The sequence below is a fragment of the Pinus tabuliformis genome, chromosome 1_2, assembly GCF_031772625.1.
Source record: "Pinus tabuliformis cultivar Carrire ecotype Pingquan chromosome 1_2, CPIR1, whole genome shotgun sequence".
NCBI lineage: Eukaryota > Viridiplantae > Streptophyta > Pinopsida > Pinales > Pinaceae > Pinus > Pinus tabuliformis.
Window position 1 is genome coordinate 465,559,945 of NC_142298.1, and position 123,233 is coordinate 465,683,177.

At 36.9% G+C, this 123,233-nt stretch overlaps 1 protein-coding gene across 1 annotated transcript; it reads right to left on the reverse strand.

Moving 5' to 3' along the window:
* Positions 1–27,335: 27,335 nt before the first annotated feature.
* Positions 27,336–60,581, reverse strand: LOC149206362 (cysteine-rich receptor-like protein kinase 2). The gene is made up of 7 exons (XM_089395411.1): positions 59,574–60,581; positions 58,257–58,382; positions 28,806–28,948; positions 28,502–28,712; positions 28,151–28,385; positions 27,922–28,072; positions 27,336–27,839 (listed from the first exon to the last, which is right to left on the reverse strand). Exons 1-7 carry the CDS (start codon positions 60,376–60,378, stop codon positions 27,576–27,578), a joined length of 1,935 nt encoding a protein of 644 aa, XP_089251537.1. The 5' UTR covers positions 60,379–60,581; the 3' UTR covers positions 27,336–27,575.
* Between the last annotated feature and the right edge of the window lie 62,652 nt (positions 60,582–123,233).

Consider the following 123,233-nt stretch of genomic DNA (forward strand, 5'->3'; position numbering starts at 1 on the left):
AAACACATCATCATTGCAACACATGATTTACAAACCTAAGGCCAAACACTATTGTTTTGACAAGTGATGGAAACATGACATCACTTTCACAGTTTAACATTCGACACAAAATAAGACCAGACACCATTGTTGCGGAACAAGTGATGGAAACATATCATCACTTTTACATCTTAAAATGCAACAAATGATTTACAAAATCACGACCATGAAATGACAACATGTCCAGAAACCATTTCTCACTTATCAAGGTGAATGGGTCACCTCCTTGTGGCGCATTTTCTTGTCGAATAACTGCTTCACCTGGTTCACGCACTGATGCTTTGTCTTTAAGGCGCTACTCTGGATGGAGCCTCCAAAAAGTGTCTCTTTGATGGCCACTTCTATCATAATGATTGTAGTAGGTTTTCTTCCTCCATATCTACTTAACCTATTTCTTTTCATGTTGTTGAGAGGGTCTTTCACACCTCATTCTTTTGTTTGTTGCCATTCTTTTCCAACACTTAGAAAATGTATGGTTATGTAATCCACAAAAGGTGCATGTTTTTCAATGCCATATTTTACATTCATTATTATCAACATGATCATAATTGAAATGAACATTCGAAGATCGAAAGTGGTTATACCTTCCCTTGCTATCTCTAGTGTCATTATGGCAATGAGATCTCGCCTTAGCTCTTTCCCTACAATGGAAACTGCCATGGGATGATGGGGATGTGTTCCCATCATTCTCTTTCCTTAACGATATCAACGATGTCTCGGATGAATCTGACACCTTCGAGAATTATCCTTTAGTGTATCTCGAGCCTGCAAATTTAGGTCTCTGCATAACCTCCAACGATTGAGTTGTGCCTTGGTTATTAACACCAAGTTTTCCTTCCTCCTCGTGGCTCGTCCTTGTAAGGAGCCTCATCTTTGTCCTTGTAATTTGGATCTCCAAATCTCTAGCAAAAATCATACTATGTGAAGATGAAACCGAAAGTAAATCAACATCTTTTACCTCCTCTTTCGATTTGGAAAGAGCTGGTGAGGGTTTCTCATCATCCATTTTTGGTGGTTTATTAGTTGTCTCGGCGCATTCTCCAACTTCCTTTTTGACATACCCAAGTTCTGCCTAACGGGATAATTCCTCTACTTTGATGGGGTTGACAATGCCTTGGCCATTAACGCCCAAGCATTTTCCTTCATACCCCATTTTCTTTCACAGTTTGGAGCCAATTCCTGTGGTTTGATTTTCAAAAATAGCAAAATCATCATCAGGAAACATACATGAATTTAGAGAACTACTTTTTACCTCACATGGATCATGCTGCAACTTTTCCAAGGCCTCGTCCTTTGCTTGAAGCTATCATAGCAAACTTTGTTTCTCCTCTTTCTCTTCATGTAGGTGCATCTTCAATTTAGCGTTCTCTGTTTGAAGATTATGTTTATTATGCTTCAGTTCTTCCAGAGCCTCTTATGTGGCTTGCAATTGAAGCTGCAATCACTCCTTTTCCTTTGTCTCTTTCTATAGAGTTTCATACATTACTTCCACTCTTTTGGAAATGTTGAGCATGGTCTTGTACATCTCTCTTTCATCCTTTGTCACTGCACGTTCCATTGTTCATGCTACAATTCACATCAATGCAAAGACCGCTCTGATGCCACTTGATCCATGTCCAGGTGTGACAAAGGACCCTTCCAAGACGTTTTACTTTCGTGATGTGTTAAATTGCATTTTTAAAAGAACATAAATGAATACATCTGCATGTTGTAAATAAGAGGAACATGTCAATCATCAGCAAGATAAAATAACAAGACATTGATAATGGAGTTCGTCCAGGAGGGACTATGTCTTCGGGCCCCAATGTCAAGATGGTGTAGGCCGCTGCATTAAGTGCTATCAATAGTGGTGATGTACATAGAGGTGACGTCGATATCTCACAAGCAAAAATGCCCTCATGCAGGAGAGGCTCTAAAAGGTGTTCCGCTATAGGAACTCTCAATCAAAAGACTCCTATCAGTATGACACTAACTTATGCATGATGAGCATCCTGCCAACATGGCATAAAAGGGATCTCAGTGCAAACATGCACGACAACAATAAGAGTATCCTAGCAACGTACAACAAAGGGATCTCAAAACATAACATGATGAATCATAACAACAAGTACAATACAGACAATTCCACATCACATCAAGCAAGGAATCATGAAGACATGTAAGAAATAGGATCCCGCATCAGCATCAAAACAAGAATCTGTGCAGTACATTGCATAAAGAAGAAGTAGATGAACACATCATATACCTCACAACCAAGGTCCATCTGAAGAAGCATTGTCAAACTGCTGAAGCTATTCAGAGCATCGATCTCACGGCATCAATCGCATGACTACTCGCACATGGATGTTGACACCTGTGTTCCACTTAGAAAAGTGGCTAAATAATAGAATGTGACAATGAGAAATATGAATGCACCATCAGATTTGTGACGTTGAATAGTGCAAAATTGACTGTACAATTTTTGAATTCTGAGAAGTTGAGAATCTGGGGCTCAAGGAATCTTTTAGATTCACCCTAGATTCCTCAAATTTTTTGCTCCATGGGTAGACCGGAATCTGCAACTCAAATGGTGAATTTAACCTTGCCATTGTGATCCCTATGGAAGCGTCATGTTGTGTTTGAGCCTAGGCCTCACACTGTCATTATTTCTTTGGAAAACAAGCTATACAGGATATCAAAGGTAGCACTTCCTACCACCATCTCCTTGATCTCTGCAAATCAATGTAGTAAGATCATTTCCCAAACTGGAAAAAATGTCTTCCTTGAGATTCACCCTCAAGGCAAGAAGAAGATTGTGGCCACATCCACAACCTCCAGATAGGACTCCTCCACATAGCAGCTGCAAATGGACAAGGACATGGAAGTCTATCAATACATCTTTACCTCACCCATGATGGTACCCCTACACTGTCATGGCAAGAATTCCATCTATATGACCTCAGATGCGCTCCTGCCCAACAAACTAATCTACTGACGCTCTATACTGAAGAAGGAAAAAATTAAGAAGGAGATTAGAGAGTTGTTGCTGAAAGGGACGTCAGGCCGATTTCATCACTCTGTGGAACATTGATCGTGTTGGTACAGAAGAAAGAAGGCACTTGGAGACTCTACATTGACTATCGGGAACTAAATAAGATCACTTTTAGGAATAGGTATCCAATCCCATGGATTGATGACCTTCTAGACCAACTCAAGGGGACAAAATATTTCAACAAGTTTGGCTTGAAGTATAGGTACCAATTGAACTCTCTGATATGTGGAAGACTGCCTTCAAATCCAAGCAGGCTATTTTCTAATGGTTGGTCATGCCTTTTGGGTTGACAAATTCCCCTGCAACCTTCATGTGGTTGATGGACAACATCTTGCAACCCTTTACCAACTCATTCATGGTAGTGTACCTAGACAACATCATGATCTTCAACCGAAGTTGGGAAGAGAACATACACCATATCCAAAAGGCCCTGCAAACCCTGTGACATCACAAATTGTGTGCCAATTTGGAGAAATGCACTTTTGGTATGACCCAGATTCAATATCTAGGGTACATCATTAATGAGCGAGGTGTGCAAGTGTACCTATCCAAGATATAAGTTATTCAAGATTGGTCAACCCCAACCACTCTAACAGAGATTCGTAGCTTTGTGGGTCTTGCAAATTTCTATCATAGGTTCCTGTTGGGATTCTCTCATATCACTTGGCCTTTGAGTCAAGTCACCAAGGGCAGAGCGAAAGGAAATTTATTCTTGTAGGAATCCTAACAAAAGGCATTTGTCAAGTTGAAGCATCACCTCAACTCTACACCAGTGCTAACATTACCAAACTTGCAAAAACCATTTGAAATTGAGACATATGCCTCTGACTATGCCATTGGTGCATTTCTTACCCAATAGGGGCATCTAGTGGCATATCACAGTGAGCCACTTTCAAATATATTATGAAATTATCCCACTTATGACAAAGAGATATATTCTACTATGTAGGCTTGTCGCCAATGGAAGAATTACATTTTGGGGAAGGAAATGGTCATCCACACATATCACGAAACCCTATAGTTCATATAGACAAAAGGGAAGTTATAGAATGATCTCCATCAGAAATAGTCCACATATTTGCAACAATTCCATTTGAACATCAAGTACAAGAAGGGAAGCACCAATGATGTTGCAAGTTGTCTCGCTAGACCATTGGTCATGGTGTTGACCACTATGCTCAGCTCTTGTGGACACGAGACTTTTAGGGTGGCTGCATCTTTATAAGTGTGATCCAAAATTCGATAATACCTACCATATGCTCCTGGAAGGAAAGCAAGTTCTAGATTTTCACCTCCAAGGTGCACTATTATGCCACATGGGACATCTTTGTGTTATTACAAGCGAGCATGCCAAGATGATTTGGGAGGCACACTACATTTCATTCACTGGACACTTCGGGGTAGAGAAAATAGTGGCAGTGTTGTAGAAATATTTTTATTGGTTGAACCTTTGATAGGATGTGTTATCACTCAGGTTGTCCCTAAAGCTCCTTAAAGGGATAAGGCCGAGGTAACCACAAACCAATCTTTGGACTGCAGGTCCTAGCCTAACTACAGTCAGAGAGGGCTCTCTCTTTATGATTTAGCTTTGTTGAAGATGATATTAGGTTAGTTATTGAGTTCAAGGGGTTTTGTTTATGTTTGGTGGGAAGGAGGATGTTTTCAAGTAGAGAGGCAATGCATAGTGTGGTAAGTTTCAAACCATTGGGCATGGAGTCATGGAGTAGGACTGTTGGTGCGTTTTCTTGGTCACAAGAGGAATGAGGAGCAAGGTAGCTGCTCGTGAAACAACATTTAAGTTTAAAAGGATAGAATGAGGGCTAAGGAATGAGAGGCAACAAAGAATCTGTCACTCAGCTTAACAGAGGGAAGATAAATGAGCTCTATCTAGGAGCAACTAAGAATTCTTAAACAACAGTCATTCATATGTGAAATAGATCAAACATGATCCATAATGGAATTCATATTTATGCCTGAATCAAGTGGAAAACATTAAGAAACCACAGAAACTGAGCATAGAGAGCAGCTAAGTAAATTCTAAACCAATCTTTTGTTCTGTGACTTGAGCATGTATGAAATTGAAATAACAGAGGTGAGAAACACTTATTGATACATATAGCAGCACATGAATTCCATCATTCACTCTTCAACCATTAAAAACACTTCAAACAGTCCATCCTCGAAGCTTTTAGCAGTCTTTGATTAAAGAAATCATATTAGATACAGAGCGAGTCTCTAGAGGAGTCATACAACCAACCAACCCCTTCCAACAGTGCAGAGGGCGGTATATAAATAAAAATAGCTACAGACATCCCTTGAACAGGTGTCAAGGGGAAAAATATCCCAAAAAATATCTCTGACACTAGATCAAAAGAGATCTCTCCAATCATTGTTTTTGAACCTAATCTATGCTGGAAATAAATGCATAAAATATCTGAAACAGCTGCGTTGGGGCAGGTGGCACCTCAAGTCATGTAAACAAGGGCTGCGCATGAGGTAGCAGCCTCAAAAATGAGTGGAGAGAGGTCTTTGAGTAGTGTGCTAGCCTCATGTCCATAACTGTAAGTTGGGGAGCCATAACGGCTTGATGATGCTTTGCCGAATCTGCTGGGGCCCTTCTGTTTTCATCTGCTTCGAAAGATCTTGACTGATACTCTCTGCCGCTTCCCGATCTTTCTTGGCTTTAAAAATGCTCTAAACTGTCACATCATCTCATTAGGGGCCGTTATTTGGCCCAAGTATCTACTGCGAGGCGCTTTGTTGCTTCTGGGTGTTTGTCGGCCCTTGGCCGACTCAAAATGCTTTAATCAACACTTAACATCATGAATTGGATGGGTAAAGGGTCACTGAAGGCCTACCGAGATGAAAGCCTGCTATTTGGGGCAATTTGGGCATGGAGTGATCCAAGAATGGCCTGAAAAAATAATTATTTCTTTAAACCTGGGCGGGCACGGGCGCCGCATACAAAACCTTTGAAAACGGCCCATTTCCGAATAACACAGAAAATGTGTCACAAACATGAAATTTTAATGGAAAATTGGCTTTTAGCGGGCACTGTAGCAGCCTTTAAATCCTGGCCGTTGGATCCAACGCGGGCGATCCAACGGCCAGTGCTAAATCACATCGGGGCGGACCATTCGTCCCAAAACATAGTGCTTCCAAAATGTTGCGGACCCGAAACGCTTATAGGCCCTTTCTTTATTGAGATTGGGTCTGGCCCATCGGCAAACTCTTATCAGTGGATTTGAATGAAAATGGGCATCGGACCCGAAATCCCTTTCCACTGCTCTTTATAAATTATCGAATCCGGATATGGGGCGCACAGTACCAATCTTTGCGGACCCGATATGCCTTTATGCCGCGCTTTATTACTTTTCGGCTCCACTGGTCGGAGCCATATAGGAGTGATGCGATCAAATATGGGTCGTTGATCTCTAGGCCTGAATGGGCGGCTAAGATTGACTCGGCAATTCGCTATCGGCGGGGTCATGGGGTTGCCACATAAAAACGCCGAAAACCCATCGGACCCGATAAGTTTATATAGGCCCTCTTTATTTTATTTCGGGTTCGACCCATCGGCGGAAACCCAAATCGGGGATTTACAATTGAAACGGGTCCAATGGACCCGAAACCCTTTATCACTGGCTTTTTATAACTTTTCGGCTCCGTGAAATCGGAGCAGTATATGGGCGCTGCAAAGTGGGGGCCGCGCGACAAGATCTGGACCGTCAGATCTGGGGCCCGATCCAACGGTCCTGGATCCGTTGGCGGATCGGCAATCGGAGGGACATGGGGGGTGGCACACATATGGAATAGCCAAACTGCGCAGACCCGATATGCTTTTACCGGTCCACTTTATATGTTTTCGGGTCCGGCCCATCGGCACTATGCCCGATGCCTTGAGACTTAGCCATTTTCGCTCATATATGCCACTGCCCCCTCTCGATAGCGATATCGCATTAGAGGGGGACCAAATGAAACTTTATTATATCAGACCCATGTTTTTGTGAACTGCCAAGCCTTTTGGGAAATCGGAAGGGTTCCTTTATAGTTTGGCATGGATTCTAAGGCATCGGAAGGGGTCCGATAGCCCAAAAAGGGAGGATTTTATCCTTTTTTGAAGGTTTTTCATGGTTTTTGCATGATTTTTGTATTCTTATGCCTTGGAAGGAGTCCAAAGGCATTTAGGAGGAAAGTGATGTGGTTTTGAGAGGGGTTTAGTGGCCAAAGAGGGTTTCATGCCTTATAAAGGCAAACCAAGGTAAAAGGGATGATTGTTAAACATGTCAAGGAGAATTATGCAAAGGAATGAGTCCTTATGCATTTGGAAGATAGTTAGGGGGGTGATGAAGGGTTCTATGCATCGGAAAGGGTCCAAAATGCATGAGAAGATGGTTTGAGGGGGGCAGTGTGGGTTCTTGCTGAGTTTCTGATAAACTTAGCAATTCCCAAGGATGTATATGGTTATTTTTCAACCAGGGGGAGGGATAAGTATATAGGGGAGCTATTAACATAGTTTTAGTAGGGGGAGGGGAAATAGATAGGGAATTACATAATAGAGTTAGTAGTTAATATGATAATGATGAGAAAAGCGCTAAGAATGATGTCTTAGGCTATCAATGGGAGAAAATGACTGATAGAAGAGATGTGAACATTCCTTGAGTGAAGCAAATCTCCACCAAGGCAAATGATATGGAGAATGATTAATCTAAGAGGTATCAAGCAGATCTTAACCTCTTTAGGGGAAGTTAGTGAGTGATTTGGGGAAAAAGGAAGAAGGGGAAGTTAGTCATGCCTCGCTTGAAGTCCTCCAACTGGAAAACTGCCTCACACTTGTGATATGAATAGATATAACACTTGACAATATGAAATGGATCACAGGCCATGATTCTGCAACCACAAAGCTACCTACCCAACCTACTTGCCTAGCATTTTCTCTTCTTTTTGGTTTGGGTGCACTTGAACTAGCATACCCAGCTTTTTGTTCTGTTCTTCTTGCTGTCCTCCTATCTACAACTACACTTATTTCAGCCAGGGGCTCAGATTAAGCTGTTGAGCACCCTTATTTCTCTACCTAACTACAAATCTGCTAAGATTAAGCTATTTGGACAGATGTTCATTCTCTATATTCTACAACATGAAATTGAAACCTAGGGAGGCCAAGATTAAGCTTTTTTGCCTACCCTTAACTGAAAACTAATCAAAATGGATTACTTATCAAAACTGGAACAAAGCAGTAGCACTAAAACTGGCACACCTTTATGGATACTTCTCTGGTCATCTGTAGCAAATATGGAGCATTGCAACAAGCAAAGTATGACATATTTGGCATGTAAAAATGTCGATCATGAAAGATGATTAACCTGCCGCAGCAGGAGGCTAACAGTGGCTCCACTTGGGGATGGATTTTCCTTGTGACAAACCAAGAATAGCAGGTCAGAATGCCTTGATCCTCTGTAGTTGTTGTTAATTGAAAATTTCTTCTGTGCTAACTGCTGAATGACTAGAACTTTAACTTCGGAATGCAGCACTCCTCCTTAACTGAAACACTGTGAAAAATGAAGCATCACCTGCTTTCTTCTGCGTGCTTGACATTGCATACACTTTTGCTTGAGAACTGCCTTGTAAAATAAACACAAAAAGGGAACAAAACTGGAGCTCTTCTTTTCCTATCTTTGAAAAGGCTATAGATGTAACGCTAACAAAAACTCCTCTATTTTGATACTACTCACTGAAGAACTGGAAGCCTGAATGCAGCATTTTTATTTGAACCCGCTGTTATAAATAACAGCGCTGCCCCTGTTACCATTGAGAGCATTTAAAGTATATCAAAACCTGCCTTGTGCACCCTTTGAAGTAAGTTCATAGCCGGGGGCAAAAATTGATGTGCTTCTCTTCGAACTTCACTTCAAAAGAACAGAGGCTTCAAATGTCACATTCCTTTGGGTCCTTTCTTCGGGACTGCGCTCTTTTCCCAAAATCAATGCAAAGAGAGAGCTTTGAGATGGGGGACTTGCGCTGCTCTGCCTCCATAACTTCGCTGCTTGGTTCCAAGCAATCAGATTGCTTATAAAAACATAAAAGAAAATTCTTATATGTACATGCACTAATATAATAATATATACATCGGAACCCTGTATCCCTTAGATCACTGGATCAAGGTAATGCTTCAGCATACGGCCATTCACAGGGCCCTCTTCAGCTGCGCAGGCATCTAGAGTTTTGAGAAAATATGTATTGTTGCCTTGAATACCGCTGATGACAAATGGGTCTTTCCACAGAAAGTCAAACTTTGCATGCTTTCCCTTGTCTTCTCTTTGTGAGTCCCACTTTAGAACCTTGTCGCCAATAAAGAAATCCTCAGCTTTAGCCCTCTGGTCAAATGCCTTCTTTAGCCTTTCTCGTAACATTTGAGCTCTGTCATACACCTACTCTCTGGTTTGCTAAAGATGAATGGACTGATTGATCCTTCATTGAATATCATTTGGCTCAGCTTGAACCTCCTGCAAATCAATGTAGTAAGATCATTTCCCAAACTGGAAAAATTGTCTTCCTTGAGATTCACCCTCAGGGCAAGAAGAAGATTGTGGCCACATCCACAACCTCCAGATAGGACTCCTCCACATAGCAGCTGCAGATGGACAAGGACATGGAAGTGTATCAATACATCTTTACCTCACCCATAATGGTACCCCTACACTGTCATGGCAAGAATTCCATCTATATGACCTCAGATGCGCTCCTGCCCAACAAACTAATCTACTGATGCTCTATACTGAAGAAGGAAAAAATTAAGAAGGAGATTAGAGAGTTGTTGCTGAAAGGGACGTCAGGCCGATTTCATCACTCTGTGGAACATTGATCGTGTTGGTACAGAAGAAAGAAGGCACTTGGAGACTCTACATTGACTATCGGGAACTAAATAAGATCACTTTTAGGAATAGGTATCCAATCCCATGGATTGATGACCTTCTAGACCAACTCAAGGGGACAAAATATTTCAACAAGTTTGACTTGAAGTACAGGTACCAATTGAAATCTCTGATATGTGGAAGACTGCCTTCAAATCTAAGGAGGCTATTTTCTAATGGTTGGTCATGCCTTTTAGGTTGACAAATTCCCCTGCAACCTTCATGTGGTTAATGGGCAACATCTTGCAACCCTTTACCAACTCATTCATGGTAGTGTACCTAGACAACATCATGATCTTCAACCGAAGTTGGGAAGAGAACATACACCATATCCAACAGGCCCTGCAAACCCTGTGACATCACAAATTGTGTGCCAATTTGGAGAAATGCACTTTTGGTATGACCCAGGTTCAATATCTAGGGTACATCATTAATGAGCGAGGTGTGCAAGTGTACCTATCCAAGATATAAGTTATTCAAGATTGGTCAACCCCAAGCACTCTAACAGAGATTCGTAGCTTTGTGGGTCTTGCAAATTTCTATCATAGGTTCCCGTTGGGATTCTCTCATATCACTTAGCCTTTGAGTCAAGTCACCAAGGGCAGAGCGGAAGGAAATTTATTCCTGTAGGAATCCTAATAAAAGGCATTTTTCAAGTTGAAGCATCACCTCAACTCTACACCAGTGCTAACATTACCAAACTTGCAAAAACCATTTGAAATTGAGACATATGCCTCTGACTATGCCATTGGTGCATTTCTTACCCAATAGGGGCATCTAGTGGCATATCACAGTGAGCCACTTTCAAATATATTATGAAATTATCCCACTTATGACAAAGAGATATATTCTACTATGTAGGCTTGTCGCCAATGGAAGAATTACATTTTGGGGAAGGAAATGGTCATCCACACATATCACGAAACCCTATAGTTCATATAGACAAAAGGGAAGTTATAGAATGATCTCCATCAGAAATAGTCCACATATTTGCAACAATTCCATTTAAACATCAAGTACAAGAAGGGAAGCACCAATAATGTTGCAAGTTGTCTCACTAGACCATTGGTCATGGTGTTGACCACTATGCTCAGCTCTTGTGGACACGAGACTTTTAGGGTGGCTGCATCTTTATAAGTGTGATCCAAAATTCGGTAATACCTACCATATGCTCCTGGAAGGAAAGCAAGTTCTAGATTTTCACCTCCAAGGTGCACTATTATGCCACATGGGACATCTTTGTGTTATTACAAGCGAGCATGCCAACATGATTTGGGAGGCACACTACATTTCATTCACTGGACACTTCGGGGTAGAGAAAACAGTGGCAGTGTTGCAGAAATATTTTTATTGGTTGAACCTTTGATAGGATGTGTTATCACTCAGGTTGTCCCTAAAGCTCCTTAAAGGGACACGGCCGAGGTAAACACAAACCAATCTTTGGACTGCAGGTCCTAGCATAACTGCAGTCAGAGAGGGCTCTCTCTTTATGATTTAGCTTTGTTGAAGATGATATTAGGTTAGTTATTGAGTTCAAGGGGTTTTGTTTATGTTTGGTGGGAAGGAGGATGTTTTCAAGTAGAGAGGCAATGCATAGTGTGGTAAGTTTCAAACCATTGGGCATGGAGTCATGGAGTAGGACTGTTGGTGCGTTTTCTTGGTCACAACAGGAATGAGGAGCAAGGTAGCTGCTCGTGAAACAACATTTAAGTTTAAAAGGATAGAATGAGGGCTAAGGAATGAGAGGCAATAAAGAATCTCTCACTCAGCTTAACAGAGGGAAGATGAATGAGCTCTATCTAGGAGCAGCTAAGAATTCTTAAACAACAGTCATTCATATGTGAAATAGATCAAACATGAGCCATAAAGGAATTCATATTTATGCCTAAATCAAGAGGAAAACATTAAGAAACCACAGAAACTGAGCATAGAGAGCAGCTGAGCAAATTCTAAACCAATCTTTTGTTCTGTGACTTGAGCATGTATGAAATTGAAATTGCAAAGGTGAGAAACACTTATTGATCCATATAGCAGCACATGAATTCCATCATTCACTCTTCAACCATTAAAAACACTTCAAACAGTCCATCCTCCAAGCTTTTAGCAGTCTTTGATTAAATAAATCATATTAGATACAGAGCGAGTCTCTAGAGGAGTCATACAACCAACCAACCCCTTCCAACAGTGTAGAGGTTGGTCTATAAATAAAAATAGATACAGACTTCCCTTGAACAGGTGTCAAGGGGAAAAATATCTCTAAAACTAGATCAAAAGAGATCTCTCCAATCACTGTTTTTGAACCTAATCTATGCTGGAAATAAATGCATAAAATATCTGAAACAGCTGCGCTGGGGCAGCTGGCATCTCAAGTCATGCAAACAAGGGCTTCGCATGAGGCAGCAGCCTCAAAAATGAGTGGAGAGAGGTCTTTGAGTAGTGTGCTAGCCTCATGGCCATAACTATAAGTTGGGGAGCCATAACGGCTTGATAATGCTTTGCCGAATCTGCTGGGGCCCTTCTGTTTTCATCTGCTTCGGAAGATCTTGACTGATACTCTCTGCCACTTCCCGATCTTTCGTGGCTTTAAAAATGCTCTAAACTGTCACATCATCTCATTACGGGTTGTTATTTGGCCCAAGTATCTGCTGCGAGGTGCTTTGTTGCTTCTGGGTGTTTGTCGGCCCTTGGCCGACTCAAAATGCTTTAATCAACACTTAACATCATGAACTGGATGGGTAAAGGGTCACTGAAGGCCTGCCGAGATGAAAGCCTGCTATTTGGGGCAATTTGGGCCTGGAGCAATCCAAGAATGGCCTGAAAAAATCATTATTTCGTTAAACTTGGGCGGGCGCGGGCGCCGCATACAAAACCTTTGAAAACGGCCCATTTCTGAATAACACAGAAAATGTGTCACAAACATGAAATTTTAATGGAAAATTGGCTTTTGGCGGGCACTGTAGCAGCCTTTAAATCCTGGCCATTGGATCCAGCGCGGGCCGATCCAACGGCCAGTGCTAAATCGCATCGGGGCGGACCATTCGTCCCAAAACATAGTGCTTCCGAAATGTTGCGGACCCGAAATGCTTATAGGCCCTTTCTTTATTGAGATCAGGTCTGGCCCATCGGCGAACTCTTATCGGTGGATTTGAATGAAAATGGGCATCGGACCCGAAATCCCTTTCAACTGCTCTTTATAAATTATCGAATCCGGATATGGGGCGCACAGTACCAATCTTTGCGGACCCGATATGCCTTTATGCCGCGCTTTATTACTTTTCGGCTCCGCTGGTCGGAGCCATATAGGAGTGATGCGATCAAATATGGGTCGTTGATCTTTGGGCCTGAATGGGCGGCTGAGATTGACTCGGCAATTCGCTATCGGCAGGGTCATGGGGTTGCCACATAAAAACGCCGAAAACCCATCGGACCCGATAAGTTTATACAGGCCCTCTTTATTTTATTTCGGATTCGACCCATCGGCGGAAACCAAAATCGGGGATTTACAATTGAAACAGGTCCAACGGACCCGAAACCCTTTAACACTGGCTTTTTATAACTTTTCGGCTCCGTGAAATCGGAGCAGTATATGGGCGCTGCGAAGTGGGGGTCACGCGACAAGATCTGGACCGTCAGATCTGGGGCCCGATCCAACGGTCCTAGATCCGTTGGCGGATCGGCAGTCGGAGGGACCGGGGGGTGGCACACATATGGAATCGCCAAACTGCGCGGACCCGATATGCTTTTACCGGTCCACTTTATATGTTTTCGGGTCCGGCCCATCGGCACTATGCCCCATGCCTTGAGACTTAGCCATTTTCGCTCATATATGCCACTGCCCCCTCCCGATAGCGATATCGCATCGGAGGGGGACCAAATGAAACTTTATTATATCGGACCCATGTTTTTGTGAACTGCCAAGCCTTTTGGGAAATCGGAAGGGTTCCTTTATAGTTTGGCATGGATTCTAAGGCATCGGAAGGGGTCCGATAGCCCAAAAAGGGAGGATTTTATCCTTTTTTGAAGGTTTTTCATGGTTTTTGCATGATTTTTGTATTCTTATGCCTTGGAAGGAGTCCAAAGGCATTTAGGAGGAAAGTGATGTGGTTTTGAGAGGGGTTTAGTGGCCAAAGAGGGTTTCATGCCTTATAAAGGCAAACCAAGGTAAAAGGGGTGATTTTTAAACATGTGAAGGAGAATTATGCAAAGGAATGAGTCCTTATGCATTTGGAAGATAGTTAGGGGGGTGATGAAGGGTTCTATGCATCGGAAAGGGTCCAAAATGCATGAGAAGATGGTTTGAGGGGGGCACTGTGGGTTCTTGCTGAGTTTCTGATAAACTTAGCAATTCCCAAGGATGTATATGGTTATTTTTCAACCAAGGGGAGGGATAAGTATATAGGGGAGCTATTAACATAGTTTTAGTAGGGGGAGGGGAAATAGATAGGGAATTACATAATAGAGTTAGTAGTTAATATGATAATGATGAGAAAAGCGCTAAGAATGATGTCTTAGGCTATCAATGGGGGAAAATGACTGATAGAAGAGATGTGAACATTCCTTGAGTGAAGCAGATCTCCACCAAGGCAAATGATATGGAGAATGATGAATCTAAGAGGTATCAAGCAGATCTTGACCTCTTTAGGGGAAGTTAGTGAGTGATTTGGGGAAAAAGGAAGAAGGGGAAGTTAGTCATGCCTCGCTTGAAGTCCTCCAACTGGAAAACTGCCTCACACTTGTGATATGAATAGATATAACACTTGACAATATGAAATGGATCACAAGCCATGATTCTGCAACCACAAAGCTACCTACCCGACCTACTTGCCTAGAATTTTCTCTTCTTTTTGGTTTGGGTGCACTTGAACTAGCATACCCAGCTTTTTGTTCTTTTCTTCTTGCTGTCCTCCTATCTACAACTACACTTATTTCAGCCAGGGGCTCAGATTAAGCTGTTGAGCACCCTTGTTTCTCTACCTAACTACAAATCTGCCAAGATTAAGCTGTTTGGACAGATGTTCATTCTATATATTCTACAACATGAAATTGAAACCTAGGGAGGCCAAGATTAAGCTGTTTGGCCTACCCTTAACTAAAAACTCATCAAAATGGATTACTTATCAAAACTGGAACAAAGCAGTAGCATTAAAACTGGCACACCTTCATGGATACTTCTCTGGTCATCTGTAGCAAATATGCAGCATTGCAGCAAGCAAAGTATGACATATTTGGCATGTAAAAATGTCGATCATGAAAGATGATTAACCTGCCGCAGTAGGAGGCTAACAGGATGTTGGGAAGTACATGAGATCCTGCACCGCTTGCACCATTTCCAAATCAACAATCAACAAGCAAGGCCTATATACTCCTTTTCCTACTCCTAGTTGACCTTGGGAATCCATGTCCATGGATTACATGTTCAGCCTTCCTTCTACTAAGCATGGCAACAAATGCATGTTTTTTGTCGTCAAAATATTCTATAAGATGGCCATTAGGGAAGATTACAAGAAGAGTATCACATTATAAGCCACTGCTAAGCTCTTCTTTGAATGATTATGGGTGCATTTTTGGATCCCACGGTCCATTATATCAGATTGGGACAACATATTCATTAGTACATTTTTGTCAAGCCTTTGGTCGATGTTAGATACCAAGCTCACTAAGTCCACGGCCTTCCAGCCCCAAAATGATGGCTAAACAAATGTCATCAATAGGATGATTCTGCACGTTTTGTGCATGTACAACTCAAAGCATCCACACACATGGGATGAAATCCTCCCCTATGTCCAACATGGCTACAAAATAGCTCTCCATAGCTCCACTGGCCATAAGGTCCTTTTCAGGTAGGGTTGGGATTCTAGCCACTATGTCCCATTAATGTGGCCATACCTTTTGCAGGGACTCAAGCAGATTTAGCTCATGTCCAATACAAAGTTGACCAAGCTAAAGCTTTATTCAGTGAATTCAGAACATCCTTTGGCATGTCTATGACATATTGGATAGAGCCACTGCTAATATCAATCAGTGTCATGATTAGCATCGAGTACCACAAAATTTCCAGGTGGGTGAAAAAAATTGGTTACATTTGCAAGAGAACCTCACTGGGCCCCACTACAAGCTTCGCCCACTTCAATATGGGTCGTACACCATCACTAAGGTTGTAGGGGGAATTAATTCAAGCTCAGCATTCCACTATTCCTTGTTTTGCACCCAGTATTCAATGTGGACTAGTTGCAACCATAATTTCCTCCATTGTTGGACACATCTAACGTCGTAGAGCACCTGACACCAACAAATCTCAACCAAAGTTTCATTGAGCAGAAAAAAACTGATAGGAACATGGAGACACATATTTAGAACACTCTCTAATAGAGGATCTAGCTATATCAAGTTTTCAAAGTAGGCCAACTCCTTCACCATGTCAAGTGGTTCACCAGGGACCAGGTTCAACAGAAATTTCCTCATCTCATCTAGGCTCTGCACGCAATGGAGACCATTGCTTCCTAAGGGGGGAGGACTGATCTAGGTGGCTATTGGTGTCCACTCGCTTATTCCACCAAGACTTCCATTCAATTTCATCCATTTCCTTCATTATAGCATCATTTACTATTTTAAGCAGTTCTTCAAGTCCTTTAGATAAGTGTCAAAAAGAGATCAGTAGGTCGGTGCTTATGAATAGTGGGACTCGGTTCTTCCAAACGATGTTTTCTTGCAAACAAAAAGAGGTTGAAACCTCTTCTAGGTTGGTTCAAACCTAATATAATGTAAAATAATTTGGTGATTTAATTTACATCAAAACAAAAAGGTTTTTGGTTTTCTCCCTTTATGGGTTTCCACATATATATTGTGTCTCTATGTGTTTCTTCTGTGCGTTATGTTGGTAGTATTTTTATGATCTAGGTGAATATTGGTGTCCACCCGCCTATTCCACCTAGACCTCTAGTCGTTTTCATCTATTTCCTTGATTATAGTAGCATTTACTATTTTTAGTAGTTTTTTCGGGTCCTAAACTTCCAGAGTTGTTTTAACCCCATAAACGACATTTTCCTGTGGAAAACCCTATAGTACTCGGAGAGATATTTCCAAAGAGGTATCGTACGCACCAAATGGAGATCATATGACCAAGTTACAACCCTAGGAAGTTGGTTTCCCAACTAACCCCAACAGGGCCCACAAACTCTTGGCGTTTCATCTCTTAGGGTTAGGGTTTTTCTTGTTTATAGTTTTCCATTGTGGTTCAATAATAAAAAGGCCCTTGAGGTTCATTGTAACACAATTTAGAGGCATGTAGTTGTCACATCTCTTCTCATAGATAAGCTACCATTTCCCAAGCTATTATATTTCCATTATGTATGTTAGCTTTGATTTCTTTGACTTAATGAATTGAAGTTTTATTTCTGTTTCATCTCTGTGTTTATGTGTATATCTTTATTTTGTTGCATTCCTTCATAAGTACGGATCACTCAAACCTAGAGAGGACTGATATGAATTTCATGGAATGATTATTACAGTTACATGGATGTGGAATGTTGCATAATCAAAGGTGGTTGAATAAAAAATCTAAGAAACTGACCTAGGCAAGATGGCCCTACGTTATCAATGGTGTGATGAGGATGGATCTAAGTACAGTCTATGTTAGATATGTAATGAATCTAAGCAATTTTAATGGATTTGAGTAACATTACATACTGGACATAAATTATGTGTATCTTCCAAGTCAAGAATGCCAAAATGGTGTTGAAAGGATACTACAACTAATTCTAGAGGTTGCCAAAGGTATGCATTAGAGGATGACAAAGCACACAATTCTAGAAGAATTCCAAGGAAGTGTTATGGTTTGAGTCACATCAAACCTTCTGCCAAGTCTACAAATGCTAGATCACACTAGATTATGGACCCACTACCTAAACAAAGAAAGTCACACCAATATGCATATGACAACAAAGTGTAATTTTTTGAGCAGGAGGAAAATGATGTCAAGCAATGTGAGAGAATACCAAATGATGCTAAACAATGCAACAATTATGTTCCCGAAACTATAGTTGTGCAAATTAGGAGAAAATTTTAGTAGTGATGCCCAAGTGCATGAATTAATAGGTGATTGAGTCAACAATTGTTTGGAAATGAATATAACAGAGGAGAAGTATACAAGGTAAGCACCACAAAACATTTTGAATATAGTAGATATGAATGAAAGAGTTCGGATTATGATGGGAAACTTGATCCATGAAATTCAAATATTTTGCTAAAAATATTATTGTCTTCTAATCCTCCAATTATGAAGTTGGAAGTCCTTAATAAAGTATAAAGTTAGAATTATGTAAGCTAAGAATTACACAAAGGCTATCCACAATACGCAAGAGCTAAGACAAAATGGTGCAGTGAACAAATTTGTTATCTGATAGTGATATGGTCTGTTGTAGATCAAGAATTTAGTGTGATGATTTTATTTTAGTGTGATGGCATAGTATGATATTAGAGAGACATCAATCGAAGAAAAAGGATATGTTTTCATTCTATGAAAATAAATACAAAGGAGTGTTTCCTAGGTAAGAAGCAATGCATTTCCACTACAACCATTCAATCAAATTTTAATTTTTGATGAATCACCTAGTGTTTTAAATGTCGAGAATGGAAATTATAAAAAGGAAGCAATTGAAGGAGTTCTGCAAAGACATAAGAAGAGGAAATTTATTGTCCTTATTCACAATATGCATGGTATGAGACATAGGAGTTGAGACAAAATGAGCTTAATGGTATATCAAAAGGAAATAATGATTGTTTGATGTTAAAATAAATACTCATATGTTCATATATTCAAAATAATGGATTTGTTATAAAGTGTTGTTGCTCATTTGATAAGTTTATAAGTGATGCCAAGTAGTATATTTTCTTGTTATGAGAATGAACTTGGTGAGGCAAGTGTGCATGAGATGAAACCTAAAAAAAATGTTTGTCTTTGAGCTAGATACATCTGGAGTTTTTGGTCTTCTTTATCATCAATAGTGTTAAGATAGACCTCTCATTGCTGGTTTTCATTACAAATTGAATCCCTTGCCATTGGTGTCAAAAAGGGAGTCTAAGATAAATAAGGAGAAATGAGAAATGGTTCCTAGGAAAAAATGGGGAGGGCCAAACCAATGTTGCCATCAATGCCAAAGGGGGGGAATCTTAGTAATGGTGGCATTGATTTGAAATGGCTATGAAGGTTTGAAGTCAATTGATGATTGTTATCCATTGGCTTCAAAGTTGATTATAGTGGTTTGAAAGGTTGGTTATAATTAGTTCATTGTGGTGATTACAGTGGTTTGAGTAATTAAGAATTGTTACAGTGGTTTGTAAACAATGGTGTAAAATTACTTATTTCTTGTTCTTAAAAGTAAATACATGGCGCACAAGGTCTGGGTAATATGAATATGAATATGTTTATTTCCATTTAATATGAATGTTATCATCAAACTTTAGTATGATAAATGTTGTGCTTACATTAATGCACAATTGTAGCTTATATCCAAGCCATGAACTCTCTTATTTGTATCCATATTGCAATATAATCCACAATGTCAATTGCTAGTGTTGAAGGTGTTGTAGAGGTGTTTGAAGTCATTGAAGTTAAATTTGTTACAGATCTAGGAGAAGAATTACTTTCCCACAATTCAGGGAATGGATGCATATTAGATCCTAGCTATCTACATTTGTAACCCATACTGTCAAAAGAAAACTAGTGTTCATAGCCTATTACCAATGGGTAATCAACGTCCATGTCCTTTAGCATGGGAAAAGAAACTTTTGAACCTTGGCTAATGTAATCATTGATGTTTCCTTATGTTACTTCATTTTTTTAATAGCATGAGTTCAATTTATCTTTACTTGACCTTCAAATTTGAAAATGAAGAGGTATACCACAAAGAGCCCTCAAATACAGAGCCAACCTTTTACTTCAAATTCCTACATGGAATACAAACAATCAATGATATTTGTATATAAAAATATGCATTTTATAATGATAAAGTTGCTAGAGAATTTAATAGTGTAAGAACAAGTTCATGAATTTCATGGTAAAGAGAGAAAAAGAGGCGCAGGAGTGAAGTATACTTGAGAAAGAGTACAGGAGATAAACATCTAAAAATAGGACAAAGACATAGTTCAAAGTAGAGGCAAAGACCAAGTAAATGAGAAAATTTAATTTGTAATCTTATCAAGGTATTGGTATCTCCTTTTCGGTAGTAGCCTGAAAAAGGGCAGGTTGGAGCATGTAGAAGAGAGAGTGAGTGCTCCCAGCAAGTTATAACTTGTAGAAGAAAATTGAGGTAGAAGCCTCCTTTAGGTCAATTTGGCCTGCATAAAATTGATGTAAAAGCGGGAGTGATTGTTTTCCTTTACATCACAACAACAAAAATTTGTGTTTTTCCTTTTATGGACTTCCACTTATATCTGGTGTCTCATTGTGTTGCATGAGTTGCTTATATGTTTTCCTGTGAGATCATGGTTAATTGTTGAACACATATATAAATATGCTAATACATTAAAGAAATAATTAGAAGGCTAGTAAAATAATTTAACATTTGACATTTAAAAGACAAAATTACTAATTCATTCCCCCTCTTAGTAATTGCCCACTTTTCAATAAATTCATGATAAAGGAGAAAGGAAACATCACATTTCTCTAGGCCTTAGTGCCTCTTGATGCTAAGTGTTCAGTTCAAAACCACATTCATGTGCTCCAAGGACCATGAAGATAAAGGTTTGGAACCATAAATTTGGTGTTGATGCACCAAAACGTAGTAAAGTGATTAAAGGCTACTTTTTGAGAGAAACATTAAAGGTGCATTGTATCTAAAATGAAATCAAATGACAGAAGAATCTATTATTCCCATGTAAAATAAAGAGTCGTAGCTACAATAACATGAAAAAGCGCAAGTATTTTGAATTGAACAAGGAGAAAAAGGGGGAATCAAATAATAGTTATATGTGAAGCTAAACTAAGGCAGAGATGAAGATAAGCACTAGTTAAAGACTAAGTGTGAAGATCAATAGAGATTTGGAGCTACTGTGAGTTTGAGAATTTTTGGTCGAAAGTGTTGAGAGTTAATTTGTGGTGATGAAATTCAATTGAAATTAAATCAAGAAGGGAGATCCAGTGATTGTGGGTCTGGATTTAATTGAATTAGAGAAACAGAAAAAGAAAGAGCGCTGCAAAGTAGGAGAAGAAGATATGAGAATTAATATTTTCTTGAGTGTAATATTTTGGTGAAAGAACCTTAGATCTGAGTTTCAAAGCCAATGAAAAATGGATTTGAGTGGCTAGAGCAGGTTGGTGCCTATAGATCAGGGGATTAGAGTCTCCTTTAGGTGGTTCCTATAAAGATCAGAGGGTTGGTGCCTCCAATAGGTTGGTATCTACAAATAATGTGAGTTAGTGTTTCCAACAAATGGGTGCTTGCAAAGAAAATGAGGTGGTAGTATTCTATGGGTTATTGCCTACTTAATTTATTATAATTTGAAGTTGGTGCTTGCATTTACATCATAATTAGAAATAATTTTTGGTTTTCTCCCGTATTGGTTTCCAAGTAAATTTCTTGTGTTCAATATCTTATGTGAATAGTGCATCATTATTTGATTGAACTTATTTGATTAGTTAAACAATTGTTAAAAATTATATAATATTGATACATACCCTCTCTTTATTACCCTAATCCCCAATTGCATAGTATGTGGTTCTTGCAAATGTGACAAAGGATATTGTGTGGCTCATGTAGATAATAAAGGATTTATAGGAAAAATAGGTGAATGTTACTCCATGTTTTATCGATAACACTTCTGTTAGAGCCTAGATTTGCCTCAGGCTGAAAAGGCAAGGTTCCAGGGCTAACATCAAACCAAGCTCAGCCTCGTAGCTAGCCCTACAAGGACAGGAGAGGGCTCTCTCCGAGTCAATCTCGGAAAAAGGTAATCAATGAGGCTCGAGATGACTAAATTTGCAACTGATCTTAGGCTAGGTATTAAGTGCAGGGGTTTCATTTGATTTGGATTTTTAGGGTTTTGTTGAAAAAAATGGGAAAGGCAAATTTGGGCTCGGGGATGAGGCACAGTTTCTGCAGAGATCTAATTGGGGAAAGGAAGGCGATTGTCTTGATGCTTTAAAAATGAATGAGATGGATAGATCAGACTGGCAAGGAGCTAAGGAGAGCAAGAAGCTTTCAAGGATTCTCCTTAAACAGATGAAAACATGGAAAATCAAACAAACCCAAAGGCAGAGCATAACGATCTATGGATTCCACCTTAATCACTCATTTGTTTCAAATTCAGAAGAAGAAGCATGAAGATGATACACAAAACACTAGATAAACTTACAATTACTCAGAGAGGCACACCATCAAAACATAAAGCCACATGGATCCCAAACAATGTTGCAAAACCCTGATCTTTCCTTTGCCAAAAATGCAGAGATACAATGTACACTAGAGTGCCAAGCTTTCCCAAAAGTCCAACCCTGAAAATGACTTAGAAATTACATAATATAGGCAAGCCAACCTCTTCCCTTGCCTCTAGGGGTCGAGCTCATCATTCTAGGAGTTGTTTCAACCAATTCTAAACAAAGCACTACAATTTAGGCAGTCAAAACAACTTGCCTCTATAAGTTAGGAAACTGAATCATTCATTAAATTTTCACTCTTTGGTGAATGAATCTTCTAGAACAAGTAACTAAGTGCCAAAATTACATCATGTTTAGTCAATTACATCAATAGAAGTCAAAAATTACATCCCAAAGCAAAACTAGTCAAACTGGCCGAATTTCTGAGCTGAAAGATGAAAAATTGGGCAAAAAACATATATGCGCCGCGCTGATTTCTATATGCGCCGCGCTACTTTGCTGCTGATTTTGGGGCACTTGCTGAAGTCCAAATTGAGCTCAAGTTGGCTTGTTGGAAATCCCTACCTATCTACTTTCCAACCCATGTGGAATTTCTGAATTTGGTGCCCATTTGCCCCTCCAAAACTTCAATCTCCTAGAATGCTTCCTATGTGTCAAAATAGGAGCAGTGAGGTCATTTTTTGCATGTTTTATGACCTTTTGGGGACCCAAAACTTGTCCAAATTTCTTGTCCAAGTACCAACATTCATGATTTTTCATGACAAATCAAAAACTGCAAGCCATTTGTAATTTGGAGCTCCCAATCCTATGCGTCGCGCAAGGTGCACAGCGCATATAGGGAAAAACCTGTTTTTTAACCCAAAAATTCCAAAATGACCAAAAATGCCCCAAATCTCTTGAAATTTGGGCTGGAGTTTCCTTGTCAAGTGTGATGATGAGCTAAAGAGGCCTCAGCCAAAATCCGAAGACGATCGAGCTCCCTTTGCCTCTTTTGTTTTTTGACTGCCTTCCTCAAATTTGCCTTAAGATTTCTAATCCGAGCCTTGCAAACTTGGTTCCGGGCCCTGTAGTGAATAGCCATGTGTCTCAACAATGCATTATCTCTATTGGCCTTGTTCAGCCGCTTCTCCAAGTAAATATTGACCCTTTCGAGATTAGATTCTCGATCCTCATTGACCTGTCGCTCTAGAGAAGTGAACTCAATCCTCCTATGTCGGGTAGCTTGGCAATTCTCACCGATGTTCTGTAACTCCATGATCACATGCTGGTCTTCAAGCTGCTTATTTCTCTGCTCTAGATACCTGATGTTCCACTTGGCCATCTCCAACTGGATTTCCAAGGCTTGAATGTTTGTTTCTTGCTCCTCGATAATCCTTCTATATTTGGCCTTCTCTAAATCTGTAGCTGTCTCATCATCATGAACGAGAGCGAAACCTGATGGCTCACCTGAAGGCCCCTTCTTATGCTTGGGCTTCTTGCCCTTGTCCTGTACCTGTGGTGCTAATGTCGGAAGCAAGGCCCCTTCCATGCCAGGTGGAGATAACACTCGCTTTGCTGCTGTAAACAAAGGTCTAGTGCCTTTCGGATAGCCTTTCTAATATGTAATGAAAAAAGGCCTGGTCTCATGGCGCTCATACTGCTGAGAAGGTTCACCCTCGTGTTTCACCTTTGATACTCTTTCTGAAGCTTTGAAGAAATCACGAGAGATGAAATCATCTCAAGTGATGCCCTGCAATCCAAGCTGATGAACCACCAAAATCTTTATAAGAGCAAAATGATAGACACTGTTAAGTTGCTGCTGAGGGGTTCTATGTTGTATAAAGGTGGTCATCCTCTCTATGTTCCGACAGATAAAATATGGAATGTTCATCATCCAAACCCTGGTGAAATGCATGAGCAACCTGATGTGATAAGAATAAAGACGAGAGAACTGTCCCTCACAGCTGAAATATTTCATGATCAATCGCATGAGTGGAGCATATTCATCTTTCAGGTACCTGAATGGGAACACTCTTTTGAGCTGCCTCAAGAAATTGGGTTTGATGTATGGCTCATAATGCTGCCTATCAATCTGTTGTTTTTTGTGCCATAGTTCACCAATATTAGGTATACCTGTTGCTAATGAAACAGTTTCTGGTGTGAGTGTAAAAGTGACACCGGCCAAGATGACTTGATCTCCGTGCAAATGCAAGACAAAGAGCCGAGCCAACTCATAATGAAACTGGACCTCAGCCACCTTTTGACAAAACTCATAGCATGACTGATGCTCAAAACACTGCATAGCAAGAGGACAGGCATGCAGTTCTATAAGGGTGATTGGTTCTTCCCTGACATGTTTGCCACTTTTCTGAGGCCTCCGGGGTTCCTGTTCTCTCAAGGGAGAATCACTTTGGGTTTCTGCCTCATATTCAGATGAGTGACCAGATGACATGACTGCTGATATACAAACTGCCTTGAATGAATGCTGATATGTGAAACTGTTGTGTGCAACTGAATATGGACTGTTCTTTTGATCTAAACAATGTTGTGACCATGACCAAGGGGAAACAAATGTACAAGGGGATGTTAGGAAGAGGAAAATATCAGGGAATTAGGGAATTTCAAAATAAAATGTAAGTAGGTAAGGGAGGGGAAATGTAGATATGGGATTAGAGTTTTTGGGTTTGGGGATATTGAATAGTGTTTAAGGAGTTTTCATAGGGGTGAGGGATTAGGGATTTAGGGATTGTATGATAGGATTATGAGGGGATTAATGAGGAAATTTGATGAGTAAATTTGGGAATGAGGGACAAAGGGAAATGAGGAAAAGAGAAAACCTTGGTGACAAAACTGTTTTCAAAACCCTAAGCAATTTTTCTTATTGGCAAAGGGAGGTTTTCAAAGTCTTGTTTGATAGCTATTATCCATGAACCCACCACATTCACCATCAAAAACAAAGCAAAAGCAATGAAGGCGAGCCTACCTGGAAAATTGATGTGAGGATTGGGCGATTTGATGAGTTTTCACACCATTTTCGGGCTCCAAACTGTGTGCGCCGCGCTCATCACCCAGTGCGTCGCGCAAGGTATATGCACCACGCTAGTTCAAATATACACTGGCTGGAAATGTTGTGTGCACCGCGCAGAGGAAATGAGGACCGATCTTCTCCCAAACGCGCAAACTTAACTTGGAATGACTTTCTCCACCTTTGGCATGCACAATGACTTGAAACTTCATTGAAAAACCTTTATATAGACACCAATTTGATTTTTGCCTTTTCCATAACCCACTTTGTTATGTTTTGCAATTGACACTTTTTCAGGATTAATAGACTTCTGACTTTTTTGTTTCCTTCTTAAATTTGGTTGAAACAATGATTTTCTTTGATACTTTTTGCAGGGATAGCTGTGATATGATCTGGCAAAGGAGACCAGGGCTGCGCCTGGATAATTCAAGAACTAAAATTTTTGAAAAATTATTACAAAAATGAAATGTCGACTTATCTTCAAAACAGAGTTTTGAAGAGAAGTCATAATCTATCCGTCTGACGATAAAAATCTTTGAGATAACAAAATATCAGGGACCTCCCTCTGGCCTGTTGGCTTTATTAGACTTTGCAAAAACCAAATTGACTTAACCCTAGACCTAATGACCGAGAACACTGTTATGACCTAGAAACTGAAACAGGACTGCAAAAGACTTGTCAAGACTTTGATTTTTATAAATAGACCTGAGCCAGCAGTGCCAAGCATGAGGGGAATGAGCGACACAAACATTTCCGTCAGATTTATGGCATGCTCCTAACGAAATGCAACTGATCGAAACTGATGGGACACCTAAACATGAAATGCAAAAAAGATTTTTGATCTCTGATGGAGGGATAACCAGACCGACTCTAACAACTTCTACAATCAAGTTGGCCAAGAATCCTAGATTCCATGATAGAACATGGATAGAACCCAAAATATCAACATGAATTACCATTTTATTTGACATCATATAGAGGGAAAGTCCATTCAGTTGATACGTCACTCCACAAGTGATAAAATTATATACATCTTCATCAAAGCACCTAGAAGAGAAAAGTTTGAAAAGTATATAAAGATTATTGGACTTACAAACAACCCCTAAGGTTAATGGGGAAATGTTAGATAACTAATCCTTGGGATTATGGTATATTGTAAATATTCTTGTAAACTTTAACTTTAAGAGGAATATTATGAGTATAGGTGAATGTGAAGAGTCATTCAACACTCTTGTAAGATGAAACCAAAGATAACTTCTCAAAGTATTTATGTATGATTGAAATCAATGAGTATTTTTTATTTAATGCATGGATTTATTCATCTCTAACCTATCAACAAGTGAAAATGGAGAATAATGTTGAGTTGGAGTGCCACTAATGAATGGCACTTTAGTTGAGTGATGTTGCCATAAATTTTTATTATACAATGATTGTTGTCAGTTGTTTCTATTTTATTTCAACTCATTAATCTCTATATATTTAGAAATAGCTATCATAGTGATATTATGCATGCACATGCAAATAATATGTACAAAATTGTATATTAATCTTGGATTTAGATATCATATACACATTAAGAAAAAATATAAATATTGGAATCTAAATACATCACTATAGCAATTAGATACAACTCACACTTTTGGAATAAACAATCATGCATTCATAATCAAAATGGACACTTTTATATTTCAAAATCCACAATTTTGGAATAAAAAACTCCACTTTTAAAATAGAAAATCACACCTTTCTTGTTTTGAAATTATTCGACTTTTGGAGTAAGAAGTCACCCTTTCAAAAACCAATATTATCACTTTTAAAACCCAATTTTCAACTTTAGAAAATTTGTTATTGACACTTTCATTGCTGTAATTTGTATTTTTTTACTCTACATTCTACCTTAATAATAAAAAATTATGATATAAAGTTCCATAAACACTCACTATTGAACCAGTTTTAATCTAATAAGACTTAAACGAATTAATAGAACACTTTATCTAAATAAGATGAACATATGTTCATCCCAATAAAATAGTATAGTAATCCCCCCACCATGTAGTAGTCCATAATTTCATCACTTTGAAACATGTTCTTCTTATCATCTTGGACCAAAATAGCTTGTTGAAATGGTGTTCATTGACATCAGAGTAGCAAGGGAGAAAATAATATTTAGTTGGGATTATGCATTAATGATGTATGTAAATCACTTGTGTAAATCATTTATGGTGAATGGATAGATGTAACACTAGTGCTTGATTCTGAATGAATTCCCCCTACAAAGGGTGGTTCAGTAGGTTTTATAAGATTTGGCTCTTTGCTGGTGAGGAACATGATAACTTTGGACATGGAAGGACGTAGTGTTGCAGAAGCCTGTGTGCAAAGAAGGGCTATGTGAACAACTTGTAGTACCCCCTCTTGGTAGTCTTCATGGATGTTAGGATCAATTATGTTTAAAATGGTACCCGATAGATAATGGTTCCAAACCTGCACCACACATATACTATATATTTAAATATTATCTCATCTTAAGAAATAGTGAAAACTATGTACTTAATGAAATCATTACCATTGTCAAGAGAGACGGTATGTCATTGGTATGCATAGGGGGTTTATTCTTGATGCCACTAACAATCTCTAGAACTAGCACTCCAAAGCCATATACATCAACCTTTTCTGTCAAATGACCATGAACAAGATATTCTGGAGCCATGTAACCTCTGTGAAAACAAAAACAAAAAAGTATTAGCCACACTTTTAACAATAATGATTTATTTAATTTTCAAATTTATTCTCACCTAGTCCCAATAATTCTTGTGCTAAGATGACTTTGATCTTCTGCAAAGTATTTGACCAGCCCAAAATCTGCAATTTTAGGCTTGAAATTATGGTCTAACAGAATATTGCTAGACTTTATGTCTCGATGTATGATGCGTATATCTGATTCTTGGTGGAGATATGCTAGCCCACTAGCAATTCCCAATATAATCTCAAACCTTCTCTGCCAATCTAGTACTTTTCTCATTTTTTCATCTGTTACAAAGTACAATTATATCTCAAATAAATTAAATATAACTCAAAAACATCAATGCTTGTAATTTCAAAATTAATAGTAGAGAAAATAAATTTATAGAGATAAGAAATATTACCAAATAAAAAGAGATCAAGGCTCTTGTTTGAAAGGTATTCATAAACCAAGAGTCTTTCCGGTCCATTCACACTACACCCAAGTAGTTTAACAAGGTTTTTATGTTGAACACGACTAATCAAATTCACTTCATTGAAGAACTCACTCATGCCTTGCTCCCTATTAATAAATATTCTCTTCACAGCAATCTCTATTCCATTTGGTAGAATTCCCTGTCAATAAGTCCTATCTATTTTAATCAATAATGATGTAAATTTATCAATGTATCTAAGAAATAAATAGTAAAAAATGAATGTGGGCATCACCTTATAAACTGAACCAAAGCCGCCTTCACCAATTTTGTTTTTCAAATTGAAATTTTGAGTAGCATTTCTTAGAATTTGAAATTTGTAATTTAATTTTGATTTCGATATAGCTGTTGAAAGTTCACTTGATTCCTCATAATGACCTGTAAAAAAGATAAAAATAAAAGGTATTTTAGAAACATTGTATAGCTATGTTATCAATGGCTGCATGATTTTATATTTTCAAGGCCTATATGATCTTTTATACATTTTATATATGTAGGATTTGAATTCTTTAGTATTTTATTACACTATTGGATGTTTGATTTTCTCAAAAATGTAAAAAAATTAATAGAACCTTTTAGTGTTTTATGGCATAGCCCCAATATAATTGTGATATTGGTGGGATTTTGCCTTTCTCATTTTTAGCGTTGACATAATTATATAAAAATAGAGTGTTGACATCATTAACTAAACATAGAGTAACTAGTTGTTTAGTATTTGTTCAATTTTATAGAGACAGGAATATCAACAAATTGAAAATTGAAACAATATTTTTTTGTGAGATTAGGATTTTTTATGTTGTTTTATTACAAGGGATATTTTAAACATCTTAACTATTATATATTCATAAATAATTAAAAAAATAAGGGAGGTAATTTTTTTTTCTTGATTTGATTAGTTGTGATTGGTGTAAATAATGAAAAATTAGTTGTGGCTCTAATTTTTTATGGCTTGAAGCTCTAGAGGGTGCGTCTCTCCAAAACCTCCCCTAGCTCCTGACATTGTAGCTTTCAATGCACTAAATGCAGTAGGACCAGACATTTACTAAGATATATCTACCATATTTGTGAAGAAAATCGATGACATTCCAAATATTTCAGTTCACGCAAACCAAACATGAGTTATGACCATAAAACTAGCATATCAAGGTTTAGTAGGGTCGCTTATAGGGATCTAGCCCTCCCTAAGGTCTTTCAATCTCTAAATTGATAAAAATTGATGCCCTCTCATCAAGGAACACCTACTAGTTTATTTTTGTGGCTGAGAGCCTTTTACCTTTCTCTTTGAAGAAAAGGTGGATTGAGATCTCATTTTTTTGAAGTGGGCCATATTTCATGGGTGTGCAAAAAATCTATACAAATAGATGGAGTCCTAAATTTAACCTTGAGAATGATGCCCATTCTGCAGCCCTTGTGTCGGTTAAGTTTCCTAAGTTTCTGTTCCCTCACTAGAATAAGGAGGCATATTGGAAAATTGGGAATGAATTGGTTTGATACATTGATTCTATTAAACCATGGGAATGGATGTTTGCATGGATATGTATTGAAGTGGACATAAATGAGAGTTTATAGGAAGTATTTTGTCTCAATTTAGACATCTAGATTGTCCTTCAAGAAGTTGATTTTGATCAGTTTGCATTTCAATGCAAATTGTGCCATGAGTATGGGAATTTCACTAAGAATTGCCCAAAATCAAAGGATCAGTAGAAATAGGATGAAGATAGTGAACAATGAAAACAACCAAAATATAAAAGAGTCCTAGATCATCAAAATATAGTAGCAAAAGTGCCAAATGTAAACATAGCAAACATGAAATCCCTTCTCAAAAAAGAAAAAAATATATGGATGAGGCTCATGCTTCCTCCTTAATCGCAATAACGACTTAAAACCTTAAGAAAACATGTATGAAGTACTAGAGCGGGAGAAAGAAGAATGGGAAATTCATATCAATGTAAACAAGGAGATTCTTTGGGCCTTCTCTCTTAATAAAAACATAATAGGAGGAAATGAAGATATGCCCTAGCTTAGAAGATGTGATAACCAATGAATGGATTGAAGAAGAATAAAGCTTCCATTCTATAAAAAATAAATTGTGGAGAATGATAAAAGGACCTAAGACCAAGAAAGATGAATAAAAGACTGAGATGGAAGGAAAAACAAGATAGGCATGAGTAGGCAGACAAAGATAAATAAATGTGGATTCAATAAATAACAGGTGATGCACTTACAGAATGCCCAAGGAATACTAGGAAAGGAAGCAACCCAAACCCTACTAAAGGGGGTACAAGGAACACTATTTAATGGTGAAAAGAATCTCTTCAATTTGTATGGGATTAGGCTCAGAAAGAAAAATGTCAAAAGTAAAAAAACTTTTCAAAAAAAAAGAGCTACTAATCATCCTTCTCTAGGAGATGAAAATGGGGGAACAAGAAGTTGTCCAAAAATGTGGCAATAGGCGGTGTCATTGTTGGGTGAAGGATATTATCTCTCATGGGGCCTTAGGATGATTGTGCATGGTATGGTCCACCTCTATTTTTTAACTTCTTCTAGAGCTTAGTTCTCTTCACTAGATAACTTTCTTCTTGTTTCACATTCTAGGCCAAAAGGTATTTAATATAGCCAATATTTATATGAAAATAATTTATCAAGAAAATATTTCTTTTAGGTATTCTTTGCTCAATATTTGGGAATCAAATTATAAACATAGTTGTTTTTTTGGGGGACATTTTAATAAACTATCGATATTTGGGAAAAATTGGGGGGTTCCCTTTTTAAGGACCCTTTCCAACAAAATATAGAATATTTCATAGCTATTCAAAAATTGAGAGACACCATACCAGTGAACAGCAAGTTCATTTGGAACAATAAACATGTGGGCCTTGGGCACATTGTTATCACCTAGCCATTTCCACTAGGATGATCGAAATACACCATGTAGTATAGGTTTTACACAAACAAACCCAATTTCACCTTAGGAAATAATTTAGAGAACCACTTTTCCTACATTATTTATGTTTACCCACTTGAAAATAACCCATAAATTCATTTAATTAATTTAATGTTATTTTCATATTTACCCATTTTGTGAATATAATAAAAAATAATTTCACCCATCCATAGGAATAATAATTGAATAAACTATTATTTATTTATTATTCCTTAATAATTTAACTTCTCTCCCTTGAAATAATTATTAAATCATTACTTAGTAATTATTGTTAACCTATTTTGACTAGGAATAATTAAATAAACAATTATTTGTTTATTATTCCTTAATCTCTATACATTTATGCTATGAATCATTTCTAAATCAATATTTAATAATTATTTCCAACTCACCTAGACCATATCTCCTTAAAGTAACTAATAAATCATTTTTATTTATTAATTACTCTAATCACTTATCTTAATTAACTTAATTAATCATTATTTTTGAGTTAGTTCACTAGATAAATATTATTGACCATTTCATTAATCTTTTCGTCTCTTAAATATAATAAAATACTCCTAGCGATTAGAACTTGATTTGGTATAATGTGTTGAAGTTAACAAAAGAGAGCCTGCCAGAGTTGAGTTAGTGAGGAGTCCTCAACCAAGGCACAAGGAACATAGAAATATGCCTGATATAGACTGACACCAAGGAGAATGATAGAAAATAAGGGGATTGGTGGACTTACGACTTCACTTTTCAGAGTATTATATGTAAGGCTGACCTAGCAGCGACTGACATGATTCTAGAGGGAATGGTCAATTACTCGGTCGGGGGCTTTTCAAAAATAGATGAGGATAGCTGGAGGTCAAATTGGGGCAATACATGATGAATTTGACACATGGAGAGGATGACATATTATAACAGGACTCAATGGGGTTTTAAACAAACTCCATGGATATAAGGGTGACTCATATCTGATGATTTGAATAATTTCACTCAATGATGTTGTGACAGGGATGAGCCCCAAGGGGGAATCAAAACATGTGTAAAATGTGGTTACTCATGATGAAACTCCATACATAATTTTGCAGGTGCAAAGACAAAGTGATGCCAAAGTACGAGCGACAAATATGAATATATTTGATTTCAGTAGGTGGCAAAGTGAGACCTCAAGGAAAAGATGGCTTTCAATTGAAGTGTCAAATTGCCAAAAATGAAAAGAAACCCATTATATAGCTTTTCCAATCATATAGATGAATCGTTAAACTGAGTTACAATGAGTCTGTAATGGCCAAGGGAAAAAACTAGGGTTTTCCTATAAAATGGCTTCTTGCCCCCAATTCAAATTCATTTGTGCATTGCATTGGTGGTGAATTTGGAGAGGAGGATAGAGCCCTAAAACTTTACAAGCTCATAGTGGAAAAACCAATTGATGGATTTTGGATCTTGCGACTTTTAGGTGGGTGGCCTAACTTGTCTAAAATGGCCTTAATACTTCATGGAACGATGCTTCATGGTGAAGCATTAAGGAAATTCAACTGAGGGAATGCACTATTAGAGGGTGTCTAGAGCCATCCCCACCCACCAAGTCAAACATGGGGATCGAGTGGTAAGTGTGGCATCACATAGAGTATAATGGTTCAATATATGGTATCAATCATGTACACTGTGTGATGTGTATATGGCTTCTTGGAGAGACAGATAAGACAAGTTATCCAAGGAATGAAAGGATAATTTACCATTTTTATTGCTAATGGAAAACCTGTGAGCAATTTAGGAAACCGACGTTTCGGACTAGCTAGGTGAGTCCATCATCAGGGCAATGAGATAATTTACCATATCTAGATCTTTGGGGTATAGGCTGAGACTGATGTTAAATAAGTGACTAGGTGGCCAAGGGGTCCATCATGCCCCCAAGCATGAGATACTACCCCCCAGGGGATGATTATGGAGGGGACTGATCAGGTATGCAAAGGTGGGGATGATGTCCCTTGCTAGATGCCTATGCAACATGTTATGGACATGCCGAATGTATTTAGAATAATGGATTTAGACACTTATTGATTCACCCCTATTAGTATTTCCAACATCCTTGGACAATAATGAGTCTTAGGGTCCAGTGTCATTATCGGGTGGAAGAAATGTCATTGGCTGCAAATGGGTGTTTAAGAAGAAGATGAGTGCATAAAGCAGACTGGAGAAATGCAAAGCTTGGTTAGTAGCAAAAGGTTACTCAAAATTAGAGGGAATTCACTTTGATGAGATCTTTTCTCTTGTTAAAAATTTAACTTCTATTAGATTTATTTATCTGCTACTGTTACTTTTGATATTGAGGTAGAATAGTTGGATGTGAAGATAAAATTCCTACATGGGGATATAGAAGAAGAAATGTGCATGAAACATATAAAAGAATATGTGGTGAAGGGAAAGAAAGAGATTGAATGTAGGCTAAAAAGTACTTATATGGGTTAAAACAATCACCAAGGACATAGTATCAAAATTTGTTACTTATATATTGGGACTTAGCTTCACAAGGCACAAAACATATCATTGTGTGTATTTAAAATTAGTTGATGATCATCATATTTATTTAGTCCTATATTTGGATGATATGTTGCTTATTGGAAATAACAGAGAAATCATCAAGGAGTTGAAAACTTAATCATGCTCTTAATTTGATATGAAGGATATTGGTGCTACAAATTTCATTTTGGACGTGGAAGTTAAAAGAGGTCAAGAACATGAAACTCTAGTTAAATCAAAGGAAATACATTGAGACAATATTGTAGAGGTTTAATATATAGGAATATAAACTAGTAAAGGTCCCTATTTTATAGATGTAAAGTTATATGCAAAACAATGTCCCAAGACACAAGAAGAGGAAGAGGGCATGTCCCATGTTTCATATGCCAATGTGGTTGAAAATTTGACATATGAAATGGTTTGTACTAGAGTAAACATTGAACATGCAGTGGGAGTATTAAGCAGGTATATGTTAAAACCAAGGAAGCAACATTAGACAATACTAAAGATGGTTTTCAGGTATTTACATGGAACTACTAGCTATAGATTCTGATTTTGACGAAGACTAAGATTGGACAGAGTGTTGGACACACATGCCTTTGTTAATGTAGATTGAGATGGGCATTTGGATTGTGGAAGATATACAAGTGGGTATGTGTTTAATATATTTAGAGGAGCGATTAGTTGGATGAGAAAGAGACAACATGTAGCAACATTCTCAAGTACTAAGGTTGAATACATGGAAGCCACTCATGCAAGCAATGAAGAAATATGGTTTTAGAGATTGTGTTCATTTACTGGGTTAGAATAAGGATCTATAAGGATATATTGTGATAGTAAAAGTGCAATATCCCTAGTAAGGAACCTACCATATCATTCTCAGAAAAAACATATTGATGTTCAATATCACTTTGTGATAGATATTTGAAAAAAACAGGGTGTTGTTGGTGAAGGTAGACACTTCTAATAATGTTGTGGATCTATTAACAAAATCAGTGAGCATTGAGAAGTTTTAATGGTGTAGAGAAACAATGAGATTGTTGATCTTGTACTCCTGCAACCCCTTGTGTGCAAAGAAAAGAACAAGTGAAATCATTTTTGAGGTGTGTTATATTCTTTGCACAACTACCCCTAGGCATTGTACATTATGTCAGGTGTAGGAGGATTACAAAGGAGGCAAACACAACCCCCCCCCCCCCCAACAAAACATATCATTGTGTGTATTTAAAATTAGTTGATGATCATCATATTTATTTGGTCCTATATTTGGACGATATGTTTCTTATTGGAAATAACAGAGAAATCATCAAGGAGTTGAAAACTTAATCATCCTCTTAATTTGATATGAAGGATATTGGTGCTACAAATTTCATTTTGGACGTGGAAATTAAAAGAGGTCAAGTAAACATGAAACTCTAGTTAAATCAAAGGAAATACATTGAGACAATATTGCAAAGGTTTAATATATAGGAATGTAAACTAGTAAAGGTCCCTATTTTATAGATGTAAAGTTATATGCAAAACAATGTCCCAAGACATAAGAAGAGGAAGAGGACATGTCCCATGTTACATATGCTAATGTGGTTGAAAGTTTGACATATGAAATGGTTTGTACTAGACTAAAAATTGAACATGTAGTGGGAGTATTAAGCAGGTATATGTTAAAACCAAGGAAGCAACATTAGACAATACTAAAGATGGTTTTCAGGTATTTACATGGAACTACTAGCTATAGATTCTGATTTCGACGAAGATTAAGATTGGACAGAGTGTTGGACATACATGCCTTTGTTAATGTAGATTGAGATGGACATTTGGATTGTGGAAGATATACAAGTGGGTATGTGTTTAATATATTTAGAGGAGTGATTTGTTGGATGAGAAAGAGACAACCTGTAGCAACATTCTCAAGTACTAAGGTTGAATACATGGAAGCCACTCATGCAAGCAATGAAGAAATATGGTTTTAGAGATTGTGTTCATTTATTGGGTTAGAATAGGGATCTATAAGGATATATTGTGATAGTAAAAGTGCAATATCCCTAGTAAGGAACCTACCATATCATTCTCAGAAAAAACATATTGATGTTCAATATCACTCTGTGATAGATAATTGAAAAAAACATGGTGTTGTTGGTGAAGGTAAACACTTCTAGCAATGTTGTGGATCTATTAACAAAATCAGTGAGCATTGAGAAGTTTTAATGGTGTAGAGAAACAATGAAATTGTTGATCTTGTACTCCTACAACCCCTTGTGTGCAAAGAAAAGAACAATTGAAATAATTTTTGAGGTGTGTTATATTCTTTGCACAACTACCCCTAGGCGTTGTACATTATGTCAGGTGTAGTGGGGGGATCACAAAGGAGGCAAACCCTCCCCCCCCCACCACCTATTTGTGGGGAGTGTAGAGGAGGTAAAGCTAAAATAAATATATATTAAAAAGTGGTATTTTGCATTTTTCTTTTGTTTTCGGCACACTATTTTCACTTTTAGCAGTTTTGTAGCATATGGTGGTTTATCCCATAGTTTTGTAGTTCCAATTAATAAACAACAATTGCATTCTAATTCAAGGTAAATAAATTTAATATATATATATATATATATATATATATATGGTAATGTAATACTATAAAGATAATTTATATTGAAAAATATTTCTAGTGTTCCTAGTTTGGGTTCCCAGGGAAAAATATCCATCTTAATAAGTGTTTTTTCCATTGCATATTTTCTATTTTATTAAGAATCTTTTTGTAGCAATTATTTGTACAGGGTAAAACCTACATCTTTGAGATGGAGATGGCATATAGACGCAATATCTCGATCCTAGTTATACTTGAGAGAAATCATCATAATATGATCAAAGGGAGATAAGTGGCATGAGTAAAAAAAATAAGCATTATTACAAAGAAATGATTGGGAAGAAAATATAAGTTAGGAAATATTATAATTATTAGATTGTTGAAGATGATGTGTTGCAATGGAAAGACAATATTTATGTGCCCAACCAAACGGACTCTAAGGAGGTTAGCATTCCATGAGGTAGTGTCATATTTTGAATTCACAATGTATTAAAGGACATATCAAAGTATAAAGAAGATGTAGTAATGACTAGGATTAAATTCAAATACAGCCACATTTGTAGCTTGATTCTTAGAATGTCAATAGATAAAAGTGGAACATCAACATCGCACTAGAAATTTGAATGCCTTGGGCATGCCATCATAGAAATGAGGAGAAATATCTATGGATTTCATCAAAAGATTACCCAACACCTGTAATGGTAATGACTCCATACTATTAATGGTTGATTGATTAACAAAGATATTCCATTTCATTCTAGTAATGACGATCAATTGGGCATCTTCATCAAAGAATTAGTGAGGCTACATGGTGTGGTTTATTGTGATTCAAAGTTCACCTCTGGATTTTGATAGAGCCTATTTCATGATTTCCATACTAAGTTTAGTTTCAACACAACCTACTATCCAAATATGGGACTCAAGAGGACATACAAAAATAGTCAATTAAACTTTGGAAGACATGCTTAGAATGTATGTAATGAATCAACTTGGGAGTTAGGAAGATTGTATACCTATGATAGAGTTTTCTTACAATAATAATTATCGACGCTCTATCAAGAAGAGTCAATTTTAATTCCTATGTGGATGAAAGTACAACTCTCCTATGAGTTAGGATAATTTGGAAGTGTAGTTATTGTTGAATAGGATACTCTAGAGGGAATGAAAAGAATAGTAAAGCAAGTTCAATAGAATCTAAAGAGTACCTATGGTCAACAAAATAATTATACATGCAAGAGAAGGATAGAGAAAATTTTCAAGGTGGGGGAAAAGGTGTTCCTTATCGTTAAGCATAATAGAATTGCATTACATTTAAGAAAATGGAGGAAATTCACACGTACATATTACGAAATTTGTTGAGATCATATCACAAAAGGGTGTTGTAGGTTAGAAATTAACTTTAACATCACAAGTGTGATTTCATAATGTATTTTATGTACATTTACTTAAGAAAGATGTGTATGGCCCTAGTCATGTGTTGGACATTGATTCTACAAAGATGAAGGAATCCATAGAGTTTCTCATTGAGCCACTAGTAATTATCGATAGTGAGAAATAACATTTACAAAACTAAATAATAAATTGGGTTAAGATCCATTGGTAACACTACTTAGGATATGATGAAAATAGGATTTAGACTCATAAATAAAGAAACTTTACCCTCACATATTTGATCATGGCATGGCACTAGATCATAGCCCTTACTAGTGGGGTAGGATTGTGAAAACCATGATGCTATATTTTGTTCTATGTTGTTTTAGATTTAATATACTCTTATAATTAATTCTTGGACCTAGACATTTATGTGGCTTATGGATGTCGACATTAACTCTTAACACCTAGTCATATTGATTGATGATGATAGTGTGGCTTGAAAATATGTCCTTATGTCATGTCATATATGATGTTGAATTGAGACTTCTGTGATCCATATCAAATTTTTGAAGAATTCTTCGACGAAAATCACATGGAGAAATTTTTGTTGACGCGTTTCAAACCAACCAGTGTGGTTCATCGTTAGGACAAGTTGAATGAGCAGATTTTTCCTATGCACTTTAAATAGACCGGGCAGAATATCCAATGACTCAGATTACTAGAAAGACCATAGCTCGATTTGGCCTGATAACGGCTAGTTTGACCATTATATTAATTAATATTATTTATTTTATTTTATTTATATAACAGAAATTTTAGTTATAGAATAAATTAATCATAAAATGAATTAATTATAAAAAATTAATTTTAAATATATTAATAAACTTACATTAATTCAAATCTGTTAGAAATGTATACTATAATAGGTAAAATTATAATAAGTAAATTAAAAATAAATAAATAATTTCAAATATATTAATATTGAACTGTTAAATAAAAATATTAGTCCTGTTCATTCAACTTGTCCTGACGATGAACCACACTGGTTGGTTCGAAACACGTCGACAAAAATTTCTCCATGTGATTTTCGCCGAAGAATTCTTCAAAAATCATATATGATGTTTTAATATTATATGTTTACCTAGAAAACATTAGCCCATAACTTTAGCGGTTGTGTCTTTAGGGAGCCCTTGGGATTCCACGATGTTTCTTAAATATTTTTTTTATTCTTTGACTCATCAATGATATGGATTACCCAGATGTTATGATTTTTTTATGATGACGTTGTTGTATATGTGTATACATGGATGTGTTGTATTTACCAATTTTATGCAAGTGAAACAATTAAGAGGAAATGCACCTAGGGGAAGGGATCATGTCACAATTAGGATGTCTATGCACCTAGTGCCTTGTAATATTTTCCTTTTGGCCCAAATTGCAAGACACTACTACATATTTGGCTACAATCACTAGTTTATGGTGGTAGTAAGATCCTTGTTTGAGTGGGGTTCCACTAATATCATAGTTGCAGTCACCAACTAAAGGCGGAGCAAATATCCTTGCATTCCATAATCCCACTAGACTTAAAGGCAGTAAATGTTCAAGATATTATCCAAAACACCTAGGTTGAATTGTTGTGAGAATATTCAATTTATTCTTGAGTATAGTGGGTGGGGTTCATGAGATTTTCCATGACTTTGTGATTTCCATGCCCCATTGAGCTTGAACCCTTCTCAAGGAAAACACTTGTGAAGCTAGTTGCATTAGTTGGTTCGAAAATCAACCGTTAGGTGTGAATTCAACACCAATTGGTTGAAGGTTTGGCTCAAGGGATCGCGAGCAATGGTAGCTCAATATTTGGATTATAGCTAGCTAAAAGATACATGTATTGATATTTCAGAATCAATGTGTTTTTAGGTCTATTGTTATTTAACTTAGTTATGTGTTTTAATTTCTATGAATTATGGCTTGATTCTTATACACTATTCCTTTTATACCCATAGTTGTGAATGATTAGTGTTGAATTAGAGTTTCAAGTAGAATTTCTAGTATTAAAGGGGAAAAAATAGTGATACCCATTACATTGTACAAAATTCAACACACATATTCCATATTTAATCCTTCTTTAGCACCAACACCATAAGGGTCCACATGGAACATGCTAGCTTCAATTAGCACGGTCACTTAGTAAAAAATGTTTGAAAAACATTCATTCATGAAGTTATAAAAAATAAAAATAAAAGATAAAAATTATAAAAGCTTTGTTTTTTTGAATTTTTCACAAACTCCCCTTATTTATCTCATTCCTTAACCATATGGAACTTTTGCCATTTCTCATGGAAAATTGTGTCAATAATTAAAGTGTGTGTATTCTCCAATATAAGAGCAAAGTCTCTTAATTCCATTTCTCCAAAAAAAAAAAAAAAAATTGAAACCACACCATTCATGAATATATATATATATATATATATATATGGGATGTTGGTCATCACCCTTGAAGTTTGAAATATATATATATCTCCTCACTCTCCACCACAGAGTTTTGGTATAAACCGAGGTTAGGGAAAGTTGCAGTCTTGTCGTAATTATATCTCGTGCTCAATTAGCGTATTTGGAGGAGATCACTTTGATTTTGTGAAAATTAATTCATAGCATCTCAAAAATTTATGTAAATCCTACTTTTGTTATGTTATTATCTTTGACATGTTATTTCTCTACGTAATTATCCTTTTGAGGGTTTACTATCAGCATCATAGATATATTTTTTCCATTAATTAGCCCCTTGGATTAATCAATAAAATAAAAGAGTTACTCTTCTTGCAATTGGAGATGTTAGTTAGGTAAGTTTTATGTTCCTTAAGTGACATTCATGTGATGTCACTTCTTATGAAAATAATGTCTATATCCCATAAATATAAGGTACCGCTGAAAACCACACAACATCCAAATGAATAATGTCATTGTCCAACTCATCAATGAATTGACTTGAAATATAAAAATTGAACTTGTGCTAACAAGTGATTTAAAGCTCAATATCCTTCCATAACCATCACAATGGATATGGTTTGAGATGTATCATGGAAATGAATCTCCATTATTGAACCAAGGATTCATAAATCACATTCATTTAGATACATGAATAAAAATTATTATCATAACATTCTTCATGATTTGCATCTTCATATGGAACTACTTCTCCCTCGTAATATTTTTCTTTTCACAATATATGTAGAGGAAATGAATTTATCTTAGACACTATTGCTAAATTTTGGTTGTATGAACATTTATACTCTATCATCAACATCAAATGGCCTAGCAATCTCCTTCCCTTCCATTTTTGTAGAATGAAATTCTAGGAAACCTTATGCCAACATTTTTCTTAGAGATGATTTTTGGTGCAATTCCTAGTAGTTCTTCTTAACATGACCATTATTTTAATAATTTACATTTTAGTTCCTTTAGTTATGTTGCATGGAAATTTTAACCCTAACTTGTTATTTCTTCCCCTTCTATTGTTAGGTCTTATTGCCATCTAATTTTCATGTGTTGGATGCATCCACTTGCTACTTACCATGCTTAGGCTATATATACATAGCCTTGTTATAAGCCTCATCAAAACCCTTAACCTTGAAAATGACAACTTCCTTGTGGTTGTGGTTGAATACACTTAGTTTTTAACTCAATTGTACAATCATGAACTTCTTGTCCTTGTCACTATCTCAAGTAATGCCACTTGAACTCATCATCTAATTCATAACCCACGAGATAGAGTTTACCTTTAATAAGAGTATTGAACACTTCATATCAACTATCTAATTCTACTTGCTAAAATTCCTTTCTTGATAGATATTTCCCACCATCTAAGAAGTGCATATCCTTCCATATTTAATTGAGAGAAACATTTTTTACGTGTAGCATTCAACCCATAATAGATGAAGTAAGATTCTAGTCACCTTAGGAAATTACTTAATCTTTCAAGGTCATTTTTTCCATCTCTAATTTTGGTGTTAGCGTTAGCATAGAATCTTAATGGATTTTTGGAGGTCTAGTAGTCATATTGTCCTCAAAATATATTAATGTGATCCATATTTAGGATTCCCTAGCCTATTCTTACTGCTCTACATTAGGTATTTTGAATTTGTGCCTCTACCTTTACCTACTATTCCATGAACCGTTTCCCACAACATCTCTACAACACTTTTTATTGTCGCTCCTAGAGACAACCCCTGGGTTGAAGAGAAGGGTCAGTGCCTAGGACCTCTTAGAGTCTCACGAAGATGAATCATTGTTGCTCAAGATTTAAATGTAAAATGATTAAAATAGGGTTCAATAATCCTACTCAAAGCCCAGCCACATTACATACATTGACGATATTTCATTCCAAAGAATTAAAGTTCAACCATGGTCGCCTAGACACCGATAGTGAAGTCTCTTTAGGTATTGTAGTATAGGTGAGGGAAGAGATAAAAGAAAGAAATATGGTGCAGAGGACTAGATATAGAATCATGGAACTGAACTTCAGTAGAATTATGTATAGACCAAGGAAATGAAATCAAAAACCATGGAGTGCATTTTAAGTCTTTCAATCTCACATCTACAAGTACCATTTTCCATAGCATGACACAAATAAATTTGACATACAAGATTGAGTTCCAATAGCTACAATTACACGATTTCTAAGAGGAAAGAAGCACATATGAAAATGATAAAGAAAGACAAGAACAAATGCTCCACATATCAGTTCTTGGAATCAACAAAATCTTCTTCATTAATCTTCCAAAATAGCATACATATCATAAAGCCTCAGAACTTGCAAAACTTGTAGGATATTACAACCTCCATAATAGAAAATTAAACCCCTACAAATGAGTTCCTATTCCATTTTATAAGGAGAGTCCTAAAAAAAATATTTACAAAAATACCTTGAAGTCTGACACCTATCTAAACTAATCAGCTATCCAAGTGTGCCAATGGCCTAATTGTCCTAATTATTACATAACAAACTTGATTCTTTCTTGAAAATCAAATATTTGTAAAATTTCCCAAAATGAAAAAGATATGTCATGATTCCAAATCAAAAACGATCTTCACTACAGGCTCACTTGATCCTTCGAAGTGGACCCATGCTCCACTACTTGTACTCGCAGTGGGTTAACCAGTTGGTCACATCTTTTCCATGAAACTGGATTTGGTAGGGGAGTGTGCATAAGGGTATTGTAAACCATACTTAAATTTGTGAGATCAATGTAATTTGGTCCAGCCATGAACAAGGTCTTCATAAGCCACAACAACTATAAGTCTCTCTGCAAATAGTTCACTATGATGTTGCCCTTGAGGGTGGCAGTCTTCTCATGTGATGAGTCCACCTTGCTCTTGGCCTCAACTAACAATTGCTCATACTTCTCCCTTGGTGGTAGATGTCCTTGGAAATCCCAACAACTAGGTAAACCTTCTCTAGTCCTTTGGTCAAAATTAGAGTTAAATGTTGCAACTAACTTTTCCAACTCACTCACATGCATTTTGGCCCTATCCCTCGCTTTATTATTATGGATAATTTTGGAAACTTTTATTATTACACCTATCCTATCAACAATATCTATTCCCCTCAATTCATTAGGTGATTTCTCATTAAGGAGCCTGATAAAATTCTCAACAGTGTTGGCATTCCTTGCATTCTCCTCTTTGGTTGACATGATAGAGAATTTAGTGGTTTTCACTGTAGATTTCTGTTCTGCAACTAATTTTAGGTGTTCCCATATTTTATTTATTCCAAAGATGATATCATCCCATATTACCTACCTAGCTTTGACGAGGGCCATGTTGCTCTTCAAATTATTCTTCAGTGCTTTAATCTCGTCTTGTGCCACCTGATACTTATTATTAATTTGATCCAAACTTGCCTAGGTCGACTTGAGTTGTTTCTCATTATTTTCCAGTGTGTGCTTGGTGTTGTCCATGTCAATCTGTATCTTTTTAATCTCGCGCTAATAGTTGCGGCTCTGTAAGGGCCTTGGTTAACTACCCAGTGGGGTCCTGTGGGTTATCCGACACAAACGCAATGCATTTATGGGAATCAATATCATATTGCAACTCAACTACCTTTAGCTTGAGTGCTACCACCTCATTATTCCTCTCAATCAACTCCTTGGCCAAGATTTCATTCTCATTTTCAACCTATGCCAATTCCTTGGTTTGTACATGCTCTGCAACAGACATTTTAAGTTGTTGCCTTAGTGACTGTATTTCTGATTGTGAACCTTTGATAATAGCATCTATGGAATTCTTATCACTTGGATCCACCCCCAATTTGATAATATGTTCTTTTTAACCTTCATTTTGGATATGGAGGGCTCTTGCGTTGGCCTTCTCCTACTTTACCTTAGTAGCTACTTTCTCCAACAAATTCTCGGCCTTGTTGATGGTCAAGGCTCCCTTACTTAACTCACTATATATCATCTGCCATGCATGCCTATGTAAATTGATTTTATCCTGTAAGGGGACACTAGTCATGTCTAGAGATAAGTCCATTATTCTGAACTGTGGCCGAGAGGGGAGGGACTGCACTGAAGGGTGATACAGAGAAAAATTCATATGATTTCTTTCTAGGTCCATGGCAGCCAAGGGCCTGGTATGATATGGCACCGAATGAGAGGCCATCTATGATGAAATTTCCTCCCATAACTTCTTGTTCCTCTCCTTTGTTAGATCCCTGTAGTGTCCTATCTAGGGTGCTATATTAAGCTATATTTATTATCGACCAGGATGCGTAAACTTAGAGGCATGCGTCTATAATATATAGACATAAAGGATTATTAGCTAAGTGGTTATGATGGTAGGTTACATGACTTCTTTACGGAAGATTGAGGTGTGTTACCTATCACCCAAACACTTAGGTCACTCAGTTCATCTACCTAATTAAAACACTGTCATTCAATTCATCTACCAAATTAAAACACTGTGTATCACTTTAAAGAAAGATTTCAATCTCCTTACGGAGACACTGTGCATAAAACCCCTGTTCAGCAAATACTCAGCATTCAACTAATATTCATGAAAAATAAAGACATACTGAAATCATAAGTATACTTTAAAATGATAACAGAGATCATGACATTGCTTTAAAAGACAACAAAGGATCGAATCCCTTACAGGATACGATTCACGATCTCAGTGATGAACTGTTCAAGCACTATCATAAACATCACTCATACACATTCTAGTGAAATCAAAAACCAATTCTAATTGCTGTGCATATCATTTAATACCCTAAGTTGCAAATAAAAAGAAATGACAGTATACCAGTTCAACGCAGAGCCTGTCCGCATTTTCAAAGGTATACTGGACTGTGATCAACCAATTATAGAATCAATATGAAATCGTGACTCCAACTGAGTTTTTCGTATTACGTTTCAACCAAAGCTCTGTTTCGATAACGATACAATGATAAAAACTAATTTCCAACACAGAACTGTGTTTACATATGTCTTGCTAAAAAAAACTAACACCGCATACATTTGGAATGTACATTCATTAAGCGGTTGTTGCCGCTTTTATCATGTCATAACTTTTTAAAATGTTTCTATTCTAAACTGATTTCAAAAAGGAACAAAACTAAATCAATTTAGAATGCTATGTTCTTGCTGCCTTTGTCGCCAACATGCTTGTTTTGACCGTCGTTGACCGCACATGCAGGAGGGTCGGTTCTGCTGTAGGATAGGTATTCGTCCATGCTTGGACATTCTACTTTTCATCCCTACCCTTCGCTCTAGCTTAGCTGTCATGCCATATGTCAAACAATAAACCAATTACAAGATGTTGTGACTTCCTGTAGTCATTTTATCAAAAACCCCTAATTCTTTAACATAAAACTCCTAAATCAATTTTAATGCATTTTAATAACTATAGTACTATTAACTAATCAATTTCAAGGGATCTAAGAGATGTATGACGGAAAGAGGTAAGCAAATGATATGTTTTAGGAGGAAAAAGGAGGTCATGGGATGGTACCAACAATCCCCTTCCTCCCATTTAGGTCTGGCGATTGTTGTGCTTCCAATTGAACCCAAAATTGATGCCTCAGTTGAGCTGGAGGTGATAGCTTGTTGGGGATCCTCTAGTTGCACTTGGAAGCTTGGTTAGTTTAGGCTCTTCTTTGTCAATATTACCTCAACCTCCTCCTTTGTATGCTCCTAAAGCTTCACCTTCTTGGTCAAGGATGCATCCTCCATCTCAGTGTCACCTGCCTCATCAATACTGCTTTTCTGAGGTTGTTCCTTTGTGCTTGGTGTTTCTATCTCCATCTCTGTATAAATGGGCCATGAATCAAGATTAGCCTTCCATTATAACTCTGGTTTAGATTCATGTTCATAGGCCGAGGCATTAATCTCTTTCTTCCAACTATAAATAATACCATGAGGATCATAACTCCACACCTCTCCAATTTCAAAGTTCAACTCCTTCAACATAAGTTCCACCTATTAGAAAGTTTGTCTAGAGTTCATAACAAAGGGGCCTACAGTCATGGGAAGCTTAAACATATATCCCTTTTTGGTAGGGAAAAAATGGATTTGATCTATGTTTAGGCTCTACCTAATGAACTCCAAGGCAAAAATTCTCATGGGCATAAAATACAAGAAACCGGTAAGGAGGCAATTCAGACGTGTATATTTTGATTTCGGTGTAGTCTTCAAACAAATACCACTCACACAACCTAGCATCTTTGTTGAGCTAATGAATGCTCCTAGGTTGGGGTAATACTTAAGGAGGGGAGACTTTGTTGATAATTTTATAAGCAATGACCATGAAAGTAGAGAGAAAGTGTGAAAACCCTTCATTGTTGGGTTCCTTTTTCAGAGAACTGTCCCAGACAACCATATATTTCCTTTTATTATGGGTGTATATAATGTTGAGGCCTAGGTACACAAATTATTCCACATGAGTGTAAAGGAACAACTAAATAAAGATGGAGTAATGACTTAAGGAGGAAGCTAAATAGTATCGCTCGCACCGAACTTGATGTCTTCAACCACAAAAGAGGGAATGTCAAGGACAATGTCTAGCATCATAATCTTATGTAAAAGCCCTAAGGATGCTTTCGAGACATATGTTATCTCATCCTCACAAAATAGCCATAATATAATAGAGAGGATGGGCTACACAGACTGTTAAAACAAAGAAATAGGAAGGTTTTATGAGTTGGCAGGCAATTCTGCATTTGGGGCTAGGATTAGTTGGTGAAAGACTTGTTTCTCTCCAGCCAAATCTCCAATGTAATCACATAAGAGCATGGTCTCTACAAGCTTATCCAAATTTTGGGATTTCAGTTAAAGGAAGGCATTGTGTATCAATTCAGGGGTGACTTCCAAAATTTTCTTCCCAATGGATAAAATACAACAATTTTTTCTCTTTAACGGACATGGCCATGAGCAACAATGTGAATTCTAGGAAAGGGTACACCTCAATCCTATCATGATGACTCAGAATGTGTCTTCCTTGTCCAAATAGCATCCATAGAAGTCAAATCGAAGGTCGGATAGGTTTAGAGGGTAGGAGAAATCGTGAATTCCCCCCTCGGTTTCCATAAAGGGTTTGGTGTGGCTCGAGGGTTTTGGTTTTTCTTTTTTGGGGTTTTTGACGAGATCTTTTTCAATTTGATCATGATAATAAATTGTGCAAGGATCAGGATACTGTGAATCACCTAGTAAGTGGAGTAAAATGGACACTGAGGGTGCGTGAAGGTCCTTACACCAATTGGCAGACAGTCAAGTGGAGATAGCTACAAACAGATGGCACGACTTAGAGACAAAACAATTTAAAATAGGCAAGTTTAAATTACAATGTTTAGTGTGTGAGGTGCAATGGTTGGCTTGCAGATTATTTTACACAAGAAAAGGGAAGAGGTGGCATGGGGGAGACATGTGGCAGAATTGGATTGGGTAGAGGCCAAGGGAGGAGGGTTATGTATCAAATAGTCTCGTGTTCGCTTGCCATGCTCACCTAATAGTGGTATCAACTATTGACATGGTCATTGGATCAACCCAATAGGTGGTGGACCCATTTTACCTCCTCTGTCATGGTGCATGAGCGAACTTGGAGTCAAGGCTCAACCCCTCGAAATTAATCACAACGGTTGATTTTTGTTATCCACTTTATTGACTTTGAATTTCCAAGAGAAAGCGTCGACTTAATTTTCACACTTGTTTACCCTACTGAGCTTCTCCCAGGTGAGGTCGCCTCAAGATGGACGATGATCTTCTCTATTGGTGGTTGTTACTTAACCATATACATTTGGAAAGTGGGGGGAGGACCCACTGCCACTTCGCAGATCTTGTGGGTCAGAAATGGTGTTTTCTAATGCTTCCTCTGATCCAGGTGGATATTGGTTGCCATCTGACAATTCCACTTGGACCCCCACCACTGTTTCTTCCAGTTTTTCACTTTCCTTAATTGTGGCATAGTTTACTATTTTCAGTATATTTTTGAATCCTGAACTTCTAGAGCTATTTTTAGGCCCTAAATGATATTTTTTAGGAAAACCACTGGTGGCTATTAAAATTTTTTAACTCAATATTTGTTGACAAAAATTTTAGTCATCAGATAGGTATTTCTAACGAGGTATCATGTTCGTCAAATGAAGATCGTATCCCAAAGTTACAACCCCGAGAAGTTGATATACCAACTTACCCTAATAGGGCCCATAGTTTGGTGTTTCATCTCCTAGGGTTAGGTTTTTGGATGTTTAGGGTTTTCCAATGTTTCTCAATAATAAATAGGCCTTCAAACCTCATTGGAACACAGTTCAGAGGCATGTAGCTACCACGTCTCTTCTCAGAGATAAGCTACAATCGCGCAAGCTAGTTTATTTCCATTCCGTATGTAAGCATATTTCAATTCTTTGATATTATTTAAATGAAGTTTTATTTTCACTGCATCTCTATGTGTATGGTTATATTTGTAATTTGTTGCGTTCTTGTTTAAATTTAGACCAATGGTATTAGAGTGGTCTGCTCTTTCTCGATCCTTCTTTGCATGTCCCCAATGGGGTATAAGGAGTTAGGGCTCAATCTGGTTGAAACTTTGCAAGGTTAGCCTCGCAAAACCTGATGACTACCCATGGGGGAAGAAAAGAAAGATGAGGGAGCAAGAGATCCTATCAAAATATTGCTCAAGGAGGCCCTCGAGAAACAAAGGAACACAATGATGGATAACTTTGCCCAAATCCTTCAACAATTTCCCACCGATGGCACATCCACATCCAACAGCCACTTTAGAGGTGCCACAACTTTTAAGGTACAAGTAAACTTTGGCATTCCCATATTTCAGGGCCAAATAGATGCAGACACCGTAGATAAATGGTTAAATCTACTAGAAGGACATTTTTTCTGTTCATGAATTTTCCAGTCAGGAAAAGATTACTTTTTCTCTTCTCAAAGATGCCCCCCACGTCAAGGATTGGTGGGAAGCCTACTGTGAGCAAAAGGATGAATGTACACCCTCACTATTTTTAGAAACACCCATTTGGAATTTGTTCTGGGACACCATCAAGGAGTAATACTACCCTGTCAAGGGCTATGAGGATAAATAGATAAAGTGGACCACGTTGTGGCAGGGAAGGGACCAAGGCGTGCTGAAGTTTACCAATGTTTTTCATACCCTTCGCACGAAGTTGGGTATCAAGGATTCTAAGAAACATTTGGTACTCAAGTACCATGGCTGCCTACACTAGTACATCTAGGATGAGATGGAGTTCCTATACATCACCTCACTCGGCACGACGAACCGATACACTATCAAGATCAAGCAAAAACTTAAATAGAAAAAGGAAGAATTTGGATTTGCGAATCTGAAGCAAGGGAAAGGTGCCCCCCAACCCACAGAACAATGGACAAAGCCAAGGCAGGGCATCCCCAGACAACCCACCAAAGCCGTAAGAAATGAACAACACCGCGAAGCTAAAGAAGGACACGGGAAAGTGGTGTGAGTTCCATAATAGCTCCACTCACAACACAAGTGAGTGTCGAGCCAAGCAGTCACTGGTGGCTGAGCTGAAAGTTTTTGAATCAAATGCATGTTCCAACTCTAAGTCAGAATCCAACAAGGGGAATGACAAATGGAAGCAGATTATTGATTTGAATCCCAATGTCGTCGTTTCCACCACAACGATCATAGAAGGAAGAACCTGAAGATCCATAGGAGGAAGAGTGCCTCTTCCACTCCCAGATGTGGGTAAAGGGTTCCCCGCTACGTTGTCGACAACGGGATCCAAAATAACCTCATTTCAGCAGAGGTTGTGAAGCGGCTGGGTTTAGCAACCACAGAACACCCACAACTGTACACCATCAAGTGGCTTTACCAAGGACAGGATCTCTGCGTCAGTCAGCAATGTCACCTTTGATACAGCATCAAGCCCTTCACGGATGAGGTATTATGTGACGTTGCTCCTCTTGATGTTTGTGATGTATTATTAAGCCAACCATACTTGTGGAAGCGACATGCTATGTATGAGTCAAGGCCTCGCGCTGTTATTATTACCTTGGGAAATAAGTTGTATAGGATACTGGAGGTAGCACTGCCTACCACAATCTCTTTGGTTACTGCAAAACAATGCACTAAGCTCATTTCCAAAACTGGGAAATTTGTTTTCCTAATGATACGCCCTTAGGGAAAGAAGAATACGGTGGCCACGACCTCTAGACAAGGCCCCTCCGCACGACAACAACAAATGGACAAGGTCATGGAGGAGTACGAGGACATATTCACCTCCCCTAGAGCAGTGCCTCTTCACTGTCAAGTCAAGCACTCCATCGATCTGACCCCAGGTGAGTCATTTCCCAATGGACCAATCTATCGGCACTATGTTCTAAAGAATGATGAAATCAAGAGGAAGATTCATCACCCTGTGGGAGCTAGATCATGTTGGTACAGAAGAAGGATGGTACTTGGAGACTTTGTATTGACTACCGGGCACTAAACAAGATCACTACTTGGAATAGGTACCTGATCCCACGAATTGACGACCTTCTAGACTAACTCAAGGGGGAAAAATATTTCAGTAAGATTGACTTGAAGTCCAGATATCACCAGGTACCAATCAAACCCTCTGATGTGTGGAAGACTACCTTCAAAGCCAAGGAGGGAATTTTCGAATGGCTGGTTATGCCTTTTGGGTTGACGAATGCTCCTACAACCTTCAGGAGGCTGATGGATGACATATTGTGGACATTCACCAACTCATTTGTAGCAGTATACTTGGATGACATCTCGATATTTAGCCAAATTTGGGAAGAGTACCTCCACCACATCCGAGAGGTTCTCCAAACACTGCGACAACACAAGTTGTGTGCCAATTTGGAGAAGTGCACTTTTGGCGTGACCCAGGTTCAGTATCTGGGATACATTATTGATGAACGGGGGGTGCATGTGGATCCAACCAAGTCCAAGTCATTCGGGATTGGCCAGCCCCAACCACTCTGACAAAGCTCTGTAGCTTTCTAGGTCTTGCCAATTTCTACCATAGGTTCGTGTTGGGGTTCTCTCATATCACTGGCCCTTGAGTCAAAACACCAAGGGAAGAGCGAAAGAAAAATTATTTTTGGTTTGAATATCAACAAAAGGCATTCGAAGAGTTGGAACATCGTCTCTACTCTGCACTAGTGCTCACATTATCATACTTGCAACAACCGTTTGAGATCGAAACAGATGCCTCTAATTGTGCTATTGGGGCAGTCCTTACTCAACAGGGGCATCCAATGGCATATCACAGTGAGACACTTTCAGACATAGTCCAAAATTATCCCACTTATGAAAAAGAGATGTATTCCATTGTGTAGTCATGCTGACAATGGAAGCATTACATTTTGGGGAAGGAAACGATCATCCACATAGACCACCGACCCCTGCAGTTCATACAAGCGTAAGGGAAGCTATAGAATTATCGCCATCATAATTAGTCCACATACCTGCAACAATTCCATTTGAATATCAAGTACAAGAAGGGTAGCGCCAATAATGTTGTAGACTGCCTCAGCCAACCCTCGATCATGGTGTTAACCACCATTCTCAACTCCTGTGGGAATGAGACTTTTGATTGGCCACTTCTCTACAAAAGCGACCCAGAATTCAGCCACACATACCAAACGCTCTTGGAGGGTCAGCAAGTTCCCGATTTTCACCTCCAAGATGCACTGTTATGTCACCTGGGACACCTTTTTGTTCCTTCAAGTGAGTATTCCAAGATGATTTGGGAAGCGCACTACATTCGGGTCATTGGGAATTTCGGGGTCGAGAAAATAGTGGCAGTACTACAGAAGTATTTTTATTGGTCGAATCTTCGACAGGATGTTGGGAAGTACATCAGATCCTGCACTGCCTGTGTCATTTCCAAACCGACCATCAAGAAGCAAGGCCTCTATACTTTGTTGCTTACCCCTAGGCGACCTTGGGAATCCATCTCCATGGATTACATGTCAATCCTTCCTTCTACTAAGAATGGAAACGACTATGTTTTTGTGGTCGTCGACAGATTATCGAAGGTGGCCATTATGGAGGCCTGTAAGAAGAATATCACAGCAGAAGTCACTGTTAAACTCTTCTTTGAATGAGTGTGGATGCACTTTGGGATCCCATAGTATAACATCTCAGATTGGGACAACAGGTTCCTTAATACATTTTGATCCAGTCTCTGGTCGATGTTGGACACCAAGCTCACTAAGTCCACAACTTTCCATCCCCGAACTGATGGCCTGACAGAGGTCGTCAACAAGATGATTGTACAGATTTTGCGCATGTACAACTCAAATCATCCATGCACATGGGATGAGAGCCTCCCCTATGTTTAGCACAACTATAACGAGGCTCTCCACAGCTCGACTCACCACACCCTTTTCAAGTGTGCTTGGGATTTCATCCAATATGTCCCATTGATGTGGCCATACCATTTGTAGCTATTCAGGTAGATTTGTCTCATGTCTAGTCCGAAGTTGAGAAGGCAAAAACTTCGTTGGGCACATTCAACACATCTACCAACAAGTCCATGACATATTGGACAGAACCAATGCTAAGTACAAGCAATGGCATGATCAAAATTAGGTGCCAGACAAATTCCATGTGAGCGACAAAGTTTGGCTACATTTCCAAAAGGAGCGCCTCACTGGGCCCCATCGCAAGCTTTGCCCACTCTGATATGGGTCATACACCATCACCAAGGCAGTAGGGAACAACTCCTTCGAGCTTAGTATTCCACCATTTCTTGGTCTACACCTAGTGTTCAATGTGGACTAGCTTCGACCCTACTTTACACTATTGTGGGACACATCCGACATTGGAGAACAACTCACACCAACAGAGTTAAACCTAGACTGTGTGGAACAAGACACAACTGATCAGATCAAGACACAACTGATCAGATCATGGACACACAAATCAGGAACACCCGATAGTAAAATATCCAACCATTAGGGGAGTTTTTAGGTCTAAAATGGGCCTCCTAAGGAAATTATAAAATAATAGTGGAAATAATAAAATAATATTAGATTACATCATCAAATTTTAGAGCGAAAAAAAGAAAAAACTATTTTTTCAACTCGTATTTTCAACTTATCTCCCTATGGGTTTACTCAAATTTTGAGTGGAAACAGTCGTTGGATGAAAATTTTGATTCCTCATCCAAGGAGTACCCATGTTACATACTTTCAATGGACCCTGCTACACGAAAAGTGAGAAATACATGAAAAACGTGATTGCAATCACATTTTTCATGTATTTCTCGTTTCTCTTGTAGCAAGGTCCATTGAAAGTATGCAACATCGTACTCCTTGGATGAGGAATTAAATTTTGCATCCAATGAGTACTCCCGCTCGAAGTTTGAGTAAAACATTAGGGAGATAAGTAAAAAATACGAGTAGAAAAAATAGTTTTATTATTTTATTATTTTTTAATATTTTTACTTTTTTACTCCAAGAATGGTGAATCATCCCCCATGTTTGACATCATCATCTTGAATCCTATTGGTTCTTATAAATTTTATTTGGGTTGTAAATTTTTGTTAGGAGGCCCATTTTAGACCTCAAAATTCCCCTAATGTATATCGAGTTGTCAAAGGAGGCCAACTCCTTCACCAGGGCAAGTGGCTAACGAGGGACCAAGTTCAACAGAAGTTTCCTCATCTCATGGAGGAACTCAACGCAATGGGGACCATTGCTTCCTAAGGGGGAAGGAATGATCCAGGTGGATATTGGTGGTCACCCATCTACTCCACTTGGAACCCCACCATTGTTTCTTTTAGTTTTTCAATTTCCTTAATTGTAGCACAATTTACTATTTTTGGCAATTTTTCGAGTCCTGAACTTCCGGAGTCATTTTGAGGTCCTAAACGATGTTTTTGGGAAAATCACCAGTGGTGAATATAAGTTTTAAACTCAGTATTCGCTGTCAGCAGTTGTAGTCCTCAGATATATCTTTCTAATAAGGTATCATGTGAATCAAATGGGGATCGTATGACAAAGTTACAACCCTGGGAATTTGATGTACCAACTTACCCCAACAAGGTTCATAGTTTGGTGTTTCATCTCCTAGGGTTAAGTTTTTGGATGTTTAGGGTTTTCTATTGTTTCTCAATAATAAATAGGCCTTCAAGCCTCATTGGAATATAGTCCATAGGCATGTAGTTGCCACATCTCTTCTCAGAGGTAAGCTACCATCACCCGAGCTAGTTTATTTCCATTCTGTATGTAAGCATATTTTAGTTCTTTGATATTAATGAAATGAAGTTTTATTTCCACTGCATCTCTGTTTGTATGGTTATATCTATAATTTGTTGCTTTTTGTTTAAATTATGATCATCCTCATTATTGAGCTGGAACTCAGATGCCCTAATGCTCTAGTCCCCTGGTCCTCGGAATCCCAACTCCTTTTGAAATATAATTGGAAATTGTTGCGAGTTTCCAACCCTCCGGGGACATGCAATTGGGATGATGTCATGCTGATATCAAACACTCCATGTATCAAACTATGATTGGTCCAAGTGTCATCCTTATATGATCCCTTTGGGTACCTAGAAACTTCAAAACGACAAGCCACATGTCCACCTCCTAGTGGGTGGTTGGTAATGTCACCTTTACCTAATGACATGTTGCAACATGTCCAGTCAGAGGAGAGAGAGAAGGCTCCCCGATCCTTTGTTGTGTGATAAATTTATCTGTAAATGGTCCAATCTTGGCGCCTTCGAAAATTCATCTAACCAAAGGTTACGAGGTTCTATGGCCGCAGGGTCTGGGCCTCCAATTTCTGTTATAGGTTTCTGTCAGTAGACGACTCTTGCTCTAACAGTTGATGAATCACTGGTCCCTAGTTCCTAGAGAATTTTGAAATTGATTTTCTCATTAGTTACAAGATTCTGAGGTCGCAGGGTCTCTGAGATTTTGACTTTTATGAGCTTGACTTTGACTGCCATTATCTTATGATCTAGGAGGCCATTTTCATACTTATTTATATCGTTCGAAAGCTCTTCCAGAGCACTTTCTGATTGAGTGAGTCTAATGTGGTCTTTGAGTTCTTCTTCCACTCTAAAAATGGCTCCAAACTATGCTATGCTTTGCACCTCAACCCCTTTGTTATATGAAGCAGAAAAGGAAAGAAGAGTAGGGTACAACACCTTCCATGCATGATTACATCTTCTAAAGACTTGATTCACAATGTTTGATCTCATGTTCATTTATCATGTCTAATTCTTGGAGCTATATTGCATGATAGTCCTACAAAATGGCTCTCCACCCAACGAATAGAGAAGTTTTGTCTTCACCATTTAATTTTGTATTAGGAATTAAAACAAACTTCTATTATACCAAATTGATCTATATTCTAGTGGAAAAATCAAAATTGCTCATTATGACTCACTAAGGATTCTCGGTTTGCTTAGCTATGTATTTGCATTCCTCTATACTTGATGAAAACAAATACAGAGAACAAAAGTTCAGTCACACAAATAAAATTCTAAACAATACGATTTATTTTTTTAATTTATGGAAACACTCATGAGCAATAACACTCCAATATGATATTGATTTACAATAGGTACGTGGCTTACAATCATTTTTATTTTCACACATGGAAATTAATTTGTTAACCTGAATAACTTTGTAGGAATCCTTTGAATTCTCATATAGTGTCTTGAAGTTATCCATATATGTTTTCTCTCTTTACTCTTTCCACTTACAAACCTTTAAATTTCCTTCTAGTTTTGTGTATGTACATCTCTACAATTTTCTTACTCATGAGTCTTTGATGCAACTCCTTTAGTGATTCAATTTCTTCCTTTCATGTATTTTTCCTTCAAGAGTTAGTTATGGGTGGTTTGGTTTCTTTCCAATTCATTATCATATTTTCTTCACAATTTTGGACTACTCTTCAAATTTTTGTAAACACTTTCTTGTTGGTAGTCACACATGTATGTCAATGTCATTCCTAATGTGGAATTAATGTGGAAATAGGTTTCCCTCCAAATTTTGGTGAGCATATTCTTGTTGTCAACCACACATGTACATCAATGTCATTTTTTATGTGGATTCAATGTGGAAATAGGGAAGTAATTATGGATTTCGTGGTGGCTTATACATTAATCCCTCTTCACATGCTTTATTTTCTTTTCTTTCCCTTTTCATTTGCTAACAAATCTTGCAAAATATGGATTATGCACAACGCAAAGGCATGAGGGGGTGAATACACCTCCCTCCATCCTCTCCACCCTTTCTCCCACATGATGGCATCACACAAAATGTGGGGGCATGTAGGGTTGGTTTGTCATAACTTTTTACTACAAAAACAAGCTCTTAGATGTTTAGACTCTTCAACATGGGATATCCCATTGTAGTTGACACTTAGGCAAGAATTCCTTCTCAAACTCAAGAACTCAAGACCCACTCAAGCTATGTTAGATTTCAAGTTGTCAAAGCTATTGAAGGCATTGCCACCATAATTCAACATGAGAAAAGAGAGAAAGAGTTTCAAGTCATTTGCCTTTAGCCTTTTTTTCTCTTCTATTTGATTTTTATATTAACTTGTAATGCTAAGAGATGAAAGAACAACAAACCTACTTCGGTACAAAAGCTTAGTAACAAATCCTTAGTGGGCTACCAAAGAAGTATACTCATAAATTTTATCCTATTTCTTTTGTAAATGGCTCTGCAATACCCTAAGAGCCCTAGTCTTTTAATATGTATGATGAGTGCCTAGAAGCCTTAGTCTTTGTATATATAAAAAATGAATGACTGAGTTGTTTCCCCATCAAATGAGTTGTTTCCTCATCAAATTAATTGCTCTTTTAGTAAGTGGAAGAAAAGGTAAGAAAAAGTATGATTTAGATAATTTAAACTAAGAAACTAAACTTTATAATTAAAATTATTTAAAATTAAAAATTGAAATGAAATGTGAAAAAAAAAATCATTAAAATTTATAACTGCCATTCACCAATTTTTATTTTTTAAATATCATCTCATTTTAAATATGGTAAAATAACCACAAAACAAGATATAGAGACATGCAAAAGAGTGTATATAAACAATATACAGAGATAAACAAAAGTGTGTATATATATACACCAAGTCTTGAATACCAATCCTTCAGTCTATCGTCATGATTAATCCATAGAATCATGTACTGGTTTTCTGGATCTTTTCGAAGTTTTCTCGTATGTTAGATGCTGTTAATAGCAGGTTTGTATGGTTTCACACGGATTCCACGGACCACAGTTTTTAAAACAAAAAACCTTTAGATGACTGAGCAATGTATTGTTGGGTTTGAACATTGACTAACCTTTCCTTTACCGTAGATTTGTAATACCAGGTTACTTTCATGTCAATACCAGGTTTGTATGGTTTCAGATGGATCTAAAGGATCCCTGTTTTAAGAACAAAAAATCTTAAGATGACTGAGCAGTGTTTTGTTGGATTTGAACATTGACTGACCTTTACAGTAAACTTGTCATACCAGGTTACTTTACATTTTTAAGATCAGGTTTGTAAGGTTTCAGATGGATTCAAAGGATCACTGTTTTAAAATACTAAAAATCTTAAGATGACTGAATAGTGTATTGTTCAATGTTGGGTTTGAATATTGACTAACCTTTACTGTAACTTTGTAATTCATGGACTGTTGAATTCTGATTCACATCATATTGGAGTATCTTTGCAATTCATTAAGTGCTTATCTTTACATAAATAAAGATTAAATATTATTGAAAAAATAACACTCTCATTATAGGAAAGTAAGAAAGAAACTTCACTTACCTGGTAGCTGTTTCTTGTAAGTGGCCTTAATAGCTTCTCTTTTCCAAATTAGAACCACCCCGAGCAACACCACTATAAGAACCGCACCACCCATGCTCAATCCCAGCAATTTAGGGCCACCTTTCCCTGCAGCAAATAAAAATCTTTATTTCTGAATTGAATTATAAATTTATTTTGAAATTTTGACAGTAGGTTAAATAGAAATTAATAATTTGGCGATCACTTTGTTTTGAAGTATTATTCATTCAAATTTCAAATCTCCATTCTTTTTTTTCACCCTGGACCATGTGGGGCAGTAGGAACGCAACAATTTATGAACAGAAAGTGAGAAAGCCTCAGAACGACATCTATAAGATAATTACACCATATAAGGAAATGGGTCCGAGCATCAGAGCATCAGAAACAAAGGAACAAAAAGGACAAAGATAGATGGGGTAGCTTCCCGGTGGGATTTTTTTGATGAAGTCTGTAAAGAGAGGAGAGAGGAGATGCGGATGTGGGGCGGTCATAGTCATCAACGCCAGGAAATTTTATCATTTCTAGTGGGAAGGAGGCCAGGGGTCTAATAGCAGGGCAGAATCTTTAGCACTATGGGGAGTTCTTATAGCCGCGAAATGGCTAAGGATTGACAGTATACAGATCTTTGGAGACACAAAAGGAATCATAGACTACCACACAAATTTCAGTCTTCCCATTTTCAAAAACTGGATGTGTAGGTCATTATGAGTACTTTCCAAGTAGTTCATTTCGATCCTATCTACAGAGAACAGAATTGGACAGCTGACATGCGGTCAAAGAGAGGGATGATGAAACCTACAGGTAAAATTTTCTTTTCTGTTTTCCAGCAGGGGCCATCTGATCAACACAGAGAGCATAAATTACGCATAGAAACAAGGGAGGAATTTGGAACTGTGTAATCTCCGACAGACTTATGGCGGAGCAAGTGGATTGCTTTATGTTTTGTTTTTTATGTTTCTGGATGTTAGGCGAAACAAGTGGAAAGTCTTATGTTTAGGTTTTTTTCATGCTACTGAATGTTTGGCGAAGCAAGTAGAATGCTTTATGGAATAGTTTTTATTATGTTCCTGGACAAATGTAGAGAAGTAATGATTATAAAGATATGTTATTAGAACAGTGTCAAAAGAATAGACAGATAGCAAATTTAAGATATTCTAAGAATTTCTACCCGGAGAAGATAGAGAAACATGATAATGTGCTATTTTTATATTAATACTAAGAAGTAGGTTTTTTTTTTCTACTGAACAAAAAAATTCCAAATCCCCATGAATAAAACAAACAAAATAATGACAATAGTACCTTCTGTTTCTGGGGATGGGCCATTTGGGGGTGACAGCAGAGGGACATGATCACTGTAAAACTTGTGCTCTGTAAATTGAATCATGCAGTAGCCATTCAGGACAGTTCCCTTGTTAGTTCCTACTGAACATACATTCAAATGTGTGTAGATAGTGTTGAGGCACTGACTACACCGGCTCCCAGTAAGGTCTCGCCAGCATTCAGCCAGAGAATAAACCCCATAATCACTGAGTGTACTGTAACCCACCATACTGGACTCAGTTTTTTCCACAAGCCTCGTCAAAAGATTGGCAATCCTCCAGCTAAAACCCCCTGCATTTTCTGATTTACTTTCATTGCAGAGCCCACTAAAGTTGCCGAATGAACTTAAACTTGAATCAGGGCTGTGAGTGGCATATTTCAGAAAGCAGAGACCGAGGTGAATGCTTCCAGAAGTACCATTACAGATTTGACGAAGACTATCTCCAGCCCGTGAAGTACATGTCTGACAAGCAGAGGCATTGAGGTCGCCCCTGCACTGAACAAGACCGTAGATCTTATCTCCATTCTCTCCATAACTTGATATATTGTAGCCTGTCTCCCCAACATTTTCAACCAACGAATTCAGAACCACTTTCAGGTTCCTCTCCAAAGCACTTCGATGCAAAATATTGTCTTGCCCGCACTCGCTAAACGAGCGATTATAAGTATCATACTGAGCTAATGTTAATCTTAGTAGTAACAGCAATAAAGAGAGAAATATATCAAATTTTGCAGTGAATGTAATGGTATTCCTTCTGCAATTACTGATATGGGAGGGGGCCATTCTGTCATTAGTAACTGAAATGATTCATTTTTTCCGAGCTCGTCCTTTCCGTTTGGAGATCTCTGAGCAGAGCGGGTTGAGGAATAACGTGTAAAGTCAGGCAAATGGGGAAAGAGGAAAGGAACTTGACAGGTTCTGATAGATACGTGTCCGATCTGTATTCAAGTCAAGTCAAGCTCGTTCGTTTTATATTCGATGCAAGTCAAGCTCAATTCAAGAAGCGATCAAAGCATCTCCGAAAGATCGTTCATCATTCCTGTTGAATGATATTTTCTAAGTATCTGGGAAAGATTCTGTTTCCTTTCAATTCCGAAAAAATAGGCAATTAACAGTAATGGTGGATAAAGCAATTTAGAAAGGAGAAAAAAAAGGCAATTAATTAATAAGATTTAATACGTATGGATTCAATATCATTAAAAAAACCTGAATACATTGGATTTTTGACCACTTAAATTTCAGTTTTTCTAAAATCTCAACAAAATTTTAAACAAAAATATTCAGACAATAGTCATTTTACCTATTAATTAAAGTACACAAAAAAAATTGACATACATTAAATTAATAATAGATTTACTATCTTCTCCATTTTATTTGTTGAATAGAAATAAGGTTGTATCTAATTTTATAAGATGAAAAAAAGAAAAAACAATAAATTAATAATTAACAATATTTATTGATAATCTTAGTGAGAGAAAAAAATGATGAATAATAAATACCATGTATTAGATTTATAATTGATTCATCATTTTATTGGGTTGAATAGAAATAATGTGGTATCCAACTTATAAGATGAAAGAAAAAGATAATAAACTAACACAAGCATATAAAGTACATGATTGAGGAATGTTAATAAGCAATATCTAATGATAAATCTTACGTTTTCAAAAAAACATAAAATATAATTTTAAAACTTTATTATTATTATTATTTATGAAAAAAATTTGTATATAAGTTAAACACATATGTTTTTAAAAAAATGTAACAATATTTTTAACTAATATTATATACCCAAAAAACTATAATTCAAGTTTATTTGACACAACAAGTGACTCTTAATCAATAGGCAGAGTCTAGTTGTATAAATAATTATACTAAATATAAATTAATTATATTTTTAAAATAAAAATAAAAATATTTCACTAAGAGGTTCTAGTGGGCGGCCCAATTGGCGATCGAAGTAACGTGAGTCCTGAGAAAACTAAGAGATCCAAGGTTCAAATCCCACAGGTTGTGACCCAACTTATGGATAGGAGGACAAGTCGTAGACCCGAGAGGTTTACTAGTAGCTACATGTCAAGTGAATTGCTAGGTTCCTCTAGGATGCCAAAAAAAAAAAAAAAAGAAATCCCTAAGTGGGCTGATATGGTGACAGCTTTAGGAGTATCATCCCTTCCTCCCCAGTTTGTAGCCATGTGTTGCACGAACAACTCCTTCCATAGCCTTCCCATACATATAGAATTTGATGACAAAGGTGAGTGGATGATAAAATGGTCTACGTATTCAAGGTACACCAAACTACATGATTTTTGGTAGAATGGAGGGAGTTTTCCCATGCATAAATGACAAAGGTGAGTGGACGACAAAAGGATCTATGTATTCAAGGTACATCAAACTACACAATTTTTGGTAGAATGGAGGGAATTATAGTCAGACAAGAATTTTATTTCCTAACGAGTAAAATCTCATCCTTTATTTGTGACACCTCGAGGAGGTTAAAATGTTCCACACTTGATGTGTTAATCTAATGATAGAGTTCTATTCATCCCCTCAAGCTTTCTAGAACAGAAAGGCCCTTTTGCACAACACTCATCCGGAGATTGATGTTGTTGCAACCACTTCTACCTACCTCAGTACCACCCCTCTCTATCTCTATAGCCACATGCAAGCAAATGAAGTGGGTGTGGGTGTTTAGCAAGCCTATTGAGAGAAAGAATAGGTGGATGCAATGGTTATGGACTTTCTCATGAACCCTGGTTTGAGTTGCACCCACAACACCAAATTCCACCACATTTTGGAACTTTATTGGCATTTGAGTTGCACCCACAACACCAAATTCCACCACATTTTGGAACTTTATTGGCATAGAAATACATTTCTGACCCATGCTTTTTTATCTCATGATAATAATTGGAATGAGATCTATAGTCGACTCGAGATGCCAGGAAAGCAAAATGGTTTTTTAATTACTTCTTCCTCATGGTTGGTAAAGAAAAACAAAGGTGTGATCCAAGTTAAGGCTCTTGGGCCCTCCAAGGACACCATGATAGTCCTCTACTCCTTCTTAGAAGATGGTGGTTGTTGCACTCCTAACTAGCCTGAACTCCCTAATCATTATTTTCATTAAGTTTCAATTATATAATTGTCTTTATTACCGAGAGTGTTGGTCAATAAATGCCTAGTTTCCTCTATGGAAGATTCTTTTATTATTATGTTAAGCCTAAATTCCTTTTTTTTAGGCTTTTTAACTATCCCACCTAGTTTCCCTAGGAAGGCCTATATGACCTTCTATTTTATGTGGCCACTTTGGTATGCATGAATGCTTCTCTTAAACTTTACTTATAGTTTTAATTTAACACGCACACACATATATAATTTTTACTGGTTATTCATGGTTGGTAAATAAAAGCAGAGGTGTGATCCAAGTTGAGGCTCTTGGGCCTTCCAAGGGCATCATGAAAGTCCTCTACTCCTTCTCATGTGGTTGTTGCACTCCTAAGTAGTTAACTCCCTAACCATTATTTTCATTAAATTTCAATTATATAGTTGTCTTTATTACACTGAATGTTGGTATTTAAATTTTAAATGCTTAGTTTCCTCTATGGAAGATTCTTTTATTATTATGTTTAGCCTAAATGTCTTTTTTTAAGGCTTTTTAACTATCCCACCTAGTTTCCCTAAGAAGACCACTATGACTTTCTATTTTATGTGGCCACTTTGTTATACATGATGCTCCTCTTAAATTTTATGGTTTTAATTTTAACATCTGAAATTATTAATATATCAACTTAATAAAATTTCATTATATCTATGTAAAATCAACTTTACCCATATATATAACATTTTTTTATTATCTATATATATATATATATATATATATAATTTTAATTTTAAAGGATAAATAAATATAATTTTCAAAAAAAACTTCAACCATATACATTTAAAACAATATTGCAACAACATATTTTTTTCAATAAAACACGGAAAATAAGAAAGAGCTAAACTTTTCTTAACCAAATTCGAAATGAAATTGTATTCCAACTTAAATAACAACTATAAAATTCTTGATACCATCAGATTTTTTAACCAAAACATACGAAATATGTAATATAAAATTTAGATACAGCTTCATAAGACAACCTTATGCGGTACAATCGGTAGAACAGTGGTAATGGATCGGCTACAACACAAATCGTTGTATGTTAAATGTGTCTTTCGTCGACTCTTTTAATTTCCACACTTAAACCAAAAGTAGCCACCATTTTTTACGCTTGAAATAGTTGGAAATCAATTGGTTTTGTTGAGCCTAAGCTTGTAGTGTGAACAAAACCATCCATACGTTACAGAAAAGCAGCACCAAATCAGATCGTTGATTCAATGGTACAAAATAGAAAGAGCAATTATGGATATTTCAACTTTTCAACTTTATTGATGGAGCAATTATGGAGATTTCAACTTTTCAATAAAGAAAGAACTAGTGGCCTGTCGGTGAGCTCTAAGTAACTGATCCATAACGCGCTGTGCGAAATCAATATTGACCAGCCAACTAAAAAGTCACTAAAAAACTGTAGAAAAGGTGTCGACTGGGGTTACATCAAAAGGAGTTGTGATCCTGATTATAACAGGATTCAAATTTTCTTAGTGGTGGTTTCTTCCCGTTAAGGAACTATAGAGAACACTAATGAGATTATTGCAAATCAATCTTAAACACCAAAATTCTAAAACTCAGTTACCACATCTTTTAATACATTAATTAATCTCCGCAAATTCACTAAAGAATAACACATAAATAGAACATTAAAAAACCAAGAATGTAACTCCCTCATTGTTGTTTGAAACTTGCCCCAAGAGCAACTCATTTTCGATTGGATTTTCTATCGGTGGTAATGCAGGGTGAGGGTGAAAGGTTTGAAGCATTTTCCATAATTTTAGCACAGGATTTTGATGACTTGTCCTGAAGCAATTCATTTGTTATTGGATATTCTACTCTTCGTAATGTGGGTTGAAGGGTTTGAAGCATTTTTCCATAATTTTAGGATAGGGATTTTGGTGACTTGGATGAAGTTTTCACAATTTGTTTTAACAGTTGTATTTTTTCTTGATCTGAACTTTTTATATTTGATTTTTCTACTTGTTCATTTTCATTTACATCCTTTCATTTGTTTGAATCATTTTTTTGTTTTTCTTTTTCAACCTCTTCTTTATCTCGTACATTGGGTGTTGGCCCCTTGAGAATGGATCAGATTGAGGCATTTGAAGCAATTTCCATAATTTTAGCATAGGATTTTGATGACTTGGATGAAGTTTTCATAATTTGTTTTTACAGATGTACTTTTTCTTGACTTGAACTTTTTATATATGATTCTTCTACTTCTTCATTTTCCTCCTTTCATTTGTTTGAATCATTTTTTTCTTTTTTCTTTTTCAACCTCTTCTTTATCTTCCACATTGGGTGTTGACCTCTTAAGAATGGATCAGATTTAATCCGTGGTTGATTAAGTTTTGAATGAAGATATGTTGTTGGTTCCTCTTTAATTTTCTAGTCTAAGATTTTTAAATTTCCCTTGTTTTCTAAATTGCCAAGAATCAAGTTTTGAATGAAGATATGTTGTTGGTTCTCTTCAATTTTCTTCTCCATGATTTTCAGATTTTCCTGGTTCTCTAAATTTCCAAGAATCTCATATTTATTCATGTTTAAAGGGGTTTATCTTCTACATTGGGTGTTGGCCCCTAAGAATGGATCACACCCAATGGGTGGTTGATCAAGTTTTGAATGAAGATATGTTGTTGGTTTCTCTTCAATTTTCTTCTCCATGATTTTTAGATTTTCCTTGTTCTCTAAATTGCCAAGAATCTCATATTTATTCATGCTTGAAGGGATTGGGTTTACTTGAGATGATTGTTGATTGGATGACCTTTTTCATTGCAAGTTCCTTCTTATATTCGAAAGCATCTTGAACTCCTTTTGTTCAAAACATTCTTGAACTTGGGATGCTTTGGATAGCTTCATGAGGTGCTTTTATTGAATTTTAGATAGTTTTTAAAAAAATATCCCTTATGCATGACATGTCATGCACTTAAATGGGATTTACTCACAATAGTCCAATACTTGTTGATAAATCCACCCATCAAGATTTGTAGGGGTTTAGGAAGTCCCTTCTCCAAATGAATCTCAGATTTCTTTCTAATTTTTTGGGAAAGATAATCATAAATGGACCCCAAATAATTAAAATCAAAGATTTACTACCTATTTGAGAAGGAAAGAATAGTTATAAAAATTTAAAGCCATGATAGATTTTTCATTGTCTTATCAATATTTATTTCCCATAGCATGTTATGGTTTAGTCATTTAGAGCTCACTAACAAGGCACTAATTTTTTCTTTAGTGAATAGTTTGTATCTCCATAATTTCTCAATCAATAATGTGTTAGTGCATTTCCAAATAGAAACTTTCTTTTTATTTATATTTGTTATGAAAAAAAAGATAAAAATAAATTCATAATAAACATATAACAACAATAATAGATGGAGGGAAAATATCTCATAGAATTATTTTTGTATACCCCCTAAAATCTAATAAGTGTCCTCTCAGCTCTTATTGATGACCCAACCTCTAGGAGGAGGCTTTCATCCTCCTCCCTTGCCCCTGCTGCCACCCCCACCCCCTCCTAATATGGTTTCCTTCACTACCCTTGTTGATACCCAAACCAAATCAACAAGGCTATTCAATTGAGATTTGTAAAATTCTTTGAGGAAATTCCTAAAGTTGTTGTGCATGTTTCCCCATCCTAATTAATGGCTCTACATATTTCTAAGTGCACCCTCATAGGCCAATTTATTGGAATATGGCCTTCTCTCTAATTGATGGGAAATTGGGTGGACAAGGACTAGGCACCCATGATAAAAGATAATCTCTCATTATCATTCTACAATAAGGGAATTTTTGAATTCCTTTTTGAAGGGAAGGCTGACAGAGATTTAATCTTCACGAGTGGCCCATACTTTATGGGGGTCCAAGAATCATACGTAAACATATGTATCTTGAACTTTAACCCTAGAAACGACATCCCCTCAATCGTTCCTGTATGGTTCGAACTTCCACACCCCCCCTTCATTTCTGAAACAAAGAAACCTTAAGAAATATTGGCAATGCTTGGGGAGATATATTGATAAGGAAGAACCGAAAGAAATAATGTTTTCCTATGTCATAATATGTGTATAATTCGACCTTGAAAAATGACTTCTAGAAGCCATCCAACTCAACCTAAACAACCATAGATTTATAGAAGATATGGACAACAACCAAATCCCTTCAAATGAAAATCATGTCATGAATATAGTCATTTTGCGAGACATTATCCAAAGGTCCCTCTAGGAGAGAAACAAGTTAAGCAAGGGGATAAGTGGAAACAACCCAAAAGAAGTAGAATAGGTCAAATCCCCTTCAAATGCAAATCATTCCATGAATATGACCATTTTGTGAGAAATTTCCCAAAAGGCCCCTCTAAAAGAGAACAAGATGAGAAAGGGGATAAGTGGAAACAACCCAAAACAAGAAGAAGAGCCAAATAAGAACCCCCTCCCAAACCCCTAGTAAATCACTTCCCTAAATCCTTAGCCCCTCTTCCTCCATCCAGCAGCCACCCAAGTCCCCATCCCCCTCCATCCCCTTCTACGAACTATGATGAAGTGTTCTCTCATGAGGATCCCCCAATGAAACTTGAGCCTAAAGAAAACCTAGAAAAGAAATTAGGAGATATGCCTAACCTAGAAGATGCCCCTTTTCACTCTATTCATACCATTATTTCCCCTTCCAAGAGGAAAGTCCCGCTATCTTTAAAATTTTAGGAACCTTGAGACTCGACATAGACCTCCTTCCCCTAGAATTAGAACTACTAGAAAACCAATCAAAGAATGAAACAACTAAAGAATCAATAGTTAGCAAGACTAGTAAGAAATATGGGAGGAAATTCAACAAGGACAAAGAGAGGAACAAGTTTATTGGGATAAGGATTGGGAACTCAACACACCATTGAAGGTTTCTTTAACCAAAACACCAAAAGCTCCAAAGAAGAAAGTGGTTTAGTACCTCCTTTGGAAAGAGCTCCAAATATAATAAATGATGAAAGTCATCTCCTGTGACCATAAGGGTTTATGAAGCGAAGGAAAATGGAACTAAGTCAAAAACTTAATCAAAATAGAGACACCCCAAATTGGTATGCTCCAAGAGACTAACTTAGAGGAATCAATTTCCCTCCACAAAAGCCAGATAATTAAAAAAACAACATTGTAAAAGAAATTACCTCAAGAGGAGCATATGGAGGCTTATGCAAAATTTGGTCCACATCACATGTTCAACTCATATAAGCCCTTCCTTTAGCTCATTGGCTAGTAGTTAGTCTACTTCATATCCCCTTAGGTAAGACAATTAATTTTATCAATGGTTATATGCCTAAATCCTACCCAAATAAACCTATATGTGTGTCCTCGTTATTAGAATTAAAAGAATTTGAATGGAACTCCAACTACATTCTGATGGGGGACTTCAATGCCACCATGCACAATTAGAAAAAAATTGGGATCACCAGTCAAAGACCCTGCTCGATAAAAAATGGAAGACCAATCTTCCATCACGGATTTGGTAAATCTAAAACATATCAAAGCAAAATTGACTTGGCTGAATAAACGACTTTGACTTAGACACCTAATGGCTAGGCTTGATAGATTCCTAATTCATAGCTCAATCCTTGAAGAAAACATCATGCCCCTATCCCAAATCCTTCCTTGGTCTAGCTATGATCATTAGCATATAGCCCTCTCCTTCTCTTATTCAAAGAACTATGACCCCATTCCTTCCAAATATTACTTTTTATGGTCCCAAGATCCTGACTGTTAAGGAATGATATTCAATGTGTAGAATCAATAGCTAGATGGCTCTCCAACCTTCAAATGGTAATAAAAAATAAAAGAGATCAAACGGGCTCTTAAATCATGGGAAAATGCTAAGAAAATCAAATCTAAAGAATTTATTTATTTTCTCAAACTATAGTTGCAAGAAACACAAGAGCAATTAGAGCACCTCCCAGCATCAACCAATATCCTCTTAGAGGAAAATTGGATCTACTAGAGGTTGCAACAGGAACTACAAAAGGAAGTATAAGAGACAAAGAGACCTAAATCAAGAAGCACATGGTTGAAAGTAAGAGATAGGAATACATAATTCTTCCACAAGAAGGAAAATCTAAAGAGTTTTAAGGAACAATGTTAGTAAGATTACCACTTCAAACGGGAAAGTTTTAGATTCCTACAACCAAATCAAAGAAGCAAATCTTACTCACTATTTTAACCTCTATAGAGAATCCCTTGGCTTATGAAAAAATGTAGAAGAAAGCATATTAGAGCACATTCTTCACCTAGTCATGTAGGAGGGAAATGATGCCCTAACATGAGCAGTCACTAACAAAGAAATTTGTGACATATTATCTTTAATGGACTTCAACAGAGATCTAGGCCTTGATGGTTTCTCAAATCACTTTTACAAATTATGTCGGCCTATCATAAAATTAAGCCTAGCCTATATGATATTTTATTGCCTCTAAGCACAAAACATTGGAGGAGGAATAAATACTACCTTTTTAGCACTCTTTCCAAAAGAGGTCAATCTAGTGTCCTTTCATATTTTTCTCCAAATATCTCTATGTAGTGTCTCATTTAAAATAATTTCCAAGATAATATCAAGAAGATTAAATCTCCTCCTCCCAAAATTAATCTTTGAGAACTAATCCAGACTGGATCATTATATTGTTTTTCATCCATCTTAGTGCACTTAAAGTGGAAAAAGTGGAGGAATCAGTGCATGGGACTGTTTTTATAGGTGGGACCCACTTTGGCAAAACGGGGTTTGAAATCTTCTAGGAGCATTTTGAGGCACCAAAGATGTTTTTGGGCGTAAAACTTTGTCTCTATAGCATTGAACTTTTCCATGATATTATACACACAAATATCTTTCCAACAACACAAGAAGCATGTTAATCGGAGTCCATATGCAAAAGTTATGCCACTCAAAAGTTAACCTTCTTGTTTTCACACCTATAGTTTAGGAGGATGTCATGTCAACCCCATTATTCATGGAAAAATGGGCTAACCATGTGTTTTTGATGTAAACTACTCTAGAAGAGTCTATATTGTAACTCTAGTTAAGAGTTTATGTAATCAAACTTTACAACTAGTAGGTTATCAAGTTGTGCTATAACCAGGCCATTAGGAGGAAGAGGCATTCCATTCTTTCGAGAGCATTTTGTTCCATAGTTGAGAAAATATAGCCATGAGAGATAGGAGGTAAAGAACACAGAGATTATTTGTGCATTGTAGCAACCCACGGGCCACAAGCATTACTTCTTTGTACCTACAACCATATTTCCAAACAGAGAAAGAGAGCGAAACGGTCTCACCTTCCAGATGGGTCTTCTATCGAAAGGGTTTCCTAAATCATATATTGTGTATTATGTGTGTGTGTGTGAGCTTATTTTTTCACTCTCTACTTTTCTGCATAATTTCCATTCAGTTGCATGCACTAATTATAGTTAAATTTATAGATCTAGAAATTTAATAAAACTATAATAGTGTAAAAATATAGAATTTTAATATATTATTATTAGATTTGTTGTGACAAACTGTCCAGTGTAATATCCATTATAGTTTATGGAGCATTCAGTATTAGAGCAAGTCTTTTTGGGTAGTTTATGGAGATTTCATGGATCTAGATCGGCGAGACCAAAAATTGTAAAACCCTAATCATGGTCGACGAATCTATAAACGAACTTCATGATCCTATAGAGGTGAGGTTTAGGAGGCTGGAACAACAAGTTGTAGATATAAAATGCAATATAAGCCTCCTCATAGTGGCCTTGAATAGCAAGTTTTGGATATTTGGAGAAGATGGGGTTCAAATTCAGAGGACAAATCTAAACAAGGATTAAAAGATCATGGAGAAACAGAGAACTAGTCAAAGAAAGAACTAGGAAAAGACCAAATCGGTTCGAGTGTCGTGAATCAGTCCTTGTTTAAACTGGAAGAAAAATTTGATATCAAGCCATACCATGGTGATATGAATGCTCTGAAGCTCAACCATTGGTTGCAGCAACTTGAAGTTTATTTCAGCATCCATCAGATTGGGGAAGGACATAAAATCTCATTTGCACGGCTAAAATTGGAGGGTCGTGCACTGACTTGGTGGGAGAGCCACACATAAACCCTAAGGTTGGAAGGAGAACCTCCAGTGACTAAGTGAAAATATTTCAAAACCCTCATTAAGTCATAGTTTTATCCCATTGGGTACCTGAAGGACTAATGGATCCATGGCATTACTTCAAACAAAAGTCTAGCCAAAGCATGCAAGAGTAGACCACAGAATTCATGAAGATGGCTATAATGTTGGGTATCTCTCCAAAGAACCCAGATGTACTCCTCAAGTATTTGGGGGCTCTGAATCACCATCTATGTGAGAAAGTGATGTTGTTCAAGCCCAAATCGGTGGATGAGGCTTGTGCACAGGCACAACACCTGAGAACATAGGCATAAAAAGAGCGCAATCAAGTGGATTGAAGCAGAAGAAGAAACAAGAAGCTTCTAAGGAGGGGAAGAAGAAGAAAAAATGGGGAAGATATAAAAATATGACAACCATAATACACTAGTGCAATGATCCTAAAAACCACTACAACCACTGCAACATTGATGACCATATAGAGGATAAGTGTTGGAAGTTGCATCCAGAGCTAAAAACGAAGAACAAGAAGAAGAATCTCATAGCCGCATATTCGAGCAACCAAGTTGAAAGAAGCTCAGACGTGGATGAGAAGATTGTCTATATGTTAGTGTAGAAGGAGGTGAATCTAAGTAGCCTTCAACAACAGGAAGAGAAAGAAATGACAAAACCCTTCCATATAAAGATGCATGTCAAGAAGACAAAAATTGATGCTCTGTTTAACTCAAGATCGCAGGTGAATCTCATTGCAGTAGAGTTGATCAATAAGTTCGGGTTGGAAGTTCATGATAATCCAAACCCATATCCACTGGGATGGGTAAATAAGGATGTAGAGTTGAAGGTAACAAAACAATGTCAAATTAGATTTTCTATTAGTTCTGATTTTATTGATGAAGAATATCTAGATGTTGTTCCCCTTGATGTATGTGGGGTCGTGTTTGAGATTCCATACACATACATGTGAGATGAAATATTAATGAGGATAGCCAATAAGTACCGACTCGTCAAGGATGGAAAATTTTTCATCATCAACACGCACAAAAGCAAGTCAAAATTTTGACTGTTAAGTGCCAACCAAGCAAGAAATTGATCAATTCCAACAAGAAGTATGTTTTATTTTTTTTAAGAGAAAGTCAGTATAAAGAGGAGTTAATAAGAGGCAAGGCATCCCTGGAGGGGTATACTAATAAATAGAAACAACAATTGGAGGAGTTGTTACAGGCATACAAGGATGTGTTCCGAGAGCCTAAAGGGTTACCACCTAAGAGGGAAGTGGAACATGAGATCCAACTATGACTAGACTCCCCATTGCCAAATATTTGGTTGTACAGGTAGTCTGTTATAGAAGCAAGTGAGGTGAAGAAACAGTTGCATCAATCGCTGGAATAGGGTTTCATTCGACCGAGTACATTAGAATGTGCATCACCCATCATCATTGAGCCAAATAAGGATGGGACTTGATATAGGTGTATAGACTACAAGGCATTGAATAAAATCACACTTAAGAACAAATACCCCTTGCCTAGGATAGATGGTCTGCTAGATTAGTTGCGGCAAGCTAGATTAGTTGTGGCAAGCAAAGTACTTCACCATGCTGGAATTGAGGTTTGGATATCACCAAGTTCGAGTCGAAGAAGAAGATACATGGAAGATTACCATCAAAACTAGGCAAATTTTTTATGAGTGGTTAGTTATACCATTTGGCCTATGTACTGCACTGGCTACATTTATGAGATTAATAACATTTATGAGATTAATGAATGATGTAATGCACCCTTTTATAAATTCATTTCTTATTGTCTATTTGGACAGTATACTGGTATATAGTTCTACTTGGGAAGAGCATATTTCACATTTGACACAAGTGTTGGAAACATTGAAGAAGCACTAGGTGCTAACAAATCTCTAGAAGTGCAAGTTTGTGCAACAATCCTTGGTGTATTTGGGGTATGTGATTCATGGAGGAGAACTAAAGATAAATCCTCCTAAGATGGAGGCCATTATGAAATTTTCGATGCCTACTAATGTTTTTTTGGTCAAGAGTTTCATTGGGGAAACACATACCTAAGAAAATTCATAGCCTCATTTCTAGCAGTGGCAACACCGATCCATGCCATAACAACAAGTGGAAAGAGTTTCCAGTGGGGGAAAGGTCAAAAAAAGGATTTTGAGGAGCTAAAGAAGAAGATCATTCAAGCACCAATTCTGGCATTAACAAACCTGTAGTGACCCTTTGAAGTGGAGACAGATGAAAGTGGGTATGTTATCGAAGTTGTCTTGATGTAGGGAGGAAGGCCTGTTTGCTACCATTTTGAAGTATTTCATTGGGTAGTTTTTAACTACCCTACCTATGACAAGGAGCTATATACCATGATTCAAGTTGTGAAGAAGTGGAAGCACTATCTTATGGGAAATGAAAAAACAATCCACACAAATCACTAGACATTACAACACTAGAAAGCCTAGAGTAAGCTACAACAAGCCATTAAAAGTGGATGGGGGTTTTACAATTGTTTCATTTAGTGATAAAGTATAAGGAGGACATCACAAACAACTCATGCTATCAAGGCCACCCGCATCAAAGATCATGTTAGGTCCCTATACTACTAGTGTAACCCCTTATTGTTATTAGTACAACCCCCTTATTATATTGTTGTGCCCATGTAGTCCCCATCTTGTTATTATTGTGCCCCATAGAAGCCCACTATTGTTATTATTATGCCCTTACATTATTATTGTTATGTCGGCTCTGATTACATTATGACCCCTTAGACTCCTATATATAGAAACGAGGTCTTGTCATTTGTATCATCTAAGAATTGTTCATTTGTGTAATGTAAAGGAGGTTGCCCCCTCGAAGAGGCTTATTTCTAAGGTGTTCATCTATCTTTTCTATCTTTTTGTGAGCTGGTTTCATAACATTTGGTATCAAAGTTTTGGATTCTAGGGTTTCGCTGCTCCAAACAGGTCATCGTGGAATTTTAGCTATCACTATTTTTCTGTGACGTTTCAAAAGCTAAAACAAAAACCCATTTGAGGTGAAATCTCGCAGAACTACGGGTCTAAATTTCAGATATTGTCTCGCTATATTTTCAGAGATATGATCTGAGGAAGTTAGGGTTTTTGCAAGCTCCAAAATTTCATCTAAAACAAGTCATCGTGTAATTTTCGATATAAATTTTTTCATATGAAGTCTCAAAAGCTAAAATGAAAACCCATTTGAGAAGAAAGTAATCTAAACCTCGGGTCCAAATTTCAGATCTTGTCTCTCTATATTTACAGATATACGATCTGTGGAAATTAGGGCTTTGGAAAATTCCCAAATTGAATCTTGAATAGGTGACCTGGGGAAAATCGTCATAACTATCTCTCTGAGCATCATATTGAAATTACGTAAGAAGTTATGGAAAGAGGAAGGATTTTTATTTGTGGTATATAGTTTTTAGATCCAAAGGTCAAAACAGTGAGACGTGGTACTTCATACAAGTTCGCTCTTCTTAAAAGGTATATAATCAACTCATCTTGGGAGATTGTGCATAACTCGTTCTTGGAGAATCCTATTTCAATAAGACTAGTGGCATTGGAAGGAGGATGCAGAGGGCTACTATAGATCATGATTTCAGAATTGGAAGATTTGAAATTATAGAGTTACAGTCGTTTCAATATCGATCTCCTAAAATCAAGAAAAACTGAGATGAAGAAGTTTGATGACAAGGATCTGGTAAATTGGATACTACATATGGAGAAATATTTTGATCTACATGGTGTACCACTATTACAAAAGGTACATATTGCATCTAATTATTTAGAACCAAATCAATTTTTATGATATAAAGAGCTTTGTTCTCATAAACCACTTGTCACGTGGTCAATTTTCATGGAGGAAATGATAGCACATTATGAGGATACAAAGAGAAACGACATCTTTAGGCAATTGATAAATCTCAGACAAAAGGGTTTAATGGTAGAGCACATTGAGGACTTCCAAAAATTGAATATAAGGGTAAATTATATTCCAGAGAAGAAAATGGTGGATGTCTTCTTAGGAACTTTAAAGGATAACATTCAACATGAGGTTCGTCTTTGGGAACCTGATTCATTAAAGAAGGCATTCAGGTTGGCAAGAAAAATTGAAAGTGAAATTATGGAAACAAGGAATCCCACCACTCACAGCTATAATTATGGAAGTGTTTTTTCTCTTAGCCTTCCAAAACCTACAAGGTTTACACCACAACAATTGGAAGAAAAAAGAGAAAAAGGACTTTGCTACAATTGTGATGGAAAATACACTAAAGGTCATAAGTGTGCTGAGAAGAAATTATTTTACATAGATTATGAAGAAGAGGAAGAAAAGGATCAAGAAACATCAAAAGAAGAGGATATACACTAGGAACCCACCCCAGAGAGAGAAGAAATGACTCTGACCATATCTTGTAAAGCATTGGAAAGAATTATCACTCCTCAAACTCTCAAGATAGAAGGATATATCAAGAGGAAAAAGGTTCAAGAAGTGAAAGATCACATCGAGAAAGAAGAAATGAATCCGACCATATCTTGTAATGCATTGGCTAGAATTACCACTCCTCAAACTATCAACATAGAAGGACATATCAAGAAGAAAAATGTTCAAGAAGCGAAAGATCACATCAAACATCAAGAAATGAATCTGACCATATCTTGTAATGCATTGGAAGAAATTACGACTCCTCAAACTATCAAGATAGAAGGACATATCAAGAAGAAAAAGGTAATAGTGTTGATTGATTCAGGCAGTACCCATAATTTTATTCATTGTAGGATAACCAAGGAATTGAATTGCTTCCTATATCCAACACCAGAGTGTCAAGTGATGGTTGCAAGTGGAGGAACCATAAATTGCTTTGGAAAGTGCCATAATATCAAGCTATCCATGGGAGAATATGTATTGAATAGCCCAATGATTTCCATTCAAAAGTGTGGTGCTGAAGTTTTACTAGGAGTTCAATGGCTACAATTGTTGGGTACAATAACTTTTAATTTTCAAGAACTTTTCTTGAAATTTTTTGGGAAGGAAAGGAAGTTGAATTAAGGGGTATCGAAGGGAAACCAAGAAAGATAATAAACTCTAATAGCATGACAAAGCTTCTAAATAAAGAACAACGGGGCGTGATTTCACAATTATGTTCACTAGAGGACCCCACATCGAAATCATGTATTTCTCCAGATCTCCAAAACATTTTGGACAATCATTGCAAGGTATTTGAGAATCCCAAAGGCCTCCCACCTATTCATGATCATGATCATGCTATTCATTTGATTCCAGGAAGTATTCCTCCAAACATCAGGCCTTACAGATATCCATATGCCCAAAGGAGTGGGAACTCATTCAAAAGTTGCAAAATATCCTAGTTCAAACAATATTGCAAGAAATTGACAAGGAATGAAAAATCATATTGGAAACTGAAGCAGTCACAGAATCGAGAAATCAACAACTACAAAATAGATCAATTTCAGAATATCTCATCAAGTGGAAGAACTTACCCGCTAAAGATTCCACATGGGAGGACAAGAATTTATACATAAGCATCAAGAAATACTCAAGCGTTGAGGACAACACCTTTTGAAGGAGAGGGGCATGTTAGGTACCTATACTACTAGTGTAACCCCTTATTGTTATTACTACAACCCCTTATTATATTGTTGTGCCCATGTAGTCCCCATATTGTTATTATTGTGCCCCATAGAAGCCCACTATTATTATTATTATTATTATTATGCCCTTTCATTATTATTTTTATGTCAGCTTTGATTATATTATGACCCCTTAGACTCCTGTATATAGAAAGGAGGTCTTGTCATTTGTATCATCTAAGAATTGTTCATTTGTGTAATGTAAAGGAGGTTTCCCCCTCGAAGAGGCTTATTTCTAAGGTGTTCATCTATATTTTCTATCTTTTTGTGAGCTGGTTTCATAACAAATCACAACTTTGGGGACTCATATGCACATGGATCCATTCACCCATGATGCATATAGAGAGGCATATTCATAGAATGAGGAATTTAAGGAGGTTTATCAGTAGTTGTAGAGTCAAAGTCATGTGCACAATGGCGATAGAACCATTGACTACCATCTCCAAGATGGGTTACTCTACATGTTGTATATGTTATGTGTTCCTAAAGGTGAGCGACTGCAACTGATTAGAGAGGCTCATACCTCCAAGCTTGCAAGGAACTTTGGTCTAGGGAGGATTATGGATAACTTGTAGAGGTATGGGTACTGGCCCAAGATGTAAGAGCAAGTAGCTAGGTTCATAAAAGGATGCATACTTTGTTGTATAAATAAGCCTAGCAACAAGAAACAGGGTTTATATCATCCCTTACCTACTACTTGTCCTTAGGAAAGAATTTCCATGGACTTGTGGGAGGTTTACCGACAACTAGGAAGGGACGTGACTAGATTTTCGTGGTAGTTGACAAGTTCAACAAGATGTGTGTTTTGATGCCCTATAAAATGACCATCAATAGACAAGAAGTATAAATTTTTTTCTTTCAACAGGTCTAGGTGCACTTTGGGATGCCAAAGAGCATCATTTTAGAAAGGGATACAATATTTCTCAGTGCAACTTGGACTACATTGTGGGAGAATATGGACACAGAGTTGAAGATATCTACAACATTCCATACACAAATAGATGGGTAGATATAAGTAGTCAACAAGAATTTGGTGCATCTTTTGAGGGGATACAACTAGAAGCATCTGAAGACTTGGGATGAAAATATGGTATATATACAACATTCTTACAACAAAGTAGTCTACACTTCTATAGGAAAGTCCTCATTTAAAACTTGTTTTGGATATTTTTCACCTTCACCTTTGGATATTACATATGGGCAACAAGGAGGAGTGAGGGAAGATATTACAGTGTATTCTTTAAGGGCTGAAAAAATTATAGAGAAGATTAGGGAAATCCATCTATAGGTATAAGAAACAATGGAAAAGTCACAGGAGAAGTATAAGCCCAGGCATGATCAACAAAGAATAGAGAAATCATTCAAGGTGGGAGATAGAGTATGGTTACAGTTGAACAAGGAGAGGCTATAGGGGCTTGGTAAGAAAATCAAGGCTTTAATGTATGGTTCCTTTGAGATACTAGAAAAGGTGGGTGATAATTCCTATCGACTCAGTTCACCACTGTATATACACACTTACTCAATTGTGAATGTAGATAATTTGAAACTCTATGAGCCTTCCATGATAGATTAGGAAGAGGAAAAGGTCCTACCTTTTGTGGAGGATTTGGTAGCAGACACTCAGGAAGAGTTGAGAGAAGATGTAGTTTTGCAGAAGAGGTCCAAAACTACAAAATAGAGGCAACATGACCTTTGGCAGATTCTGTTGAAGGGACAACTTCTAAGCAAAGCTAAATGGTACACCAAAGAGAAGGTGGAGGAAAAATTTCCTCACCTCATTTAGTAAAAGATTTTGGGGACCAAAATCCTCCCAAAATGGAAAGGTGTGATATATATTGGATCATTATATTTTTTTTCATCCATCTCAATGCATTCAAAGTGGAAAAAGTGGAGGAATCACTCATGGGACCCTTTTTACCAACGAGACCCAGTTTGGAAAAATAGGGTCTGAAACCTTCCAGGAGTGTTTTGAGGCATTAAATGACATTTTTTGGGGGTAAAAAAATTCCACTCTCTCACTACACCTTTTCATTCTATTCTACACACATAGATATTTCCAATGATGCAAGAAGCACGTCAATCGGAGTCTGTATGCAAAAGTTATGCCACACATAAGTTGACCTTCTTGTTTTCACACCTATAGTTCAGAAGGATGCCACGTCAACCCCATTATTCATGGAAAAATGGGATATCCACATGTTTTTTATGTAAAATACTCTAGAAGAGTCTATATTGTAGCTCTAGTTAAGAGTTCATGTAGTCAAACATAACCACTAGTAGGCTATTGAGTTGGGTTATAAGCGGGCCATAACTGGGCCACTAGGAAGAAGAGGCATTCCATTATTTTGAGAGAATTTTGTTTCGCAGTTGAGAAAAGATATCCAGGAGAGATAGGAGGTAGAGCACACAAAAAGGGTTTGTGCATTATAGTAGCCCATGGGCCACAGCCATTACTTCTTTGTACTTATAGCCATATTTCCAAACAGAGAAAGAGAGTGAAGCAGGCTCACCTTTCATCTGTGTTTTCTCCCGAAAGGGTTTCCCAGGGCATATCTTGTGTCTTATGTATGTGTGTGTGAGATTATTTTGTCATTCTCTACTTTTTTGAATGCAGGGTGAATTTGGTTGCTCCTGGATGAGTTTGGGAACTCGGTCTGGTGGTTTCATGACACATAGGTGCTAGGTTCTAGGTCTCACATTAGTTGTTTTTATGAACTGTTACCAAAAACCCATAATTAACCTTATGATAAAGCTCAGAACCGCTGGCGGCTTACTAACCGGACGGAGGTTGAACTATCGCATGTGAGCGTCGACGGTCAACTGTCTGACTGCCATCTGGTGGTCTTCCCAATGGTTCTGGTGATGGCTTCATCAACCATCCACATGTGACAACTGTCAGCTCTTCCCCGATAGTTACCTCCACGGTTGTCAGTTATAAACCCAACGTTCACACTACCCACGCAGTGAACTCCTCTGGCAGTGAACTTCCACACTAGTCACATACAAACCTTTCTTCGACGCGGTTAAGTGTCTGTGCGGCTTTATGAAACCCCGATGGTTTATCCATCTCTGGTCACATGACCATGCGGTCCCGCTGCAGTCTAACGATGGCGGTTAGGGATTGTTTTAAAATACATTTGAATTATTTATAATGTTCATAGGCCGAGGTTGTATTAGCATAGGTTTTAGGGGTTTAGTCTTAGGCATGTAATGCTTGGATTAGGTCTTTAGGTTTAGGATTAATGTGGTAGGTTAGGCTTAGGTATAAATAGATTTTGAATCATATTTACATATCATAGCTCATGTCCCTTTAAATGAACCATATCAAACCAATTTGTCACATTGTGAAATTTTCACCATGAAACCTTATCGATGAAACAACCCTGAGAGAACTGAAAACTTTGGCGAAAATTGATGAGACTGATGACAACCTGACTTCTTTGAATACATTAATTTGACATATCCTCCTAGATCAGAGATTCATCGTTAATGGATTCATGTGGAAGAGGTGGAGCGACGATCCATGTGGGAAAAGGATCCAGTTCATATTCCATATTAGGATGGAGTTTCTGACCAACATCAAGAGGTACTGACGGGATGAACGAAGAGGCAATCTCTTCCACTAATGGTGGTGGAGGATGCTCACTAGCTTGATCAACTTCCATAATATCAAGAGAAACCACCCAAGGATCAAGAGGTCTATGGGGTCCATAGGTGTTAGAAGAGACCATATGCATATGAGCTTTAGAAGAGGATGAATAAATGTGGGGGAATGGTAATTGAGGAAAGATACCAATAAGGGATGAGCTTTTGAATAATATTGTGCAGACACTCTCATAATGACCATGGTTATCTTTGACAAGTGGGACTTAATTACCCGTATTTTTAACTTGGTTCGACGACAGGCAATACTCTAGTTGGCCAATGGTGACAATCTAGCCCTCGTGGGGGAATCAAAGAACATGAAAGACAAAAACATGACAACGGTCATAACATAGAACCAATTATAGCCAAGGAGTAGGTTATAGTCCAAGGGAACACCAACTTCACATCAACGTAGGCAGTCTTGCTCCTTAGCTCAATGGAAAACTTGGGCATAACCCCCTTAGGAATGAAATGAATCCCATCAAATTTTGGAAGCGTGGTAGTAGACTTGGCGAGTACTGGAGAGCTGAGATATTTCCAACGTGATACTAACATGACACAGGTAGAAGATCCCTCATCTACGAAGGTGTGATGCACATCCCTTTGAAAGACGTGCACAATAATCTAAAAGTAAATATGGTGGGAAAGCTGAATGGTGGCCTTGTCAACATTAAATATGATGAGATTTGAGTTTAAGGGTTCCACCCCACTGATCACAAACAACAAGGCCTTGCATTGCTAAGGACATCTTTGAAAACCCTCCAAGGAAGACATGGCACTGGGAGCTTGGGATATCTTCAACAATACTATATTGTTAAGTGTCTTGGGCAAACGGATTGTGTGTAGTCTTGTGAACAACACCCTTAGGTGGGTGATAAATCAGATCCACCAACTGATATAATATGAGAGGTCCAATGGAAGGAGGTGGGGTGGGTGAGTCCTTAGAAGAAGAACTTGGATAAGGAGGATTGTAAGATTTGGCTGGCATGGTCACATTGAATTTCTCTTGGCGCATACGGATGGATGAATTATCCACAAGATTGAAATATGACCCCTCATTTCCCTTTGGCAGAGGTGGAGGAGGTTACGCAACCATTTTTTGTTGAGGTTGTGTAGGGAATGGATAAGTTAACACAATAGGATGTTGGGTAATAGGTAGTGGTGCAAAAAGTCTATGACCTTCATCCATTCAAGGGAAATTGTGATTTAAGTGTTCACCTTGTCATGTCTTATAAGGGAAATTAATCTTATGATGTTGTTCAGGCGTGCCCCCTCCCTGAGTATGTGGGTTTGGTTGAGTCTCCTGAGAAGTTTAGTTCTTTTGTTTATTATTCTTGTTCTTTTTACAACCGGGTTGCTGATCATTCTTCAATGTTGTGGACTTCACCGTAAGAACATCAATGGACTGCTGAGAAGATGATGCTTTTGTAGAGCGAGGCACACTTGTTGTGGCTTGTGATGTAACAATGAGTTTCCCAAGTTGGGTAGCGAGTTGGCTCATGGAATTAGAAATAGACATAATCACACCATCAACATGTGGGCTAGAAGTAGGTTTAGGTGGGTCGATGAAAGGGCATGGAGCATTCAGGAGTAATTCATAAAGTGTGATTGATTGAGAATAAATCAATTCCAGTTGTTGGGCAACTAAGATGGCATTTTCCTCAGTAACAACTCTAAACATGGATACATCTTTGGAAATTTGAGGTCGTAACGATTGAATGAACCATTTGCGTAATATTTCATCAGGAAGTTTGGTTCTAACCAACCTCTTGCAACATCGCCACTCATGGATATGATTAGAAATCAAGGTGGCATCATCTTGTTTAAAGTTAGACAAAAGGTCAGAATCAATGTCATACCTCGTGGACAACTAGAAGTGGGTCAAGAAAGTTTGGGCCAAAGAGGAGAAATCATTGTAAGATGTTGTATCCAATTCAATGTACCATTTGGTAGCATCTCCAATCAAGGTACATTGGAACAAGCATAATTTGGTTGAATCGTCTACTATAGAATTTAACGAGCACCGCATATGATAAGTGGTAATATGGGTGGATGAATTCTCTCCAGCATTCCCTTCAAACTTGGGAATGTCGAATGGTAACTTAGCAGGCATGGGAGGCCACCAAGGATCATGTTGGATGGGGTCATTTGTCAGCTTTGCTAAATATAGTAAATCAAGAGAAGATAAAAATGGATTACGGAGCTGACTAAATGGGTCATAGGAAAGAGGGTCTCCTGACCAATCGTGAGGTCCCCCCATATAGGGATTGTAAGGTAAAGTTTGTTGAATTCAGGAAGGGTTCATCCCAACATATAATTCATGTGGGCCAATATGACTTGTGAAAGGAGTTCCCTCCCTAGGGTAAATTTCCCCAGAGAGCGCGTGACCCCCAAGAGCATTACTGCTAATGGGGTTGTACTCAGTGGGAAAGGATGGACCAACTTGTGTAGTAGCACCAACATAAGAAGTATAACACATGGAAGTGATGGTGCTAATGGAATGGTTACCCCCAAGTAAACTAGTTCCTCTAGGAAACGTGTTAGAGGTTGGCATCCCTCTAAACAATGAACTATACCAAAGTTGAGAAATATTCAAACCAAAATTCCCCTAAGGCTAGCTCGGAGCAACATATAACCCTTCTCACACATTTTTGGAAGTAACCATGCCTAGTTGAGGAACACGAACCATAGGTTGGGAAAAACTGGGAGTAAAAATTCCTGACCTTATAGGTTGACAAGGATTAAAAACCATAGTCGGTGTAGATGAGGGAGTAGGCATAAAAACACTAGGAAAAATTGTAGGAGCCTTAAAAGAGACTGGTGGGATGCCCTAAGAAGATGTGAGAGGTGTTGATGGAGGTGTAGGTCCTGCCACACTTAATGGTGGCAACAATGACATGGTAGCAAAAGCTACAAATGTAGAGGGTAAAGTAGAACTAACCTCATCCATTGGTGGAAAATAAACGCATATGTAAGCAAATATAAAATCTTCATGGATTCAACCACAACAATTTTGGTCCTAAAGGATCGGTCAAAGCTGGATTAAAATGAGAATATGAGTCATCCACCAATGTTTCAAATGAAACTAGATCACTACCAGGAGGAATAGGTATTGATTCCACAACTATATGATGGTCTAAATATTGAGAACCGACAGACACTCTTCGAACATGAGTGATAATTCCACCTCGTTCAGTAGGAAAATTATGAAATCATTGACTAACCATGACTTGGTTCAGCCAGGTTTAATAAATGTAAATTCACCAAATTAAGTTAGTACAGACAACCCTAAGGCCAAACTACTGACTCAAACCAAACAAAACGCATTATAAAATTCCAAGGAGGTAGTCACACACAAACCATATATAAAGAAGTTGGTTGTGGGACATTTATACTAACGACCTGCTTCCCAGCTGTTTTAGGTGCGAACTTGCTCCAAGTGCCCTTATTAGATGTGGGGCACCCCCTGAGAGGACTGAGAGAGTATGACTAATATATGTCCTAGGTATAGAGAAGACGAGTCTGACCTTGCACATATTTATGAGCCCTAAAATAATGTCCACTAAGGTTACCACTAACAATAACATGTCCTTGGGGGACACTTGTCAACTAAATTCACACACAAGGGCAAGATAGCTAAGTCTAAAACCCCCTTGAGAGTTTCCTCCCGAATGGCACCCAAGTACTATAATAAAATGATAATAAGATCATTTGTAATATGTGCAAATTCGTAATCCATGCCACCCGAAACTAAGAAAAATGGGGTATGTCACCTTGCCTAACCCAAGTGTGACCTCGTGATTGACCCTTATGCTAGAAGTGATTCCTAGACCAAACTACTGCAAGTGGATTTAACTCCCTACCACAGGCTACTAAGTTGTTTTTGTGGTCTTGAAGAAGTCTACTCACACACCTATCTCCAAGACCCTAGCATAAGTTAATGTTGGTGTACTACCAGTGAAAAGAAAAGACAAGTCCAGTTGATTTTATTATCATGTTGATTTTAAATTGTTGTTGTTTACTTAGTTGGGATGCGATGTGAAACTTAGATTATGTGATAAACTCTTGTTAGTAACACCCTAATGTAGCTATATGCAAGTTCTTCTTTCCAATTCAATGAATGCTAACTACAAGAGGGTAAGAGTCTTTTCACAACACACAAATGCCTACCAAATGCACCTCTCACTAGTTACTAAATGAAGAAACCTCAAAGTTATAATAATTTTGACCCAAAAACAAAACAAGAGGAAAAAATTAAAAAGAGGCCAAAAGAGTCCTCATGTTAGAACGTAAAGCACTCAAAAGCATCAAAGCTAGGAATCCAAAGCCAAACAAGCACTCTCAAGAAATCGTCAAGAAATCCAAAATCAAAAAGAGGAAGGAAATGTCAACAAGCTAGGTTTGTAGCATAATGTCTCAACAAGAGCCAATGTTCTACAAAGGTAAAAACCAAACCCTAGAGGTGGGAAGGCCTAATGAAGATTAAGAGGGAGTGATAATAAACAAATAAAACACACCTAAATAACTTTTTTTAGAAAAAATTGCACAACCAAAGACAAAACACCATCACTCGCAATTGAAAGAAAGTAAACAAAAGGGAAATCACTCAAGTAAAAGTGATGAAAGAAAAAGAAAGGAAAAAAAGTTTCAAAACTAAAATGCAAAGAAAATCTAGACTATCTCTTAACCAACCACTCATATCTGAAAAATGAGATCCCAACAATGAAGTCAATAGCCTCAACTAAAGCACTAAGGAACCTCAAAGATAAATTTGAAGAAGATGAGCAATGGAGGACCCCAAACAAGCCAAATGAGGTGGATTCAGATTAGAGGTATACAACATCTGATAACAATAGTAATAGAAGATCCAAAAAATGAAAGGAAATCAGAGAGAAGGTGAAATATTGAAAGTCAATAATGCGCAAGAAACCCTTCCAAAAATGAATACTCAAATTCAAGCGAAGCAACCAGCTAGAACCAGATATGGAAGAGATCCAGACTCCAAATAGAAGGAAAAAGCATATTAGATCTGAGATAGAGGATCCCTGAAGGAATTTTTGAGTTTTTGGGGTTACAATATTGACTGCACAGATGAGCTATGCTCAGTGTGGTTATAACCGCAAGCTCAACACCATGAAATTTTAACGAGAGGCTTTCAACCACATTGTAACACGTTCTGTGCATGTGATTGAGAAGATTTTTTTATTTTTTTTTCCAGAAATGTGTGTGCACAAAAAGAAATAGAAGGCCAAATCTAGAAAATTAAACCCCAAAAAGAGTCATAAATGCTCAAAAAAATCTCAGAGAGCACTAAGAACCAGAATAAGACAAAAAATCTAGGAGATTCCAAAATAAAGAGGGAAAAAAAAATTAATGCTCTCATTGAAAGCACCAGCGTTATCAACCTATTTTTCTCCCTAGGGTTAGTCCCTTTGAGATACTATATTGTTGACCATTTCCCTTATCTCTTTTGACCACTATTTTTCCCAGTTTTACTCTCAATCGCATAAAGGGAAGCTTATGAGTGCAGTTGGAACCTTCCAACCACATGAAAGGCCCATATTACCTATGATTATGACCAAAATTCCACAATGTTGTGTGTTAAGTTGGGCAACTTATTCTAGATTCTTATGATTCTAGGATATTAGTTTAACTTATCATTTTATCTCACTTATTTGAGCTAGCTAGGACACATTATTAAATAATATTTTAATCTTCTCTTCATCCTAAGTGTCTACATTCATCCTCCTAGGAGTCTTGTTCTTCCTATTTATACTTGGCTATCCTAGAGGGTTAGGTCAACCATAATCTGAGAGTTATAGTCAGAGCTATGAAACTATAGAGATTCATATGCTGCTATTGTGATTCAAATTTTGATAGCTACATTTTTTCTTGATTCCTTGTTCATTATAGTGAGGAGACTCTACCGGAACTAGGAGAGGAACACCAAAGCTAAAGGTACATGATGTACTTTGATTTATGGTTCATCAAGATTCATGTTCCCTTATTTTTACATTCATGTTTGCAACAATTTATATCCATGTTATTCTTGATGTTTTGAGCTAACAATCTTTTGTTGAAGACAACATGATGTCTCTATTTGTGTGTGCTTCTGTGTAGGCTTGGGATCAATAGTAGAAGAGAAAGATATATTGTTTGGAGTGAGAGAATTATGCATCAGGCCCAAAACCCTTCACCAACCTGCGAGGAGGTTGAGTATTAGCTCAAACCCTACAACATTAGGAACTACATGAATGTATACTTGTGTGATCATATATTTGGGGATTATTTATTGCCTCGGTCTATCCATACTTTTCTCTGCCTTGTGATCCTAACTAGGGCGTAGGATTACGAAGTAATGTTTCCTGGTGTGTAAAATTTACCTCAACATAATACATGGAATCTTGATTGCCTCCATAAAATTAGTGTCTTCTCTTGGACTCCCTCCCACAAAAGAATCCTCACAACCAATAACTTATCAAATAGGGGGAATATAAGGTCGCTCCATATGTGTGTTGTGTAAATATAATATCGAGAAAATAAAGCATTATTCCTAGAAGGTGAATTCTCCAATTAGGTTTAGACCAAGGCATTTCAAGAATTATCTCCAAGATTAATCAAGCATACATTTGTCCATTAGTTATTTGAATCCTAAAACAACCTCAATACCACACATTTTAAAGGAAATCCTTTACTCAAAAGAATATGGATGGCTCTGCCCAAGTATATGTGTTTGAAAGTGTGGGTTGCAAGAAACAAAGTACCGTTCTAGGACATATCCACTATTCTTGAACTTGTAGCAGATATAGCCAAATATCTATTACTAGAACATATGAGATCCAAAAAGTGAAATTTAAACACATGTCAACAACTAGGCTCATTCAAACAAATATGGATCGTGGAATTATCCTCACAACATTTATCTCCTCCTCCTCTAACCAAAACCCATTCTTGGAAAGTATCCCTCTAAACACCAATTTAAGCACTCGACTACTCACAAAATGAATACATCTTATGTTTTGATGGAGCTTTCAATAAAAATATAGGGGTGGCAGGTATGGGGGAGTGCTCAATGGCCCTAGAGGACAAATTGAATTATATTTTGCTTAGAGGTTAGGTATAGTTTCTAGAAAACAAGAAGAACCATATGGCCTTGTCCAAGGAATGATATTGGCTAATTCATTTCCCCATAAGCCTTGTTCAGAGTAGGGGACTCAATGATATTATTAGACACCACATCTTGGGCACTTTTCCTTCTAATGCCAAGATAGATTCATTATACAAGAGAATTTTGGACCACCTATTGTCTATCCCTAAGATATAGGTGAAACGTGTTCTTAGAGAGCTCATTCCATTGGCATGTTATATAGCCAATCATGTAATCTCTCTCGCACTTGGAACCATTAATGTGGATAGATCCATGAGGAAGGGCCATATTCCATAAGATTCCCCCCATGAAACCACTAAAGCCAATCCCATAAATGACATGTAATGCACACAACCATTAGCAAAATAAGTACCCACACGTTAATAAGTGTGGTTGAATTTTTGACTTAACTCCTCATTGGATGCCTTGCAATTATACTCATGCCATCTATTAGTGAAAGGGCATTCCCTTGCACACAAAATGATGTTTCAGGTGCTATTCCAAGCCGATCTTTTATGAGAGGAGAGGAACACTGACTCAGTCCTCACCATTCTCATTCCACACTCCATAGGACAATAACCCATAGGCGGGATGAACAATATGATGGCCCATGTGAACTTGTTAAGTTTTAGGGGCATTTTCACACATTTTCACTACCTAATTCCCTCTTCATTCAAGTATGGATATGTACTTTTGAAGTACGTGCGGGTGGAGGTTTTATTTCCACCTCGCTCTCCTATGTAACCAACAAATATAATATTTCTCTCCTCTAGAATTCTATGCATATATGTATTAGGTCATCAAACCATTTACCAAATCACATTGTTGTTAGTGCATGGAAAACACTCGTGGACATGACAAGATCCCTAAGGTGGAGGAAGATATTAGGGTAAAAAAATAACAGAAGGAAATTGTAACACTCATGTTAAAACTTGTTAGAATGACATCCTAGATGGACCAACTGCTAGAAATTATGTCAAATTAGAGGATCCATATCCAAAAGCTCCAAGAGAAATTTAGAGAGTGAGATCCAAATTATCACAGTTCAAGTAGTCCATTGAGGATGAGACTCAGCCAACCAAGCCCAAATTTCGTCTTCCAACTCTGCATAATAGGTGGCAGTAGGACTCCTAGACCCAAACCAAGTATCCTCAATTGATACTAGAATAATTATTGATGATCTCATGGCTTAATCTTCGATTTTTCTTATGATTGTTAAAAGTTGTAAAATTTTAAACATATTTTACTAATTGTATACTTTTAGAATTAACTTGATGTATGTAATAAATGTATGGTACATAAGATTAGAATCTTTATGAATTATCCATGAGAAATCCACTCTTCAAACTTATAAGTAAATTACATTGTTGTGGGCACTAATTTTGTTAATATAACCATCAAATTCATTGTTTAAACAAAAATAACAATATAATATGTGGACATCACTAAATATTCTGGAAACTCTTGCGAGAAAAGTGACTCTACATAATAAATCTATTATTCCATGGTCCAAAGGAAAATTACAATGGACTCATCATGCCCTTAAATAGGCTACATTACATGAGCATACCATGGGAAAAAACATGGGTTACAAAAACCTCAGCCTCGGAAACTGTCAATGATAAATTGACTCTATGACCCAATTAAGTTTACTCTAACTCTCCTAACAATCCCCCCTTAAAGTTGACTTGGGGAGATTAACTTGGTCCCAATATCTTTTTAGAACTTCATATAAAAAAGTTACCATCCACCAAAATACATGGGTAACCAGTTGCTTTTGCTAGTTTTATTGGATACCTTTTCCTGTATATGGTTCATCAACCATCTCACACCTTGAGATATAAGATTCCCCACTTCAAGCTAGCATATGAGTACACCTTCAACCCTCATACCTATTCAAGTGCCTGATTCCAAAACATGGTCATACATAACTCCATGCATTACAATGCTACATGTATGCTTAAATAACATCTTACAACAAAATAACCTCAAGCTAGCATACAAGTATACCAAAGATCCTCGTACCTATTCAAGTGGTTCATTCTACGACTTGATACTCCATCATGTCTATGCATGATAGGGATCACATCATGTGCCACCACACTACATGTATGCTTGAACAACAAGTCTTACAACAACCATGGGGAATACTTACTGCATAGGGCTTGGATTTACAACTTGGATCAAACACTCTAAGGTGTTCATGCACTAATATGGCTCTTTATAACAATTTTACTCCTTTGCTAGACCTCGACACTGTCAACTCTGTCTATGTTTTATCTTCCATGCAGCTATGTAACCTCTCTATCACTATATACTCATTCTTTTGAGGGCCTTTATCCTCTTCCTCAACTCAAAAATTTTCTACAAAACTTGTCTCACCTTGACCCAATCTTTTACTTTACTTTCACAGCTAGTTGGGCTATGTCTCTCTTCAATGGATTAGACCTACACAATGATTCATTTCACAACTCTCTCATGTAGATATAATGTCCACTAATCAAATTTCAATCAATTTTCTATGTTAGCTTCAACCTCATACAATCTAGTGCCATTTGTAACCACTACCTCCTTCTCTGGGCCACAATCCTTTGGCGTTGTTACCAATTTTTATAAAAAGAGAGAGAGAAATAAATACATAACAAAAATAATACATTGACACGATAAAATATCCTACAAACCCTTGCTGGAAAACCAATTCCAAATAATAGATCTATTATTCCATGGTCAAATACAAATTATAATGGAGTCATCATGACCTTAAATAGAGTACATTACATGAGAATACCTTGAGCAAAAGTAAGGATTAAAAAAACCTTGAGTTCATAAACTGCCAACCTAATCAAGTTTACCTCGCTAAATCGACTCTATAACCTTGTCAAATTTACTCTAGACTAAAAAGTAAATTACCAAATATAAATTAATTGTATGACCTAATCAGCTTTACCTTAAATACCCTAAGAAATATCTCCTAAGCAATATCTATTAAAAGCAAGTGAAAAAAAGTCCAAATTCTTTATTCCAAAACAATTGAGAAAATTCTAAATTCTTTAGTCCAAAACAAATGAGAAAATTCTAAATTCTTTAAATGGATTCCAATTTTATTATTACTTACATTTTCATCGCCAAATCTTCACAATTATATTGTCTTATGGCAAAAATACTCTCTACCCGAAGAATCATATACTTGTCTAGAAGAAATAAGTTGAATATTGCAATAAAATGATATTCTTTTATTGTTGAAATCGCAAAATTCTTTCATAAGAACAACCCATTGAAAGTAAAGAGAAATTTGCAGTGCCGTGTTTTAGCAGACGACAAAGTAAAGACAAAAAGGGTGACGTGATTTGACACGACAAGTCAATGTCGGAAAAGTTGCTGTGAAAGCGCGTCAAGTTTCGATTGCATCTCAAAACCGACCACCATAAATATCGTTCAATCATGTATGCTGCTTATGGTTTTTATAAAATATGGGTTTAAATTTCGATGGTAGAGGAATAATTTTCCTCACACTTTTTAATTTTCACGAATTTCTCGCCTATTGTAAATATAACCATCTATATATTAAAATTGAAAATTATTAATTATTTTTTTTTAAAATACAATATATTTAAAAATTTGTGAATATGTTAAGGGATTTTAGTTTGAATGGTTTGTTGAACAAATTAGTTTTGCAACTCTGTGGAGACATATTGTAATTGGCTTTTTGGTGTATATAAATTTTATAGCCTCGATATTTGATCAATTTTGTCAAAATTAGGTAGAGGTTTTTAAGAATTACAAGTGTAAGATGTTAGGGTGTTGAATCACTACGGATACTAGGATACACGATACAGGGCTCTATAGGATCACTATGGATACTAAAACTTAGCCTTAATTCAAACTATGGGATTTGTTGTTTTTCAATACTCCTTGATTTGTTGTTTCAAATTGATAAGCACAAGACTCCTAATCAATTAGACGATCTATTTGGAAGAAAAGATGGGTTGAGGGGACATTAGCTTGAGAATGAGTTGATCACAATGAATCCATCTATCTTCGAGAGCCTATAGCATTTCTTCTCTATATTCAAGGTATTAATGGCTCATGTAAAAGCTTGTGGCATAGATAGAAAATAAGAGTAGCTCATTCTTGTGGTGCATTCTAATCTAGGATATGAGTACTTTGTCTTGGTCTCTTTTATACATACTACAAAATTATCTATGGGTAAGAATAGGAAGATGTCATCATTATATGAGTTTATTGAATCTCTAATATAAGAGTAGAAAAAAAGCATACTCATGGGGACCATTTATTCTGCTAAACCTAGGTACTTGTAACATAGGAAACAAAAAAGAAGACTAAGTGAAAAAACATGAAGAATGAACTAGAAAACAAGAAGGAAGCTAAGCAAAATTCTAATGAGGAAGGTTTGGATTCCAATGGAGGAAAAGTTAAGAAGGAAAATAAGAAGTGTGCATACTACAATAGGAGGTTCCATCTTGAGAGCTCTTGCATGAAGATTACATGGCATATGTACACCATTGGCATCACTTGGAAGATTTCATACTAGATAATTATAAGAAGAAGAAGGGGGGCCTGCCACCAGAAAACATGGGTAAGGGTCATGAATTTCTAGCTATTTTTTCATCTCTTAGTTCATGGGTGATTTATTTAAGAGCTACAGAGTATATGGATTCTTTAACAAACTCTTTTTCTTACTTGGATACTTGTCCTAGAAGACTAATAGTTTTGGAGATGATACGCCTATGGAGGAGAATTGACTTGGAGCATGGAAAATTTAACTAGGTATTATATATTCCTTGGCTTTCAGTTAACTTATTTTCCATTTACCAAATTACTCATATAGGTTCAAGGAAGAAAAGTTGAATTTAATCCAAATCTAATGGTGATTTCCAACATGTTAGATGGTTCTAGAGTTGTTATTAGAGAGTTGAACCACAATCATTAGGCTATACACTTTCTTTGGATTTATCCCTAAACTTATTTTTCTCTTCTAACACATGCTAATGAGGAGAGTAGGTTATAGCATGAGAGATTTGGTCACCTTAATTAAAATTAATTGGATTATTCCCCAAGCAAGGAATGGTTGAAGGGATTCCAAACATCCAATAAATAGTGGGTGTTTTCCAAGGTTACATACTTGGCAAGGATCCTAAGGACAAGTTTGATACATGAAAGGCTAAGAGAGCTACTTTATTGCTTATGCTAGTACACAATGACATTGCTAGACCTTTTCGTCACCCATCTATAAGTAAGGAAAGGCATGTGTTCACATTCATTGATGACTTATCAAGATAAATATGGGTTTATTTTTTTAAGTTGAATAAATTCTTTGAGCATCTCAAGATTTTCAAGCAACTTGTAGAAAATTAGACATGGAACAAGATCCAATGCCTTAGGAATGATAATGAGCAAGAAATCTCCATAAATATATTTAAAATATTTGTTTAGAATTATGCAAAGGGCTTAAACTTGTAGTTCTGTATACTCCACAAAAAAATGGAGAGATAGAGAGGGAAAATAGAACACTAAAAAAATGGCGAACTGTATGCCTCATGCTAGATCCTTACCTTCTGAGATATGGGATGAAGCCATTAATTATACTTCTTATATATAGAATAGGACTCCACATAATTTAGGAAATGGTATCACTTAATTTGATGCCTTGAAAGGGAAGGAACTAGTTGCTAGTACTCACTTCAAATTTTTTGTTGCACAAGCATGGATAGGAGGAAGGCTATGAAGCCTTAGAGAAAGGAGTGCATATTTGTGGGATAATGAATAGTATTTATTGGATATCTCTCCATATACTTTTCTCATCCAAAATATTTCAAAAAGGTCCCTTATTGGAACTTTTGAAGCACCATACTTCATCCTCTCCACTTTTATTTGTACCTGATCTTAATGATTCTACTTTAGTAATATTTATGATCACATTTTAGATTATGATATTTTAAAAAAATATAAATAATTTGTACATCTAAATTAGAGGCCTCGATGGGTACAAAAGACACTTTAGGTATCTCATGATATAGCAAGTGATCCTGCCAATCCATGGATAATTGGGTTATAATTAGTGGAGCCTTCACAATATATATCTGTCATGGAGTATCATTATCCCATATATTGTAATTTGATGCGTGTATCATACCCTCATAAATTTCCAAAGGCTAAATGGAATCCCTCTTGGGAAGCAATTATGAGAGAGAAATACAATTCCTTGATGCAAAAATACTTAGGAATTGGAACCTCTTCATCTTGTTGGAGGGGCTAGTTGACTTAGTCAACTAGCCCAGTTGAGTCAGAAAGAACATATTATAAATCGATTGAAAAACTTGATTAACTTGACAACTAAGTCAGATTAAGTTTGGTTGAACAAGTAAACTGTTGTAACTGTCTCAACATGGTATAAATATATGTGAATACATTAATGTATTAGTTCTGATTAACTTTTAAGAGATATAATACAAACTGTGAAGAAAAATTACTGAAAAAATAATTAAAAATTTATTGCCAAATATTTAAAATTACTGAGAGAAAAACATTAATACTGCAGCAATAATAACACATAAACACAAATGTTTATATGAGAAAACCCCAAATCTGGGGGAAAACCCATCCCAATGAAATTTCATTAGCCTTGGCCAAAACCCTGGCCAACCTAGCCAAGTGAGCCTTCACCACTCACATCCCTGGCCTGCTTTACAATGAAGTCTTCCCAGCCTTTTATAGGCCCCATTACATGCAATACCATGGGCAGAAAACCATGGGTACAAAATACAATGTACCCCAAAACTACTCTTGTTTAAGCTGGTCAACCTTGACTCTAACCCTGAGTCAATTTACCTAACATTCCCCCTTAAACTTGACTTGGGATTCCTTGACTAAATCCAGCCAACCTTGCCAAGTGAGTCAACCCAGCCTTGCTTACTTTGGTCCTTACCTCCCTATCACCTAGGTCTAACCTAGATTTTACCAATGATTACCTAGAGGTACACATGCCATACCAGGTATTACAACCATATGCCCATTTACATTCAAAAAAAAAATTATTTGACTCCATTATAATCATTTTATTTTGTTAATTCATTATCACTATCTTAACACTCTCCTTGATTTACCAAAACCCTTGATTGCAGACCACTCTGATTTTCCTCAAAACTTGCAATCAATCTTGAATCTCTTTCACATATCTCTATGAAGAAATGTTGTCTTTAAATCAATCTGTTCTACCTCAAAATCGAAAGTAATAACAATAGATAAAAGTAATCTAATAGAAGCTACCTTGACAACGGGAGAAAAAATATCACCAAAATCAATTCCCAACACCTAGGAATAACCTTTTGCTACCAACTGAGCTTTGTATTTCTCCACCTTGCCTTCTGCATTCATCTTCTTCTTAAAATCCCATTTTCTTCCAATGGGTTTCCTTCTAGCCAACAACTCCACCAAATCCCAAGCCTCATTTTTTTTCCAAAGATGCCATTTCATCAACCATGGCCTCTTTCCAGAGTTTGCCATCCTCTGAATCTACTGCATCCATGACAGTTCTGCGATCATCATCATTAATAGATAAAGCAAAATTTGACAGAAATCAAATGGAATATACCTTTCTGGCTATCTTCTTTCTTGAATGGATCTTCTCACAACTGGAGTTTGTGGATATTCATCTTCTAATTCTCGTTCTACTATCGAGTCTGATTTTGAGGTAGAACAGATGGATGTGAAGACAACATTTCTTCACAGAGATCTTGTGAAAGAGATCCAGGATTGATTGTAATTTTTGAGGAAAATCAGAGTGGCTTGTAATCAAGGGTTTTGTTAATTCATTGTCACTATCTTAAGACTCTCCTTGATTTACCAAATGTAGATTTTAAACCTGTACCAAAATTACCCATAGACAAATTCTAAAAAATTACTAAGATAAAAACATTGACACAACAACAATAATAACACATACACACGAATGTTTATCTGGGTCAACCCCAAATCTGGGGAACAACCCATCCCAATGAAATTTCATTAGCCTTGGACAAAACCATGGTCAACCTGGTCAAGTGAGCCTTCACTGCTCACATTCCTGGCCTGCTTTACAATGAAGTCTTCCCAACCTTTTATAGGATCTATTACATGCAATACCATGGGCAGAAAACCATGGGTACACAATACCACATGCCCCAAAACTACCCCTGTTTAACCTAGTCAACCTTGACTCTAACCTCGAGTCAATTTACCTAACATTCCCCCCTTAAACTTGACTTGGGGTTCCTTGACTAAATCTAGCCAACCTTGCTAAGTGAGTCAACCCAGCCCTGCTCACTCTGGCCCTTACCCCCCTCAAAGTTTTTACCCAGGGTATCTGTTAACCTGACAACCCCCCTATCACCTAGGTCTAACCCAGACTTTACCAGTGATTACCCAGGGGTATGCATGCCATACCAGGTCTTACAACCATATGCCCATTTACATGCAAAAAAAAAAAATTGACTCCATTATAATAAATTTTTTTGGTTAATTCATTGTCGCTATCTTGACACTCTTCTTGATTTACCAAAACCCTTTATTGCACACTGCTCTAATTTTCCTCAAAACTTTCAATTAATCCTGAATCTCTTTCACAATATCTCCGTGAAGAAATTTTGTCTTCACATCCATCTGTTCTACCTCAAAATCAAAAGAAACTACCCCTTAGAAATTAGTTTTGTGGACATGGCTTACTTGCTTATATACATGATCAAACTAAAAAAATATGAATTAAGTTTAATGGCATTTGTGTAATTCTTTGTTATCACTTTTTCTATTTGATTAATATATTTTAATATCATGCATTCATGTGAACATTCTAAGAATAAGGGTTACCTAGTACTCTTGCAAAATTGTTTCAGTCCAAAGCGTAACCGAAAGTGAATTAGAATGTACCACAATAATAGGATCCACCACAAGGGTTTAACATTGTTAGCTTATTTCCATGAGTTTCGGCTCAATTGACAATCACTGTGTTATAAATTAATATCTAAACCATGAGATTCAAGACTTAAATCCTCGTGGGTCAAACCAACAAAAAAACAAACATTATTAACTTATAAATGACAAATATATAAAAAAATAATCACAATAACACAAAAATATGGAATAAATGATACAATAATAGACTTTAAGAGCAAACATTAAAGTGAAATTGGAGAACAAAGTTGGAAAATATTTTAATATCATATTTATAAAAATATATTTTACAATATGAGAGAGAAGTGTATTTACAAATACATTAATAACAAATGTAAGGTCCCACATTATGAACCATTAATATTATAGACAAATAACTCAAAATACGATATTTTTTTTTAAATTTAATCTATTTATTGTTTTAATTACTTAGCACCCCTACTTTAATCCTTCACTCTTAAGATACTTTATGTCCAGTAATAACATTTCTGGATGGTAAGACAAACTTCCATTTTATTATCAAACAATCTACAACAGTTCCGAATTAAACTCTTAAAACAATTGGCCCTATTTCACTCCTAACAATTCATTATAAATCTTATAAACATTTTACTTTATAATTAATCCATGATGTTTAATGACCTTTCCAAACATGATGTCACATTCTTATTTATGTCTTTAATGATTATCAACATGTTTATTATTGCATAACTTCATTCTTCATTGTCTCACAATAATGCCAATAATTCTTGAATTGAACTTCACACACAAGTAAAACTACAAGCCATCCTCATGATACATTCCTACCAACAGTTTAATAACATGAAAAGCTACAGACATTGGGGAATTTTTTTACAATTAACTTCTAACCATGTAAGCTACAACGAATGGGGAAATTCAACAGACATGTTGCAAGCATGCAATCTACAGCCATTGAGGCATTTTAAGAAATAGTTTGCAAGCATGCAATCTATAACCATTGAAGCATTTTAACAAACAGTTTACAAGCATGCAATATACAATCATTGAGACATTTTAAAAGACAATTTGCAAGCATGCAATCTACAACCATTTAGGCATTTCAAAAAATAGTTAACGAACATGAAATAAATTTCCATAAAGATGTTTAAAATATCAAAGAGACATTAAAACAAGAATTTAAAAAATAGCATGAATCATCTTAATATAATCAATGGTAAAATTTCTACAAAACAACACAATATGAAAAATCGACCAGATTATAGAACTAGAGTCAGAAAACCATTTTTTTAAAATCAAAGTGGGGGTTACATGGTCCTAATGTATGAATACTCCCTGATGTTGAGATAAATCACATCCAAAACTCTTAGGGATGAAATTATTTAAGACAACAAAACTTTGGATCTCATTTACCACTTTTATCAAACACATGGAATGCAAACTTTCATGTACAACTCTACATGAAGAAAGAAAACCCAAAATTATGCTACTATGAGTTGTTCATTGAATTTATGAATTTCTAAGTTCACTATATGAATTCTTGATACATGTATTTAATCAAACATTTTACAACCTGCAAATCTACTTCCCTTGACATAATTTGACAAGCTTATTGCAACCACTGCTAAAATTTGGAAAACACATCGAAGCATTGAATGATACAACCATTAAGACTTTATGTCAAATAGTTTGTAGTCATGTAAGCTATTAGAACTATACCAAAACCCGAATCACAAACACATCGAATTATTAAGAAAATATATTCTATGAAATGAATAAAAATTACCTCAACTTACCTCAAGCCTTTGATCTTCCAAACCATATTTTTGTTGTTATTCTTTTTGCATTTTATTATAAGGGTTGATCCTCTAATTCCTCCAGCTATATTCTTGGTACATGTCCATTTTCTTACTTCTCTTGTAGGCTGCAAGTTAGCACTTATTCATGCATAAATATATATAAAAATATAAAATGATAGCATTACCCATTCAAGGATTTTGTCAAACACTTTGTAAACATACCCTGAAACCCTTTCTAAAATGCATCTAATTACCTATTTCAATTAAAACAAAACAAAACCATAAGTCATGAAACTCTTACCCAACCTCTTTCATAATTCTTCATTGTAATTATTTTTAACAATATTTTGCTTTTCTTCCTCAATTCTCTATAATACCAAGGTTAGTACAATAAACTACACCAATAATATTTACAAATTGAGATATAAACATCCCTACATATAGACTACTCTTAGTCTTAATTCTCAACTTAGCCAATAATCTTCCAAATAACATAAGCTTAAACCAAAGTTACATGCTTACAAAAATTAAAATTTTTACAATTCTTTCTCCTAATATTATACTAAAATTTCAAGGAAATTAAATTTATACCTGATGCAATATTGAATTCCAATAGTTGAAATCATACTCCATATTTGATTCGTTAAGGAACTTATTTGAACCATCTGATTTTCCACCCAACCATATCAAATGAGAACTCCCCCCCTGGAACCCCTAAGTTGTATAAGCTCACAAACAATACCAAAATATAGTAGTAGAGAGATATACAAGGCAAGCTGAGGAAGATAAGTTTCACTTCCTCTTAATACCACACACGTTCAACTCCACAATGTAGAGTTACTTATGAAATTTCAGATTCATATCGACAACATTTGGTTACTCTCTAGGTCTCTCCCTCTCACAATCTTATTCAAATCTCTCAAACTCTTGGCATCAAAATGCAACTCTCCTCCCCCAAGTGAGAAGACACGAGACACATATATAGGAGGAGAAACAAATTCTTGTCATAAAGGAGGAGTAATATGCATGCCTTGAGGAAGGGTAACATATTCCATTTAGAGGAGTGTAACTCATGCCATTAAGGAGAGGTACACATACCTTAGTTAAGGAGAGTGTAACATATGCATTAAAGAGAGCATAAGAGGAATATTTTATGACATGAATTTAGTGAGTGTAAGAGGAATATGCCATGTCTTTAATGAGTTCATAAGAGAGGGTGTAATGTGTCATTAAGAGAGAGAGTTACGCAGAGCTGAGAGTCATCAAGGAGAAAGGTGTGAAGTGATTGAGGTGATGAAAGTGACTAGAATTTCTTTTAATAATAATATCATAGTAACATAAATAATAATAATAATGATGATGATTAAGTCAAGATAGAACTATTAGGAATGATTAATAATAAGTTAAGTGATTTTCCTTCAACTATACTTGATTACCAATTGATGCAAGGTGATTTATTATTTTTGGAAACTCACACTTGAGATGCTAGACACAACTTTTTGTTTTTAGAAAGTCACTTGAGAATTGTCAGAAATGAGATCTTAGTAAGAAAATTCATCACTGAGATGCCCATAAGAGGTATTTTTCTTCTGAAGAATAGAGATTCTGCATCCCTATTTCATGCATCTTCATGCCTTAGTAGATTGACGACTTTGCACTCTGATCTACTCCAAGGATCCAAGATTCCACACCTTGATCTTTTAAATATGCAGGACTTTGTGCTCTAATCCTTTTATTATAGAACCAAGACTCCACATCTTTATCTTTCATGGATTTAGGACTTTGTGCCCTAATTTCCATGGTTTCTAATCTACTCTACTTTGAAACTTCGCGCTTCACCTTAAGGTACTAATTGTGAGCTCATACCCATCTGATGGTTCGTTGGTATGATCTTGTTCCAAGACCAAGAATTGTGTATGACTTCCACAGTCATTTTTGTTTTCAATAAATGACTTCTAGAGTGATTTATAATTTGAGCATCATTGTTGGCAAATAATTAGGCCCCCTGTCATGTCCTACTCGATACAAGATTAAGAATATATAATCATACAAGTCATGTATCATCCATAAATCATAATTAACCATATATTCCACATAATAATGATCATCCATGGATCTATGTGGTCAATCCTAGATCACCATCTATGTCATACACCTATGTCCAAGCTAGGATACCAAAAGAGAAAACATAGATAATATGCGCTTAACAAAAATAAGTCTCTACCAAAATCAATCTTTATCATAACCATGCAACAATCGTGTGACCTAAACCAGGTCTATAGCATACAATAATATACATAAGTTTGACATGTATAATCACCTTCTCCAAGTGTCACCGAAGCTAACTCATTAAGAAGGGACACTACACAAAAACACATTTAATTGTGGAAAATAAAAATTACAAATAAATAAAGAATTGAATCCCAATTGTGTATATATTATACAAAACAATTGAAAACAAAATATTTTAACTTTTAGTAAATATTTTAATGTCAACTATGTAAATATTATAAAACAATTGATCATAAAAAAATATCATGGTAAAATATTTTGTGTATTCTAACTATTCAACATTATACCCTTTTCATGTACATTTTAAAGTCTGAAATCCAATAAAATTTGAGTGTCTAAAAGGTTTTTCTAGGTGTTGAATCCATTTATGCATTCAAATGTGCAATTTAAACAATGAAAAATCACAATCTCACAAAGTATAACCGAAACATTTTATTGAAGTGAAGGATATGTGTAATTCTTTCCATACGCATCATAAAGTTGATACATGATACATACATACTTATAAAGAATCAATGTAGATTCAACTTAAGGCTGAATCCATAGGTGTGAAATCAAATATCTTGAAATACAAACCTTTAGTTCAAATTTTACTTTGAACTTGTATAATTTATATAAATTTTCCAAGTACAATTTACTAAACTAACCCATGATATTCTTCGTAAAGAGATATTTAGTTGAAATGAAATTTCCTAGTTGGCTCCAGTTTCACAAGTCGAACATGGGAGCTTGAGTTGTGAAAGCGCTTATGTAACCAAATTTACTTCAAAGGAAATTTCCTATAGCGGGTACCTTCAAAGGATATTTCCTAGTGGGTTTGCTTGTTTGACAAGATGAAGAAGCAAGATCGACTTGACTTGTGAAAGAGATAACACAACTACATTTCATTTTTGAGGATAGAAAACGCCCACATATCAACTTTAATATCATACATTGAACTCTACCGTCAAAGTCAATTCACCCTTATCTTCCACGTTTGCTTGAATCTAAGAGGAAAATCTAGAATACATTACCTTTCAAGAGTCTCTCATTGAAGATAAAGAAGGGATTAGCACAGATTCATAATAACTTCAATTATAGATGGCCCCTTTTGGAGTTTGTTATTGCAATATCATTTTATTCACTACAACATCCAAAGTTTTTTTCTTTTCAGTTTTCTTACTATTTTCCTACACTAGCCATATTTTCTTGGATCTCAAATGATCCTCCAGAAGGATACACTTATCAAATCTTATCAAGAGGTTAGAAGTATCTAAATATTCACATATACATGCAGGTATAAGTAATAATCAAATCAATAAATCTAAAAGAGAGTAAAGACATAAATGAGTAGCATAAATGAAAAGTACTTCTCTTCAATGAGAGGTGATCATCTCCCTCTTAAACCAACCTTCAAGAGTGATGATTGTCCATTGTCCATATAACATATTTTCCTTCAATATATTCACCAACTTCATCAGTAACGAGGCCTAATAGAGATTATCCTATCTAGGGCTTCATCAAATATGTCAGAAGTGATTGAACATCTTCACATTGATCATGAGAGGGTTTCTAGATTGTATATCTCAAACCCTAATATAAAAATTGCTTAGGGTTTCCTTCAAACCCTAGTATTCTTTTAGGTCTCCACCATCTTAGCTTGCTTCCATCAATGGTGTCTTCATAGGGTGATCTTCAATGACTTTTCTTCAACCCAACTCTGAAACCATGTTAATTTTTCTTAGGGATATGTCGTTCTTTATTTTGATAATTTCATTTCATTGTTTCCATATTAAATTCACCCCACAACATCATTACATTATTCATATTTACGTAATTATTCAACAACATATGCAACTATATAGAAAGAACAATATCATCATCTATAGGAACAATAGAAGAAAATCATTCACACATAGAGACACTAGGATTTGTCAGAGACCAAGGAAAAATCCACTATAGGGAAAACCCTTTCAAATTCTTCTTCTTATTAGATTGTCATTGAATGATTCAAGAAAAGAGAGTACTATGATCCATATCTTCATCTATAAAATTATCCAGCAAAAATCAACTAAATAATATCCATGAGATGAACCCAACCATGATCATACTCAAAACCTTGATTCAGAAGCTTGTAATCAATTGTCACTATTTATGGTCAACTGTTGAACCCTGCAGTCAATGAGCAAAAGCTCCGGTCAATAGAAAAATACAACTTTAGGTCCCAATCATAGGGAGGAAGTGGGCATGCGAGCGACTGAGAAACAAAACCCTAGAAAAATACATGTGAGCTTCAGACCCTGCAATTTTTCCTTCGTGTGAACCCATTTCTCTGTAGACTTGTCTCAAACCTGTGCGAGCCAAAAACAAGAAAGAAAATACAAGAATGATCCATGATTATGTCTAAATGAGTTATAGGTCACTTGTATTTATATCCTTCCAAGGGTGTCCAATTTGTTGTAGGACCAACCTGATCAAATATGCACATGTGGGCTTTTAATTCAAAAACACACTTTCCCTTGTCAAAATTTGATGCTCTTTAGGTCGATTTTGGTCCCGTCAAAAAGAGGAATTCAATTCAATCATAATCTTCATAAAATGAGTTTTCCAAAGTGGAATTTTGCCTTAGTTTCCAATTTTAACAATTGCTAGTGGGATTCTTTAACAGTAAGACTCTTTGGGTCTACATTCTTCTTGTGCATGAAATTCTTAGCAATATGGAACTCCTAAGGGGATATTTAGTAGAGAAGAGGATGCTTATACATCAAAAGATGAGTGTAGAAATGAAGATATCAATTGAATTAATCTATTATGATAGATTCATGGTATGTATTAGTTGGGATCAATAAGAATTATATATATCAAGGCATGTTAGAGAAGATAGTAATTTAAATCTCACCTATGGTAGCCATGAAGAGTAGAGATATATGAATATGGATAAATATTGTGTTGAATTGCATAGTTATCTTGTGTTTTGTTGTGTATTCTTCAATTATGAATTTGAAATTCATATGAAAGGAATAATTTATGCATGTAAATGGCTATGACATGTATGTTTACACTGATAATTTTTGAAGAAATATGCTAAAAAAATAAGGCCTTGGAAGCATCTTAAGGCTATGGAACAAATTGTGGAACGCTATAGTCCAAATATATCCATCCAAGGCCACCTATAATGAAGAGAATATTATTACAATTTCCACTGAAGAACAAAGACATTGAAATATGGTCTTATTGTTGGAAGGAAAAAGAGCACTATGGATTGTATTATCTCAATGGGTCGGGGAATGTAATATACTATTTTTTTTACTGTTAAAGAATCACATGTAATAATAAAATATTATTATATGATATTTCTATATGATTGAATCAATCCATGGAAGGTTAAGACATAACGATCTTGTGTTATGTTAAATGCATTATAAATATTCCTAATGCACTGCTCAAGGCCAAGATCCAATTGGTGAATGCATATGATTCCAAATGGTTGGATATGTTTATAATCCAGTGAGTATTTATTCCATATTCATGTAAAAAGGAATGCTTGAGGAAGCAACAAGGGGACTAAGAAACTATAAGAGGGGACGGGAAAAGAAGTTTTCCTTCCTCCTCGTGGCTCATCCTTGTAAGGAGCCTCATGTTTGTCCCTATAATTGGGATCTCCAAATCTCCAACAGAAAGCATACTATGTGAAGATGAAACTGAAAGTAAATCAACATCTTTTACCTCCTCTTTCGATTTGGAAAGAACTGATGAGGGTTGCTCATCATCTGTTGTTGGTGGTTTGCTAGTTATCTCAGCACATTCCCCAACTTCCTTTCTGACATACCCAAGTCTTGCCTAACGAGGTAATTCCTCTACTTTGATGGGGTTGACAATGCCTTGGCCATTAATGCCCAAGCCTTTTCCTTCATACCCCATTTTCTTCAACAGTTTGGAGCCAATTCCTATGGTATGATTTTCAAAAATAGTGAAATCATCATCAAGAAACATACATGAATTTGGAGAACTACTTTTTACCTCACATGGGTCATGCTGCAACTTTTCCAAGGCCTCATCCTTTGCTTGCAGCTATCATAGCAAAATTTGTTTCTCCTCTTTCTCTTCATGTAGACGCATCTTCAATTCAATGTTCTCTGTTTGAAGATTATGTTTGTTATGCTTCAATTCTTCGAGAGCCTCTTCTATGGCTTGCAATTGAAGCTGCAATCGCTCCTTTTCCTTTGTCTCTTTCTGTAGAGTTTCATACATTACTTCCACTCTTTTGGAAATGTTGAGCATGGCATGGTACATCGCTCTTTCATCCTCTGTCGCTGCATGTTCCATTGTTCATGCTGCAATTCACATCAATGCAAAGACCTCTTTGATACCACTTGATCCATGTCCGGGTGTGACAAAGGTCCCTTCCAAGACCTTTTACTTTCGTGATGTGTTAAATTGCATTTTTAAAAGAACATAAATGAATACATCTGCATGTTGTAAAGAAGAGGAACATGTGAATCATCAACAACATAAAATAACAGGACGTTGATAATGGAGTTCATCCAGGAGGGACTATGTCTCCGGGCCCCAGTGTCAAGATGGTGTAGGCCACTACATTAAGTGCTATCAATAGTGGTGATGTACATAGAGGTGACGCCGATATCATACAAGGAAAAATGCCCTCACGCAGGAATGGCTAAGAGGTGTTCCGCTATAGGAACTCTCAATCAAAAGACTCCTATCAGTATGACACAAACTCATGCATGATGAGCATCCCGCCAACATGGCATAAAAGGGATCTCAGTGAAAACATGCATGACGACAATAAGAGTATCCCAGCAACATACAACAAAGGGATCTCAAAACATAACATGACGAATCATGACAGCAAGTACATCACATAGACGATTCCGCATCACATCAAGCAAGGAATCATGAAGACATGTAAGAAACAGGATCCCGCATCAGCATCAAAATAGGGATCTGTGCAGCACAATGCATAAAGAAGAAGTACATGAACACATCATATACCTCACAACCAAGGGCCATCTGAAGAAGTGATTGTCAAACTGCTGAAGCTGTTCGGACCATCGATCTCACGGCATCAATCGCATGACTGCTCGCACATGGATGTTGACACCTATGTTCCACTTAGAAAAGTGGCTAAAGAATAGAATGTGAAAATGAGAAATATGAATGCACCATCAGATTTGTGACGTCGAATAGTGCAAAATCGATTGTCCAATTTTTGAATTTTGAGAAGTTGAGAATCTGGGGCTCAAGGAATCTTTTAGATTCCCCTAGATTCCTCAAAGTTTCTGCTCCATGGGTAGACTGGAAATTTGCAACTCAAATGGCAAATCTGACCTCGCCATTGCAATCCTTGTGGAAAACCGTGAAAAACAAGTATAAACTTGACTATATTCTGTCATGGAGAAAATTACCTCCTTGGGAAAATTTCAAGGATCATGGTTCCACTCCCTATTTTTACAGCAATCATGGTTCCACCTGCATACTGAAAAATGGCCAAAAAATGCAGAACTCTGATGGAGAAACAGACAGCACCATTGCATTTGTGGTGCCGAGAGGTGCTGAATCCATATAAAATTTATCAAATTCTGACAAAGTGGAAATTTGGCCCTCCTGCAAAATTCATGGTTCCCCCTGCATTAAAAATTAATTCGTCTCGATTTGCATGCCCGCTCCTAGTTCCTCCTCTGCCTCCTGTGCACTGAAGAAATCCCAAGTTAATATAAAATGTCGGGCAGATTTTCCAAAGTCATCCGTTGGCGCATTGGCTATATTAAAGTTTGGTTGAGGAGGGGTCGAGCGCTCAAACCCTGCCCCTCCTGTTTTAATACATTTTTTAACGGCATATTGGGTCAGGTCCGCATTGGGCGGCCCGCCCCAACTCCCCGCACGGTTGGTTTGTTTTTAATGGCATACGATTTTGTATATATGGTAATGTGGTATTATGGTATGTTGTAAGTTATGAGGCCGCCCGGTGGGCCAGCCCATGTGGCCGGGTGGGTTCAACTCCCACCGACCTCACCTTATTTAATACATATGGTGAGTTGGGGGTGGTGGGGTTGGTGGCCCCCACCCCCTTTAATTATATATTTTTTTGTTTTAATAATAAAAAATGCACCTTTTTTGAAATTCGAATTTTAGCCGTAGGAGACAATTTAACGACCCCACAATTTCGCCTGGAATCCGGCCCAGGTTGGCCGGAATCCGGTGGCCAGAAAAGTCCAAATTGTGGCCTCCTTAAGCCTGCCTAGTCATCAAAAAGTCAACCCAACTTTGACTGCTTCTAACTTTCTCATACGGACTCAGATTGACGAACATTCGCACCGCCACGATTAGAACGACAAGGTCTACACTTTGGTCCTGGTTTGAAAGCATTCTGATCACTTCAATTTTTGAGCTTCCCTGAGTCCTCCTTATCTTGTGTGTGTTTCTGGAGCCACCTGGATCACATATTCAATAAAAAAAACAAGTTGATATGATTAATCACATTAACTATGTGTGATTTGAAGCTCTATGTGATTGGTCTCAATGAAATAAAGAGCATGCTCTAGTCTAACTTGTAGAACAACAGAGAAATATTTGACTAATGTACAAAGGTCTAAAGGAACCTCAATAATAAAGAAAAATATATATAAGAGGAATGGTGGGAGAATAAGGAATTCATAATGGTTACAAGTTGTGGACCATAGCTAGACCTAAGCTAGAATGAGACCCTACGCTACATAATCCACCTGAAGAGGATTCACAGCCATTTTAGCAGTGTTAGAATTATGACATCGATCAGTAATCCAAGTGGATATTGGTGGCCACTCACCTATTCCACCTAGACCTCTAATCAGTCTCGTATGTTTCCTTGATTATAGCATCATTTACTATTTTTAGCAGTTTTTTGGGTCCTAAACTTTCAAAGTTGTTTTGACCCCCTAAATAATGTTTTTTTGAGGTCCGCAGCAAGCCCATAGCCATGGGTAGGGGCTTGCAGAAAATCCTTTACTACTCAAAGATATATTTCCAATGAGGTATCATATGTGTCAAATGAGGATCATATGACTAAGTTACAACCCCGGGAAGTTGGTTTCCCAACTAACCCCAACAGGGCCCACAAACTCTTGGTGTTTCATCTCGTGGGGTTAGGTTTTAGTTTTTTAGGTTTTCTCTTGTTGTTCAATAATAAAAGGGCCCTTGAGCCTCATTGTAACACAGTTGAGAGGCATGTAATTGCCACATCTCTTCTCAAAGATAATCTACCATCACCCGAGCTAGCTTATTTTTGTTTTGTATGTAAGCAGATTTCAGTTATTTGATATTAATGAAATGAAGTTTTATTTCTACTACATCTCTGTGTTTATGTGCATATCTATATTTTGTTGAGTTCCTACATAAGTCTGGATCAGTGGTATTAGAGCGGTCTTCTCTTTCTCTATTTTTCTTTGTATGTCCCCAATGAGGTCAAGGTATAAGGAGTTAGGGCTCAAACTGGTTGAACCTTTGCAAGACTGGCCTCGCAAACCCCGATGGCCTCCCATGGTGGAAGAAAAGAAAGAAAAGGGGGTAAGGTATCCTTTCAAAATATTGCTCGAGGAATCTCTTGAGCGACAATGGAACACAATGTTGGATAAGTTTACCTAGATCCTTCAGCAGCTACACAGAGGTGACACATCTTCATCTAGCAGCCACTCTATAGGTGCCACTCCTTTTAAGGTACAAGTTAACTTTGAAATTCCCATATCCGAAGGCCAGATAGATCCAAACATCATAAATAGATGGTTAAATTTTTGGGAAGGATATTTTTTGGTTCATGACTTTTCCACTCAGAAAAAGTTTATTTTTTCACTCCTCAAATCTGTCCCACATGTCAAGGACTGGTGGGAAACCTAGTATGAACAAAAGGAAGAGAGGGAATCCTCAATGTTTTTAAATGCACCTACTTGGAATTATTTCTGAGATACCATCAAGGAACAACATTACCCTGTCTGGAGCTATGAATATAAATACATAAATTGGACCACGCTACGGCAGGGAAAGGACCAATATGTGTCGAAGTTCACAAATATTTTCCATACCCTTCACACAAAGTTGGGTATCAAGGATTCTAAGTGGCATTTGGTACTCAAGTACTGCGGCTATCTACACAAGTACATCCTAGACAAGATGGAGTTCCTAGACATCACCTCGCTTGGAACGACCTATCGATGTGCTATCAAGATCGAGCAAAAATTTAAACAAAAGAAGCGAGACTTTGGGTCAGTGAATCTGAAGCAATGAAAAGGAGCCCCCAAACCACATAACAAAGGAAAAATCCAAGGTGGGGAAACCCAGGACAACCCACTGAAGTTGCAAGCAAAGAAAAACACCATAAAGAAAAAGAAGGACATAGGGAAATGGTGTGAGTTCCATAAGAGCCCCTCTCACAACACAAGTGAGTGTTGAGCCAAGCAGTTACTAGTGGCCGAGCTAAAGGCTTCCGAATCATATGCATGTTCTAATTCTGAATCAGAAACTGACAAGGGGAATGAAAAAAGGAAGCAGATTATTGATGCAGAGCCTTGTACCACCATTTCCACCACCAAAATCCAAAAGGTTGAGCCCGAAGATACAAAGGAGGGGGATCGGCTCTTCCACTCACAGATGTGGGTGAAGAGTTCTTTGTTACAATTCATTATTGACAATGCAAGCCAAAGGAACGTCATTTTAGTAGAGGTCATGAAGCGATTGAGCCTACTAACCACACCACACTGATAGTTGTACACCATCAGGTGGCTTCACCAAGGCTGAGATCTCCATGCCAACCAACAGTGTCACCTTCCCTACAACATAAAGCCCTTCACAGATGAGGGACTGTGTGATTTTTCTACTCTTGAAGTTTGTGATGTATCATTAGGCCAACCATACTTGTGGAAGCGTCATGTTGTGTATGAGCCTAGGACTCGCACTGTCCTTATTTCTTTGGAAAATAAGTTATACAGGATATCAAAGGTAGCACTTCCTACCATCATCTCCTTGATCTCTGCAAAGCAATGTAGTAAGATCATTTCCCATACTAGAAAAATTTTCTTCCTTGCGATTCACCCTCATGGCAAGAAGAATATTGTGGTCACATCCACAACCTCTAGATAGGGCTCCTCCACACCGCAGCTGCAGATGGACAAGGGCATGGAAGTGTATCTGGACATCTTTACCTCACCCACAACGGTACCCCTACACTGTCATGGCAAGAACTCCATCGATATGACCTTAGGCGCGCTACTACCCAACAAACTAATCTACCAACGCTCTATTCTGAAGAAGGATGAAATTAAGACGGAGATTAGAGAGTTGTTGTTGAAAGGGACATCAAGCCGATTTCATCACTCTGTGGAACATTGATCGTGTTGGTACAGAAGAAAGATGGCACTTGGGGACTCTGCATTGACTATCGGGAACTAAATAAGGTCACTTTTAGGAATAGGTATCCAATCCCATGGATTGATGACCTTCTAGACCAGCTCAAGGGGACAAAATATTTCAGCAAGTTTGACTTGAAGTACGGGTACCAATTGAACCCTCTGATATGTGGAAGAATGCCTTCAAATCCAAGGAGGGTATTTTCTAATGGTTGGTCATGCCTTTTGGGTTGACAAATTCCCCTAAAATATTCATGTGGTTGATGGACAACATCTTGCAACCCTTTACCCACTCATTCATGGTAGTGTACCTGGACAACATCATGATCTTCTACCGAAGTTGGGAAGAGAACATACACCATATCCAACAGGCCCTGCAAACCCTGTGACATCACAAATTGTGTGCCAATTTGGAGAAATGGACTTTTGGTATGACCCGGGTTCAATATCTGGGGTACATCATTAATGAGCGAGGTGTGCAAGTGTACCTATCCAAGATATAAGTTATTCAATATTGGTCAACCCCAACCACTCTAACAGAGCTCTGTAGCTTTGTGGGTCTTGCAAATTTCTATCATAGGTTCATGTTGGGATTCTCTCATATCACTTGGCCTTTGAGTCAAGTCACCAAGGGTGGAGCTAAAGCAAATTTATTCTGGTATGAATCCTAACAAAAGTCATTTGTCGAGTTGAAGCATCAGCTCTGCTCTGCACCAGTGCTCACATTGCCAAACCTGCAAAACCATTTGAAATTGAGACATATGCCTCTGACTATGCCATTGGTTCAGTTCTTACCCAATAGGGGCATCTAGTGGCATATCACAATCAGACACTTTCAGATATATTCTGAAATTATCCCACTTATGACAAAGAGATATATTCTACTATGTAGGCTTGTCGCCAATGGAAGCATTACATTTTGGGGAAGGAAATGGTCATCCATACATATCACCAAACCCTATAGTTCATATAGACACAAGGGAAGTTACAGAATGATTGCCATCAGAAATAGTCCACATATTTGCAATAGTTCCATTTGAACATCAAGTACAAGAAGGGAAGCACCAATAATGTTGCAGGTTGTCAACTCTTGTGGACACGAGACTTTTGGGGTGGCTGCATCTTTATAAGAGTGATCCAAAATTCGGTAATACCTACCATATGCTCCTGGAAGGAAAGCAAGTTCTAGATTTTCACCTCCAGGGTGCACTGTTATGCCACATGGGATATCTTTGTGTTATTACAAGCAAGCATGCCAAGATGATTTGGGATGCACCTTACATTCCGTTCACTGGACACTTTGGGGTAGAGAAAACAACGGCAGTGTTGCAGAAGTATTTTTATTGGTCGAACCTTTGACAAGATGTTGGGAAGTACATGAGATCCTGCATTGCCTGCACCATTTCCAAATCAACAATCAACAAGCAAGGCCTATATACTCCTATTCCTACTCCTAGTTGACCTTGGGAATCCATGTCCATGGATTACATGTTGAGCCTTCCTTCTACTAAGCATGGCAACAAATGCATGTTTTTGGTCGTCAACAGATTCTCTAAGATGGCCATTCTGGAAGCTTACAAGAAGAGTATCACATTATAAGCCACTGCTAAGCTCTTCTTTGAACGACTGTGGGTGCATTTTTGGATCCCACGGTCCATTATATCAGATCGGGACAACATATTCCTTAGTACATTTTGGTCAAGCCTTTGGTCGATGTTGAATACCAAGCTGACTAAGTCCACAACCTTCCAGCCCCAAAATTATGGCCAAACAAATGTCATCAACAGGATGATTGTGTACATTTTGCGCATATACAACTCAAAGCATCCACGCACATGGGATGAAATCCTCCCCTATTTCCATCATGGCTGCAAAATAGCTCTCCATAGCTCCGCTAGCCACAAGGGCCTTTTCAAGTAGGGTTGGGATTCCAGCCACTATGTCCCATTAATGTGGCCATACCTTTTGCAGCTACTCAAGCAGATTTAGCTCATGTCCAATACAAAGTTGACCGGGCTAAAGCTTTATTGAGCGAATTTAGAACATCCTTTGGCATGTCTATGACATATTGGACAGAGCCAATGCTAATAGCAATCAATGTCATGATTAACATCGAGTACCACAAAATTTCCAGGTGGGCGAAAAAAATTGGTTACATTTGCAAGAGCGCCTCACTGGGCCCCACTGCAAGCTTCACCCACTCCAATATGGGTCATACACCATCACCAATGTTGTAGGGGGAATTACTTCAAGCTCAACATTCCACTATTCCTTGTTTTGCACCCAGTATTCAATGTGGACCAGTTGCGACCATAATTTCCTCCATTGTTGGACACATCTGACGTCGTAGAGCAGCTGACACCAACGGAGCTCAACCAAAGTTTCATTGAGCAGAAAAAAAACTGATAGGAACATGGAGACACATATTTAGAACACTCTCTAATAGAGGATCTAGCTATATCAAGTTTTCAAAGCAGACCAACTCCTTCACCATGTCAAGTAGTTCACCAGGGACCAGGTTCAACAAAAATTTCCTCACCCCATCGAGGCTCTGCACACAATGGGGACCATTGCTTCCTAAGGGGGGAGGACTGATCTAGGTGGATATTGGTGTCCACTCACTTATTCCACCAAGACCTCCCATCAATTTCATCCATTTCCTTCATTATAGCATCATTTACTATTTTAAGCAGTTCTTCAGGTCCTTTAGATAAGTGTCGAAAAGAGATCAGTAGGTTGGTGCTTATGAATAGTGGGACTTGGTTCATCCAATAAATGGTTTCTTGCAAACAAAAAGAGGTTGAAACCTCTTCTAGGTTGGTTCCAACATAATATAATGTAAAATAATTTGGTGATTTAACTTACATCAAAACAAAAAGGTTTTTGGTTTTCTCCCTTTACGGGTTTCCACATATATATTTTGTCTCTATGTGTTTCTTATGTGTGTGATGTTGGTAGTATTTTTATGATCTAGGTGAATATTGGTGTCCACCCGCCTATTCCACCTAGACCTCCAGTCCGTTTCATCTGTTTCCTTGATTATAGCAGCATTTACTATTTTTAGTAGTTTTTTCGGGTCCTAAACTTCCGGAGTTGTTTTAACCCCCTAAACAACATTTTTATGCAGAAAACCCTATAGTACTTGGAGAGATATTTCCAAAGAGGTATCGTACGCACCAAATGGAGATCATCTGACCAAGTTACAACCCCAGGAAGTTGGTTTCCCAACTAACCCCAACGGGGCCCACAAACTCTTGGTGTTTCATCTCTTAGGGTTAGGGTTTTTCTTGTTTAGAGTTTTCCATTGTGGTTCAATAATAAAAAGGCCCTTGAGGTTCATTGTAACACAATGTATATGCATGTAGTTGTCACATCTCTTCTCATAGATAAGCTACCATTTCCCGAGCTAGTTTATTTCCATTATGTACATAAGCTTTCATTTCTTTGACATTAATGAAATGAAGTTTTATTTCTATTTCATCTCTGTGTTTATGTGTATATCTTTATTTTGTTGCATTCCTGCATAAGTACGGATCACTCAAACCTGGAGAGGACTGATATGAATTTCATGGAATGATTGTCACAGTTACATGGATGTGGAATGTTGCATAGTCAAAGGTGGTTGTCTAAGAAACTGACCTAGGCAAGATGGCCCTACGTTATCAATGGTGTGGTGAGCATGGATCTAAGTACGGTCTATGTTAGATATGTAATGAATCTAAGCAATTTTAATGGATTTGAGTAACATTACATACTCGACATAAATTATGTGTATCTTCCAAGTCAAGAATGCCAAAATGGTGTTGAAAGGATACTACAACTACTTCTAGAGGTTGCCAAAGGTATGCATTAGAGGATGACAAAGCACACATTTCTAGAAGAATTCCAAGGAAGCGTTATGGTTTGAGTCACATCAAACCTTTTGCCAAGTCTACAAATGCTAGATCACACTAGATTATGGACCCACTACCTAAATAGAGAAAGTCACACCAATATGCATTAGATGACAAAGTGTAATTTTTGTGAGCAGGAGGAAAATGATGTCAAACAATGTGAGAGAATACCAAATGATGCTAAACAATGCAACAATTATGTTCTTGGAACTATAGTTGTGCAAATTAGGAGAAAATTTTAGTTGTGATGCCCAAGTGTATGAATTAATAGGTGATTGAATCAACAATTGTTTGGAAATGAATATAATAGAGGAGCAGTAAACAAGGTAAGCACCACAACACATTTTGAATATAGTAGAGATGAATGAATGAGTTCCGATTATGATGGGAAACTTGATCCATGAAATTCAAATATTTTGTTAAAAATATTATTGGCTTCTAATCCTCCAAGTATGAACTTGGAAGTCCTTAATAAAGTATAAAGTTAGAATTATGTAAGGCAAGAATCACACAAAGGCTATCCACAATATGCAGGAGCTAAGACAAAATGGTGCAGTGAACGAATTTGTTATTTGATACTGATATGGTCTGTTGTAGATCAAGAATTTGGTGTGATGATTTTCTTTTAGTGTGGTGGCATAGTATGATATTAGAGAGACATCAATCGAAGACAAAGGATATGTTTTCATTCTATGAAAATAAATACAAAGGAGTGTTTCCTAGGTAAGAAGCAATGTTGTTAGGTCCCAATAATACTAGTGATGCCCCCATTAATATTGTAATTGTATCCCTTATTAATATTGTTGTGCCCCTATTGTCCCCATATTGTTATTACTATGCCCCATAGAATCCCTCTATTGTTATTTTTGTGCCTTTATATTATTATTGTTAGGTCGGCTTGGTTATATTGTGACCCCTTAGACTCCTATATATAGAAAGGAGGTTTTTTCATTTGAATCATCCAAGAATTGTTCTTTTGTGTAATGTAAAGGAGGTTGCCCCCTCGAAGAGGCTGAATTCTAAGGCGTTCAACTATCTTTTCTATCTTTTTGTGAGCTGGTTTCATAACATTTGGTATCAGAGGTTTGGATTCTAGGGTTTCACTGCTCCAAATAGGTCATCGTGGCATTTTCGCTATAACTTGTTTTCTGCAACATTTCAGAAGCGAAAAAAAAACCCATTTGAGATGAAATTGCATTGAACCTCAGGTCCAAATTTCAGAACTTTTTGCGCTATATTTGCAGAGATATGATCTGAGGAAGTTGGTCTTTTTGCAGACTCCTGAATTACATTCCAAACAGGTGACCTGGGGAAAATCGTCATAACTTTCTCTCTGAGCATCGGATTGAAATTTTGTAAGAAGGTACAGAAAGAGGATGAACTATAGTTTCTTGTATATATTTTCAGAGAAAAAGGTCGAAATAGTGACACGTGGCACTTCATACAAGTTCGCTCTTCTGGAAAGGTCTATAATCAGGTCATCTTGGGAGATTGTGCATAACTCTTCCTTGGAGAATCCAATTTGGATCAGACTGGTGGCATTGGAAAGAGGACGCAGAGGGCTACTACAGATCACAATTTTAGAACTGGATGATCTGAAATTATAGAGATACATCAGATTCAATATCAAGCTCCTACAAAGTGAAAAAAGGTGTGTAGTTTTTTTTAAATTTTTGCATAAGCTTGGTTTGAAAAATTAGTTTGAAGGAATTCAAAGGGCATAGTAAAGCATTATTATCGGTAATTGATGCCCCGAGGAAAGAAAATGCAAACACCTAGTAAGCAACCTGAAAGCTCTAGCATGACTCATGAAGAAGAGGAAGAAATGCAACATGATATATCAAAATTACGAGACCAAGTGCAACAAGTGTCACTTGCACAAAAAGTAACAGAATCTAAGATGGATGGTTTAAAGAAAGATGTAGAAGCTAAGATGGATGGTTTAAAGAAAGGTGTAGAAGCTAAGATGGATTGTTTAAAGAAAGGCGTAGAAGCTAAGATGGATGGCATGGAAGCTAAGATGAATGGCATGGACGCTAAGATGAATGGCATGGACACTAAAATGGATGGCATGGATGATAAGATGGAAGAATTAAAGATAAATATGAATAAGTTGCTACAAGAAATGGTCACTAATGGTGAAAGGGTAGTAAAGGAAACTCATGATGAGAACAAAAGAAATGTTAATCATGATTCCATAGACCCTAATGTTGGATCGAAGACCCACCATATTCCAAAAATCGATATGAGGAAGTTTGAAGGCAAGGATCCTGCAACATGGATATTACAGATGGCCCAATTTTTCGATCTCAATAATGTGCAAAACACACAAAAGGTATGTATTGCAAATTTATATTTGGAACCAAATCAGTTTGTATGGTATCAATGGCTTTGCTCTTGTAAACAAATTATCACTTGGGCAATTTTTATGAAAGAATTGACAGCACATTATGAGGATACAAAAAGCAACACTTTTTTTAGCCAATTGATAAGTCTCAAACAAAAGGGTTCAATAATGGAGCACATTGAGGAGTTCCAAAAATTGAACATAAGGGTAAAAAATATTCCAGAGGAGCATAGGATTGATGTGTTCATAGGGACTTTAAAGGATAATATCCAACATGATGTTCGCCTTTGGGAACCTGATTCATTAGAGAAGGCATTCAGGTTAGCAAGAAAAATGGAAAGCAAAATTATGGCAACCAGGAAGCATACCACTCACAACTATAAAGATGGAAGTGTTGCTGTCCCTAGCCTTCCACAACCTATAAGGTTGACACCACAACAATTGGAAGAAAAAAGAGCAAAAGGGCTTTGTTACAGTTGTGATAGCAAATACACTAAAGGTCATAAGTGTGTTGAGAAGAAATTATTCTACATAGATTGTGAAGAGGAAGAAGAAAAGGAGCAAGAAAGGTCAAAAGAAGAGGATATACTCCAGGAACAAAGCCTAGATAAAGAAGAAATGAATCCGATGATATCTCGTAATGCATTGGCTGGAATTACCACTCCTCAAACCATCAAGATAGAAGGACAAATCAAGAAGAAAAAGGTAATAGTGTTGATTGATTCAGGAAGTACCCACAATTTTATTCATTGTAAGATAGCAAAAGAATTGAATTGCTTCCTATATCCAGCACCAGAGTGTCAAGTGATGGTTGCAAATGGAGGAACGATAAATTGCTCTGGAAAGTGCCATAATATCAAGCTATCCATGGGAGAATATGTATTGAAAAGCCCAATGCTTTCCATTCCAATGGGAGGTGTTGATGTTGTACTAGGAGTCCAATGGCTACAATCCTTGGGTACAATAGCTTTTAACTTTCAAGAACTTTTCATGAAATTTTATGTGGAAGGAAAGGAAGTTGAATTAAGGGGTATTGTAGGGAAACCGGGAAAGATAATAAGCTCTAACGATATGACAAAGCTTCTAAAAAAGGAACAACGAGGTGTAATTGCATAATTATGTTCACTAGATGTTTCCACATCGAAATCATCTATTTCTCCAGATCTCCAAAAAGTCTTGGACAATCATTTCAAGGTATTTGAGACTCCTGAAGGTCTCCCACCTATTCGTGATCATGATCATGCTATTCATTTGATTCCAGGAAGTGTTCCTCCAAACATCAAGCTGTACAGATATCCCTATGCCCGAAAGAGTGAAATTGAACGTATGGTTGCAGAAATGCTTGAGGCTGGTATAATTCAACCTAGTCAAAGTTCTTTTCTGCTCCAGTAGTATTGGTGCACAAGAAGGATGGATCATGGTGCATGTGTTCGGATTATAGGGAGCTCAACAAGCTCACTATTAAAGATAAGTTTCCCATTCCTGTCATTGATGAATTATTGGATGAATTGCATGGATCAATTTACTTCACCAAGTTGGATCTTCGTTCAGGATATCATCAAATCAGAATGAAGACTCAAGACATTCCGAAAACAACATTTAGAACTCATGAGGGTCACTATGAATTTTTGGTCATGCCTTTTTGCCTTACCAATGCACCTTCTACATTTCAAGGTTTGATGAATTCCATTTTCAAACCCTTCCTTAGAAAATTTGTGTTAGTATTTTTTGATGATATACTAATCTATAGCAAGTCTTGGAAGGATCATGTTGAACACTTTGACAAGGTGCTACAACTATTAGAGGAGAAACAATTATATGCAAAAAGATCCAAATGTTTCTTTGGAGTACAAGAGGTGGAATATCTAGGTCATATTGTATCTCATGAAGGAGTTAAGGTAGACCCTAGCAAAATTAAAGCCATTAAGGAATGGAAAATCCCCACATCCATAAAGCATTTGCGAGGATTTCTCGGGTTGACAGGGTATTATCACAAGTTTGTTAAGAATTATGGGAAAATAACAGCACCTCTAACAACATTGTTGAAGAAAGATGCATTTTCATGGACTCCAGAAGCAACAAAGGCCTTCGAATATCTTAAAGAGGCAATGTGCCAAGCACCGGTCTTAGCTACACCAGACTTCACAAAAACCTTTATTGTGGAATGTGATGCTTCAGGAAATGGAATTGGTGTTGTTTTAATGCAAGATGAAAGACCCATTGCTTTTGAAAGTCGTCCAATCAAGGGAAAGTATTTACACAAAGCTATTTATGAGAAGGAAATGTTGGCAATACTACATGCACTTAAGAAATGGCGACCCTACCTAATGGGAAGACACTTCAAGGTAAAAACGGATCATGATAGCCTTAAATACTTTTTAGAACAAAGATTATCCTCTGAAGAACAACAAAAATGGGTCACAAAGATGTTGGGTTATGACTTTGAAATCATATACAAAAAAGGGAAGCAAAATGTTGTGGCAGATGCACTCTCAAGAAAGGATGAGGATGTGGAAGCATTGTTGTGCGCCATTTCTATTATCCAACCAGATTGGATAAACGAAGCAAGGGAGGAATGGAAGAATGACGAAGAAGTGTGGGAACTTATTCAAAAGTTACAACAAGATTCCAGTACATCTGATACATTTAGCTGGAAAAATGATTCGTTATGGTACAAAGATCGCTTATACCTCTGTAAGAATTCCCAACTCAAATAAAATATTCTTCTGGAATTGCATGCTTCTCCCTTAGGAGGGCACTCAGGATTTTTAAAAACTTACCACAGGGTTAAGAAGGAATTTTTTTGGGATGGCCTTAAATCAGATATTCAAAAGTTTGTGGCGGAATGTTTGGTATGCCAACAAAATAAAGTTGAAACAATTAAGACACCAGGTCTATTACAACCTTTATCCATTCCAAGCCAACGTTGGGAGGAGGTTTCAATGGATTTTATCACAGGTTTACCCAAGTCTGAGGGAAAGAGTGTCATCATGGTGGTAGTTGACAGACTTACCAAGTATGCACACTTTTGTGCATTATCACATCCATTTAAAGCCAATACAATTTCTACGGCATTTATGGAAACAATTCAAAAGCTACATGGAAACCCAAAGATTATTGTAAGTGACAGAGATCCCATTTTTATAGGAAATTTTTGGACAGAATTATTTTCTTGTCTTGGTACTCAGTTAGCTCATAGCTCATCTTATCATCCTCAATCTGATGGGCAAACGGAGATAGTAAACAAATGTTTGGAAGGATATCTTCGTTGCTTTGTATCTGATAAACATACACAATGGGTCAAATGGTTGCCTATGGCTGAATGGTGGTATAACACTTCCTTCCATACTGCAACAAAAATGACCCCATTTATGGCACTTTATGGATATCAGCCACCATCCATCACATCATATTTAAGAGAAAATTCTAAGGTTCAAGCAGTGGAACATCACATCAAGCATCAACAACAAGTTCTCCAACTCTTAAAGGATAACCTCGTGTTGGCGCAGAATAGAATGAAACAACAGGCAGATCAACATCACAGTGAAAGAAGTTTTGATGTAGGTGATTGGGTATTCCTATGGCTATAACCATATAAACAAATGTCCCTCAAGCAAGCTAAGAAGGATAACAAATTGTCACCAAAGTATTATGGTCCATACAAGGTGTTGCAAAAGATTGGTACTATGGCATACAAATTGGAGCTTCATGCAGCTTCTCGAGTGCACCCAGTTTTCCATGTTTCATGTTTAAACAAGGTTATAGGCGACAACCTCCCAGTTCAAACAATATTTCCAGAACTTGACGAGGAAGGAAAAATTATATTGGAAGCAAAAGTAGTCATAGAAACAAGAACTCGACAACTATGAAATTGATCCATTTCAGAGTATCTCATCAAGTGGAAGAACTTATCCGCTGAAGATTCCACATGGGAGGATGAGAATTTTATATAGAAGCATCCATAACTACTCAAGCATTGAGGACAACAACTTTTTGAAGGAGAGGGGCATGTTAGGTCCCAATAATACTAGTGATGCCCCTATTAATATTGTAGTTGTATCCCTTATTAATATTGTTGTGCCCCTATTGTCCCCATATTGTTATTACTGTGCCCCATAGAATCCCTCTATTGTTATTTTTGTGCCTTTATATTATTATTGTTAGGTCGGCTTGGTTATATTGTGACCCCTTAGACTCCTATATATAGAAAGGAGGTTTTGTCATTTGAATCATCCAAGAATTGTTCTTTTGTGTAATGTAAAGGAGGTTGCCCCCTCGAAGAGGCTGAATTCTAAGGCGTTCAACTATCTTTTCTATCTTTTTGTGAGCTGGTTTCATAACAAATGCATTTCCACTACAACCATTCAATCAAATTTTAATTTTTGATGAATCACCTAGTGTTTTAAATGTCGAGAATGAAAATTATAAAAAGGAAGCAATTGAAGGAGTTCTGCAAAGACATAAAAAGAGGAAATTTATTGTCCTTATTCACAATATGCATGGTATGAGACATAGGAGTTGAGACAAAATGAGCCTAATGATATATCAAAAGGAAATAATGATTGTTTGATGTTCAAAGAATTACTCATATGTTCATATATTCAAAATAATGGATTTGTTAGAAAGTGTTGTTGCTCATTTGATAAGTTTAGAAGTGATGCCAAGTACTATATTTTTTTGTTATGAGAATGAACTTGGCGAGGCAAGTGTGCATGAGATGAAACCTAAAAAAAAATGTTTGTCTTTGAGCTAGATACATCTGGAGTTTTTGGTCTTCTATATCATCAATAGTGTTAAGATAGACCTCTCATTGTTGGTTTTCATTACAAATTGAATCCCTTGCCATTGATGTCAAAAAGGGACTCTAAGATAAATAAGGAGAAATGAGAAATGGTTCCTAGGAAAAAAAGGGGAGGGCCAAACCAATGTTGCCATCAATACCAAAGGGGGAGAATGTTAGTAATGTTGGCATTGATTTGAAATAGCTATGAAGGTTTGAACTCAATTGATGATTGTTATCCTTTGGCTTCAAAGTTGATAATAGTGGTTTGAAAGGTTGGTTATAATTAGTTGATTGTGGTGATTACAGTGGTTTGAATAATTAAGAATTGTTACAGTGGTTTGTAAACAATGGTGTAAAATTACTTATTTCTTGTTCTTAAAAGTAAATACATGGCGCACAAGGTCTGGGTAATATGAATATGAATATGTTTATTTCCATTTAATATGAATGTTATCATCAAACTTTAGTATGATAAATGTTGTGTTTACATTAATGCACAATTGTAGCTTATATCCAAGCCATGAACTCTCTGATTTGTATCCATATTGCAATATAATCCACATTATCAATTGCTAGTGTTGAAGGTGTTGTAGAGGTGTTTGAAGTCATTGAAGTTAAATTTGTTACAGATCTGGAAGAAGAATTACTTTCCCACAATTCAGGGAATGGATGCATATTAGATCCTAGCTATCTACATTTGTAACCCATACTGTCAGAAGAAAACTAGTGTTCGTAGCCTATTACCAATGGGTAATCAACGTCCATGTCCTTTAGCACGGGAAAATAAAATTTTGAGCCTTGGCTAATGTAATCATTGATGTTTCCTTATGTTACTTCATTTTTTTAATAGCATGAGGTCAATTTGTCTTTACTTGACCTTCAAATTTGAAAATGAAGAGGTATACCACAAAGAGCCCTCAAATACAGAGCCAACCTTTTACTTCAAATTCCTACATGGAATACAAACAATCAATGATATTTGTATATAAAAATATGCATTTTATAATGATATAGTTGCTAGAGAATTGAATAGTGTAAGAAAATGTTCATGAATTTCATGGTAAAGAGAGAAAAAGAGGAGCAGGAGTGAAGTAGAATTGAGAAAGAGTAGAGGAGATAAACATCTAAAAATAGGACAAAGGCATAGTTCAAAGTAGAGGCAAAGACCAGGTAAACGAGAAAATTTAATTTGTAATCTTATCAAGGGATTGGTGTCTCCTTTTCGGTAGTAGCCTGAAAAAGGGTAGGTTGGAGCATGTAGAAGAGAGAGTGAGTGCTCCCAACAAGTTATAACTTGCAGAAGAAAATTGAGGTAGAAGGCTCCTTTAGGTCAATTTGGCCTACATAAAATTGATGTAAAAGTGGGAGTGATTGTTTTCCTTTACATCACAACAACCAAAATTTGTGTTTTTCCTTTTATGGATTTCCACTTATATCTGGTGTCTCATTGTGTTGCATGAGTTGCTTATATGTTTTCCTGTGAGATCATGGTTAATTGTTGAACACATATATAAATATGCTAATACATTAAAGAAATAATTAAAAGGCTGGTAAAATAATTTAAAATTGGCCATTTAAAAGACAAAATTACTAATTCATTCCCCCTCTTAGTAATTGCCCACTTTTCAATAAATTCATGATAAAGGAGAAAGGAAAGATCAAATTTCTCTAGGCCTTAGTGCCTCTTGATGCTAAGTGTTCAGTTCAAAACCACATTCATGTGCTCCAAGGAGCATGAAGATAAAGGTTTGGAACCATAAATTTGGTATTTATGCACCAAAATGTAGTTAAGTGATTAAAGGCTACTTTTTAAGAGAAACATTAAAGGTGCAGTGTATATAAAATGAAATCAAATGACATAAGAAATCTATTGTTCCCATGTAAAATAAAGAGCGGTAGCTACAATAACATGAAAAAGCGCAAGTATCTTGAATTTAACAAGGAGAAAAAGGGGGAATCAAATAATAGTTATATGTGAAGCTAAACTAAGGCAGAGATGAAGATAAGCACTAGTTAAAGACTAAGTGTGAAGATCAATAGAGATTTGGAGCTACTGTGAGTTTGAGAATTTTTGGTCAAAAGTGTTGAGAGTTAATTTGTGGTGACGAAATTCAATTGAAATTAAATCAAGAAGGGAGATCCAGTGATTGTGGGTCTGGATTTAATTGAATTAGAGAAACAAAAAAAGAAAGAGTGCTGCAAAGTAGGAGAAGAAGATATGAGAATTAACATTTTCTTGAGTGTAATATTTTGGTGAAAGAACCTTAGATCTAAGTTTCAAAGCCAATGAAAAAGGGATTTGAGTGGCTAGAGCAGGTTGGTGCCTGTAGATCAAGGGAATAGAGTCTCCTTTAGGTGGTGCCTATAAAGATCAAAGGGTTGGTGCCTCCAATAGGTTGGTATCTACAAATAATGGGAGTTAGTGCTTCCAACAAATGGGTGCTTGCAAAGAAAATGAGGTGGTAGTATTCTATAGGTTATTGACTACTTAATTTATTAT

Excerpts from the sequence above, each read along its gene's own strand:
- LOC149206362 (XM_089395411.1), bottom strand. The coding sequence starts at position 60,378 with ATGGCCCCCTCCCATATCAGTAATTGCAGAAGGAATACCATTACATTC. Across the intron at positions 28,713-28,805 it reads GCTTTGGTTCAGTTTATAAG|GGAATTCTACCAAATGGAAT; the intron begins GTGATGCCCACA and ends ACTTATTGACAG. Across the intron at positions 28,073-28,150 it reads ACAAGAATTATTGGGACTAG|AGGTTACATGGCTCCAGAAT; the intron begins GTGAGAATAAAT and ends TTGTTTTCACAG.